Genomic DNA, 144,179 nt, shown 5'->3' with positions numbered 1-144,179 from the left:
TACTGTTAACGCTGTACGTTTTATACTTCGCATTCTGCCTTACGATTGTAGCAGTTCCTATCTCTTGCATGAGAAATAACACTGTTCAATAAACCCTTTTATTGAAACGCCTGTCTCTCTATTTCTATGCAACTCTGTAGAAACGAAGCATGCACGATTGACTGAGTGAAACTGTAATCTATTGACCCACGACTCTGAAGATATTGTTCTGATTCTAAGGGAAACAAAGTTGTCATGCTTATACGGTTGTCAGAAACTAATCCCTTCTTGTTCATTTGAGAAGTTTCTTGTGACCTCTGAGTTAGCTGGCACACACAAGTAATTAAGTTTAATATACTCAATAGAGGCATACTGACCTCAGTCCTATGTCAAAACTATAGTGTATATTATTCCAATGCGCAGAGCCTATCAGGGATATAGTAACTAGACTACATGATGCCCAACGGTTTGGTAAGGCACTAATTTAATGCTAGATACTGAAGTAACTCAGTCGTGCTTTTCTCAGAGACCCTTTACTCATAATACTCCATAAGACGTCTGGAGTGGGTAAGGGATAATATTCGCCATAGTTGAGTAGGACGAAAAATCCTATGTATTAGCTGTTTGGTTTGTTCAACGTTGAAGGATACAGTGTTCCAAAATATTGTGCACCTTATCTTTGTTCCCCTGAAACTTGCTCTGCAATTTTCATTTCACAATGTCTAATAACGACAACAACAACGAAAACGGTGGAGCTGTGGCTGACCAAGCCAAAGCAGTTTTAAACTTTGCATGTTTTACTGAAACCGATGAGAATGCAATAATCATTCCTCCAAATTTAAGGAGAGCCATCACTCTAAAACTTATAAAACATGGCCTAACACCAAGAGGTGCTAGAGCAGTTTTGTGATAGAGGCACATGAATCTCACCAGACAGAGGTATTCTACTCATGGATAGTATTCCCACAATCAAATCCAGTAACACATCTGTTTCACTTCTACAAAGAAGATGATCCACCAGAGGAATATATTCCTTTCGAGGATGTTGAAATTCCACTCACATACCAGGAGCATAATCTCTGGTTTAAAGGCGCCCTAAAACATTTAAATCATATTACCAGTCTCAGTCCACTAGGTAGGCCAGGAGCAACAGGGCCGGTTTTAGCAAGTTACACACCTCATCCTGCAATCGAAGACATGATAGACGTAGAATTACTTGCTCAACCCAAAGAGTTAATCAAACTCTACAGACAATTGGTCCAATATGTCTTGCGGACTCTCACAGTGCACCCACCTTTAGTTATTCCACAACAAACCTCTCACCAGGGGAATACACTAAAAATCACTCCACAGACTTTACACGCAGTCATGGGTAAGTTGCCCGCAAAACGTGAACAAAATCCATTCTGGATAGCATAGAAAATTACTCAAATCAAAGTGGTATTTCCTAATACCAGCCCTTATGAGAAACATAGTATTCGAACAACCTGTTTACCGATGGGGATAACACCACATCTGGAAGACTGCACCACTTGGGGCACTGTCTTTGCTGCTATCTACACTAAAAGACATGGTGTACCGTCTATGGCGGTGATACATTACGTCCTGAAACAGATTCAAAACAAAGCCTGCTCTGAATTTAGGTATGAAATTACTGAAAATTTTTAACCAGGTCTCAACAATAATATTATCTAATATGAAAGGAGAAGCAGCATCAGTGGCAATCCGCCATAAATTAAGGGAATTTGATGTAACAGAACAACCACAAGAGCTAGCCAGAATAATTGAAAACTCCTATGAAGAATTAGGCAGAGACAGTTTGGATGGGAAACCAGTTAGACCACAACTGTCTGAAAGTCCTGAAAAGGTCTTTACTAAAAACAATCATACATCTTCTAAAATAAGTGGGAAAATAGCAAACAACATTCAAAAGAGAAAGATTCTCAATCCTGAGGTAGTTCTCCTCAAAAGGAGCCCTCTGAAAGGAGGTATAACCTCAGGAGTAGGGATAATTTGAGAAAACCTGACAGGTATCAAGATACTGATACACGTTCCTCTAATACCTTTCAGATATCGTCAAAGACATCCGAAAGAAGAGGACGGTCAGAACACAAGGAAGAACGCGTGAAGTCCAAAGACGATGAACACGTTCAGAAAAACAAACAAAAACCTCAATTCACCAAAAAGAAGGTAGCAAGTCTAAAGACCAGACATGCCGAGGATTCTGAGAACACAGCTCAAGAACGAAGAATGGGCTCAGACAATGTTGGACAGCGCAGCAGAAGTAACAATAGCTCGCCAGAACCTAAGGGGACTTCTGGAGACAGTGGACTTGAATGAAGACATTGAAGTTGAAACTGCAGAAACTAGGGTTAGCTCTCCACATAGGTTATATGAAATAACACTCCGGATGGAGGGAGACATACCATGAATAGTGAATGCACTCTTTTGGAAGCGACTTTCTAAGGGCTATGATATTCTTCTAGCAGAACAAGACTGGCCACCAGAATTTATCAGGGAGTGCCCACACGGCGAAATATTATTATGCCAGCCTTCTCTAACCATATTCCAGTACATTTAAAATATACTTATGCCAGGAAATGGTCAGTAGCCCAAGCCCCAGCATTACACAAAAATCATGTAGGATGGGATGAGGATTCACCTCACCATAAAATCCAGTTAAAAAATCAACCAACTGCACAAAGGCAGTATCCAGTTAAGCAAGAAGCTAACAAACAGGTCAGGGAGATTTTAGATCAACTTGAATACCAAGGGGTGATTGAAACATACACCTCACCTTTGATGCTTAACCTTAGCTACACTAGGCATGCACCTGAGAGTGTCACTAGAGGTCGCTAGAGCGCAGGAAAGCTAGCACGCCAGAAACGCTGGAGCATACCGTGAGTGAGCAGCAGCAGCAGCAGCAGCAGAGCGGGCTCCTGGTAGCCGGTAGCCGGTAGCCGCCAGCCCATTGCTGCAGATAACTGTGGAGCTTCTGCCGACCCGCAGCAGCCCATTGAAAAGCACTGCCATTAACTGCACAAGCAGGACACCGCCGCGGCCGCCATCGCAGCACTGCACAGTCCAGCCAGCCCCCAGCCATCAAACGCTGCACGTTTGATGGTCGTAGCGTGTGGTTGCGTGTGGTGAGGACTGACTGCTGCTTGGAGGCTCAGATGCGGCGAATTTGACTGGTCTCTACGTCAGCGGAAGAGGCAGAGAGGAGCGGAGCAGCTGCAGTGGGCGAGCAGAGCTGAGCTGAGCGGAGCAGCCGCGGCGGGTTCGGCGCTTTGGTTCTTGGCTGTTGCGTTTGTGTCTGCGCTTGCCAGTTGTCCGCTTGCCGACCGCCAGAATGCCCCCCCTCTGCCCCAGAGTCCGGAGCTGGAGCCCCCACCTCGGAGGTAGTCACGGACAGCCACAGAGAAATTGAAGCAGGTTCGGCAGTCCAATCGGAGCCCAGCTACTCTCCGGAGCCCTGCCGACCGTAGGTGTGCCTGTCAGGCCCGCAGGTGAGAGCGCCCGGGGGGTGGGAGCTTAGCTTCGCGCTCTGCACCCTGCGCCCTGGTCCCTCGTTCTAAAAAATAAGAAAGAAGAAGTAGGACTGCATCCTCCGGGGAGAGGTGAGGAGGTGAGCTTTGGAGGCAGACAGACTCTTTTCCCTGGCTGGCCGTAATTCATAAGTAATTCACAAGCAGAACAAGATCACACACTCTCTTGAACACATCAACAAGAGCCCGATCTGTGGCACGTGTGCGGCTACTGGAATTCTAACTGACTCACTGACTGACTCACATGTGAGGAGGAGGAGGAGTAATGAGTTAGCCTCGGCCGCAGTCTGCAGTCTGAGTCCGAGCCCAAGGAGGCAGAGGACAAGGCAAGGTGCACAGCGTGCGGCGGCGTGCAGTAAAGTGTCCGGGTTCTTGGCTGCCCCCCAGGCCCTGGACTCCGGTGCCATAGCAGCATTGGCAGTAGCAGCGGCGGCGGCGGTGAAGCGGCGGCGGCAGTGAGAGCCCAGGAGAACCGCGGAACTGTGAACGCGAGAAACCGCAAGCCGCACCAGGTGCTACAGTGCTACAGATATAGCGAAAGTTAAGGATTACAGCAGGAGTGGCGTAGGAGTTGTCCTGCAGCAGTGTTGCGGCAAGACGCGGATCTTGCGAATTGTAGCAGGACTATTTCATAGAGGCTGCACATAGAGGCTGCGGCGTGGAGTCGTGGGAATTGCAGGAGACTGTGAGGGGGCTATAGCGGTCCATGATAGGAGTGGAGTTACTGTTTTCCCGATTCACCGAGTGCAGAGCTGCAGGGGACGGAGTCCCCATCAGTTAGAAAACCGCGGTCTCACTCTAAGCTAGAGCCTTAGCCCCAGTGCCAGTTTCGATTTGGTTTGGGTATCAGGTTTCAGGCACCAGTTAAGCCCAGCAAGCAACCTTTACAACCCCAGGTAAAGTACGAACCGTACTGTATATTTCAAGAGCATCCCAGCGGTCGAGGTGGTGGTAGTGGGTGAGAAGCGTAAGTCTCTACCCTACGCGTAAGATGACTTCAAAAAAATTACGCTCCGGTCGCGTACTTACCTCATCTCCTAGCTGTATAAGGAAATTGAAGAGATCTTATAGTGGAACAAAAAATTTACAACACCTTTGCTATAAATCTCAATCTCAATCAACTATCACGGGTTTCTTTCGGAAAGCTCCCCTGACTGTTCCTGCAGAGGCAATTCAATTCACAAACTTTATTCGACAATTAAGTCATAAAAGTATACATACATATATTACACCAATAGAGATAAAAAAAGACATTAAAATCCATACAATAAATAATTTTTTTAAAAAAAAGTATTAAACTAGAGTAGACTATGTCGAATTACAATTTAAAAAAGATATAAAAACTATTTCATAAACATACATTAGTACAGGGGAATATTGTGCAAATTTCAAAGGTGGTGGCCCATAAGCGCAAGGACAAATACAATTTGGTCTTCACATTTTTACCGCTACGTATTTTGTGCGGATTACCCAGGCCCATTTCAAAAATTTAGCCACGGCAACAGCAATTGTAGGCATCGGGTCTGTAGTTAAAATTCGAAGAGCCTCAGCGTGTCTTTGAAGCCCTAGTAGTTTACATAAAGGCTTGATCCACAATGATCTAGGGGCTCTATACAGGGGACAAAAGAATAAAAAATGGCTAATTGTCTCTTGTTCCTCCTCACAATTAGGGCATCTATCGATTCCACTTTTATCAGCCCATTTAACCGTAAAAGATCTTACTGAGAGTGATCCTACTCTAAGCTGGAAATAGAGCTTACGATCCTGTTGTTTAGCAATAATGTCCCAGTATTGTTCTAGTTTCGGTAGGGCTTTTATGTCCATGAAGCGACTAGTTAAGTGCGCAGAAAGACCCTCTGACCTTGCTTCAGAGATCACCATCTCCCAGTATTTTTCTTTTAGTAATTTTTTGGAGGGAAAATGAGCATTTTCCGGGTCCTCCCATAGGTCAGACATCCCTAACCTGGAAAGTATCGACTTGATGTTCTTAAGCCAATGAGTTTTTTGGGACGTGTCCTTAGCCATTACCTCCTTCAGACCCTGAGCATAATGCTGTAGTTCTTCGGTCGTCCACAGCCGGCGCCAGTAAAGAACTGGACACAAAAAGGCTAAGTCCTGGACCGCCTTTTTTCCAAGGTCCCACATTAGCGGCACTAAGGGGGTACTTATGGGGACGCTAGTAGCTTTTCGAAGAAATTCATTTTCAGCTAGCGTTAATTTCCTAAGATCTTCAAAACCCCATAGTTCGGCTCCATATAGGGCCGAGCCTAGGACCTTCATCCCATATACTTCCAGTGAGGGTCTGATGGGCTTAGTTGTTGAGGTGTAATTTTTTTTAGAAGAATACCTGCCTGCTGGCGGAGTTTTAGAACCGCGATATCTAGTTGGCTGGACCACCCCAAATCTTTCTGAAGAGTAACCCCCAGGTAGGTAAAAGCGTCTACACGCTCCAACGGGGAACCATTCATATTGATCAGCCCTCTAAAAGGTCTATTTGACCCGCACATTTTACGGCCGGTCAGAACCATGTACTTACTTTTTGTAGTATTTATTTGTAGTCCCCTGTCCAAACAGAAATCTTCAAACCGTGTCAGTGCTTGCTGGAGTCCACTCGGAGTCTTTGAGATGATGAGAGTGTCGTCCGCGAACATGAGGATCGGGACCCGCTCACCAGACATCACAGGGGCATCGGTCGGGACCAGGGAGAGGAAATCCGCAACCCCGTTCATGAAGAGCGAGAACAAGGTGGGTGCCATGACACAACCCAGCCTTACTCCACGCTCCACCGGAAAGGGCTCGGTGACCTCCCCCTGGGATCCCCACCGCACCCGCGCGAAGGTATCCTCATGCAGGCGGATAATCAGGCTCAACAATTCAGGTGCCATCCCTAGATCTACTAAAACTTTCCATAATATGTTACGAGGGACCAGGTCAAATGCCGCTTTTAGATCGACAAAAACGGCATACAAAATGCCCTTTTCCAAGACCACGGTGCGCCAATATAACATGATGAACCGAAAGACCTGGTCAATGGTACTTGTTTTTGGGCGGAACCCAGCCTGGAGGTGACTTAAAATATTGTCATTATCCATCCAGGACTGAATTCTGCCCAAAACCAACCGGCCCATGATTTTTTGTAAGCAGTCAATTAGACTTATTGGTCTATAATTGGCTGCAAGTGACTTGTCCCCCTTTTTGCACACCGGCACAATTTCTGCCCCTTTCCATGAGATGGGTACTTCCATCCCTTGAGCTATGGCGTTTGCCAAATAAAGAATATAAAGTCGCCAACGCCTTCTATTGTTCAGAAATAAATCTGCGGGGACACAATCCATGCCGGTAGCACGGCCCTCAGGGACTAGGTCCAGCGCCCTGTCCACCTCATTCAAAGAAAAGGGAGGTTCCTTGTACACAATGTGTGGGTGGTCGCCTATGCTTTTACCATTTGCACGGGCAGCATATTGGGGCTTAAAATAGTCGACCCAGGAGTTACGGTCAACATTATTATGTGGGCTCTCTCCATAACCTCCCCTGTCCCACTTAAAGATTTCCCAAAAGAGTTTGGAATTCTTTGCAGAACATGCCACTTTCAAATCCTGCCACAGGCCCTCCTCCCAGTCCTTTTTTGCAGCAGTTTGCTTGTGCCTGTAATTCGCCCTGGCCAGTCTTACTGCTTCCATATCTTTAGACTTTAGGGCTATACCCAGGTCCCTCCTAGCTTGGCGACAAGAGCTATTATACCAGCTCTCTGTTTTTTTAATTATAGCTCTTTTATTCCCTAAGCTGGGTTTACAGAAATATGTTTTCAATTTAGTAAAGAGCCTGTTGTGAGCCTCTAACAAAAAGTTGGGGGGCGATCCTTTCCGTATAACGTCCTCCATCGCCTCTAAGGCCCCTTCCAGGTCTACATCAATAAAACTAATTATTTCTTGATGCCCAGCAACTTGGCACCATTTAAGATGTCGTTCATCATTTGCCATAACAAGGTCCGGGTGGGAATGCCCTTGGTGAGCGTCGTCCCCAGTATGAATGCTCAATTTTAACTTTGCACAGAGGGGGTTATGGTCACTTTCGATCCGTGCCACAACCTCCATGTCAAGGAGAATTGACCACAAATTGAGAGAGACTAGTAGATAATCAATGTTGCTTGCCCTAGTACCATTGTCAAAGGTTTCCTTCCCCATTTTATCAGAAAGTGTGCGCCCGTTTGCGGCCCTCAGCTCGTTCTCCATACAGAAACCCTTTAGCTGAATAGCAGCCTCGGTCCACTTTTTTGTAGGCTTAGTGCTAAGTTGGGGAACTCCCCACCTAGCATCCTCCTCTTCTCTCAAATGGATATCATCTAGACCAAAGGGTTCAAAAGTGGTGTTAAAGTCCCCAGCGATCAATGTCTTTGTGTTATTAGGGGAAGCCTGTAGTAATATATCTAGTTTAGCTACAACTTCCGATTTCTTCCCACCTTGGAGCCCCCTGGCGTAAACATTAAAGATGTCAATTCCTACATTTGCGTGGAAGGTAAATCTGACACCAAGAATGTCATCACAATCAATTGGGAGCAACTGGGTGTTACATTTTAGGGACTGCTTGACCCATATAACCAGCCCTCCCATAGGTCGCCCTTTTGATTTTTTTACAGCCGGGACATTAAAGTTCAGATAGCCAACTCTAAACATTGGATCAACTGCCCAGACTTCTTGAAATAGACAGATATCAAAATGATCAATGAAGTCTGCCCAAACCTCCAAGTTAAGTTTGGACCCCAGCCCTGCCACATTCCAGGAAACCAGCGATGTCCCACTTGGTGGGCCATCAGATAGAGTGGCCAATTCACCCCGAACGGGTTGTCCCTCTAGATCAGGATGTATATTAAGATGTCTATTTATGGACTGGTCTACCTCTAGAGCTAATAGGGTGATGTCTCATGTGGTACCTTGCCCAAACTCAGCCAGCCCTTCACCATTTCTACCCTGAGCCTGCACATTCTCTTTATCAGTCTCAAACCCTGCTCTACCATCCCCTCCACTGCTAATCAATATGGGATTTTCTTGTTCATACTGTCAATCACAGTCCCCTAACCCCGACAGGGTCTGGAATCTGTTGAACAACCTAATGTTCCCTAAGGGGCAGAAATTAGGTACAGAGTTCTGAGGAAACATATCCCTCTCAAAGGAAACTGGGGTAGGGGGGCCATAGAAATAGGCTAGGGGTAGAACTTGTATCCCAGTAGTCATATCGTTATGTGGCCAGTTACAGATAAAGTTGACACATGACTGGTCTCTAAAATTAATAACGATAGTCTCCTGCACCTGTCTTACATCCCCTGCCTATCCAATTAACTCTCCTGACGCCCATGATTTCAGCACGCATATTCACTGGCAATGGGCGATTTTTATTTAGCCAGAAAATAGATTTCTGCTTTAGGTCTTGGTAAGATTCACGTTTCCCATGTGCTAGTGGGGGGCCCCCACCAGAACTACCACGAAAGGGGCTGCTTGAGGAGGGAGGTTAATATAAGGGAGGGGAGGCTCACTATGCGCTCTGCTTGAAGTAGGTAGACTTGGCTGTTTGTCCTGCGACTTGGCTCCATCACCCACAGCTCTCTCTCTATTCGATGACTTTGTACCCGTCCCTACAGGATTAGATACCGGGGAAGGAACTACTCCCGACAGGGTAGCTTGTGTTATAGCACTAGTTTGGTGTGTATTTCCCACTCCTTTTTGGGGAGCAGATTGTTGATTAACGATTGACCCCTTTTCAACAGCCTGAACAGGCCTTACAGACTGACTTGATCCGGTTGCACTATTAGATGTAGAAGGGTCATTGGCTACATTCGATTTTGGTCTGGGAGTATGTGTACTACGGCTTGGGCCTGCCTGTTTCCGAGCTGATGCCAGTGAAAGTTCAAGACACACCAGTCTGTTTTCGATGGAGTCCAGCCGATTATGCAGAGGATGACACATTTTCTTGAAGGTGGCCTCCAGTCTTTTCCAGAAAGAATCACCCAGCTCCACACGTGGGTCCTCGTCCCTATTGTCCAAGTGGGTTCCCTGCCCACTTCTGTCTACCCCATCCAATAATACGGGGCTGGTTTGTGACGTCACGATTGGGTCATCTGGTCGATCGTTTGGTGGAACATTACTTTTACAAGATCTAGCTTTTTCCCCACCGGCTTTAATTTGAGGACCAGGGCGTTTCCTTTTTGCTTGCTCCCTCCCCATTTGGTTGGGTCATAATAGCTTTCACTTGGCCAGCGGATCGAGTCCTAATTTTAGGAGAGGATTCTCTGACTAAGTCGCTGCTGGGCACTCCTTCTTTTGGAGAGTTATCGCTTATAACCATAATCGCCGATTGGGGTGGCGAAGAAGTTACTACCCCTGATGGAGGAAGCGAACCCTGCAAATTAGAATCTGGAATAGTAGGTGATCTAGCGTGTGCCAGGGGGCCCAGAGAAGACCTTTTGTCAAAGGATGTATCCAAGGATAGTCTTTTTTCCGTAAGTTCTATATCCTTGGCAAGTGCAGTTGATACCCTTATAAGAAAGTTGCCAAGAGTCCCTAATAGTGTGCCACCAGTAGATTTCCTACAGCTAGGTTCGCCATCTTGTAGCGTAGACATCCTTTAGTGTAGCTCAATACAAAATTTAGAGAGAGTCAATATGGCACTAACCTTGTTTGTAAAGTGGCAGATGTTAGAGGGGTGGCCCGTCCCGTCCCGTCCTTTCGCGGCCTTGAACGGGCTTAAACGGGCCAGCCCTTTGCCCGGGCTTCCCCCGGCGTCCCACGACGCGGAGGGCAGCGTGAGCTAAATACGCCTCCTGGCGCTTTAGCCGCGTCGGAGATGCGCGCCGCCGCTAAGGCAGCCGGGAGATGTAGTCCCGGGGCGGCGGCTACGCTGATGGTGGTTCCCGTTGACTCCTGGCGGTGGCGGCTGGTGAGTAAGCCCCACAGCAGTACTGGCGCAACCTTAGATCGTTCCTCCTGCTCACTTGTGGATTTGTGCAAAGATTCCCCACTCCACCGAGGGCAGCGTGAGCTAAATACGCCTCCTGGCGCTTTAGCCGCGTCGGTGATGCGTGCCGCCGCTAAGGCTGCCGGGAGATGTAGTTCCGGGGCGGCGGCTATGCTGATGGTGGTTCCCGTTGACTCCTGGCGGTGGCGGCTGGTGAGTAAGCCCCACAGCAGTACTTGCGCAACCTTAGATCGTTCCTCCTGCTCACTTGTGGATTTGTGCAAAGATTTCTTTCGGAAAGCTCCCCTGACTGTTCCTGCAGAGGCAATATTGGGACAAGATAGCATGCATTCCAAGTTTGCCTCAGTAACATCACTTCCCCTGTTTACAGGGGAAGTTCAGGGAAACCCTTATGGTTCCACGGGGAGTCTGAAAATGTCCCAAGAAGGGGCAAGGGGCCAGATAAGATCAGGCACGGAAGATGAACCAATTAGCTCTTTACCAGATATATCTTCAAGGACAAATGTGGTTCCTGGTCCTTGTGGTAACGATCCAATCCAATGGTTTCAACAGTCACAACATAGCCTGAACACCCCCCTGAATACATCAAAAATGGAGTTTCCTGCTGTTGATATACCTGTTGCTCCGAACACTGATCTGCATGCAGTCATGGGTTCGGATCATCCTCTCAACCAGCAGAATCAGGAATCCTCTTCATTGAGTAGAAAAATATCATCTAGTAAGATCGAGGGTACATATGTTGCCATCATGGAGGGGAACATCGGCAAGGGACTCAGCATAGAGGGTGCGCTTGGGGGTGTTGTAGGAACTAAGGAGGATGCCGGGAAGGACATTGTTGTAATGGTGGAAAAAGCTTCATTTAGTGGAGAACCCAATTTAAGGGAAGACTTTACACTCCCAGACATTGACATTGATGTTCAAAGAAGGGGGTGGGGAGCCATTAACATACACCCTGCGAAGAACTCTGGGAAGAGCAGGTATCCAATTAGCAGTCCGAAGGAGAAGAACATCTGCACCGCAAACTCCCGACTTAGGCGCCTCTCAATGCCCCTATTATATTGCAGCACAAGTCCCCTGAATGGTAACTCCGTGGAGTCCATCTACGATGCTCATGATGCTCATGATGTATTTTTGCCTTGTTCACAACCAAAGTTGGGTAACGAGAGGGATGGTATGCCTCCGGAATTCTTTGTATGTATTGAAAGACTCTTAAGTTCTATTTTGTCTTTGTTGGAGAAATCTGTTTTTAGTTCAGATCACATGTTGGAAATGATCTCTGTAATGCTGTTCGAAATACAAAAAGTAAATAAATTAGGCACCATTATTCCCTCCCCCATTATACCTGCACGATTGGATGAACAAATTGATGTTAGTCCCCCTTTATTGGCACCCAGCGTAGAGCACAGAGATGTGTCCGTTCAAGCAGGTACACCTCTCTTCTCACTGTCCCCAATAGAAGCTTCCTGCAACCTTGAAAATGAAGAGCTAGGTTTAAGCTTATTCTTTGAGGAAGCTGCAGTGGGCCCTCCTCCGGGACATGTCCCACTAAAACTTTACCCTTTATTTATCAAGGGGCAAAGGGGGTCCGGTGACGTCATTAAGGAGGCAGAGAATATTGAGGGTGATGTTGGGCAAAAAAGCGCAGGAGGGATAGAGGGGGAGGTTCAAAATCTAATGCCCCGCAGGGCCAACCGCCAAACCCCCTGGTGGATTTGGGAACGAAAGTAGGGAAGAGGGGTGGGCTTCTAATAAACTGCAATGGGGAAAACAGGAAGAAGATACAAAAAAGGAGAAGACGATTACCTAAAAGAAAAATGTCAAAGTTACACTTCCCACAGATCCCAGATAGTCAGAGTGCTGCTCAGACGGCAACGGAGGAGGGTGGTTGTCAACTTTTCACTGGAGAAGGTGCACGCAGGAACCCAGTTGCAGTACTTCCTTCTCCTAATGGGAGAGTCGGGGCTACTGCAGCAGTAGTGGTATCATCAAGTGTTCCGCTGCAGTCCCCTTTAGTACCGCACCCTCTTCTGCCTAGTGAGGGGGATGATCCCTTGGGGAGGAGAAATATATTGGGAGGTGGAGACCCTACATTTCAAACATGGTCCACAGTTCGGGGGGCTAGACCAGATGGTAAACTAGAGGTGGGGTCTCTCACACAGATCGTGTCCAATGCGAAGGTACAGGTGGTTAATAAGGGTGATAAGGTGCCTCTATGGATCCCACAAAGAGAAACGGTAAAGAAAGTTAATACGGTGCAGACCGCTTCATCACCCATAGTGGATTTCATCTGGCTATTTGATTCTGAATTTGATCCAATAAATAGAGGACTCCTTCTCAAAATCTTTTCTGAAATAGAGGCATTGAAGTTGTTAGAAAGCAGGGATATTTTAAATGTGAATATTATTCAGCACTAGAATGTTTCCTTTTCTAGAGTCACCTTTTGTTCCCGGTTAGTGGCCAACTTAGCCATTCAGAACAACGAGCACTTTTTAAAACGAGGGTTAGACATAACTTCTGTAGCTAATTTTGAGGATCATTCTACTAGGTGTAGCACAATCTTACGCCCTCAAGATCTGAGGCCGGGTAATCCCGTGGTATTCAACGCCATGGGCCCCGACTTCGAGTCTCCTATGGGCAACGCTAAAAATATTATGGTCTCATTAAACAAAAAGGGCCGCTCAATAAACTCGGTGTCTGATTCTTTAGTTGCATGTCATCCCCCTAATAACGAAGATGACTTAGCCCAGTGGAGTTGGGTAGCAAAAACCCTGAATACCAACTGTCCAGAGGTAGAATGAAGTGCTCCTCTGAGATAGCCAGGGGGGGCTACTTCTGTCCTGGAACATGGCCGGTCTGGGGCGCGATGAAGATAAATTGAATTATTTAAAATCTTTTAACCCACTGATTATATGCCTACAAGAGACTTGGGCGTGCAAAGATCTCGATTGTAATGGGTTTTTTTCTTTCTCATGTTACGCTAAGCACTCTGAAAGGGGACATGCTAATGGGGGGATCACCATTTTACTTAAGAACTGTATTAATTGTAATCAGAAAGTTTTTTACCATCCATCTAATCTCTGTATTTGCCTGAAGCTGGCATGCCTGGGAGAGTCCGATAGGCCCTCCTTCTTCTTGGTGGCGAATCTCTATATCCCGCAAGGGAAAAATTATGACCATCTGTTGAGTCCACTTTTTTCATATATTAATGAGATAGCCACCATGGAAGAATGCCCTCTAGTGATATTAGTGGGAGATTTAAATGCAAAAAATTCTAATTCATCGCAGTTAATATATGCTAACCCAGATAAGGAAGAAATTTGGCATATTCCCGAGTCCTTTTTACCGGATAAAATAAAAACGGACAAGCGGGGATACCTCCTGCTCGATAGCATTAGAGGTGCAGATTTGGTCATCCTAAATGGGAGGATACCAGTCGACAAAACAGCCCAATTTACCTTTCAGTCTTCCCGTACACAAAGCTTATTGGACTACGTAGCTATTTCGTATCAAATGTTTGGGGCCTGTGAAAATCTAGAGGTTATTCCATCAGTATGGAGTGATCACAGTGTAATATGCTTGACTTTGGCCTTTAACTTATCCGCACTGAATCAAGGGCATTTGTGCCAGGGCTCGATTGCTTTTAATAAATCTAATGGTTGTTCATTTTGGACACATAAAAATATCGTTGAGGCAGGCGCGATATTGAAAAAAAGTCTTCCAGACCAGCATGGTAGTCTTTTCGCTAATATTATGCAATTCTTTGACGCACAAATGATGGAGATAAAAAAATTAAGCTCTGTACCCTCTGGCTGACGTAAAATAAATCAGGATCCCTCTACCCTGAAGGCTTTAAATTACGAAATCAACAATTTAGTTCGGAGGCAACATAAACAATCTTCTATAGGTGTGCAACGGTATAAACTAAGAATAAAGAGAGATGAGATGGATGCTAAATGGATAGGGTTGAGAGAAGCAGCGAGAGCTAAAGATACAAAAAAGTATTGGCAGCTGATCGCAGAGTATTGTGACTCTAGACAGAGGGCACTCCCCATTCCGATCCCAGAAAGGGAGTGGGTGGACTACATTTCACTACTATATAAATCTAATAGCTCAGTGCCTTTTCAGATAGAAGAGGCCGTCTGTGCTGATTATGGTCCCCCGTCAAGGGCTGAAGTGATGGGTTATATAAAGAACGCTAGAACCTCTGGTGCACAAGGACCGGATGGTATACCAATTATGCTAATTAAAAAGGATCCAGCCACATGGGGAGCCCTCCTGGTGCAACTATTTAACTACTGTTTTCAATCAATTAGTATTCCCTCATCTTGGAAGGGGAGCATTATAGTCCCGCTGTATAAAAAGGGCTCAAAAAGGTCACCTACTAGCTTCAGACAGATCACGCTGCTGGACGCTGCGGGCAAATTATTCGCAAAAAAGCATACTTCAGCATGTGCAGCAATGGGCCCAAGACCGGAACATCTTACCACCAGAACAGGCTGGTTTTAGAAAGAACCACGGAACGCTGGATAACATTGCGGTTGTCCAGACCATCGTGGAGAAATATGTATTCTCAAAAAAAATGTCAGTGTATACAGCTTTTATTGATTTCTCCACAACGTTTCATAAAGTGGATCGTCAGACGCTGTGGAGAAAGCTCTCTCTTCTTGGTATGCCATATCATCTCCTGGGCCTTATAATTGAATTACACACAGACACTTGGTGTCAAGTAATGATGGGTGGCTCGCAGGGGCTTTCCTGCAGGATTAATTCACATAACGGTCTCAAGCATGGTTGCCTGTTGGCCCCTCTTTTGTTTTCTCTTTATATTTTTGACCTCCCCGAGAAATTAAATTCAGTGAAGGGGGATGCCCCTCAAATTGGTACAATGTCCATTGGCTCCTTACTATATGCAGATGATGTTGCAATTTTTGATTTAACTCCCATTGGTTTGCAGCGTCGTCTGGATGTTTTAACTAAATATGCGGAGGACCATTGTTTGAAAATCAACATTGCTAAAAGCAAAATTTTAGTCTTTCGCAAGAAAGCTTTTCCAACAAAGAAAGGGTATAAGTGGCTGTTGGGGCACGAAGATCTTGAATTGGTCAATACGTATCTGTATCTGGGAAAGGTTTTCTCAAAAAATGGGCGTGATTCAGAGCACATTAAAAGGTGTGTTGGCAAGGCCGCCTCCCAGGCCGGAGCTCTAAATAGATTTTATAAGACCTGTGGGAGACGTCATTTTAATCATGTTCTGTCAGTATTTAAGGTTAAAATCCCCCCGAAATTAACTTATGCTGCAGAAGTCTTGGATAGGAATTACTGGCTCTCTGATAAGGCGGAAGGCCGGTTTTTCCGTCAAATTTGTAGTTTAAATTCCTTGGCTGCCCCACATGTTCTTCGTCTGGAATTTCATTTACTTTCTTCTTATATTTTGTCTCTGGCAGCGGTTCTGAGGTGGGGGAACTCCCTTTTTTGGGGGGATGAGGGCACCCTAAGGGCCACCTTGAAGTTGGAAATATTCGCAAAATTAAAAGATAAATCAGCTTTTTTTAGATCATTTGCCAACGCAAACTATTTATTTGGGCTTAATTTAAACTGTGATTTACCCATGCCAAAGCCTGTATTGAAGTCACATTTCTAAAGAAGTCAATAAGCACGATTAGTACGGCAAGAGATATGGCTTTAAGTCATCCCAAAGCCCGTAATGGGGTGATCTGTGCGAGTGCGATGGGGAGCAGACCTCAGTCCTATCTCTCATGGAACATCCCACACGGAATTAGAAGGCTAATACTACTTTTAAGAACTAACTTGCTGCCCTTGAGAGAAGTAACGGGCACTTGGGAAAAAATTCCCAGAGAAGAGACAATCTGTGAACTTTGTTGTTCCCAAATACAGGATCTTAATTATGTGTTATTTGTGTGCCCAGAACTTCTAAGGGCAAGGCAAATGTTTTTGAGACCCTTATTTATTAAATGTAATATTCGTTCTGCTCAGGAGGCTCGATCTTTTGTGTTGTCCCCTCCAAATGAAATGACTTGTTGTAGAATATTTCAATTTTTTAAAACATTTCTGTATATTTATTAAGAATTGTATTTGTCATAAAGTATGTCTTTTTATTGTATTGGTGTATTTTTGTGGACCTCCGTTAGAGTTCCGTAACAAATAAACTAATTGAATTGAATTGAATTGATACACCTCACCTATAAATAAACAATCCTTTGTTTCCTGTTTCCAAACCAGAAAATACATATTGTCAAGTTTTGGATTACAGACACTTAAACTCTTGTTGTAAAACATTTGCAGTGCAAAATGCACATAGTACAGCATTAATGAATAACATTGTGTGTACAAAATATAAAACAACCTTAGATATTTTAAACTGTTTCTTTTGTCAAAACATTACACCTGAAAGTAGGCATTTGACTGCTTTCTCAATAATGGGGACACAGCGTCAGTTCTGTTGTCTTCCTCAAAGATTCAAGAATAGTCCAGGGTTATTCTCAGCAAGGGTAACAGAGTTAATACAAACTTATGATGACAAGGCATTGTCATATGTCGATGAAATCTATCTGACAGACGATGACCTGAACAGGCACTTGAACAGGGTGAACACCATTATACTGGGCTTCGCCTCTGAGGATTATTAATTCAATTGTAAAAAATCAAGAATTGCCCATCTCAATGTCCTTTTCCTAGGATATGAACTATCAAGTGAAGTCAAAAGTCTGCCAGCCAACCTTTTAGAAAAGTGTACGCTGCTCAAACCTCCAAAAACGCTGAAAAACTTACAGTTGATACTAGGTTTCCTGAATTTTGGAAGAACATACATTCTAAACTACGCAGAAAGGGTTAAACCGCTCTAAGAATTAATCAAACCTGATTTTAAAACAATAAATTGGACACAAAAATACACAGAAATTTTGCGTTCACTACAAACAGACATGTTAGCTACTAAACATTTACAAGCACGCGTAAACGTACGAAACTTAGTGATCCTAATTATTCTGGGTCAATGCGGATTCCCCGAATTAACTCTTAACGAAGGTAAAAAAGTACCACTTGCATGCAAATCACATTTGTACACGCAAGCAGAAATGAAATTCATTCGACAGAATAAATTCTGACAGCAAGTCAAACCGCTGTAGCAAAAGAAAGAGCCCTTGCACAGGAAAAACGAGGCAGTTACAAAAGCCAGCATTCTGAATGCAAAAGCTTTACATCCAAGATGGATACAATGGGTTAATTCTCTTGCTGCAACTGATGTTGAATACGTTTTTGATCCTTATTTATTTAAAAACACAAGCATTCCTGCAATACCAACAAGAATGTCCTCTGCCTACTGAAATTCTCCCTCTTGACCAGTATGAATGTATAATTAATACTGAGGGATCTGCACAACCCGCTACGGTGGTAAGCAAGCTTATAGTGCAGCATGCGCAATTGTTATAAGTCGTATGCATGATGGCAAATTCAGACCTATGGTCACAAAAATGCAATCTCTAGGAAATTGAACAGCTCAGTGAGCTGAACTACAAGAATTCAGAATGGCACTTGAAAGTATGGATTGCGAATTCCCCACCTTCATAGTGTGCGATTCTTTCTACTGTGTACAATCTTACAATGAATATTTACAGAATTGGCTTCAAAATGGTTTCAAAGATGCTAAAGGTGGCACAATTAAGCATAAAACGCTTTGCGAACAAGTAGTTCAGTTCGAGACGGACTACAAAAAACTCACATGATACACACGCTGAGTCATCAACGTGATGACGTTCACGTTGAAGGGAATTCATTGGCTAATGAAGCTGCGAAGGGGGCTGTGCAACCGGCTTCCATAGCTGCAATCACTCGTTCAAAAACTAAAATAGACAGTGAAATAATACTGGCTGTCAATGCTACAAGCATAGGCAGCGGTGGTACATTACCTAAAGGGTTTCCACTCAAATACTCATATATAACTGATACAAACAATGTTCCATTTGCTCGCATCCCTGAAGTGGGGGATAGGGTAATTCCAAACATGGAACATAGATTAGGACTAATCCTAGCAGCAAATGAAGGGCTCGCCTCTGCTCATGCAGGTGTTTCTGTCACGGTATCATGATTAAAACAGAGGTAATGGTGGCCAGGCATTAGGAAACAAATCCAAAACTATGGTTTGGACTGTGAAATATGTTAGAAGATGAAAGTCTTTACTGTGAAACGTCCTGCGCAGACGCCCCTGTTAATCTCAGATAAACTATTAGCGTGTGTTTACCTGGACCACTGCGGTCCCTTACAAAGGGATGGTAACTATAAATATATCATGGTCGCAGTGGATTTGTGTTCTAGGTTCCTTTGGATGTGGCCTCATGCACTCAGCTGATCCTCGAACAGTTATAAAAGATTTGTGAGTTTTTATCGGCACATACGCAATAGGCACACTACACTCTGACCAGGGCCCTGCGTTTAGCTCTCGAGCTTACAAAAAAGCCATGGCCAATTTGGGCGTTGAGTTGCGGTACTCTTCTCCATTCCATCCTGAGGGAAATTCTATTGTGGAAAGAAAAAACAGGGACATAAAGCAGTCTATAACAGCTAGGGTATTAGGTTCGGGTGATCGGTGGGTCAAACATCTTATTGGGGTTCAACATGCACTTAAGAATTTGCCAAGAAGTTCTCTAGGGAGTGTCACTCCATATGAGGTCCTATTGGGACAAGAATGTTGGTTCCGGATCTTGATTGTCATGGAACAGTGGTGGAAACTGCAATCTATTGTTTCCACGACTCTGAAGATATTGTTGCGATTGTAAGGGAAACAAAGTTGTCATGTTTATGCGGTTGTCAGAAACGAATCCCTTCTTGTTCATTCGAGAAATTTAGCTGGCACACACAAGTAATTAAGTTTAATATACTCGATAGAGGCATACTGACCTCAATCCTAAGTCAAAACTATAGTGTATATTATTCCAATACGCAGAGCCTATCAGGGATATAGGAACTACCCTACAAGCCAACGCGTTTTGTACCTGTCACACTAGGAACTTCGTCAGGGCTTCATATATTAAATAGTGTGTTCACAAATTTTCATTGGAGCCGTTGTGTTACAGGATAAATAATACCAAGTGTAAATAATAAAATCAAGTCCCAGCTCGAAATCCGAGTCGTTGGGAATCCCAGTGTGGGTAGAATCGCTCGCACTCAGGTCCATTTGACATTTGGCGGGAAGGACGATGTCTAACAGTTTCAGACTTATTTCATGAATGGGATATCCTGAGATTCATTAATTGCTGCAGTGACTCTAACCTACCTGCATAAGAAAGTTTTCACTATATTCAACTAAAACACTGTCCTACAGCCGCCACAATTACTTCTCGCTGCTACTAGGGAATTATTCCCCATAGAACTCTTTGCGCGGGATGCGGGGGTAATTCCGGGATAGATCTCCTTTTTATACGCGCTCCTGATGTCCACTAATGGCACCCCTTTTCCATGTCACGTATTTTTCTGGGAGCAAGCACTAAGTATCAACATAGAGGCCAAGCAATGGTGCACACTTTACCATGATATTTCTATATTTAACTGCTCGGTGGGTTTACTGGAAGCACACTACAAACTCCTCTATGACTGGTATCTATGCCCCGAGAACCTCCGAAAAATCTTCCTAAATACGTCAGACAGGTGCTGAAGGGGGTGTGGGCTGCTGGGAGACTTCTGGCATATACCTTACTATACTGCCTTAATGGAACGAAATACCAACACAGGTAAAAGAGATATTGGGCTACCCGTTTCCCGGCAGCACTGAATTTGTGCTCTTTGGCCTCCGTGATGGCTCTCGTGACAAATTTTGGGTGACCTCTGTATTCTGTGGCTTTGCTTAAGAGCGGCCAAGATGGCTTTGGCTGCAGCATGGAAAAAACTCAAAGCCCACTATGTCTCAATGGAACACCCAACTTTGGCAAGCTCTTACAATGGAGCATATAACTGACATCTTGGATGATAATCAGAAGAGCTTTGATTATATATAGGGGCCCCTAGTAGAATTACTTTCACGAAGGCTCCCGCTCTTCTCCTGCACATCCGTATAAGGGCACGTCTTCTCTTCCAGACATAATAACACTAACTCTTATCTCCAATATGGCAATTGCTACACTAGCAAAACAGATACTCTTGGACCTTCTTACATCCACTGATCCCATGGATGTGCTGATGTTTTATATTTTTGTTTTCTTTATTTTCCTTCTTCATGTTGTCTATGTTCTGATGTCTTTTATTTCAAAGATATTCTTTTATTCTCCCAGAAAGCAACACTTGATAATTGTTGTAAAGCTTTTATGGTTTAAATGTTTTTATTGAGTTTAAACACGTAAAGGCTTCCATGCACAGTCAGGTATCATCGATTAAGATCTAAACAGTACAACTGGCCAGTGCCAGAAGGCTGAATCCCTGCCTTTCAATCATAGACATAGGATACCAACATAGGAAGAAAAACAAAAAAAAAACAGACAAAAGAAGCAACCCCCCTTCCCCGAACTAACCCCCCCACATCCAGTGCCCGTGTCGTCCATCAATCCCCCTACTCTCCTCCCAAATCACGCTAAGCCCCCAGGCTCCAACCTACAATCCGACTTCTGTGGCTCCGTGAGGCGCAACAATCTCAAATATCTGGGACATGTGATTTCTCAAAATTCGGAGGTTAGAAGAGACAGAAATGGTTGCCACAAATCATCCTTAGCACCTGCCACAGGTGATGTAACCAACCCACAAAGGAGGGCGCAGCGGGAGTGCCCCAATGCGCTAGTATGTTTTACATCGCAGAACCTAATGCGGTGGCCATCTGTCTGCCCCTACGGGACTTCAATGGGTAGGTCAGGGGGTTAGAGAGATCTAGTAGTACGTAAGCCAGCAAACGCGGGATGTCTGTCTCGAAATGCTTGTCTACCTCATCCAGCACTTGAGCCCAGTAAGGTTGAATATGCACGCATTCCCACAATAAATGCACCAGGTTGCCTACCTGGCCACAGCCATGCCAGCACTCAGCACCTCGGTCACGGTCCATCTCATGCAGCCTCTCCGGGGTATAATACCAGTACATCACCACCTTTGTGAGTGTGTCTGTGAGTCCCATGTGGTACGCGGAGTGTCGGGCCCTATGATATATCCCCTCCCATTCCTTCCGAGTGAGTGTCCTACCTAGCTCTCTCTCCCAACGCTCCCTGCTGGGATTGTGTGTGTATGTTAGAGTGGCCTGTATCAACTTGTAGAGGTCAGAGATTAGTTTGGAGTCTGACGTGCGGGTGATGAGCCATCGCTCATAAGCGGAGAGGTGCCTGTTTGCACGTCCGCGAACCTGCGGTTGCAATGCCCAATGCCGCACCTGTAAGTATCGTAGTCTCTCAGTCTCCAGGAACCCGTACTCTTGTCTAAACTGAGGAAAGGGCAAAATACCCTCAGGGCCATATATGTGAAACAAGAACCGACAACCGACCGACTTCCAGTGCGTGAAGGCCGTAACCACTACTCCCGGGGTGAAGTCCGGATTGTCGACCACCGGAGTGAGGGGAGACGGGAAAGTCGTACATTTGTGTTTGATGTTAGTAGAGTCCCACATTTCAAGGGAAACTCTTGTTATGTGAGAGGCATACAAGTTAGGGGGTCTGTGAGACTTGTGCAAAAAGGGGATTCCTGGAGCATCCTCGCCGCGACCGCCTGGTCCTGGAACAACCAGTGCTTCTCCGATTCCCATCTGCTCCACTCAACCAAGTATCGTAATTGTGCCGTCTGATAATACAACACACAGGCGACGCCCACTGCATCAGGCCACGCCCCCCGCCGACACTCCATAAAAGCGCGCTGAATGCTAGCGCGAGCCAGTGGACTATTGACCTCCTGAGGCACAGCCGGGAGATAGCTTGTTTAAAATTTTAAATCGTAATTCTTGTGTGATATTGTGTTGGATTTTAACTCCCCCCCTCCTTGGGCACTTACTTCCTTCTCCTCGCTTTGGGCTTCCCCGCGCAGCCGATATTAGCGCTGCCGCGAGATTCATTCCTGACTCCATTTCCCTGGTGACACAGGCGACGCCCACTGCATCAGGCCTGCCCCCCGCCGACACTCCATAAAAGCGCACTGAATGCTAGTGCGAGCCAGTGGACTATTGACCTCCTGAGGCACAGCCGGGAGATAGCTTGTTTAAAATTTTAAAATCGTAATTCTTGTGTGATATTGTGTTGGATTTTAACTCCCCCCTCCTTGGGCACTTACTTCCTTCTCCTCGCTTTGGGCTTCCCCACGCAGCCGATATTAGCGCTGCCGCGGGATTAATTCCTGACGCCATTTCCCTGGTGACACAGGCGACGCCCACTGCATCAGGCCACACCTCCCCACCTCCGGTATATCAATGTGCATCTCCAGGCCGTGCAGCGGGCGCGCCGGCAGCGCGCCGATGGCGCGCCTAAGGCAAGCCCGTCTGCGCCCGTCCGCGGCTGGCGGGGGCCGGCAGCCAGAACCCCTGCACGATCTCAGATAGACCTCTGTTACACCCGCCAGGAACTCTTAGATCTGCGAATACGCACCGAGTGTAGCTGTTTGCCTGTTAGGGATAGTGCTACTGATGGACTTGGGAATACGTGCAGTCACTGTGGCTACTCATTCAGGCACTGGAAGGCCTGCAATGGATTCGCCAGAAAGCTTGGCTGCGCATTAATCAACTGCAGGTCCCTCAGGAAGCACAGAATGGAAGTGCGGAATTTACTTGAGGATAGTAAATTAGATATCTTGTTCACTACCGAAACTTGGCTGGACGAGAAGTCATCCCCGAGGTGCTGGATGCACTCCCCCCAGGTTATGGCATTTGTAGGTTAGATAGACCATGTGGGAGGGGTGGAGGGATTGAGATTATCCATAAGCACGGGATTGAATGCACTCTGGAGGCCGTTTCAATATCAGATAGTGAGGCCGGAACCTTTACTATATCTGTCTCTAAAAACTATATAATTAAAGGCCTCCTAGTATACAGGCCCCCTGGAGGTAACAGTCAGTTTGCTGCCAGTCTGATACAGAATATACTATCCCCAGCTTTGCGCTATGAGAAATTCTGTTGTTGGGTGACCTTAATCTTCATTTTAACGATGCTTTGAGCATCTCGGCCCAAGAGGTCCGTAATGATTTACTAACTTTGCAATTAGTTCTTAAGTCGGAACTGCACACACACCGACTGGGGCATACGTTAGACCCTATTTTCTGTAACTGGGACTCCCTCACAGTTGATCCCCCAGAACCAATGGTATGGATGGATCACTTTTTGGTACCATTTCAGATTAATCACTCCCCTGGAATTATCCAAAGGAAAGGGGATGGTACTCTTAAGCTACAGAGGCGATGGGCTAGGTTTTCCCCCGCAGACTTCAAGGCCAGTTTGGAGCAGGGAGGACCACCGGAAGGTTTGGGCCTAACCATTGATGGGGCGTGTGAAACACTTGACCGACGCATCCATGCTGCTTTGGACGCTACAGCACCATGGTCTAATAGGGGACCCATGCGGCGTACTAAATACGCGGCTTGGTTTAACGAGGACTTAAAAAGGGCTAAGACCGTATGTAAGCGGTATGAAAGAACTTGGAGACAGGATTACTCACCAGACCATGAGAGGGAATATAAGCTGAACCTGAGAAAGTACCATGCTCTGATAAGGAAAACACGGGCAGATTACTATACTGAAAGGATTACTAAGGCCGATTTCTCCGCCAAAGAACTCTTCACAGTATATAAGGAATTATCCTCTCTGGCTTGTCTGGAAGAAAGAGCAGCGTCCTCGGTGCAATCTTGCAATCAGATAGCTGACTACTTTCATAAAAAGGTACAGGATATATATACCGCCTTTTCCAACACAGCCAGGGTCGGTTCCAGTGACCAAACTCTGCTGGATGAGGGACTTTCAGCCACAGATAAGCTGTGTGCTTTTCTGACCCCTGATATTGACGAACTAAAAAAGATGGCTGGAAGTATAAAATCAGGCTCTCCCAGAGATCCGGCACCCGCCATAATTTTGAGAAGCAATATGGAGACACTAGCGCCGTATGTCAGGCTTCTCCTGACACTGTCGATTGACTCTGGCACGGTTCCAACGACGTGGAAACAGGCAGTGGTACTTCCACTTTAGAAGAAACCACAGATTAACATCGCTCAAATGAGCAATCTACGGCCTATCTCACTTCTCCCCTACATCGCCAAATAGCGGTTCCAACGACGTGGAAACAGGCAGTGGTACTTCCACTTGAGAAGAAACCACAGATTAACATCGCTCAAATGAGCAATCTACGGCCTATCTCACTTCTCCCCTACATCGCCAAAATAGCCAAAAAATTGGCGAACCAACAACTTACGGCTCACATTGAAACCCAACAACTCTATCACCCCACTCAGGCTGGCTTCCGTGCTCTCCATTGTACGGAGTCGGCTCTACTCTACTCCACGGAGATGCTAAGGAAGCATGCGGATGAGGGTCAAACTGCGGCACTGATTCTTCTAGATCTCAGTGCCGCGTTTGACACTGTGGCCCATCACACTCTGCTACAGCGCCTGAGAGAGGGAGGAGTTGCTGGCAAAGCGTGGCACTGGCTGAAGTCCTTTCTCCTTGGTCGCAGCTTCTGTGTGGAGCAGGGGCCCCATAGGTCCAGAGCTATCGCCCTGAGCCAGGGAGTTCCCCAAGGCTCTAGCCTAAGTCCCACTTTATTCAACCACTATGTTGCCCCAGTGGCATCTATCGCGGAGAAACATGGGGTTGCTGTGGTGACGTACACGGATGATACTCAGCTGGTTGTAGCTCTTTCTCAGCCAGCTGAGCAGGCAGCTAGTCAGTTTACATCATGCCTGCAAGACCTGGCTAATTGGATGTCAAACAACTGTCTCAGATTAAATGGAGACAAGACGGAGGTGCTGATCGTAGGCAAGTCTCCGTCTGTTTGGACATAAGCATGGTGGCCCCAGACCTTGGGCCCCTTACCCCAACCTAAAGATCAGGTCAAGAACTTGGGTATTTGGATGGACTCAAAACTATCTTTTGAGTATCACACTAGACGTGTAGCCGGTACTTGCTTTGGCATTCTCCGTTGTCTGAGAAAGACACTCGACCTGCTCCCAGTGTCAGCAAGGAGGGCCCTGGTCCATGCCCTGGTGACTTCCAGGCTGGACTACGGGAATGCCTTATATTTGGGAGCTAACATGAGATGTCTTCAACGTTTGCAAGGTATTCAAAATGCTGCTGCACGCCTAGTGCTGGCGCTGCCAAAAAGATCTTCCACTAAAAAGGTATTGGGGACGCTCCACTGGCTTCCAATTAAAGAGCGTGTCCAGTTTAAAATCTTGTGTATAGGCCATCGGATCGCTCACGGTAAGGGCCCTGGCTTCCTGAGGAATTTGCTCACATTGTATAAACCAACTAGGCCCCTCCGGTCGGAGGGCACTGGGCTAATGTGTATCCCGAAGACTTGCAGGGCCAGGATGGGCGGCAGATCCTTCCGCCTTCTGGCAGCACGGAGTTGGAACACTCTTCCTCTCAGACTCCGGATGGAGCTGTCCGAAAACGTTTTCTGCAAGGAACTCAAGACATATCTGTTCCCCAAATATTAAACTGCTTTTCTTCAAGCTGTACTAGGGATCATTCAGGCCACTATTAGCGCGGGGACACACTGGCTAGTGTAACCAGGCGCTTTATAAGCTCAGTATTATTATTAAGATCGGGAACTCCCAGTCCACCCATCTCCGGAGAGAGTATCGTTAGCGTACTACACATTCTCGGCTTCCTACCATTCCAGATAAACTGGGCCAGGTCAGATTGCGTCTGTCGGATCCATCCGCCAGGTGGCCGTAGAGGAAGAGCACGGAAGAGATAGAGGATCTGTGGCAAAATCGGCATCTTAACCGCCGCGATTCTCCCTAACCAGGAAAGAGGGTAGTGCTTCCACTGCCCGATCTCGCAACGGATTTTCCCGTGAAGGGTAGCATAGTTGGTAGTAGCCATAACAGAATGGGAAGTAGCCAGCTGTATTCCCAAGTACGGAGTAGTGTCCGTCGCCCACTGCACGGGAAACGATCTCTGCAGGTGTTCCCGGGTGGAAGGGGACAGTGAGAGTTCCAAAGCCAATGACTTGTCCACATTCACCTTGAATCCGGCCACCCTGGCAAAAGCTTCTAAGTCCACCAAACAGGCCGGCAGTGCTGTCCGCGGACTAGCAAGGGAGATCAGCACGTCATCCGCGTATAAACTTATTATGTGGACATAGGCCCCAAACTTGATTCCCTCAATAGCCGAATTCTGTCGCACTTTCTGGGCCAAAGGCTCCATATAGAGGGCGAAGAGGAGGGGCGACAGCAGACACCCCTTCCTTGTGCCCCTGCCGATACAAAAACTAGAAGAGGTGTAGCCATTCACTCTGACCGTTGCTGTCGGGAATTTCTAGCAATTAAAAATAAAAGTAGAGAACTTCTCCCGCACCCCCACCCTCTCCAACACTCGCTGTAAATAGGGCCAATGAACTTCAAACGCCTTTTCGGCATCTATAGCCAACATCATATACTCCCCGCGTACCCGACCAGCCTTTTCTACAAGATGAAGAATCCACTTGGTGTTATCTGACGTCTGACGTTCAGGTATAAAACCCGCCTGATCCGGTTCAATGAGACCAGGCATGAGAGGGGAGAGGCGGGCGTCCAAGATCCCTGTATACAGTTTAAGGTTAACATTGAGGAGGGATATCGGGCGATATGCCCCGCATTTTGTCTTATCCTTCCCAGGTTTAGGACTCACTGAGATAGAGGCCCCCAAGAGATCAGGTGGAATCGCACCCAGATCAGCAAATGAATTAAACAGCTGAGTAAGAAGGGGGTCAAGCACCTCAAAGAACTTCTTGTAGAAAATAGCGGGGAAACCGTCCGGCCCCGGAGCTTTCGCTAACTGAGGTGCCGGGTTTTTAGGAACCCGGTGGTGCCAGGGGAAAACACCCAGAGACCTCTTGAGTTCTTCCTGTTCTGGACCACAGAAACACAGAGTCTTCTAGGTGAAGTCTAAGATCGAGTTTTATTGGCTGCAACCAAGTAACAAGCGTCCTAGAAGTACAACAGCGCGGTGTGTAGATTCTCAGGAGACTGTTCGTTTTTACAGAACCAGCCTTCTCCTTTTATATAAAAATAACGGCTGCAGGCAAGAATTCTTTAGTTTACAATACGGTCATATACATATTTCCACAATAATGAAAAAGCAAAGTCATGATGGCAAACCCACATTTTCGTATGTCCAGCTTGTGATGGATTACCCAGCCAGGCCCAGAACTCCCATCAGATATCGATGAAACCCCAATAAAATCGGGCACCTCCTCATCGTAAAACTGGCCATAAACAAGAAACAGGGACAGGTGTATGTGTGTGGATAACATGGTTTGTATGTAGTGAATGGTTTATGGCATGTTGTGCCTTGATGCTATCTTACTCGGCCACTGGGCGAGGAACCGCCCGTACAGGTTTAGCTGGAGGCAGGGGGGTCAGCTCGGCCAGGTCATGGGGAAGTCAGCTAAGGTGGACGTGTCCTTTCAGATTGAATTTGGCTTTAATCAATTGACTATATAAGGGCAAGCCACAAGATGGATGCCGTTCACAAAATGGAACCTCGAGGGTTCGAGACGGAAACCATGATTTAAGGGTGATAGCATCACTTAATCACGACGCAAATGCATAGGGATAATGTCCTAATCATTACCGGTCTGCCGACACCAAATTCGTCATGGTACGATGATATTTTGTGACACGAGTGTTGGGCCTCGGTACCATATTATAGCAGGGTCCAGAATTTTCAGAACCACATAACTTGAGGCGGGATATGGCGGCTATGACCTCCTCCATTTTGATATTACTGTCAAGGTGCTCGGCCTGAGCCGTCGTCAGAGGACAGGGAAACCAAATCCAAAAAGGCAGCCCCTTCGGAGCTATCAGATAGGTCCTCCGTATACAAGGAAGCATAATAGTCGCGGAACATTTCCGCTATTCCCGCACCTTCTGATGTGCTGGTCCCATCCGGCCTGACAATCTCTCCTAGTTGTTGGCGAGCCTCCCTCAACCTGTTAGCCAACAGTTGCCCACACCTATCCCCCCCGGTATAATAAGCGTGCCTTAGCCTCAAGGCAGCATACACTGCTCTATCCTGGTCCAGTGCAGTCAATTGAAGGCGCATAGTCTTAAGTTGTCGCCACACCCTCGGGGTCCCCGTCCTCTGGTGCATTTGTTCTAATTCACGGACGCGCTGAGTGAGTTCCTCGCGTTTACGCTAGTGCTTCTTATTGTCAGCCGTTGAAAGCGCAATGAATTCCCCTCTAACTACAGCCTTCAGCGCAGCCCATTGCGTTGCAAGGGAGGTATTCGAGTTCGTGTTATGTGACAGGTAGTCAGTGATGGTGACCTGTATGTGTTTAACTATGTCAGCCCTATGCAAAAGAGTATCCCGGAGGCGCCACACCCTGGAGGGGCGCGAGGCTGGCGGAAGAGTAAAAGTGTCGAGAACCGGGGCGTGATCAGAAAGGGAAGCCACCCCCATTTCAACAGTCGTCGCAAGCGCGCGCATTGGCGCAGAACCCAGCAGATGATCTAGCCGTGCATAGGTCTTATGTGCATTCAAACAATAAGAGTACTCCCTGTCTGAGGGGTGAAAACTACGCCAGAGGTCATGCAGTTCCAAATCGCGCAGTCTCCCCAGTCCTTCTGCAGAAATCGCCCCTACTTGGTGTGTGCGGTGACAGGATCTATTTAAAAGGTCGCCCCCCAAGATGATATTACGGTCTGACGTGGCTCTAGCCTCTGTAAGTGCGGCGTGTAGGAACTTCTCCTGACGCTCGTTCGAGGCATACATGGAGTCAACAGTAAAGGTCATTCCGCCCAGGGCAAAGCGATAGGTCAGCAGCCTCCCCATAAGCTCAGCACCTTCATGTAGTACCTCCCCCTTGAATCGCTGCGCTACCAGTATTGCCACTTCAGCCGTCTTAGTAGAACAGGAAGAGAAGAACGGAGTGGGAAATCTACGGGACCGGGGCCTGAGACAGTCGCGCGCCAGCAAATGAGTCTCCTGGAGCAAGCAGATTTGAATTGAATTTGAATTTAAAAGTATTTATTGAGCGCACGATTACCAGGCGGTTTCTTGGCGCTGGGGGGGGCAAGCCCTAAGGGGAGATGGGAAAGGAAATTAGGATGAAAAAGCCTGTGAGAACAGGAAAGTTTTAAGCACTCTTCGGAACTCCAGGTAAGTCACTGTTGACCTAATGGAAAGAGGAAGGGAGATCCAGAAAGTAGGAGCAAGGACTGAGAACTTCGTACCCCCCAATTTGATCTTCCTAAACCGGGGGACGGAAAGGAGAGATAAGCAGGAAGAGCGCAGTTGTCTGCTGGGAATGTAAGCCTTGATTTTGGAGTTGATAAATACTGGCGCAGTCCCAGCAAGAGCCTGGAAAGTCATGCATCCCATCTTAAAAAGGGCGCGTTCTCTAATGGGGAGCCAATGAAGGGATCTAAGAAGCGGGGTGACATGATGTGATTAAGGAAGACCATAGGCTAGGCGGGCGGCTTGGTTTTGGACAAGTTGGAGACGCCGAAGGGCGTAGCGAGCGACCACATTGTACAAAATGTTGCCGTAGTCCAAATGTGAGAGGACCATGGCCATAAGAATAAGTTTAAGAGCTGCAAAGGAAAAAAAACGTGAGATCTTTCTAATAGTGCGTAGGGCAAAAAAACAAGAAGAGACCACCGTGCTGATCTGGGAATGTAAGGTGAGGTGTTGATTGAGTGTTATCCCTAGTGTTTTGACAGAGGGAGAAGGTGAAGGGAAGGACCAAGGGACGGGGGCCAGAAAACAGGGGACCAGGGACTAGAGCTACCACCAGTGAGGACCATCTCGGTTTTATCAGGGTGGAGTTTAAGGTGGTTGAAGTTCATCCAATCCCTGATAAAGATCATGACCGATTGAATATTGTGAATGGAATGGGGGAATCAGAGAGATTAAAGATGAGTTGGAGGTCGTCGGCGTAGTTAAACACCGTAACCTCCATCTTCTGTAAAGCAAAAATAAGAGGAACAATGTACAAATTAAACAAGAGAGGGGAGAGGGAAGAACCTTGAGGAACGCCACACTGCACCTGGTGTGAGGGGGCAGAGAAGTCGGCCAAATGGACGGCCTGTGTGCGATCCCTCAGAAAGGAAGTGATCCAAGCCAGTGCTGAGCCCCCGATGCCCGCAGCCTCGACACGGGAGAGAGATGTCTGCTTGTGTGTTTTCTAAGCACAACAGTATCGCTGTGCGCTTCACCGGATTATTAAGACCCCTCACATTGAGGGTTAGGATCCTAAGAGTAGCAGCAGGCATGACCGATAGTCACCAGGAGAAAGCTTACACCCAGGGGAGCATAAGCGGCATCGCCAGAGCAATGGGCCACCAAAAGGGGTGTGACGGCTCGGACATGGGGGGCTACACTAGAGCTAGGAAAGGTTTGGACATGGAGCACTGGAAACCCTCCCCCTACCCCCCCATCTAATCCCAAACAACCCAACACATTAAAGAAACAAAATAATACAGAACCATACAGTCCATCAACCATGGTTGATCAGTGAAAGATATCTGGGTAAATTACCAACAAAAAAGTCCCCTCTCTCTCTCGCAAAATCAAACAATCGGCCTGTTACAAAGTCAATAGTCAACCAGGCGGGGTGCTGGGAGATTCTGCAGAAACCGCCTCCAGAGCCGACTTTCTCTCCTCCATGACTTCCGCTGCGCGGGGTTTCCTGAGACGCCGCCTGCGACCCTGTAAACGCCATCGGGCTTGGAATCCTCGATCTCTTCTTTGGGGTCTTCCTCCTCACCCTCCGATTCCGGCAACTTCACACCTAGCAGTCTGCTGGCCTCTGACAACGAACGGAGCTGGTACAGCTTGTTGTCCATGCGAAATACCAATCTAAACGGATGGCCCCGCCTATAGGCGATATTGTGCTGCTGCAGGTGTGCAGTGATAGGCTTGAAGGACCTCCTCTTCTGTAAGGTCAGGGCAGATAAGTCCTGATAGAGAACTGGGGACTGCCCTTGAAACTGTAGAGGTTGCATTTGACGCGCTTTTTGGAGGATGGCTTCTTTGGTACGATAGTCCTGTACAAATACAAAAAAACCTGGGGGTCTGAAATAACAAAAGAGACAAGTGTGTTCAAGAGACCATACAGAATATTAAGTCAACAAAGTACTAGTTGGAGTAACTAAATGGTCTTTTTATAGAGTTTAATAATCCAACGCATGTGACCACCAACAAAGGTAGGTGAGACCCAAGATCCAGAGATGGATTACCATCAAAATCTTGTTGGTGATCTTATTTTCTCATCTGGTCATCCACAGGGCTGGGCTGGGGTATCTCTAGATCAGTGAGACTACTTCCAGAACCGCCTGGCAGGACTGGGGTCAAGCCCACAATTGCTTGCTGACCATGCATGGGATCAACAAATGGGACAAAATGCAGTGGAAAGGGTGAAAGTGTAGGGAAAAGTGAAGTTAAAAAGGAATAGAGAACTCACAGTAAGGAAACTTTAATGGCTGTAAGCCTCTTTCAGTTTAAAAACCAGAACAGCGCAAAAACGCAGTATACACAAATGACTGCTTAGGGGCCGACATGTTTCTGCCAAATAGGGGAAATACTCCCTTGGGGTCTCTGTTCTTAAAAAGCTTTTGCTACTGCTAGTGCAAACCACACTCAAAATAATAAAGAAATCAAATACAGTGACATCTTAAAGGATATATGTTCCTATTCCTCCATGTCAGCTGGTGTATCAATCACCTGAAACAAGAGTGCAAAGTGGTATAAATGCATTGGATATTTAACAATATAAATCTGTTTTGAAAAGGACCACAATAGTTGATAGGCTTGAAGGACCTCCTCTTCTGTAAGGTCAGGGCAGATAAGTCCTGATAGAGAACTGGGGACTGCCCTTGAAACTGTAGAGGTTGCATTTGACGCGCTTTTTGGAGGATGGCTTCTTTGGTACGATAGTCCTGTACACAGAATAATATATCCGGTGGTGAAGCAGTCAGGGCCCTCGGGGGACCCACCCTGTGCGTTCGATCCAGTCGCAGCTCAGACTCCAACGGTCGGGCCAGGATGTGATTAAAAAGCTCCCTGGCGTAGTAAAACAGATCCTTCGAGTCCTCACCCATCTGCACTCCTCTAATGCGAATGTTGTGGCTCCGGGACCTGTTTTCCAGGTCTTCGACATAGGTTTGAAGATCTACTTGCTGACCATGGATTCGGAGTATCTCCTGCTGCAAGGCCGCTATTTCAGTGTCCCTTCCATCGCTCTTACCCTCCAGATCAGCGACCCTCTCACCAATACCATCCATTTCCCGGCGGATCTCACGAATCTCCGAGGTGAATTCTTGTTTGAGGGTGTGGATGTCGTCCCGGAGAGCGGCGAACATGGACTCAAGGAACGCCTTGGTGATGGGTTCAGCTCCATCTTCCTTGCTTGGTCTTGGCCAGGAGGCACCAGCCACTGCGGTAGGGGCCATTGTATCTGACTGCGCTTTGACAAATAAGTCTTTGATGGTCCTGTCTTTCCTGTTTCTGGAAGAGGACATAGCCCTCCCTGGAGCTGTGCAAGCAAAGCACAGAGGGTCCCTCCACGTCGCAGTTACCAGCTCCTGCCCAACAAGTGACCACAAAGAACTAACTCCAGGCCCACTGTGACGGCAAACTCCTGGAACACTCCAGTAGACGTGGGGAGGGCGTTGCTTCTGCCTGGGCCTCTAGTCGCTGCAGCCTCGCCAGGTCCGACTCGCCCGGCCCCTCCACTGCCCAACACCTCACTGCTGGATGCCTCTCCCTGCGCCTGTTCAAGTCCGGCAGTTATCTCAGACGAAGGCCCACCACCTCCAAGCGCTCCGTGCCCTTCCTCCCCGGTGTTCCACTGGGCAGCCTATATCACATGGGGCCCTCCGCTACGCTGCCCTCCACTCACCAGCAACGTCTCCAGGTTCCCCCGCCACGTCCGCGCTGTCTTCCTGTTGCTTGCAGCCGCCGCTCACCCCCAAGAGAGACTCCCGGGCCAGTCCTCCACCAACAAAGCACTGTCCAAGGCCAACTGTGTCCCCTGCAGCAGCTCCGCTCCCCTCAGTGGCACACAATCTAGCAAGTGATGACTCCCCAATCTCCGCTGCGGCCCAGAGCCTCCAGCCAAGCTCCCACAACTTATCGGTATCCTCCGCTAGCTCCTACGGCCGGCCTCCTCAGCCGATCTCGGGCCCCGCTAACCAGTCTGGGCGGTAGGCCTCCACAGATCGGCGCCCCGGGCCTCGCTCATGCCCAGATGCCAACCGGGCAGCTACATTCTCGCTGCGAGGTCCGGCCGCCCCTCAGGCACAGCGAGCCCAGATCACCCGCTCACCGGCAGCACCACCAGGGCCTGTGCCCGCCTCTGCCACCGTCTAGCCACGGTGGGCCCATCCTAAGATGGTGGCCGCCACCTCACACCACTGCAGCGCTCCGGCTCCAGAAGAGCCGGGAACCACCACCGGCCGTACCTCCACAGGGGGAAAAATCAGGTGTGCTGCGCCAGTCCCGGCACCCTGCAGGTCGCAATCAGCGGCGAGATGCTCTGCAGGTCCTCGCAGCCTCCAGCCCATTGGCTCTGGGCTCCCCACAAAATGGCGACCAGGTTCGACCCCTGCGAAGATCTCCAGTCTCCAGCCACTGGGGAGGAGGCACCAGCTGGCCCCCACCTGGAGCGCCACAGTCCTCTTAAACCGCTCCGTCTGTGGCACACAGGCTCACCGGCCCAGGAAGGTGTAGAGCAGCTTGGCAGGACCCACAGCCACCCGCCGCAGGTCTCAGGCCTCCCCAGTCTCTCCGGCCGCCAAAAAGCTCAGCCCGCCTCTCAGGCTAAAATCGCCTTCCAGGAACCCCTCGGCGGCTCTCAGCTGCATCTATCGATTCCCGGTCAAATTCCGGACCGGGACCTGGACCTGGACCGACTGTAGCTGTGACGGCCCGAAAGCCGGTGCTGGTGAAGGCCGTCGGCGGGAGCTCCGGAGCAGTACGTCTGCTCACGCCGCCATCTTAGCCACGACCCCTGTAATGCTTTCATGATGTATGTGTACTTTGCATTTTATCAGCCAATCACCTTTAATAACCCGGAATTGTTACTATCTTCCAATTGATGGTGCCTAGAAGTAAAACAGACAATGTCATGTAACTTCTTTATGCCTTTGAAAACCAACAAAGAAAGTTTGACAAAAAAGAATTACACATAAAAAAAATTGGAAGTGTAGATTTACTATTCTATCACCTCATCTACTAACCTCGAAATAGTGCGATTTGATATTGTGGAGTTGATATATGTGCAGGTCGATAATAAAAACTCCATATTTTGGTGTCACAACTTCCCGACTCATACAGATTGTGACAGAAGATGGATTTTCCTGCCAGCAGAGCCGCCACACTCTCTGTCAAAGGGAAATCCTTTATGACTGCCCGAATCTTATGCCATCGAAGTCAACGCCAAACTTAGTGCTGGCCCCACAGATGCCATTTACATCAGCAGGCTCTCTGTCGGGTGCCACCAGGTAAACCATGCAGGTGCAAGGAAGAAAAAGACCTGGAAGGTCCTGCAGACGCTTGGAGCAAAATTCCAACACAAGCGGATAAAAGTTATGTTATGTCTCAAGATGGAATCCTGTTTGGGGGAGTATCATCAGAAATGGTATAAATGACATCAGGGCTGCTAAACCAGAATGGCATAACGGACCTACTGCCTTATTTTACTTTTACCCCACTAGGTACACAGGAGACGTTTTGGTGAAAAAATATCAGTCAACACAGCAAACACTTTAAAATGAGCGGGGCGCTGATGTGGTGGAGCACAGCCACCGCTACGCTTCTTTTTGGTTGCTGTCCCATGTTGCATTTCGTCATCCCAAAGGTTGCCAGGACTCCTAATATAAAATGAGATCCTTAGCTTTAAGTCACATACACACTCTGTGCTATAAACCTTGATTCAAACACTCATTTGGAAATGAACCAAAGAATGCCAAGAAAGTAAGCACAATTTTTTAACATTATCACAACTAGGCCCCAGGATGAAGAACTTAGGGCTCAAAATGAATAATTCAGAAAATGAAAATTATGAAATTGATAGTAAAGTGATCAAAGGAAAATAAAGGTCCAATAGTACATGATGAACTGAAGCAACATTTATAAAGAATTCATTAAAGTTTATTATTCTTCTGAAAAAAAACCTAGACTTAAGCGTATTTATTAGACATACTGTACGATTGTGGTGATGCCAGGACTATTGGCATGCTTTCTAGCTCGGCACCTTATGCCAACAATGAATGGGTTTCACTGACCGCAAAACTATTCTAGAGGCTCAAGACAAACTATTTTAACATTTGCAAAAAAAACACACCAAAGTAGGACCAACATAACAATACTAGATCTATGTATGTATGTATGCATATAGCATTTCTATAGTGCAAACCTAGTCGAAAGGCAGAGGAGCATTGATGTGAAACTGTAGGGAAGATTTTTATTTATTCGACCCCTAATTTCAGGTAGGCTAGCGCATAAATAAGAGCTGGAGTCCCTGTAGGGTCAGACTCCGTTGCACCACAAGACTCTTCGTTATGCCCCTGAGCTACAAATAGCATATTTAGCCTGCAATCCCACATCTCGCCTGTATACCCTTTGTCGGGCCATTAACCTCATCCACTGAGCTATAACATGCATCACTGGCCAGTAACCTCCGAGCCTTATAGCTGGATCTATGAAAAGTCCCCGCACACATCCAGGTATAAAGTCCATCATTGGCAGTAAACTCAGGCTCGGTGACAAACTCCAGCTCTAGGAAGTAACCTCACACACCGCTTTCCCAGCATGGAGATGAAGCCCAGACAAGCAGCTGTGTACCCCAGCGCTGGACAGTAACCTCTCACAATCTCTTTGAAACCCTAGCACAGGCCATTAGCCTTTCTCTATTGTGATTGTGGGTCCAGGTGCTACATCAGTGGGGCTTCAGCATCCCTGTTCAGCCCCCCTGCTAAGACAATATCCTTTCTTCAAAGGCACCCCAGCATTTACCACTTTTGTCCATTCTTCTCCGGGCGACAGGCAAGCAGTGATGTCACATGACACTGTCATGTAATAGGAGCTAGAGCAAGACTTTTTCAGAACAAAAATTACCCAGAAACTTCAAAGAGGCAAACAAGTCATATACTGAGAAACTGGGGGCATATTTACAAGGAGATTGTGCCACCAGAATTTAACTTTTACAAACGTTCCAGTGGTGCAATGTCCTGCACCATATTTGCAAAGCCACTTTGTAGATATAAAGCAAAACAAAAGGGGATGATGGACGGAGCGTTTGAGCAAATCAAACATTCACCCCCAGTCAACTGATCTGGGTTTAATCCATCACCATTCTTTAGCTCACTCAGCCACCCCAGTTCAGACATGGCCATATGCAAATCAGTCTGACCCTGTGCCTCATGGGAACAGTCCAGCCCGAACTGCCAAGCCATGTCTTCCCTGGACCGGAAACAAGCTTCCGAGGACCGGTTTGTAGATATGGCACCTTTTCATGCAGGTATCTGCGAGAAAGAGGCGTGCAATAGGTGTTGCTGTGGCCGTTCCACTGCACCACTCATTGATGGATCTGTAAATCTGAGGCCGCTTCAAAAACTAAAGCTATGCAATAGCAGGCGTTAGAATGGCGCAACGAGGAGAAATACCATTATTTCTCTTTGTTATTGATTCTCTGTGTGTACTGCGTTCTGCAGCACACAAAGAAGGAGCAAAACGCCATTAATGATTGTTGATGTACAGGAAGATGTTTCTTCCTGCACATACACAATCATTAAATAATGACAATTTGCTACTTCTATGTGAGCTGCAGAATGAATTACACACAGAAGTTATAAATCGCCATTATTGATTATTTAGGTGCAGGAAGGGACACCTTCCCGCACATAAACAATCATTCCTTCCAACGCAGGCACCTTTGCACTGTGAAGCACAGACGTCTGTGTTGGCGCTAGGCAGCTATTTTTAGCACCAGCACTTGGGAAAACACAGGGGTGCACTGTATTGTTGTAAATACTTTGCCTCCCTGTATTTTGGAAATGGCGGAGCGTCGCGCTGAGAAATTTGACATGCTTCGCTATTTCCTTGTAAATATGCCCCAGGGTGGGATGTATGATGTTACAACGCATACTTTTACCACGCATGCCTTTACAACGCGGTTTTTACAATGCATGCCTTTACAACGCATAGCGCTTTGGGGTGCTGGATAGTGAAAAGTTTAATTTACTAATCCAACTCCAGTCCCCGTGGACACTAGGGAAGGTGTTGGATAGTAAATTAAACTTATTCCCTATCCTAGAGCGACCCCCAGCGCAATGCGTTGTAATGGTTTGCGTTGTAATGACTGCGTTGTAATGGTAGTGTGTTGTAAAAGTTTCGTTGTAAAGGTTGTATACCCCCAGGGTGACATTGCACATACTAGCAACTCAGAAATACTTGGTAGTGTAATTACAGATAAACAATCACTATTGCCTTTACTGTGAGTTGCCACTGTGAATTAGTAGAGACGAGGTTTGATGCAATTGTGAATTGTCCAATCCAACAGACCAGAGATCTCATCTCATGTAAGTCATTATATGTGGCATTTATGGTTCCAAAGCAGATCTCACCTGATATACCAAATTCATGCACACGTCCCGCAGTTAATTTGTGCCGGTGGTTGCAGGTGATGGGCATCATGACTAATTTTCAGCAGCACGTGACAGCAATATGCTTGCAATAACTTTTTAAAATTTAAAAATAAATTAAGCATTGCTTATAATTTTAGTCGAACACTGAAACCAGTAGGGAGCTTCACAGCACGCGTTGACTTCAAACAGGTATAGAAACCCTTTTTAGTTAATGCACATCACAGAAAATAGAATTCTTGTTGATTTAAGGAAAAGGTAAAATTGGCTTTGAATTGATGTCTTCTGAAAGTATAGTTAAAGCACATCAATGACTAAAAAGCGTAAAGAATGGAAAGAAAACACATCGGCAAAGTATTGGCATGCCAACGCTGGCACTGATGGACCCTTCTTAAGTGGATGTGCACAGGTAATTAGGACTAATGGTATTGCTCACACTGCAAAGAGCCATTGGCTGAATAGGCCAGAGCCTTTGCCCTATGCTGTATGCTCTGGTAGGCAAACCAATATATAAACCGGGGTGACCTAAAGCGGCTCTTTTTATGTGTACATGTGTGTTCATTTATTACTTTTATTTAATTACATAAGGCTGATGAGCTGCCTGTAGTCAGACCAAAAAAAAGGTATTTTCTGTAAGGGAAGAGGCCAACATCAACTTGAAAATAAAACAGATGTTTCATTGCCCAGCAATTCATATTACTGATAATACGGCATTATACTTAAACTGCTGCTGAGGTTCAGTTTTGTAGTATGCGAGAAATGCATTTCTTAACGTCTCTCTTGTTTGCAGTGTAGAATTTGTGCAGAGAAGTGACATTTCTTGCTCAGCACACTACTATATATCAGGGGCCTCATTTATGAAAGCCTTGCGCCACACTGGCGTCACTTGTTCCCATGTTAAAAGTGACGCACCGGCGGCGCAAGGCCTTCATAAATAAGGCCCCAGGTACTTAAGACAATCACTTACGCCATTGAACTTAGGGCCGGCTTTAGCGCCGGAGGAGCCTGGTGCAACAACCCTTTTCACCCCCCCCCCCCCCATTACCTCCTTCTCCACTGATTCTCTCACTACCACCCTCTAACAGTGCCCCTCGTCTCTCCATAGCCCCTCTCTCACATGCATCTCATTTGTTTTATAGCGCTACTCATACCATTGTAGGGTATCAGAGCACTTCACATCATCCACGTTATACAGAGACAATGAATCAAACGTGTAAAGCGGTCTAAAGGACATGTTACATAAGAAAATTAGACTTACAAGGTTTAGGAATTGCATGACATCCATACTAGTAGGCAGTATATTTTAAGTGTGTTTGGTCTGAAATAGCGCACATTTAGGATTTAAAACGTACCACAGTTGTTGGTATTGGCTTTACTAAAAAGAATGCATTTCTATCTAAACCAACCCTTTTCCAGCAACATTTGGATAATGAAAGACTGGGGAAAAACATAACGTACTAGCCTATACCATGCAGTTTGCATGTAGCTCTTTGATGACAGTTCACATATAACTGTGCTATATTCAGGTTATAACATACGAACAACAAGTAATAAAAAGATCTCTGTGACAAAAGCAGTAACCCATTGAACTACCCACATACATTACAGTTCTGTGATCTGCATGATACACATTTTTGTCAGCAGGTTCAGTAACCCTCTGCCACTATTCAAAATGCATTCTCTTTCCAGCAGGAACAATATTCACCAGAGCTATCTCGAACATTTTTATTGTTGCTTGAAAACTGCTGGACACACAAGCAACTCTGCAGCAGGTACTTTTAAACTCATAGATTATTTCCTAACACAGCGGCCCCTCCCCCAAAGTCAGTGCCAAGTGCGATGTACTGGTCGCCCCACTCTAAAGCTGGTACCCTGATGAAACTTGGAAGTAACCTGAAAATCAATTAGGTATAAACCCCTAAACTGGGAGATATGATTCCATTCTTATGTGAACCTGCGTACTGGAAGGCAGCATCACACAGTGACATTAAAACAAGCATTGAGCGGTGAACCCACACATTGGAATAAATCTAACATTGCATGAGGTGACCTCACACTCTGACAAACCTGAGGACTGGAAGGTGACCTCGTTACACTGAAAAAATCTTGAGCATGGGGGAGTCTCACACACAGTTCTGGTTTACCAAATAGACAAAGTAGTCATTGACCTTTAGGCCCCGCCCCTTTTAGGGGCCCTCTACAAACAGATAAAATTAATATTGATTTGATCTTGAAAGAAAATTACAATCAAGCTTGCTTAAATTGTTTCCGATTAATGTTTGTTTAATAACATTAATAATTGTTAATGTTTAGTTTTGTGTAACAAAATGGCATTATTAAAAGTATTGGTTGGTAAAATTAAAAACGTATTGGAGATAATTTGCGAGGGAAGCCCTGAAATTTCGAATGCCTAGCGACCTCCAAGGATTTAAATCCGGCACTGCTTGAATACCGACATAAACCCCAGCAGTGGAACGGAAACCTCATACACTCACATAACCCCAATCACTGGAAGTAAGCCACACATACTTGTATGATCCCTAATATCACATACTAGTATAAACGCTGTAACATCCCTACCATTCAGAGCTAACCTCACACACATGGGTATAAGTCTTAGCCCTTCACTGGGAAGGATCCTCAGACATGGTAAAAACCCTAACAATGAGAGGTACGAGCACACACGTATATACCCAGGGACTGGGGGTAACCTCACTTACAGGTATGAACTGGGGCACTGGAAGGAAACCCACACTGTGCTATAAGCCTGATCACAGACATAATCTCACCAACTGGTATAAACTCCACGCCGGGGAGATAAACTCACAAGCACAGTATAAACCCAAATTGTGGAAGGTAATCTAACATACATGGGTATAAACCCTAACACTGGAAGGTAACCTAACACACCAGGGTATAAACCCTGACACTGGAAGGTAACCTAACACACCAGTAATAAACTCCAACACTGGAAGGTAACCCAGCACACATGGATATAAACCAAAACACTGGAAGGTAACCTCATAAGCATGGGTATAAACTCCAGCCATGGCCATTAACCTCACACTCATATAAACCCCAGCACTAAGTGGTGACCTCACAGACCTGGGTAAAGTCCCAGCACTGGCAGGCAATGTCACACTAATACAAACCCCATCATTGGGAGGCATCCTTACACAATGATATAAACCCTAGCGCTGGAAGGTGCTAGGTCCTCACTCACTATTGGAGGGTAACTCTCACATTCAGGTATTAACCTTAATACCGAGCAGTAATCTCATACATATTTGTATAAATCCCAGCACTGATCCAACCTCATGCGCTGGCACAAACCTCAGCTGTAGGAGGCTGGCTTAGTATATGATGCTCACTAATGTAAGTGTAGCACCCTGCACTAATCCGGACAGCCCTTATGGTGATTTTAGTTGTCTTAGACAACCTTAGAAAGCTATCTAAGTAGTAGATGTGGAGAGCAGCCTTAAGGCTTAGGACCATATGTATGAAGATTCCGATTTGCGATTCGGAATCTGTGATTTTTACCGAATCGCAGATTCAGAATCGCAAATCGGAATGTATCAACATAATCGCAAATATTCAGCGATTTGGAGAAAATCGCTAAATATTTGCGAAAAAGACAATTGCGATTCCTTAAATGTGAAAATCGCATTATTGTGATTCCTTAACGGGAAAAATCGCAAAATTGCGATTTTTCCGAAATCAGCCAATCGCAATCTTGATGCAGTTTGATGACATCACCATCCAGGAAGTGACTGACTACCCATGCTGCAACAGTATTGTTTGTCAGAGAGTGGGAGAGTGAGGATTGCTACTGAGGAGCCATGGCTGAGAGTGGGAACAAGGAATTGCCTGCAACCCAGCAGGAGCAGCAGGAAGGAGAAACTTCCAGAAAGAGAAAGATTAAGTTCTCAGAAGCTGAACTTGAAAAACACTCATTACTGAGATGGTGCCAAACCATGATTTGTTGTTTGGAAAGAGCTCACTCAAGGTGCCTGAGGCAAGGAAAAGACGCATCTGGGCAGGCATACAGGCGAAAGCCAATGCCCTGGGAGTTACACACAGGAGTGTGGAGGTACTGCGCAAGCGCTGGTACGACCTGCGCCAGCGCTCAAAAGAAAAGTTGGCATCCAGGCTGGAGCAGTCACAGCTCACCGGAGGAGGGACCTCCAATGTACCTGAATCTACACCGCTTGAGGAACTTGTAGAGGGAACACTGGCTCCAGAGAGTGTGGCGGGCGTGTCTGTGCTAGACAGCTCCGACCAACCAGCTACCAGACCAGGTAAGATGCATGCCATCACACCCCAAACCCCACCCCCCTGCAGCAACCTAGGGATTAGGGGAACCACATGTCACGCTAGAGCAAGTACACAGGCAGTCACAGCAATGAATTGTGGGAGATGTAGTCACATGAAAAATAAATGTTGTGAGAAGCAGCCTCTCTAGGCAATTTTCACATGTGCAGGTCAGAAAGGGGAATAACAAAAGTAAAGTAAGGCTAAACTGTGAAATATTTTATTTTCACATTGGAAATTAGTAAATTAAATTAATGTGTGCTGTTCTATCCACAGCACCTGCAACTAATAAGCCCACAGGCAGTGGAAGAGAGACAGAACCTCCAGACTCTGGAGACGCAGGGCAGGAGCAGGAAACAGATGGGGAGGACACCCCTGTCATTCCACAAAAGAGACCCAGGAGGAAGATTGTGAGGCCATTGGCAGTCATGGAGGACGATGATGAGGACAACAATAACAATGTGCAGTCTGATGCCATAGGTTCTCTGCAGGAGTCAAGGCCACAACACAGCCAAGGTCCACAGGGCACAGGCAGGCGTAGACCCCGCACGGCCAGCAGCTCCGCTGATCATCAGGAAGACTCGGTTTTCGCAGCGCTGGATTTGAACATGCTCCAGGTCCAGCGCCTACAAGCCAAACACATGAAGGCGTTACAGCGTGAGATGAGGGCAGGGCTCAGGGGCATACGGGAAGAAATGAGGGGTGCTGTGCAAGTGCTTCGTGTGGAGTTGCGTGCCGAACGCGCTGCTAGGCGCAGAGAGCTGGGCCGCATGGACCGGTACACGCGCGCAATCAACCGCCTGGCTTCATCAACCAATATTCTGTCCAGGCGCACCATTGCAACACAGCGTGAGTTCTCACACGGCATACAGGACATCGCCACTGTCGTTGTGCCGTCCACATCTGCTGTGGATGAACTGCGTGCCCTACGTACCACAGGCCCTGGTGTACTGACTCCAAGCGAGGAGGACTCCCAGTCAGTGCGGAGCTCCACCACCCCACCACCCACCGTAGAGAGGTGCCGTAGTGGCAGGAGCAACAGGCCTGCTGCATACCATTAGAATGTGCAGCCAAATAACAATGATTAGCAGGGGCCACATATGGACAACTACAGTGTTGACTTTGAAGACACTCCACTTACTTAGTTGCACTGTGAATTAAACATGTGCATTACATTGGGAGTGTATGTACTTGCCTGTAAGGATGTGTGGCATTGTTGCTGTAGCTATTAAAACACAGTTGCAAAGATTGAAGTTGTGATTGTGTCATTATTGCTCACCTAGAAGTAGTTGCGCGTAATCTCATAACGCCTCTGGCACCCAGCTGCAGCACCAGCTACGCCAGCTGCCATGTGTCCAGGTCCAGGCCCCTCCACGTCAGAGGATTCAGATTCACTCAACTCCACTGGTGTGCCTTTCCTGGTAGCGATATTGTGCAGCATGGCACATGCTACAACAATTTTGCAGCAAGTTTCGGGGCTGTATTGGAGTGCTCCTCCACTTTTGTGGATGCACCGGAATCTGCTCTTCAATATGCCAAAGGTTCTCTCAATGATGCCTCTTGTTGAAATGTGTGCCCGGTTGTAGCGCCGCTCCCCAGTATCAGCAGGATTGAGGTAGGGTGTCATGATGAAATCACGGACTGCATAAGCACTGTCACCAGTGGTTGGAAATGTAAACGGTTAGTCACTGGAATGCACATGCTAGTCAGTTGCAATGTGCCCTATAAATGTGAGCATTTACCTAGTCGGTATCCCTCACCAAAATCAGCTCTTGAAAGTCTACGGTAAAGCCCACTGTAGCGGAAGATAAACGCGTCATGTGTGCTTCCCGGATACTTTGCCACTATGTCAGTGATTATGTTTTTGGTATCACACACTACCTGTATATTTAGTGAGTGGTAGCATTTCCGGTTCCTGTATACGTACTTATTGTTTGAGGGGGGGATATTGCAACATGTGTCCCATCTATGCATCCTATGAGGTGGGGGAATTGGGCAATGTTGTAAAAGTCCTGCTTGGTCTGTGCTAGTTCCTGTGGGGTGCTAGGGAAGTGTATGTGGTGTTGCATCCTCTGTGTCATGGCATCGAGGAACGCATGGAAAAAGCGCGACAGGGCACTTTGTGACACCCCTCCTGCTGTGGCTATCACCCCCTGAAAACTACCTGAGGCCAGCAGGTGTAGTGAACACAGGACCTGGCTGTGTGTGGGTATGGCTTGTCTCCTGCTTGTGGGGTGTTCTAGATAGGGTCTGAGTTCTTCAATTAAATCTAGTATGCTGTCTTCCTCCAGTCTGTAGTGGGTATAGATGTCCTCCTCAGTGCGCTGGTAGATGGTGGTGCGCGCACGGAATATCCTCTCCTGCCGTCTCCTCCTCTGCGCCACAGCTCTCAATCTTCGCCTCCTCGCTATCACGTAGAGCCCAGACATTGTGGAAAAGAGTGTGTTGCATTGTGGGCTTCCTTAAATACTTTGCACCTGGTTACCACCTGCTCCCACTTGGTGGTAATTGCGATTTCTAAAAAAGCGAATTTCGTGTATTCGCAATTAGCGAATTTTTGATACATACCATTGCGAATTTTTATTTGCGATTTCCCGAATCCCAGAGAGGCTGTATTCAGAGTGGGTACACAACCGCATGCTCAATACAAGTCAATAGGTAAGTTGCGGTTGCAATTTTTAAGAAGAGGGATCTTTCCCAGAGGACCCTGAAGAAACCTCGTGGAAAAAAGTAAGGTTGGAGAGCCAACCCTACTGGGGATACCCCGGAAACTAGGATACCTACAGCAGGGAAGCCGGATGCAGAGGTGCGAAGTGACGTCAGAAACTGCATTAGGCCACATTGGAGTACTTCAGTGAAGATGCCACTGGCTATGAAGGTGAAAGAGTCCGGTGGAACCAAAGGTGGATTTAGGAAGAGAAGTGCCTGCAAGCAGAGGTGAAGGAAGTGACCCTATTAGGGTCACCCGTGTCACTCGCAACCACCTCTCAGCCTTCCATACAAATAAAGAGTCGGTCAGACAGTAGGGAATACAAACCAAGTATATTTTATTCAGGTACACTCGAGCGGAGTCCAGTCTGACCAGCCTCCTTGGATTGCCAGTGCGCTCTTCTTCTCTGCCTGCCATTCCCAGCCCAGCCACAGCCTTTGCGCATGTGCGGCCACCGAGTCAACACATTGGATGATCTGGTAAACTTTCCACAAAGCACCGGCGCATGGAGACTCTTCTTCAGGTTTCCTAGCAACGCCACACGCATTCCCTGAACATCTCCTTCCTGCTTTTACATTATGTATCATCAAGCAAATTTCGCAATACACATGGCATATTTCATTATATTTAAAAGACAGCGTGAATCTGACAATACTACAGAGAAATTCGTTTGAGAGAAATGTCTGCAGCAATGCTTCTTTATCAGCGCATCTTCGCCAATGTGCACATCTCTGTACTTTCATTGTTTTAACACTCTGTTTCCTGAGCATCTTTACCGATGCGCCGGTTTGAGATCTTATTGTCAGACAGTGCCATTTTTTTGTTTTCTTCATTGTTTGCACTATCCCTGCATACTTTGCCGAAACGCACAGCTATTGTTACCCTGCTATACCGGCAATTTGCACGGTTTCATTCTCAAAGTTACATCTACACTACCATACAGCGGGTTAATTTCAAGCAATTTCAAGCTGTTTTTGCCGATACGTACAACTTTACCTTATCAGCTGTTCTTTTATTCTAATATAAGACTGAACTCTGTCTCTACTCTGTGACAGTTTGTTTTTTACGCGTTCTGTGGTCCATAGTGGTGTGTACATTTACATCCCTTTGTTTTCCCATATCCTTGCATATCCGGTTTTATTGTGCTCATTTATTTTTTATTTTCCAATATGCAAGCTGTTACTCCACCACCATCTTTTCTTGACAATCCTGGTGAACGATGGGAGGTATAGTTTGATGCCTTGGCGACTTATTTGGATGCTTTTGGAGCATCCAGATTTTGCGCTGATAGGAAGAAATGTCTCCTTTTACACTCTCTTGGTTTTGAGGGCTGATCAATATTTAAGCACCTTCCAGACATTCCGAGGGTTGGTGATGACAATATTGATGAATATCAAGAGACTATTATCAAATTAAAAAATAGGTTTGACAATCAACCTAGTCTTATGGTGCTTCACCATCAGTTTTTTAAAAGAAGACAAAATGATGGGCAGGATGTAGATGCTTATATATCTGTATTAAGGAGGTTGGCAGCAATGCGTTTGTTTGAAGGATTCACGGACCAACTTATTTGCGATCAATGTGTCTGTCAGTGTAAGGACAAACAAATAAGACAAAAGCTCTTAGCAGTGGGTAATCCTTCACTTGAAGAAACCATTAAGGTCGCAAAAAGCATTGACATTTCTATTGTTAACCACATCGCTGCTGTGGTTATTTTTCCCCTGTGCTGGAAATTGCCATTTTGCTGCTGTCATGACGAGCTCAGCTCGTCATCAGCACAGCTCAACTGTGCCTCATGACGAGCTGAGCTCGTCATGAGCATGGAAGGGGTTAAAAGAACTCGAGGATAAGTCTTTAGAGCCGGTTGGTGCTATTGCTTTCACCAAACCCAGACAGAAGAGTGTGCGTGCTGGGAAGAGTACCCCCAAAAAATTCAGAGATGGAACTTCTAATTTCCCTAACTCTAATGTTTGTATATGTTGTGGAAATTCCCCACATCCCAAAGGAGGGCGGTGTCCGGCATCTAATATCATGTGTAATTACTGTAAGAAAGTCGGACACTTTGCAAGTGTGTCTTAAACTAAAAAAATCCAAGAAATCTGTTGTATGCGCAGTTGAATCCGAGGAAGACTCTGAGTCTGAAGTTGTTTCAGTTGTCTTTGACAATCCTGTGTGTAGTCAAGGTGACTGTAACACATCTGTGACTGGCGATCCTTCTAAATGTGTTGATCCTGTTGCGGAAGCCAAGGTGGGATGCAAAATGCTTACATTGTTAGTTGATTCAGGAGCCAAGATCACCATGATCACCCAACAACTGTTTGAGGAAACGTGGGGTGACAAGATTCTACAAACCCCTGACCAATGCCCGGTTTCCTATGAAGGACACCGAATTGAGTTATAAAGTTTTATTGAAGACTAGCAGCCCGCCCCGGCGTTGCCCGGGGGCAGAAGGGGGCTGGGGGCCGCTTTTAGAGTATTAGTGTAGTCCCGGCCGGAAGCCCGCCCCCACCGCCCTCCCGCCCGCCCCGACATTGCTTGTACCGCTGCCATCCCGCCCGCCTCCCGCCCGCCTCCAGCCCGCCCCGGCGTTGCCCGGGGGCAGAAGGGGGCTGGGGTCTGCAATTTGAAAATTTCTTTAGTCCCGGCCGGGCCCGCCGCCCGCCGCCCGCCTCCCGCCTCCCTCCTTACCTCAGTCGCGCTCGTACTTAGCCCCCACTCCCGGGACCACGCCAGCCCCGACATTGCCCCTCTCGCCTTACCTGAGCCGCCGCGCCACTCATCACTCCTCGCCGCACGTCGGCCCTCGTCCCCGCTCCTCCCCGCGCGTCATCACGTAGGTGTAGGTCGCGGTCAGCGCTACGTCGCGGCCGGCGCTTGTTTTAGGGGACTACTTTTTTTAAAAACTTAACTTTTTTAATTTACGTTTCTTTTTTATTTTTTGCAGCCTATGTCCATCTACACACCCTGTGGTTTACAACAATGTATTGGGTGTGTGGATTGGCGCTTTGGTTCCCGAGTTTACCTTGCCAAAAGGTGCAAGTTCTCTCTTTATAATAGTAGTATAGATGATTTGGAGTTTAAGGGAAAGAAGATAAGATGGAAAGTTTATGTGGCTGTCAAGGGGCTCAATATACTTGGGTGGTTTCACCAAGGGCTAATCAGCATCATCCTAAGGCCGGGAACTAAGGAACAAATTGCAATTGCTAGTTGTTGTGACAATGCTTCCGTCTTTGGTGATAAATTGGGTACGATCCATGGATTCAAACACAAAATTATTGTCAAAGAAAATGCCATCTCCATGAAACTTAAACTTAGAGGTGTTCCATTCAGTGTCAGGGATGATCTTGACAAGGAATTTAAGGGTCTTTGTGATAAGGGAATTATTGAACCCACGGAATCTTCCCTGTGGTTGTCTCCCTTAGTTGTGGCTCGCAAGCAATATGACCAGCTTAGGGTCTGCTTGGATTTAAGATCTCTGAACAAAGAGATTTGGGTTGATTCCCATCCTTTGCCAAGGATTAATGACCTGTTTGCATGCATCATGGGAGCCAATTTTCTCTCCAAATTAGATCTATCCTGTGCTTATTACCAGATAGAGCTTCATCTGGAGTCACGCCACCATACAGCTTTTATTTCTCCCCTTGGAACATTCCAATGGCGCTGTATGCTGTTTGGCTTGGAGTCTGCTGCCTCTGTTTTTCAGAGACAATGCAAGAATTGTTGAAAGGTATTGATGGTGTCCTAGTTTTTCCGGACGATGTTTTGATTTTTGCTAAAGATGCCTGTTCACATGATGCAAACTTGCATAAGGTCCTCAAATGGTTTGAGGAAATGGGGTTGTTTTAAAGTCTGAGAAATGTACGTTTTTTTGTTCTGAGGTTGAATACTTGGGTCACTTACTAACACAAGAGGGTATTAAGCCGAGATAAGGTTTAGTAGAGGCAATAGTCAACGCTTTTGCTCCCATTGTTCAGGTTGGAGTTAAGTCTCTCCTTGGCTTATGGGAATACTATTCCCGCTTTGTTCCCGATTTTGCCACCATAGTTCGACCTATCAGCAACCTGCTTAAAAAAGGTGTTACATTCATGTGATCTGATGAGTGTGCTTCAGCTTTTGATCTTATTAAGTCCTTGCTGAGCAAGAGCAATGCTCTCAAACCCTTTGACCCTGACTTATCTTGTTGCATTCCTGTTGATGCAAGCCAGGTTGGTCTTAGTCAGACCCCCCAGGATATAGCGGCATGGATTAGCAAATTTAGCGGCACAAATATGGAAATTTAGCGGCAATTTTGCGGCATTTTATGTGCATCCATCCATTTGCAGGGGGACCCATTATTTTGCATTATGCCACTGGGTCACGATGATCCAGTGTAGAACAACAGTACTGGATAGAAAGGATAGAAATCACTCCAGGCTTCCTGCAGTGCGAGCACCAGATGTTGCCCAGCACTGCAGCGCAGTGATGTCTGCCATGTGGTGTTTGATATTGGGTGAGGGGGGCAGGGGAGTCGTTGCGTTGTCACGGCCGGAGGTGTGAGGAAGATGGGAGGAGAGGGGGTTAATGGCGGTGCTACAAGTGACGCTGAGGCACTTTAGGGCTGATTACAAGGTCTTTAGAAAACAGCACTTGCTCTCAATCGGGTCCCATTAAATTAATGGGACCCGATTGAGAGCAAGTGCTGTTTGCCTGACATGACGCCCGGCAGCTCCGTCCTGCTGCGCCCCTCGCTTTGCTTGCACCATCCGAGAACCCCAGGATAAAGGCAAGCAAACATGCGCGCAAAGTACCCACAGCAGAGAAAGAGCCGAGGCCCCGCATGTGAGTGCGGGAGGGGGTCAGGGAGCTGAGGCCACAACATCCTGGCGATGAGACCTGCAGGGAGCGGAGAGATAAGCACCGCACATCCCCGGCGGGACGAGCCGGGCCGGGCAGTGATGGAGAATGTCCATGCAAATGGAATTAGAAGAGGGCCGCGAGAAATGTCTAGAGAAGGGATAAGAAGTTTACTAACTCTGGGAGTCTGAAGCAGACAGGTGCTCAGAGATGGAAATCTGCAGGAGAGGTTAGAGCAGCAGAAAGAACTGCCGTCGCTGGATAACAGATGCGCCAGGCGCTTAGCTGCAGCGCCGGCAGGGAATGCTCATATCAGACCCCCCAGGAAATAGCGGCTTTTGTAAAAATGCCGCTCGATTTCTACAAAAGTGGCCGATTTCGCTGGCACTTTTGTAAAAATCGCTGCATTTTTACAAAAGTGCCGATTTCGCGGCAAACCGCGAAATCGCGAAATCGCGATATCCTGGAGGGTCTGCTTAGTGCCATTCTTACACAAAAGCATCATGTCTGGAAGACACTGTTCCTTTTGCATTTAGGGTTTTGAGAGGCGCTGAAGTGCACTATTCAGTTATTGAAAAAGAGCTCCTGACCTGTTTGTGGGCCATTGAGAAGTTCCGCCTGTATATTTTGGGGAAATGCTTCATGTTACAATCAGACCACAAGCCGTTGGTTTCCATTCTCAGTGCTGGTGTCAACAAGTGTTGCACACCTAGGATTTTGAGCATGGTTCCCAGGTTGTTGCAATATCAATTTGATGTTTCTCACATTTCTGGAGGAAGGAATGAAAGAGCTGATTTCCTATCTTGTTTTCCTCAAAAGAGGGATGAGTGTGACAATGTTGTTTTCAGTGAATTGTGTGAAGAAGATTGTGATGATTGCTTTGTGGCTGCTCTTGACTTACCCATTCCAGCAATAGGTTCAGAAAAAGAATGGAGAAATGCCTTGAAAGATGATGATTTACTCCAACAAGTTTGTACATAATGGCTGGCCCAGGGAGGAAGTTTTGTCTCCTCTTCTCCAACCCTATTGTAAAGTTGAGGAGGAGTTGTCTATAGAGGATGGCTTGCTGGTTGGATGTAACAAGCTTGTTCCCCCTCATACTGTAAGACAAGAGATCATCGGAAATGCTCATGAAGGGCATTTGGGGGTGACTCTCACTAAGCGCTGCATTCAGGAAAGCTTTTGGTGACCAAGAATGAATGAAGAAGTTGAAGAGTTGGTTGCTAAATGCTGTATGTGTGGTGCTGCTGACAAGGGTCTTAAGAATGTGTCCCCTCCTTCATTGCCCATTGCGTGTCCCTCTGGAGCTTGGATTAAAGTGGGCATTGATGTCATGGGTCCTTTTGATTATGTGTCTGGTGGACTCAGATGTGTCCTTGTACTCATGGACTTTGCCTCAAGATGGCATGAAATCAAGCGTGTGAAGGAGGCAAATGCTTCTTCTATTGTTTCTTTTTTAAACAAAATATTTTTGAGAGAAAGTTTCCCCAAAACTTTGGTTTCTGACAATGGGACTCACTTTGTGAGTACAGTGGTTAAAGGTTTTCTTCCCTTTTGTGGTATTAAACATGTTAAAAGTTCTTTATACCACCCTCAAACTAATGGCCTCGTTGAGAGGATGAACTGTGTGGTGGGAGAATGCATAGGTCTGGGAACCACAACATTGTTAAATCCTTACACAGTATGCTGTGGTTTTACAGGACCACTCCTCATTCTTCTACTAGAGTCTCACTGCTTGAATTACTTAGGGGACACAAAGCTAATACAACTTTCAGACCTGGTTGGATGAATAAATGGCTCAAAGCCAAGTCTGATTTAAGCAAACTTATGGAGATTGTGAGATTTAATATGTCTGAGTCTCAAAGTAAGCTTAAAACCTGGATTGATCACAAAAATGGTGATGAAGACTGTTTCATTAGTAGTGGGTGATTTTGTCAGGATCAAGTCTTCTATCCATGTTAAAAAAAAGGGAATAGCAAATTTGGCAAAATTTAATTTAATTAATTAATTTAATTAATTAATTTAATTTAATTGCGGGTTTATATAGCGCTAGGAATCGACTCCCGGAGGAGTATCTCCACGCTTCGACCGCTGGGGAACCCGTCCTGGCTCACCCTGAGAGATGGTCCCTAATGGGTATCTCTAAGGTGCGACCAAGCATCCCCGGCGGTCTGGGGGGGCCGTTGTGAAGATGAGGCAAGCTAATGCCCAGAGTTGCCGAGTGTGGTCCCTGACTGGAGTAGGCACCGAGGCGAGAATTATCGAGCCCGCTGACCCTGGTCCACGACCCTGCCGCGTCAGGAATCGAACCCTGGTCCCGGGCCGCCCTCTGCTTACAGGTCTGCCGTCTCTAACCAGTGAGCCACACCACTCCACAAACCTGTCAAAGTTGTGAAAATCGGCCATAAAGCTGTTCAAGTCTCGGGTGGGCATTGGTGGAATCTTGCCAAGATTGTTAAAGTGCGGACCGGTACCGGAACTTGTACAGATATAACTGTTGTAAATGATGGTTTAGGTTCTGGGGATATGCAGGTTGGCCATAGGAGGAGTTCAAGAGTTCCTGTCATTCCCAGTAGATTTCAAGAATAATAATCTGTCTCTTGTATTTTCATTTTGTTTTGTTCTTTATTTGTTTTTTCTTTTTTATTTGGAGGAGGGAAGGTATGTAGTATCTAACCTTGTATGTTATGTGTTTGAGAATGTTTCTCTTGCATTCCTCACCTGTGTTCCATGCTGCCTGGTGATGACTCTTCTTTGTGTTATGTTCTTAGAATGTTTACTGTTGAAATGCTGAGTACAGTTGGGGCTGCTTTGTAACTGGTGGAGTGTCTTCTTCTTCTTGCTACACAACCATGTAGCCAACAAATAAACTTCTTAACTTACCTTGGCTCCAGCGGTGTCACTACAGTCTCCCTCTCTATAGCTGACCAACATTTCTCCCTAGGGGTCAACCTTCTGCTCATAAAAGCTACTGGTTTGTCCTGGCCCTCTTGCATTAAGTTGTGACAAAACAGCTCCTACCCCTATCTCAGAAGCATCTGTCTGGACAATGAAGGTTTTGGAGTAATCAGGACTTTGCAGAATGGGAGCAGTGCAACTGTCAAGCTTCAGGTCATCAAATGCCTTTTGACAGCTAACTTTCCACTGAACATTCTTAGGAATTCTCTTGGAGGCAAGATCATTAAGTGGAGTCACAGTGGACCCATAATCCTTAACAAACCTCCTGTAGTAACCAGTCAAGCCCAAGAAAGCTCTGACCTGAGTCTGGGTATTGGGAGCAACCCAGTCCATGATGGTCTGGATTCTGCTCTCCAATGGCTGAACTTGGCCTCTACCTACCAGGTGACCCAAGTATACAACCTTGCTCTGTAGTATCTGGCACTTTGGTGGCCTTGATAGAGAGGTCTGCCTTTTGCAGGGCCTCCAGAACATTTCTAAGGTAGACCAGGTGATCCTCCCAGGCGGAGCTTAAGACAGCAATATCATCATATAGATATGCTGCACTATAGGCTTCCAGATCTGTCAGGACTTTGTTCACCAGCCTCTTAAATGTGGCAGGTGAATTCTACATGCTAAAAGGCATCACAATAAATTGATAATGCCCACTCGGAGTTGAGAATGTCGTTTTTGGCTTGGGATCCTCAGCAAGTCTGATTTGCCAGTAGCCAGCAGTTAGGTCAAATGTGTGTAAATATTTGGCTGAGGCCAAAGTATCTATGAGCTCATCTGCCCTGGAAGAATGGGCATTAGTCCTAGTGACTGCATTGAGGCCTCTGGAGTCCAGACAAAACCTCATCTCTCTCTGTTGCCTGTGGCGTGAGGTTTTGGTACCAGGACTACTGAATTAGCCCATGGGCTATCTGAAGGTTCAATGACCCCCCAATTCCAGCATCTTCTGGACCTCTGTCCTGATGCAGTCTCTGACATGTTCAGCCTGTCTGTAAATGCTGTTCTTCACATGCAGACTGCCACTTGTGTCCACTTCATGGGTACACCAGGTGCTTTGACTAAGCGTCAGAGAGAACGTGGTTGAACTGATTGAGGACTTGCCTACAATCAAATTGCTGCTGGGCAGTGAGGCTGTCTGCCAAGGCAACTCCTTTGACTGACACATCAACAGGGTTCTGAGAGAGGAGATCAGGGAGAGGGTCACTCTCTTTCTCCTGCCCCGCATTGGTGGCCATGAGAAAGCTCATCTCAGCCCTATCTACAAAAGGTTTCAGGCGATTCACATGAAGTACCTTTGGGGGACTTCTGGGAGAACCTAAGTCCACTAAGTAGATGACCTCACCTTTCTTTCCAAGGATTGTGTGGGGGCCACTCCACTTGTCTTGGACAGCTGCTGGGGCCACAGGCTCCAACACCCACACTTTCTGTCCTGACTGGTAAACAGTCAGTACAGCCTTTTGGTCATGCCAGGCTTTCTGACGCTCCTGCCTTTCCTTCTTTATATACTCAACAATACGTGAATGCAGGCCAAGGACATAGTCTACAATATCCTGTTTAGGAGGTTTGAGAAGTTGCTCCCATCCTTCCTAACTAAACACAATGGACCCCTAACTGGAACTCCAAACAGAAGTTAAAATGGGCTGTATCCCACCCCCTTCTGTGGAACCTGTCTATAGGCAAAGAGAAGGCAGGGTAGTAAGACATCCCATTTTCGCCTGAGCTTTTCTGGGAATCCCATGATCATACCCTTAAGGGTCTTATTGAACCTTTCAAGAAGCCCATTGCACTGTGGATGGTAGGGTGTGGTAAATGTGTTGTTTACTCCACACTCTTTCCACATTGCAGTGATGTAACTAGACATCAAGTTGGTACCTCTGTCTGTTAAGACCTCCTTAGGGAAACCCACCCTGGAAAAGATTCCCAGGAGGGCCCTAGCTACTACAGGTTCCATAGTGGTTTTAAGGGGAATAGCCTCTGGATACCTAGTGGCATGGTCCAACACCACTAGGATGTAACTGTGTCCAGATGCAGTTGGAGTGTTCGAGGGATAGCAATGTTGATCCCTACCCTCTCAAATGGAACCCCAACCACTGGGAGTGGAATTAGGGGGGCCGTGTAGTGCCACCTGACTTATCACTGGTTTGGCAAGTGACATAGAAGCGACAAAACTCCTTGGTATCTACAGACATATGGGACCAGTGAAAATGAGGGACAATTGTGTCTCAAGTCTTGCTTTCCCCAAGATGTCCTGCATGGGGAATGTCATGTGCCAGGGAGAGAAGAAAACCTCTGAACTTTGAGGGTATTGCCAACCTTCTGATAGCACCTGACTTGGTGTCTCTACCTTTAGTGAACAGGAGCCTATCTTCCCAATAGATCCTATGGGACCCACTGACATTCCATTTTTCCTCAGCAGCAGCTTCCTGTCTGAGCTGTTCAAGAGACGGACAGGATTGCTGATCTAAACTCAAGCCTGCCCTGGAAGGGCCTCCTACCCCGAAGAACTCTGCCTGGTAAGGCCCAGGTTCCTCTGGGACAGTTCCTTCACAAGGACTGAGATCATCTCCCATAGGAGCCTGATCCTCACTGGGAGTTTGAGAGGAGGATAATTCCTTACCCTTCCTGCTCCTTCTCCTAGGTGAAATCTGGTCCATTTATCAGTATCCAGCGCACCATCAGTGCCAAGTTGTTTGGCCTGAGCCCTAATGACAGCAAATGCACTGGCAGAGATGCTCATCATCTCTGCGTGTGTCCTGAACTCCACTTCAGGTCAGGCTAAAGTTTGTAGATCATTGCCCAACAGACAATCTACAGGTAGGTCTGGAGAAACCACAACTTATTTAGGGCCAGTTACCCCTCCCAGGCTGAGATTCACAACTGCCAAGTAATTCTCCTCCTGATATTGCTAGCATTGGTTACTTAGTACAACTGGTCAAGTATGATCTGTTCATGGGACACAAGTTTCTTTGTCACCATTGTGACACTGGCCCCTGTGTCCCTGTAAGCCATAGCTTATTTTCCATTTTTAAAGGCTGTTGTCTGAACTTGCCCAAGTTAGGGGGACATACTAGTACGGTGGCAAGATCTATGCCACCATCACAGACAAGGACAACCTGAGTGGGAGTTCTGACTAGGCCAGAACCCACCTCAGAACCCAAGGTTAACCCTACTAATCCCGTGGTTGCTGTGCTACCACTTGTACTGGTGCTACGCGGGTTAGTTGCCTTAGGGGCAGTGGTAGTAGGTTCCGTGGGTTTTGCACAATCATCTCTTGTCCAATGGGTCTTTACTTTACATAAATAACACCAAGGTTTCTTTTTACCCATATGAAGTTTTGGGACTCACCCCAGATGCCGGTTTTGTGGGACCTTGAGAAGACTCCTTTTTGTCTTTGCCTTTCTCCCCACCCTTCTCCTGGGGTTTAGAAGAATCTTGTTTCTTTTGGTCACCTCCATCACCATGGTTTTTCTGCTTGACCCTGGTGCGAACCCATTTATCTGCCTTCTTTCCCAATATTTGGGGGAGAGATCAGATCAAAGTCCACCAGGTACTGGTGCAGTAGTTGGTTCTGACAGTTATTAAGGATCTGTTGCCTCATCAACAAACTATACAATCCCTCATAGTCCTGTACCTTGCTTCCATGAAGCCAGCCTTCCAGAGCCCTAATAGCACTGTCAATGAAATCTACCCAGTTTTGGGTTTGTGCCTTCTGGGTGTCTTTGAACGTAGTCCTACACTGTTCAGTGGTTAAGCCAACCCCATCTATAAGTGCAGTCTTCAAGACTGAGTAATTGTCAGCATCCTCTTCTTTAACAGCGTGGAGCTTGTCTCTACTTTTGTCAGCCAAGGAGAGTCACAGGACAGCTGCCCATTGCTTTTAAGGGAACTTCTGAACTTTATAAGCCCTCCCCACTGCAGTGATCCATTCATGGATATCATCCCCCTCATGGTAAGGAGGGATTGTCCTGAACAGGTTCCTAATGTCAAAGGATGATTACGATCCTAGGTACATTATTGCTGCCACCATGGGACTCTAGTCCCAGTTTCTTCCTAGCTTTCTGTACTTTCAGGGTCTCCTTGTCAAGTGCCAACTGATCTTGCCTGAGCCTGAGTCTAACTCTCTCAAGCTTGATCAGGTGGTATTCCCACTCCAAGGAGTCCTCCCTCTTGCTAGAGATGGAGGTCCCTACGGAATGACCCGAAGCATTGGGCTCAGCAGAGGGGGACCTAGCCCTCCTATGCCTACTCCGAACCCTCCCAGGACCCTGGCCATACTTCGAATTAAGTTCAGTACGGGGTACTCCTCCTGACCTCTCTTCTGTAGCCTCCCCACCCACATGGCCCTCCTCCTCTGCCCCACCAGGATTCTGGTCATACCACTGAAGTAGCTCTAGGAGGTACTTTGTAGTGGGGTTGTTTCCTGCCTTTATCCTTCTAAGGCTACACAGGGTCCTTAGTTCCTGGAACCACTGTACTTAGCAGACTGGGGTTCACTAAGATCCACACCTAAAGACATGGTGACTTGGTATAGTGTGATGTTGTACCTACCTACCCTAGTGGAAACTAAACTGCCTAAGATTGGAGAAAGTGTCATGCTAGCCCCTTAACAACTAATCTAAAATGTCAGTAGAACTTACTTTGTCTATAACATTTAATATGTTCCTAATGCTAGTGATGGTTTTTCAATTAATGAACACCAAGATTAGCTGGTAAAACAATGCAGGCTTGAATCCCAACTGCTGCACACCAATGTAGGTGGCTGCCTTAGTATATGGTGCTCACTTGTGTAAGTGTAGCACTCTGCACTAATCCAGACAACCCATTTGGTCATTTTAGGAGTCTTAGACAAACTTAGAAAGCTCTCTAAGTGGTAGCTGTGGAGAGCAGCCTCCAGGCTTAGTCCAGAAGGAGTGTAAAGCAGCTTGTTTTACCAGTACTAATCATATAGTGTAGGTTAAGTGAAAAAGAACCACACAGTGTAGTTATAAAAATGTGTATTTGTTATAAACACTCACTAACATATTGCAATATCTCCTACCCGGAGATATAATCACAATACACACAATACTTTGATAATAGAACACTTAAGTAGCACAAATACACAGTGGTCGCAAGGGTAAGTCCAAACCATATACTAATAAAGTGGAATGCGAACCACGATCTAGAGCTGGGGACCAAAGGAACCACCCAAGGTAAGTACCCAGGATCAATGAGTAAGTTGTGGTTGCAATTTTTAAGAAGAAGGACCCCACCCATGGATACCCCGGGTACCAGGATATCTACCGGGTGCATAGGTGCGAAGGGATGTCGGAAACCGCAGTAGACCACAATGGAGGACTTTCACAGAAGATGCCTCTGGCGAAGAAGGTGAAAGAGTCAGGTGGAACCCAAAGGTGGATTCAGGAAAAGAATGACCTGCAAGCAGAGGGGACAGAGTCTATGCTACTCAGGAGTGACCAGGAGGCATGGAAGATGAATGCCCACCGGTGTCGGAAGATGCAGGAGAGTTGACGGTGACCTTGGTGCTGCAGCTGTGTGGACCAGATGATGCTGTGGAAGACCAGGAGCCATTCACAAGCTGTTGCACGTTGGATGTCAAGAGCCAGGGGATTGGTGTCCGCCTGGAACACCAACAAGCCTTGGCAATGGCAGCAAACATAGTAGATGAAAAAGGTGTGATGTCGGGACCAGCAAGGTCCAAGGGGCTCACCATGAGCAGGTAAGTCAGAGCAGGCCCCAAGAAACCAGGAGAGCTCACAGGAGCCAAAGAAAACCCTCAAGATGAGCCACAGGCCGGAGGCGTAGGAGACGCAAGATGACCTTGAGCAGCTCACCAAGGATGAAGGCCCACAGTGCTGAGGGTGTGATGAGGATGACGATCTTGGTAGCAAGAGATGCTTGAGGCTGGAGCTTCTTGGAGCCCGAAGATCTCTATAGGGGAGAGTCAACAAGCCTTGGCAACGGCAAGTCTGCGCATTGCAAAAGGGTATTGCTCCAGCGGGTCAGACGAGGGATACTTGCTCCAAACTTGTCGTGGAGACAGTGCAGGTCTCGATGGAGTTGCAGAACCACCACCTGTGTTGCTGAACCTTTCAGAGTCTATGGGAGTTCATGAACAGCAGACCCGTCAGCTTTGTTGCAGTGCCTGCAGATGCAGGGGAGTGACTCCTTCATTCCAAGGGAGATTTCTTTGGGCGTCTTGGATGTCCACAAGCCCGTAGAAGAACGTGTATGGAGCACAGGCAGAGACAACGCAGAAGACTGGCAGGACGACAAACCCAGGAGCAGCAGGAGTCTTCTCAGTTGCAGTCTCAGTTCCCAAAGTGAAGTCCAACAAAGTCCAAGGTGCCCAGACGGTTGAAGATGAAGTGGTTTTGGATCTGAATCTTGTCCCACGATGTGTTTGATACTAAACATGACAAGGTTCGTTCCAGCCTGTTTAGAGTTAGGCATCGCGTAATAACGCATGCTACTCTATGTATCGTAATGGCTGATGCACTTAAAAGACGGGAGAATGGACTTTGTGAACTTATGGGGTATCGTGCTCATGTAGGGGCACCCTCACACTTATAGCCAAGCACCCTGCCTTCAGGATTGAAAGGCCTGCCTTAGGGGTGACTTATACGTTTTAAGTGCAGTGACCTCAGATATTAGGAAGCTTCTATCTGTCATAAGTGGTGCTAGCACCAGCTTACACAGGCTGCAATGGTAGACCTGTAGTCACAATTTGAGTGGTCTCCCATGGGTGGCATAATACATGCTTCAACCTATGGGGGACCCCTGGTGTACCTACGCCCTAGGTACCTTAGTACCGATACTAGGGACTTACAAGGGTACACCAGTAGCCAATCTGGGAGTATCTAAGTCCTCACCATGGTCCAATTTAGGGAAGAAGCACAGAGACTTGAGTCCTGATTAGCAGGATCCCACTCAGACTAGTCAGAAAAACATAATGACAGCAGCATAAAGTGGGGGTGACCATGAAATCAGATCCGACTTTTCGACATCAGCACTGGAAATTAACCTAACACAAAGGTATGAACTCTTCTAGCACTGGTATAAACATTGGTGCAAACTCTGGCACTGAGCGGTAACCTCACGTACAATGGATAGAAATCCCAGCACTGGGAGGTAATCTCACACTGGTGCAAACTCCAGAATTGGAAGTGAACCTCCCACTGGGTTATAAGCCCGAGAGCTGGGAGGTCCCTTCACACATTGGTATAAACCTTAGCAGTGAGAGGTAATCTCACACTCATGGCCGGTTCTAGGGCAGTGCGTCCGGTGCCACCGTACTTGGGGACAGATGTAGGTAAGTATATTTTACCGACTCATAAATAGTGTGTGGTGTGGTGTGGTTCACTGGTTAGAGGCGGCAGACCCGGAAGCAGAGAACGGCCCGGGACCAGGGTTCAATTCCCGACGCGGCAGGGTTGTGGACCAGGGTCAACGGACTCGATAATTCTCGCCTCGGTGCCTACTCTAACCAGGGATCACACTCGGCAACTCTGGGCATTAAGCTTGCCTCATCTCTACAACGGCCCCCACAGACGCTGGGGATGCCTGGTTTTACCTTGGAGATACCCAGAAGGGACCATCTCACAGGGAAAGCCAGGACGGGTTCCCCAGCGGTCTTCAGTGCCAGGACACCCCGAGATGGGGTAACAGTGCGCTTTACAAGTATCATCATTACATTACCAATTCGGTATTTATGAATCAGTAAAATTGAAGGAGGGAGATTTAGGTAAATTCGGTAATTGAATTACCGAATCTGTAAAAATCGGTATTTACCGAATCGGTAAATACCGATTCGGTAATGCCCATTGATTCCTATGGGCCTTGAAGCCCATAGGAATCAATGGGCATTACCAAATCGGTATTTACCGATTCGGTAAATACCGAATCCTGCAAGGGTGCAGGGGGTGTCACTTTGACACCCTCTAGCACCCCAAATACAGGCATGTGTGCCATGTGGCACACAGACATGTCCTAAGTGCATGTCTGTCTGTCACATGGCATAGATGTGCATGCACACATGTGCATGCACACCTGGATTCGGTATTTTACCACCCAATTGGATTGGGTGGTAAAATATTTATTTATTTATTTATTTATTTTTTGCTATTTTTAAAGCGCACAAATACCCATACAGGTGTCTCGGCGCTGGTGATCATAGAGCTCCCTAAACTATGACGGGGGAGTTAGGAGGAAGAGAAAAGCCATGTCTTGAGGCTTTTTCGAAATTTAAGGAGCGTAGGAGCGGTTTTGATATGGAGTGGGAGGGTGTTCCACAATTTAGCTGTGGCTGTAGTGAAGCACCTGTCTCCCCAGGTGGCCTTTTTTGTCCGAGGGACGTACAGCATGAAGGCCGTGGAGGATCGAAGGGTCCTGCGTTGCTCCAATGGTCGAAGAGCTTCTTTTAAGAACTTTGGCCCTGAGTTATTAAGGGTCTTATAGGCTATACAGAGAGCCTTAAATTTTATTCGGCTCCTGATTGGGAGCCAATGGAGCTCTTTAATGTGATGGGAGACAGATGTGAATTTGGGAATAGAGAGTAAGGTTCTGGCCGCCGCGTTTTGTAAGGCCTTTGGGACTCAGAAGAGTCCCACCTACATCTGGCAGTTACCGAATCAGTAAAAATACCGATTCTGTATCTTACCGATTCTGTAAATTTATCGATTCGGTAAATTTACCGAATCGGTAAAATTGGCCCTCTACATCACAAATACCCATTTACCGGTCGGTAACGGCCGAAATCGGCCGTTACCGGTCGGTAAATGGCCTCCTACATCTGGCCCTAGGTGCTGACTTCAGGGGGCATCATGTTTGCAAGTTTATTTTGGTTCTAAAAGCACCTGCTGCTGCATTCCGTGCCTCCAGCAATTTCTAGGCAACAATAAAAATGTCAACATAACTCTTGTGTTTCACTTTCTAAAGAAAGAGATCAGAGTTTTGTCTAGTTGGGGTTTCGACTGTTCATAAAATAGCACAGAGGATTAATATGCCTGTTGCAAAGGTGTACCATGCAAATCACAAAGTGCATATAATGTAAATAGGTAGGTCAGTGGTTTATTGCTTTTCTAAGAGACATCCTTTTGTTACTTGCATTTCATAAGTTAAAATCCTAATATAGAACAGTAAATTATTAACTGCCATCAAAAAACTGCATGCACACTGCAAAGTGTAGATTAGAGCCTAGATTAATGTTGCAAAAAGGGTTCATTTGGGCAGAAATTGATTCCTATTATTGGAAAGAACACCCAACTATATAAATCAATTCTAATTATTCAAGAGAACCCCCAACTATTGTGTTCTGTTTTTAATAGAGTTTGTGCTTCTCAGACCGAGCACTCTTAAACTATACAGCCTACCAGAATGGACGGCAAGTCACTCCTACAACTTGTAGTCCTCTAGCTGAAGTAACATTTCCTACACGCTGATTTACACATGTTTGATTGATTGTATCTGTGCAATGTGTGTGTGATGCAAAGTGCTCTGACACCCTACACTGGTATGAGTGGTGCTATATAACTAACTTAATGCTTCTGAAAGAGACTGGTTATGGAGACTTGAGGGGCACTGTTAGGTGGTGGTGAGGGAATCTGTGATGGAGGTGATCAACACCTCCACCATAGTTGGGGGAGCACCAACAAACATTGTTGCACCGGCACCACGCATCGCTAAAGCCGGCTCTGCTCACACTGGTACAAGCCCCAGCATTGGAAGTGAACCTCCCACTGGGATATAAACCCCAAAGCTGGGATGTACCTTTGCACACTAGTATAATCCTTAGCAGTGGGAGGTAATCTTGCACAATTGTATAAACACCAGCACTAAATGGTAGTCTTGTGCAATGGTGCAAGCCCCAGTGGTGAGAGGTAATCTTGTCCAATGGTATAAACCCCAGTGGTGGGAGGTACCATCGCACAATAGTGTAAACCCCAGCACTGGGAGTAATCTTGTACAATGGTGTAAAACCCCAGCGGTGGGAGGTAACACAGCACATTCAGGTGTAAAGCCCTCTAAGTAGGTGGAAATTAGATGCACGCTCATTCCGCTATTTAGCAGCGAAAATATGGAACGATTTGCGACCCCAGGTCCGTGGTCTAAAAGACCTTCTGAGGTTTAGAAAGGCAATCAAAACCTACCTTTTTTGTTAACTGCAGTGTCATGCTATAGCCGTAAGTTCCATTCTTTACGGCGGACAACTTTTTCCTGTCTACCAAAGCGCCGGGACGCCCCTTAGCTGGGGCAGCTGCGCGCTATACAAGACTTTATAACATAACATAACTTAGCAGCTGCCTCCTTGCTGCGTGGCTAATCCTCTCATTCCAAGATGATTGGTGCTGTCCGGTGCAAACATAATTTGCATAGGACAGCGGTGCTCAGAATGAGATTGTAAGAATACTGCATGCTGCCAAGTGGACACATGTCATTTGTCACATCCTCATCCTTAATACTTGTATGACAAGTGATGTACTTTTTTCAAACTCTGTAGACAATACACATAGACCTAATTAAGTGTCCTAAATTATTCCCATGTCCATCTGCAGCCATTCCTGGATTTTCTCTAGCCACCTGCACATTGTATTCTAGGACTTTTCGTTTCACTTATAAGCTTGTAAGTATGATGAACTCCTTCGCAGCCTTGGGCTAATCACTTCGGAGGACCAGAATTTGGTGGCCTTGCGGTTTCGGGATTTCTCCTAAATTCTCTGCAGGCCACACTCTGGTGCAATCCCAGAAAATCCAACATGTGTATCCCCGCTAGTTGAGATCTGGGGTTCTGTCCATCTCAAGTATATGTGACACTTTTGTGTCTTTTACAGTAATTATTATGGAAACTGGAACACTGTGATATTGGTTACCCAATAAACTGGCCCACTGGAATTATGCGGCAGGGGAGGACCAAACAATGCGTCATGGTTGACTAAATTATGCGGCAGGAGAAGGCAAATTACACAGCCTAACGCTGCACACTTTGTAATAGTGTTACTTCATTATTTTGACATTTTTACACATGTAACTCCTATCTGGGAAAATACTTCACCTTATTAGTACCAGTTTAATACGCAAATACAGTAATAAGCAACTGAAAGAAGACCATTCAACCTTTGCGAAGGTCCTTCCACTTCATGTCAACACTGGTGGCAATTCTTTTAGTAACTTTTGGTCCGTTTGTGCTAGAAACAAAAACATGGTAAAATCTGCAGATTATGGTGCAGACGATGTATTATGTGGCAAATCCACAATTATGAGGGAAACGCCTCGGCCGGGGAATCGCATCATTTCTGCGGCCTCATCTACAAAGGAGACTCCCTTGCCTCAGGAAGACCGAGCTGTTCTGCACAGATATCGCTCAAAGGCTGGCGCCTCTCGCGCGAGAACAACTTGACTTTGAGAGACACTGAGATGTCGATTTACTTCTTTTATTTTGCAACCAGAATAACTGGCCCGCACAAAAAAATGTTAATTAATCCGCCAGAAACCAAGTGCGAACAACAGAGGCATTCAGGGCATGAGAATCAAGGAGCCGCGTCCCAGCGGCCGCCAGACAATGGGCTTTCTGTCCCGTATTGATCATTAATTTCCCAAACTGTACAATAGTCAAAGAGTTCGTGACGTCACGGCAGAAATGGAACCCTCGTCTGTTTTTTCCAGGGCTGAATGCGCCCGTTTTTCAGTGTGTGGGTTTAGGAAATCCTTATTCACGTTGAACAGAAGGCCTCGCTTCACCACGCGGCCTCAGAGTTCCCATTGCATCGACACTTTTCATTGCCTTTGTCCCTGGGCCCCTGATACAATCCAGCCTCTGCGTCCATGCCAGGCCAGCTTCGTCGCTCCAGGGGCTCACACTGGGCCTTCTTGTTCCAGCTAGAGTTGTCTGACTCAACAAGGAGCCCGTTCCAGCCCTCTGGGCAGGGGCGAAGCAGTTCTGGTTACTGCTCCTTACCCCAATGTTCGTGCAACAACTACGCTGCAGGTGCGGGGGCACGCTGAAACCAGGGCCCTGGGTCAGGCAAGAGCCTATGGCCCATGTAGGCCTCGGGCAATCTAGCTGACACAACAGAAGCTTCAAGGTGTATCCTGTGGGAGTTCATGGGCTCCGGATACTAACCAATGGCCATGGGCTTCAGGGTCTATTACCCAATGGGAGTTCAGCGGCTTCAGGGTCTACCCAATGGGAGTTCAGTAGCTTCAGGGTCTACCCAATGGGAGTTCATAGGCCCCGAGCCTATCCAAGGGGAACTCAGGTAAATAACAGGCGGGATCAGGGATTTTTGTCTCGCGAGTCTTCTATCCAGCAGAGATATGACTTCAAGGTGCGCTCTACTGGGTGCTCTTCATTAAGAGGAGCAGCTTTCAGGTTCAGTTGTTCTGTGAGCCCACAGATCACTTAACTAGCAGAGCCATTACTTGATGGTCTGCCCTGTGGGGTAAGGTGACGCTCAAGCGTAGTCTGGCACCATTGTACCACGACCCCACCAGTACTTCCTCGAGCAACACCATGCCTTCAAGATCTGCCTGAATGGTTCATGTTCATTAGGAAAAGCTCTGTGCCTTAACCGCCCTTTCCTCTGTTATCTGAAAATATATTAACTGTCTTTTTCAAATATCCGTCAAAACCCCCAATTCCCCCGTCTTATTCGTATCTATCTTTCCACTCTGTAAAGCAATTTGTCACTCCATGAGGGCCGAGTTCACCCTTCAAAAAATAAATGTGACTAACGAGAGAGGGCAGGCACCATGGGAACTTGTGTCCAAGGGGGCTCCTACCCAGGGGAGACTGGGCCTTCAAGGACCACCCACGGGGTCCGATTGAATAAAAGGACTGAGAGGCACTACATCGATAGAAGTCATCGTCAAAGCTTAGCAATGTGTTCTGGGTCTACCCTACTGGGGCCATCTGAAAAAGATCAGGCTGGTTCCAAGATCCCAGCCGTGACTATCCAACTGGACCTATGTGAGTATCCGGAGCAGGCAACCATTGTGGAATTGTGGTCCAGTGGTTGCTACCTCAATAGAACCAGATGTGCGGAAGGGATGAAGAACACAGCAGAGCTGCTTTGCACCTTGGGCCATTTGCCCGGCAGATCACTGGCCTCAGTCTGTGCTCTTAGGACACAAACCACGCCCAGCCATCTCTAGAGCTGCAAAGCATCCGAGCCAGGGTTCACACCCACAAGAACCATTGCAAAGCCCAGATGGTTCGAGTAAATGGCATCACAGGTTGGCACACTGGTTTACAGCGGCACCTCTATAGGTGAGTCGTGGCTGTAAGGTTTCTGGAACATTGGCCAATTAGCGCCTTGACGCATTTGGGCATTTATTCGTGCTTTATAAATTGCCAAATCAATGGACCCAAGCCATCACCAAACATAAGTCCCAACAGTCAGCCTCTTACACAAACAGCTGGGTCACAGGGCACGCACAGGAATGTCTTACAGCGGAACCCGCTCCACAGCAGCACCGGAGACAGGTGAGACTGCGGCTACAGTGGTGTTTACGAGTGGGCCCCCTCTACAACAGCCTGGCTCACAAAGCACACATCATGGTCCATGATCCTTGGGAGTGTTTGTTCCCAGCATGGATGCTGATCTAAGAGATGATCTCGTGAAAAAAACAGAGTACCTCTGACACCATAAATCAAAACATCACTTTTTCCAAAGAGATTTTTTAATTATCCCTGGGTTATAATCATATATGTATTATTTTTCATACATTTGTCTTACAAAACATCAAATCCCATCACGGGACAAGCATGAGTAAAAACCTACTTGCCCTCTTTTATATACATCAAAGAAATCTTAAAGGTTGTGATCAACAAATATATACAGTGCATTAACAAAACATATACATATTGTGCTTTTTTAATGAAGATATATATAAAAAACTTTTTTTCAGTTTAAAAGAAAATGTTATTGTTCAAAAAAGAAGGGTGTCAATACATGGTATACAAAAGATATAAAGAAGAAGTAAAAAAACAGTCAAATACAGCAGTACATCAATAATACCAATGGAAAAGGGCTACGAGGTAAAACGAATGAGGTAATATATCATAAACATGGGGTAAAGCAAATTATGATGTGAGAAAATAAGAGAATAAAGAAACAAGGAACATCAAGGCAATTAACTAGGGGGTTTCAAAACTTCCTGTTGTTCAGATCGTAACTTAAAGGAACGTTTAGCACAAGTATCAAGGTATGACGTAATGGGAAGCCATAAGTCCATGCGTTTTGTTGCCATATGAAGAGGATAAACAAAAACAGTATCCAGTCTATGGTTGTGGCAAACATGATACCACCATGCTCTAAAAGAAATGTCCGAAAACTTTTTCCAATTAGCTGTAATCTGTTGGAAAGCAACGACCAGCAATAAATCAACAATTCGAACAATAAGTGCAGTATTATACCAGCAGGAAGAGAGGCTACCCAGAAAAATATGAATAAAGGAAAAAGGGATTTGGGTGTGAAAAATCGTATTAATTTGGGACCAAACATGCTTCCAAAACTCGTGAAAAGCTGTGCAGGTAAATAACATATGAAATAAAGTGAATTGTGGGGAAGCACAAGACCAACAAAGGTCTGGAGTTGCGGGAAATTTCTTGTTGAGATCATGTGGTGTGGAAAGAAGCATATTATGAATAAAGAACAACGTTTGCGTAATAGTCGCAGCCCTGGACGATTTACGTAGTTTGGTCCACAGCTTATCCCACAGAGGTATTGGCCAGGTTGTGTTAAAATTATATTCCCATTGCTCTTCTACTTTCGACTTTGATCGTGTGAAATTTGTGTTATAAAGAAATTTGTAAATAGAAGATGCTTTATATGTAGAGCGTAAAAAAGAGTGGAGTTGTGAGGTAGGGTTGAGGGGAGGTGAGGGTGTATGGGAGTGTAAGAGACAATTGTAAGTCAGCATCACCGCCTCCTTGAGTGAAGAATATTTATGAGTAAAAGATGCAGGTAAGTCAAAAGATTGGCTAAGTGTTGAGAAAGGTATGAAGGTTGAGCATGAGAATAATTGAGATACCCATAGCAATCCTTTGTGCCTCCAAGACTTCCAGTAAAAGGGTTTATTCTTGATTAGCAGATTTTTATTATGCCAAATGGTGGAAGCGAGGAAGTCAGCAATTGTAACAGGAGGGGCAGGGTTGGAAGATAAAAGTAATTTGGTAGTAAATTTGTGCATGGGAGTGGATAATGACTGTGGTTTGCGGGTAAAAGAAAGATATTCAGCAAAGAAGAAAGGAGATAGTGCTAGACGTTCAATCTTCATCCATAGGGGACAAGAAGCGTCAGGTTCTTGTAACCAAAAGGATGCCTGCCACAAATGGAATGCCTTTTGATAGGCTGGAAAATCCGGGAAATTAACCCTACCTTCCGACTTAGGGCGTATTAATCTAAGAATGGGCATATGAGCTTTCTTGCCATTCCAAAGAAAGCCAGAAAGAATTGAATTAATTTTCCTGAAAATTTTTGTGGGAATAGGGACTGGGATGTTAGAAATCGTATAAAGGATTATGGGGGATAACATCATTTTAATACTATATAGTCGACCCCACCATGATAAGTAGAGAGGATGCCATCTAGTTGTTAAGTCGGATATCTTCTGAATGCATTTATTTAAGCATAATGAAACCGTGTCCGAAATTGAGGGGGTAACATGTAGACCTAAATATTTGATATGAGAGGAGTTCCAGGTGAAATTGGAAGTACTGAAATCGGGTTTAAAAGTACATTTCGTTAGAGGTATGATCTCACATTTGTCGTTCAATTTACAACCAGAAATCATAGAGTATTCACGTACTTCTTCTAGGAAGGCAGGAATAGAGACATGTGGGTTGGAAATAAAAAGTAAAATGTCATCAGCATAAGCGGCCAATTTGATGTGGGAGTGCAATGTTTGGAAGCCATAAATATTAGGGTTTTGACGAAGCTTGGAGAGGAAAGGCTCTAAGGCCAAATTAAAAAGAAATGGAGATACGGGACATCCTTGACGAAGGCCTCTACCTAAATAAAAAAAAGAGGAAACTAAACCATTAGCGCAGACTGCTGCACGTGGATTAGAATAAAAAAGAGAAATTAAAGAAATAAATTTAGGGCCAAAGCCAAACCATTTAAGGGCGTGGAATAGATATTTCCATTCGACCCTATCAAATGCCTTTTCAGCGTCCAAGGCAACCGCTGCAAGAGGGTGTTGTAGACGGGAAGATTTAGAAAGAACATTAAACAAAGGTCTAGTATTGTCAGTAATAAAGCGCCCTTTAACAAAACCGGATTGTTCTTTTTCTAAAAGATCCGGTAGATAGGGATCTAATCATGCAGCGAGTGATTTGGCAAATAGTTTGTAGTCAATGTTAACTAAGGAAATGGGTCTGTAATTTTTACAATATTTAGGATCCTTTCCGTCTTTGGGTATGAGGCAAATGTGAGCATCAGAGAAGGAACCTGAGGAATTGCCCAATGTGACAAAGGAATCAATTAGAGAATGCAATTTTGGTAATAATAGTTTGGAAAATTGGAGGTAAAATTCAACCGTGAAGCCGTCTGGCCCAGGAGCCTTGTCCTTCTTGAGATGTTGGAGTGCAGTAAGTAGTTCTTGCTGGGATATGTCTGATTCCAAAGAAGATAGATCTAGAGGGAAATGATGTGGTGCCTGTATGCTAGAGAAGAAGTGCGTAAGTGAGTGGGTGGAGGGTTGAGTGTCTGAGGAGTAGAGAGTGTTATAAAAGCGAGAAAATTCAGTCAGGATATCAGCATCCTTATGCTTAAGATCTGAGTTATCAGTATATATAGATTCAATGTTTAACTTGTTGTGTTTAACTTTCAAGTAGTTAGCCAAAATGCTTCCAGCCTTATTTTTACCCCCATAAAACTTTGCACTAGATTTTAACAGAAAAAGGGAAGAATCTTCCGTAGATTTCTTATTGAATTGCAACTTAGCTTCAATAAGAGTCGTCAAGCTTTGCTGAGAGCGGGAGGTATAATAGGAGTGTTCCAATCTCTTAATTTTCTGAAGAAGATCCCCAGTGGATTTTCGAGCTATCTACCTTTTTTTGGCAACAAAATTAATTATAAAATCTCTAGCTGCAGCCTTGAAGGCATCCCAGAGAGTATGTTCGGGTATAGAGTGAGTATCATTAATCTCAAAAAATTCATTAAAAAAATTTGTAAAAGAAGTGGTGAATTTAGAATCTAACAGGAGAGTGTTGTTAAAACGCCATCTCCTGGGTCCTTCAATTTTAGGCAAAATATCAACATTGATTAAAACAGGGGCATGATCTGACAATAAAATGGGACCAATTTCTGAATTGGTGAGAGTTTGTGCAATTTTGTGGGAAACAAAAATATAATCGATTCTAGATTGGGAGTGGTGGGAGGGTGAGTAAAAAGTAAACTCTTTAGTGGTCGGGTTGCAGAGGCACCAGGCATCGATGAGTTTATTTTGCGCGATAGCCTGAGCAAAAAGTTTATGGGACTTATTTGGAATAAAGGAAACTTTAGAGTGCCCATCAAGAAAGGGATCAAGAGGTTGGTTGCAATCTCCTGCTAGGATGAAATTATCATCCATGAATTTGGTAACGTGTGTAGCCATCAAGTGCCAGAATCCAGGATCTCCTCCGGTGGGAGCATAAACGTTAAGAAAAGAAATTGGAACACCCCTTAAGGATAATTTGACATAAAGCCACCTGCCGTCAACATCAGAGTCTTGAGATATCAATGAACATGAAAGGGATTTACGGCATAAAATTGCTACACCATTGCGCTTACCATCACCAGGAGAATAAAATACCTCACCCACCCAGCCTCTTTTAAGTTTAGCAGATTCAACATCAGAAAGGTGCGTTTCTTACAAAAAAGCGAAGTCATCATTCAATTTAGCCAAATGGGATAGAATTCTTTGTCTCTTAATGGGAGAATGGAGACCCTTAACGTTCCAAGAATCAATTCTTAACAACATTCAATAAAATACAAGAACTGATAAACAAGTTGGAGAAAAATACAATAAAAACTCATGAGAGAAGGAAAGCCCAAGATCAGAAAAGCCATAAAATACGAGAATAAAAAAAGGGAATAGGAGAAATTCAACAAAGTTGAGAGCAAAGTGAAAAGGAATAGGAAGAACCAGGAAGAAGAACAAGAGAGATCAAGTAAGAATCGAAAAATAAATGAGAGAAAGAGCCATAGCATTGATGAATAAGCAGCATGAAAGGAAGGAGAAAATATTAGAGGAGAAAAAGTAAGGGAAGAAAAGATGACATCCATCAGTAAAAGAAGATGAAGGGAGAAGTGAAGGACCAGGTTTTAGAACCCAGCGGCGTCAGGGAAAACGCCTGATGCCTTCGAGTTCCCTTGCCTTGGCAAACAGACACACAGGATACTTCTTGATGATGTCAAAGACCAAAGTTTATTGGCTGCAACCAGGAACAGAGATCTACGAAGCACAACATGAGTGGTTCGCTAGAGACTGCACAAATTCAATGAGCGGAGCATGGTCTTTTATGCCAAAAATAAAGCCTCAGGCAACATTTCAAATTAGCATTGGGTTCATACAAACTGACCAATGACAGTGTGACATTTCAAAAGTAGCGTATGACGACAATCCCACTTTCCGTTGTCCAGCCCACCAGAAATGACCAAGCACATTTCAAATTTCTTGTTCGCTCAGGCCGGACAAACCCATCATAAAACCCTAACCCAAATCAGTGATTATGTCGTAAAGGAAGGAACAGAAACAGATTGGAAATAAGATAGAAAGGTGGGAGCAGTGTACCATAAACTCTGGCATTCCCTACACTTTGATCTTTATCTGACCAGCTGCTTAACAAGGAACTGGCTCAGCGAGGTCAGCCTCGGGCAAGGAGTCAGTTCGGCCAGGTCACTCAAAAGTCAGCTAAGGCATACGTGTCTCAAGGACTCGTTCGGCCGTAGTCATCGACCTATGTGAGGGCAACCACACAAAATGGCTGCCGTACACAAAATGGAACCCGAAGGTTCAAACTAAATCCTTGAATACGGAGTGTTCTCATTGAACGATTCATGCGAAAACACTCATACACGCTACACTCGTGATTTGCGGTCTTCTGACACCAAAATCGTCTATTTCCGACGACCTTATTCGAACGGGTTCGGAACACCCAAACCAGACCCACAAACTCACGGAACTACAGACCCTCCTTTTGCCCTTACATAGGCAACAGACCCAAACCCATGTTAATCTGAATCCGGATCTATGTTCATCAGATCATCGATATGTTGCTGTAGCATCATCCTATTACTTAGTACCTCTCTCTGGACAGGTCTCCTTGCACACGAAGTAGCACAGAGGCCACAAATAGAAGGAGCACACTGTACACAGAGACAGAACAGGAAAAGGATAGCTAAGACCATCCCAATGACCATCAAAATCTTCCAACCCCAAGTGGATATCAATCCCCATAACCATCCCATCAACGACCAATCTCCTTTGTCCAAATGGACAGAATCGGAGATCTTATGTAGCTTGGAATTGGCCTGGAAAACTGACGGAGCGTTGTCTGGAATGAAAACGAAGCTGCTCGATTGAATCAGTTTACATACTCCACCTCGATCTGCTAGTATGACTTCAAGGGCAACTCTATTTTGGAGTGTCATAAGTCTATCCGACTGGAGCTCAGCAGTCAAGTTACTAAGGGCACCAGCAGTTTCGACTATGGTGGACTCAACCACTCTTGTCAACTGGTGAATATTCCTGCTGTTAGCCATCGGTCCCCAGAACGGCAGAAAACCCTTAAAGAAATCTCCCAACTCTTGCCCTGCAGTGTCTTCTTGACTAAAGACACCTCTAGCAACTCTCGTCTTATGGTAATCTGCCGCAGCTGAAAAAGTGGGAGGCAACAGGAACGAAACAAAACATGTGCCCGAGAAATCAGGGGGCAACCATGTATACGCTTTGTCGTAGCAAACAAAGTAGGTACCCTTAGCAGCTAAAAATGCTGGGGAAGACTGGGACGTAAATACATAAGTATCAGTACAAACGCTCTTCCCTAACTGAGCTCTCGGATTCTTGCCATTACCCTGCAGACAATAGCGACCCTGATGGGGCACTATCCAAATCGGTGGAGAACTCTTCGCTCGCTGGTTAACACTCAGACTAACTCCATACCCAGTAATATCCCAACCACTATATGGTTGTCTCTCATCCATCGGAATAGTTTCAACGGCATTAGTCCCTTTAACATGTCGCCTATGCCTCTAGCAACAGCACTATTCTTCGGATTGTCTTTCGGTGAATGCAGGGGGTAGACACTATGGGCATAAACAAACATTGTTCTGTAAGCCCAAATCAAACCATTCAAACTAAAAGGCAAAACTAAGTACGGAATACCCTTATCAGTCGTATGGGGCATTAGACCACAGATCCAACAGTTTGTTGTGTTCATCACTAACTGGTGTTGGTGCAAAAGTTGAATAAAGGAATTATTGGCAAATTCCAATCGTCTAACTACCTCATGTCCAGGCAAAGGATGAAAAGAATGAGAAGAAATAGTAGGTGTAGGTGTAGGTTGTACAGTGGGAACAAACGTCACTTTAAAAGAGAATGTCACATAACCAATTATGAGTATCATCAAACTCAATAGCAAAAATACACACGGTATTATAAAACGTTTCTTTGAGATCAATTTGCATATCTTCTTTCTAAAAATCATTGTCCGTGCAGGTCTCTCCAACTCGAAGAAATCCATCCTAAACTAAATATGCTGCTCGCGATGGTAGGGTGTTCTATGCTAAGGAATGCCTCTGTCAACCCAGGGCAACTCCCTTAGGCCAACCAGAACCTTCGACCTAGTGTCTCAGGCTTGCACTCCAAAGACTTTCGGCAACCGCGACCCTACAGCTGAACCCGGATGGCGGTTCGAAAAACAAAAATGAGTAGATCCTCGGTGGTGAGTTAACCTGCAAACAGAAAAATCATAAAAACTTTATTTGTGCTTTATTTGTCCATGACTCTCGGTCGCAAATTATAGCGGCTTCTTCCAGGCAATTCTTGATCTTTAAACAACAAATCAGGCTCGATAGTGTTCAATCGATTCAAAGGAGGCACTGCTTCTTGTAAAAGATCGTCACTTTCTCTCTCAGAGTTCGTACCAATCAGACAAGCATCGCTGAATGGTAAAAATCGTGGAACAGTGTCTGTTTCAGAGTCTGGAAGTCCCTCCTGGACCCACTTATCGTACGGTAAGGGCAATGGTGCTCGCTTACAGTGTACACCATGGATCCAGTTTTTCTTGCCTTACACTCGAACTGCAGAACGTGTTGATAGTAACACTTGGAAGGGTCCTGTCCAGCGGGGCTGATCGTTCTTGCTCCGCTGAAAATTCTTGATAAGGACCCAGGTTCCAAGTTCAATAGCGTGGCCTGGATCTTCTGAAGCTTGTGGTAGGCTTTCATGCACCTGTTGGTGTAAAACACGCAATTTAGTCATCAGTTCGCGCAAGTAGTCAAGCAACCCAGGGTGCTCAATCTCACTAAATCTGGTTGGTCTTGGCACACCCCAAATATTCGCTGGGCGGCTGAAAACTACTTCATATGGACTCAGACCCATTCTCGAATGCACAGTCATTCTTGTGGACAAAAGTACTAAAGGCAAAGCATCTGGCCACTGTAGACCAGTGTACGCTTGAATTTTGGCTAACTTTAATTTCAAAGTGCCGTTATAGCACTCGACTAAACCAGCTGATTGGGGGTGATTTTGCAGCGTGGAACTTCTGCCGAATTCCTAGTCCCACACACACTCTCTTCATGACTTGACCCACAAATTCACTCCCATTGTCACTCCAGATAATTCTCGGCATTCCAAATCTCGGGAAAAATTCTTTTATCAGAACTTTCGCTGTGGACAAGGCAGTATTGTCCTTAAGGGGATAAGCTTCTACCCATCTAGAAAAGGAGCAAACAACCACTAAAACATATTTCAAGTTGTTGCATCTCTCCATGTGGATAAAATCTAGCTGCAAAGCCTCGAACGGATACGTAGTAGGAGCAAAATGACCAGCTGGTGTTGGAGTTCCTTTACCAGGATTGTACATCAAACACACCATACAATTCTTAACCAAGTTCTCTGCACATTTTGGAATTCCCGCATTCTGCCAAACCGGAGCCAACAACTTACAAATCCCTTTCCCGCTAATATGTGCCATTCCATGAGCCATTGTAACAACTGGAAGCACATACGCATCAGGCAACAACCATCTCTGATGCTCGGACAAATCAGTCCAACAACCATCCGAATCCAATCTACCCTTGCTTTCTCTCCATTCATTCAACTGTTTCTCTGTAGCTTCAGCTTGAATGGATTTCACACTCTCAATCGTATCTTCACACATACTCTTCTCTGGAACCCATCTCGCCGGACCTGCAACATACATTCGACTCATCACATTTCTCACAGTTTCTTTCGCAACTTCATCCGCAAACGCATTTCCGCGACCAACATCATCCGTAACTCTCTTATGGGCACTGCATTTGACAATCGCTACTTGCAATGGCAAAGAAAGAAATTCAAGAAGTTCGTTCACCAACTGTCCATGCTGGATCTTCGTTCCATGCGAAGTCAAAAACCCACGTTCACGCCACAAACGCCCAAAACTATGAGCCACACCGAATGCATACTGGCTGTCAGTATACACATTCACTCGTTTTCCTTTCACCAACACACATGCTCTCGTTAATGCAATCAACTCTGCTGCTTGTGCTGAATTATGTGGAATACGTGCAGCTTCAACAATCGTATGCAAAGTCGTAACAGCATATGCCGCAGTCGTATCACCATTCGGCAACTTAAAGCACGAACCATCAACCCACAAAGTACCATCACACTCAGGAGGAGGAGTGTCCCTAAGGTCTACTCTCCCTTTCGTTTCTTCTTCAGTTCTTAAACAACAATTGTGTTGCTCTTCAACATCTGTCTCAACTGCAATTGGCAACAACGTAGCTGGATTCAACGTGTTGCATCGCTTAATGTGCACATGACTCGCTAACAACGTCAACTCGTAACCCGACAATCGAGCACTAGTTAAATGCTGTGTCTTCGTACGGTTCAACAAGGTATCCACTGCATGTGGAACCATGACCACTAACGTGTTATCCATAACTAAACCAGCAGATTGTCGAATTGAAACAGCTGCTGCCGCCGTAGCTCTCAAGCAACTCGGCAACGCTCTAGCTACAGGATCTAAAGTCGATGAAAAGTAAGCACACGGACGTTGCTTATCGCCAAACTGTTGAGTCAACACTGACAATGCACATCCCTCTCTCTCGTGAACATACAATGTGAAAGGCTTACTGTAGTCGGGAGTACCCAACACAGGAGCTGAACACAACGCATTGCGTAATTCAGAAAAGCTCTTTTGACATTCATCAGTCCAAGGAATAGGATTTGGAGTATCCTTAACAGTAAATGCTATCAAAGGCTTCGCTAGCAAAGAAAAATTAGGAATCCACTGTCTACAGTACGACGTAATACCCAAATACGCACGTACTTCTCTCTGTGTCGTAGGCACACTCATTTTCGCAATAGCTTGAATTCTTTCTGGGGTCAGTTTCCTTCCCTCCTTCGATAAGAGGTGACCTAAGTAGGTTACTTCTTGTTGACAATATTGCAACTTGGAGAAAGAAACTTTGTGATGAAAATCAGACAAGTGGCGTAACAACAACAAGGTGGCTTTACTACAAATCTCCTCAGTATCAGCGGCAACTAGCAAATCATCAACATATTGGATAAGGGCTGCACCATCAGGTAAAACCAACAGATCAAGGTGTGTCTTCAAAGCTTGACTATAGATTGATGGACTCTCGCAATAGCCTTGAGGAGCGCGCTTAAAGCGGAAACTTCGTCCTCCTAAAGAGAATCCAAAGATGTGCCTTCTCTCTATGGCAATTGGGATGCTGAAAAAAGCATTCTTCAAGTCAATCACCGAAATCCACGTGGCTGTAGCCGGAATCAGAGTCAACAAGGCGGTGATATCAGGCACAACAGGAAATTGTGGAACAACAATCTTGTTCACTTCGCGAAGATCAATGACAAACCTATATACAGGAGGCTGTGAAGAATCAGTTCTCTTCAAAACAGGCAAACCAGGACTATTGCACACATTACCTCTCGTTTTCTCAATGACACCCTTTTCGATCAGATCGTAAATGATCGCTAAAAGTGCACGCTCACCATCACTCGAGATACGATACTGTGGAATGCGCGGTAACTTAGCATTCGCCTTCAGTGTCACAACATATGGGGGAATTTCTAGTAGACCACAATCATTCGGACCAGTATTGGAGTTCTGGACTTTTTGGTTCCGTCCAGAGGTGTCAGGGATAACACCCGAAGACCCCGGAGTTCTACCTGTCTCGGTGCACAAATAAACAGAAACACGGGCTTCTCGATGGTGGCGTCAAAGACCAAAGGTTTATTACTGCAGGGACACAGAAGTCACAGAAACTACACACGGGCAGTATCTAGGAGCCTGTTCGATTTGTACAAAGTGGGTTGCTCCTTATATACTAAATTTTAGGCTTGGGGCAAATTCTTTACATGTTAGTACATTTCTAAACCTTTGTGTCCTAAACAATAAATATTTGGCGTTACACAGGAATCGTCAACCATATCTGATGTCAAAACATTACGAACGAGGGGTTCCCACTGTTCCGTCATAATCCCATGTCAACTTTTCATTCAAGAGCCGGACCGCCTCATCGTAAATTTTGTTACCTCCCCCTAATAAAGGCCCAGAAGGAAAGGAGCAGAGCCAGGTGCAGAAGATAGAAAAGCAGGATAAGAGATGTTTGTGGGTCGTAAATGGGCAAGGCTACCAGCTTCGGCCGCCTAATCATGATCAGGCCAACGAACACGAGAACCAGTATAGCAGGACTGGCCTCAGGCAGAGGAGGCAGCTTCTGCCGAGTCATGCAGCCATGGCGTGTTCTGTCCTAAGGTGCACGTGTCACTAGCAAGGTGAATCGCCGGCTAAAGCTTACGTGTCCTTAAGTGAAAGAGGTCACTGCGTGTCCATTGACTATGTGAGGGCAAGAAATACATAATGGCTGCCGTAATCTAAGATGGATGCCATGGGTAGATCAGAAATATGTTCATAACAGGGGTGCTCTTGCTCGCAGCATAGCGAAAACACCAGGATATGCTAAATGGATCATTTGCGGTTCACTGATACCAAAATTATATATTTACGACAATATTGAAAACACGGGTTCAAATCGTCACGGAACCTCAGACCCTCCTTTTGCCCTTACATAGGCAATTACTCAGTCTACGTCAGAGTCTATTTCGATGCTCATCAGGTCAATGACATGTTGTTGTATCATCATCCTTCCTCGCGCCTTGTCTCCAAACGCAGGTGGTTTTCTGAAACAAGTTGCAGCACAGAGACTACACAAAGCGGGACCACATTGGATAATAAGGCAGCACGAGAACAGGAATACTAGGATGATACCAATGACCATCAGAACCTTCCATCCCCACGCTGATAGTAGAGTCCAAAGCCACTCCATTAAGGACCAGTTCCCCTTGTCTACGTGTATAGAGTCGGAAATCTTGTGAAGCTTAGAGATCGCTTCATAGACAGTCGGAGCATTGTTGGGAATAAAAAACACAGCAGCTCGATTGGATCATTCTGCATACCCCACCTCGATCTGCAAGTATTACGTCTAGAACCATACGGTTCTGCAACGTCATAAGACGATCCGCCTCAGCTGTTAAGTTACTAAGGGCACCAGCAGTTTCTGTAATAGTAGATTCAACTACCCGTGTTAGCTGACGTAGATTTCTACTATTGGCCATAGGCCCCCAGAACGGAAGGAAACCTTTGAAGAAGTCTCCAGCTTCCTGACCAGCGGTATCTTCCTTGCTGAAAACACCTCTTGCTACTCTGGTCTTGTGGTAATCTGAAGAAGCAGTGTATGTTGGAGGCAACAGTCGAGCAATATAACATGAACCTGAAAAGTCAGCAGGCAACCATGTATACGCTCTGTCTTGACAGATGAAGTAGGTACCCCTAGCAGTAAGAAAGGCAGGGGAAGAGTTAGACGGAAACACGTAAGTCTCAACGCACTCACTCTTCCCTAGCTGAGCTCTCGATTTCTCCCATTTCCTTGCAAACAGACTTGACCTCGGTGAGGTACGACCCAGACTGGAGTGGAGCTCTTACGCTTGCTTTCTCCCAAACTAATGCGATACTCTGTAGAATTCCAACTCAAATATACCCGTAATTCATCTCTAGGGTAAGATGGGGTGTTATTGACGTCTCTAATCATGTCAATGATTCCCTGGACTAAAGCTTTATTGGCAGAGTTGTATTTAGTGGAACGTGGTGGACGCGGAGGATAGGTCTCAAGGGCATAGGCAAAAATGGTCTGAAAGGCCTGAAATGATCCATTATAGCTAAAAGGCAAGACTAGATAGGGAATGCCTTTATCCATAGTATGGGGTATCAAACCACACACCCAGCAGTCTGTTGTGTTAACTACCAGTTGGTGTTGATGCAAGAGCTGTACAAAAGTGTTATTGATGAATTCTGAGCGTCGAGCTTGTTCATGTTCAGGAAACGAGTGAAAAGAATGCATAGAAGCAATAGTAGAAGAAACAGGATCAAGGGGAGGTACTGTAGTTGTTACCGGTGTAAAAATTAGATGAACACCAAAGACGATTCCACCCACCAACGTTATTAAAACAATCAAAAACGTAACTGCACATTGCATCAGAAAGCATTTGCTTTGAAGAATCTTGTAAAGTCTATTTCTGCGAACATAAATTACATTCTCTCGTTGCAGCTCAGGAAGCTCCATCTTCTACAATCCGCTCGCGACCACTGATGATGTGTACGTAGATGAAAATGCCTCTATCAGCCCTGGGAGTTCCCAGAACTAACAGAAAGATCGACCTTGTGTCTGACCCCCGCAGATTCAACTAGGCACACAGCCACGACCCTACGGCTACCCAGACGGCAAGGCAATTTTAAAACAACATAACAATACAGAATATTAGCAAACTTCCTGGCTGGAGGCAATGTATCAAAATTCAAATGTGTAAAATAGGCAGTTTCCTGCTTTATTTGTCCATATTGCGAGATCGTAAATTGTATCTCAATTTTGCAGGAGCTGTTTGATCTGGAAACAGTGTATTTTCAGCAGGGGTTGCAATTTTCAAGTTCGCAGATGGCAAATGTTCTTTTGATGCAGAGGACAAATGTTCGGAGTTCAAAGGAGCAGTTTCAGAAGGGGAGTCAGAGTTCGGTGAATCAGTGATTAGTTCTGCATCACTGAAAGGGATGAACCTGGGGACTTGTTCAGTTTCAGAGGCACCGATTCCTTTCTTCACCCAGTTGTCAAAAGGAAGCGGCAGAGGTACACGTTTGACATGCGTTGTATGAATCCAGTTCTTTCGGCCAGCCACACGAATAGCAGTTCTCGTTGCCAACAACACTTGAAATGGTCCGACGAATCTGGGTTGGAGATTTCTCGTCCGTCCAAAATTTCGTATGACCACTTGGTCACCTGGTTTCAGCTGATGACCTGGACTCTCCGGTGGCTTTGGCAATGCATCGAAAACCTGTTGGTGAATAAGACTCAATTTAGCAGTCAAGTCGAAAAGGTAATCAATTAACATTGGGTATTCCAGCTGTTTAAACTCCTTCGGTCTAGGTACCCCCCAAACATTTGCAGGCCGACCAAAAACAATTTCATACGGACTAAGCCCTACTCTAGAATGCACGGTCGCTCTTGTGGATAACAGAGCCAAAGGTAGTGCATCTGGCCAGGACAAACCCGTGGATGCTTGTATCTTAGCAAGTTTTAGTTTGAGGGTGCCATTGTAACCCTCAACTAAACCAGCAGACTGGGGATGATTCGCACTGTGGAACTTCTGTTTTATCCCTAAACCGGCACACACACTCTGCATAACTTTCCCTACGAACTCACTTCCATTATCTGACCATACAATCCGTGGCATTCCAAATCTGGGGAAGTATTCTTTGAGAAGGATTTTGGCAGTGGACAAGGCAGTATTGTCCTTCAGTGGGTATGCTTCGATCCATCTGGAAAAAGCACAGACTACCACTAGGACGTACTTTAGATTGTTGCAACGATCCATGTGAATGAAGTCTAGCTGAATCACTTCAAAGGGGCAAGAAGGAGGAGCGAAATGACCAGCAGGTGTGGGGATTCCCTTGCCAGGATTATGCATCAGGCATATCATGCAATTTCTCACCACTCTCTCTGCACACTTACTAATCCCATCATTCTTCCAGACTGGAGCCAACATTTTACAAATCCCTTTAGAACTGATATGCGCTGCTCCATGCGCCATCGTTACTACTGCAAGCACATACGCATCAGGCAACATCCAACGCTGCTGCTCTGACAAATCAATCCAACACCCACTCGAGTCCAATTTACCCGTATTCTCTTTCCATGCAAGCTTTTCCTCCTCAGTCGCCTCTTTCTGAATTTCTTTCACACTTTCCACTGTGTCCTCACACATTCCAGACTCAGAAATCCATCTTGCAGACATTGCAACATACATTCTACTCATCATATTCCTAGCTGTCTGTTTAGCGGTCTCATCAGCAAAAGCATTCCCACGACCAACATCATCCGTGATTGCTCTATGAGCACTGCACTTCACAATCGCAACTTCAGTCGGCAAGGTTAGAGATTCCAACAAGTCATTAACTAGCTGACCATGTTGAATCTTAGTCCCATGGGACGTAATGAAACCTCTCTCTTTCCACAAACGGCCAAAACTATGGGCCACGCCGAACGCGTACTGACTATCTGTGAACACATTCACTCTCTTTCCCTTAGCTAAAACACACGCTCTCGTTAGTGCGATCAATTCTGCAGCTTGGGCAGAATTCTGATTCACTCTTGCAGTCTCCACAATCGTACTCAAAGTCCTTACTGCATAAGCAGCTGTCACATCACCATTCTCCAATTTAAAACAAGACCCATCCACATACAACGTGCCATCTGGATCTGGTAACGGAGTGTCTTTAAGATCAATTCGTCCTTTTGTCTCTTCCTCGGTTCTGAAACAACAGTCATGTGGTTCCGAATCACTCGACTCCTGATTAGTCGGCAACAATGTTGCTGGATTCAATACATTGCATCTTTTGATCCGAATATGACTCGCTAGCAGTGTCAGCTCGTAGCCTGATAATCTAGCACTGGTAAGGTGTTGTGTCTTGGTTCGGTTCATGAGTGTATCCACGGCATGTGGAACCATGACCACTAGCATGTTGTTCATCACCAAACCAGCAGATTGTCGAATGGAAGCTGCAGCTGCTGCTGTAGCTCTCAAACAACTAGGCAACGCTCTAGCTACCGGATCTAATGTTGATGAAAAATACGCACAAGGGCGTTGTTTATCACCAAATCTCTGTGTCAGAACACTCAACGCACAATCTTCTCTCTCGTGAACATAGAGTGTAAATGGCTTACTGTAGTCGGGTGTACCCAATACAGGAGCTGAACACAATGCATTTCGTAACTCAGAAAAACTCTGCTGACATTCGGCAGACCATGGCACCGGACTCGGAACACCTTTCCCAGTCAAAGCCACCAATGGTTTTGCCAAAAGAGAAAAATTGGGGATCCATTGCCTACAGTATGAGGTAATACCTAAAAAGGCACGTACTTCTCTCTGTGTACTAGGAACACTCATCTGCGTAATTGCTTTTATTCTCTCTGGGGTCAACTTTCTTCCCTCCTTTGACAAGAGATGACCTTGGTAGGTCACTTCTTGGCAACAGTATTGCATTTTCGAAGGTGACACCTTGTGATTCAAACTAGACAAATGATGCAATAAAGAAATTGTAGCTGCTTTGCAAGTTTCCTTGTCATCTGCAGCCACTAGAAGATCATCGACATATTGCACTAAAGCAGAACCAGGAGGAAGTACAAAGGAATCTAACTGACTTTTTAATGCCTGGCTGTAAATGGATGGGCTCTCACAATAGCCTTGTGGAGCACGTTTAAACCTGAAGCTTCGACCTCCTAAAGAGAAGCCGAAAATATCTCTGCTTTCCTCGGCTATCGGAATGCTGAAAAAGGCATTTTTCAAGTCGATAACTGAAAACCATGTGGCTGTAGCAGGAATCAACGTTAACAATGCGGTAATGTCTGGAACCACAGGAAACTGCGGAATCACAATTTTGTTAACCTCTCTAAGATCAATTACAAACCTATAGACTGGAGGCTTTGAAGGATCAGTGTGTTTCAGAATTGGTAATACAGGACTGTTACAGACATTTCCTCTAGTTTCTTCTACTACGTCTTTTTTGATCAAATCTTGCACAATCAATAAAAGCGCACGTTCACCTTCAGTAGAGATCTTGTATTGTGGGATTCGTGGAAATTTGACATTCGCTTTCAAAGTGACTACATATGCTGGAATTTCTAAAAGACCTACATCGTTAGGACCAGTCGCCCAAAGAGTATCAGGGAGAGAACGCAGCTCTGGTGGGAGCGCATCCATCGACAAGTACATTGGAGAGATGATTCTCTTACCCAATGTAAGCTGTACTCCTGCTGGAGAACAGTACAATGTCGCGTACAGGCGTTTTAACAAGTCTAAACCAAGCAGATTTTCATTACAACCGGTTGTCAAAATCAAGGGTGCTTTCAATTGACGGGGTCCAACAGAAATAGACAAAGGACCAGATACGGGGTTATAAACAGGGGCGCCTGAAAAACCTACAGAAACATTTGTTAAGCCAGACAAAGGTGCGCCAGGGAGTTTCGCATGAATGATAGAACTTTTTGCTGCACCAGTATCCAACAGAAACGGTTCGACTACACCTGATGTTGCTACTGCGACATAAGGCCCACTCTGATCTACTGGAACTGATACTACTCCCTCTCTTTGTCCATGGCTGTCCTAGTACTCACTTTGCTGGAATTCCTCACTAGCTTCACAGTAGTCTTCAACGTGATACTGTTGAGATCTATTTAGTTGGGCAGACTGTCCATTTCGCTGATCAAAATAATTAGAAGGGCGATCATTCGTTTGTGGAGGCATGGCACCTCGTCCTCGACCTCTAGAATTTTGCGTAGAACCACCACGACCTCTCTGAGCTGCTGCAGCATTATTTTGTGCTAAGACTGGACACTCATTCTTATAATGACCTTCTTTCTTACAATAAGCACACTGATTCCACTGATATTGCGGTCTCTGAGAACCATAATCTGTCCTTTGATATGACCCTTGCTGTGTGTTAGTCTGATTCGTGCGAGGCGGATATGCTTGCTGCAAAAGAACTTTAGTTTTTAAATCTTTCGTTTTCTTATCTGACTTTTCCTTCTCTTCTTTATCCCTATTTTCGTAGTACTGAGCAGTTGCAAGTATTTGCGCAGTCGTAGAGACAGCCCACGCACTCTCAGAATCTTTTAATTTATTACTAAGCTCTGGTAACAGATTGTGCACAAATTTATCAACAAATAGTCTCTGTCCTCCTTCCGTGCTCATATCCTGACCACTATGATCTACGAAAGTCTCTTCAAACCTTGTGAAAAAGTCGGAGACACTTTCGTCCTTCTTCTGCCTGCATGCGGACAACTTGTCCCAGTTAACGCGCAATGCTGGCATCAGAGTTTTCATTAAATCGATTATTCTACCAGGCAAGTCAGCAATCAGAGGTTCGGGTTTGGAACCACCTACTTGTTGACCATCTGCCGCTATTATAGCTGCCCAGTCACCACCTAGGGCAACTGGATGATTCTCTTTACGAATCTTAGCCCAAATTGGTTGCGGTACTACATTACCAAATAACATGTCAATGTCCGCTAAATTCATTACGCAAGCTTCAACTGTTTGCGCCAACTCTTTGTAATATCCGGCTGGATTCTTACGCGGATCTGGCAAGGCCTGTTTCACTGCTAACACTTCAGCTCGCTTCCACGGAATGTGTATCCACACTCTCTGGAATTGGGCCGGAGCGGCAGCAATACCACGATGTGCATCAGCTTGTACAGCTTCGCGCCAAATTGGAGGAACCTCCCTCATAGGATATTGGCGACCTTGTTTCGTACTACGTTTCTCTAACTCCCTAGGTGAACGAAGGGATGGATCATTCCTATAACTTAAAATCAGTTCCATCGCTTCTTTTATACTTTGACCAACTATCATACCTGCAGCAAATTCTTTCTGAACTTGAATTAATTCTTCTAGATTTGATTCAGAGTCATCCTCTTCCAATTCCTCACGCAAAAGGGAGCACATTTCATCAAACACATATCGCTGTGTCAGTTCATTCCATTGCATAAATGTATCTAATACATCTCTAGCACTATATCTTCCACTTTTTGAAATCCATCTAAGAGCTGTGGAATCTAATATTCCCCGTTCTTCTGTACTGGGAAGCTGACTACGTCTCTGCACAGAGTCAGAGGCAGGAGTCTTAATTAAAGTTTTATAGAAGGGAGATAGAATATTAGAGACAGAATCAGTGATTCTCCGACGAACAGAAAGCGGAGTCATAATGCTAGCAGAAGCCGTAAGTAGAGTAGCAGTTGGAACAGATAAAACAGGAACAGTAGAAGTAGTAGGCAAAGTAGCTTGTGAAACAACAGGCATAAGCGGTACAGGCATAGGCAAAGAAGCTGGCAACCCTGGAAGAAGGGGTGCCGAAGGAACATTAACATTGACCACAGGAGGTACAGGAGCTTGATTCAGGGGAGCAGGAGCAGGAATACCAGGCTGTCCAGCAACCGGTAATTGAACATTCGGTAAAGGTGGAGCCGTAGCACCCTGTGCATACGGTGGGGGTGATCGTAACAAGTAAGACAACAGGGGATCGTTTTCGGGGTCCTCTACTATCTTAGCTGTACTCGATGGCAAGGCAGGATAGCACTTATCTATCGCTAAATTACGCTCTCTATTGGCCACCTCCATTGCTTTCTCAGACTCGTTGAGTTGCAGCTGCTTGGCAGACTGTTCTAACGTCAATTCTTGCTCTTTCTGTTCTTTCTTTAACTTTTTAATTTCTCTCTGTTTAGATTCTTTTCGCCAATAACGGAAAGAATCAAACATTGCCGGCCGGGCTTTCTTCTTAAACAATTTCATTTCCAAATTATCAAGAACTTTGGGTTCAAAACTACCATGCAGTGGCCAACTAAGGACACCGTCTTTCTCTGTATATCGGATCCACACCTCATTATAAGATATAGGACCCACTCCAAACTTACAATACAGATCATAAAGAGGAGTTCCAATCGGAGGAACCAGACATGAGTCCTCCAACCGGGAATCACTGTTGCAACCAAAACACGACAACATACAATTTTTCCGACTTACCATTTTATAATCCGGAACACAGAACAGACAAACACAAACGAAGGTGCGCACTCGAACCAAGAACTTAGGCCTACCAAAGCGAACAAATGTATCGATACCCAAACTAAACCAAATGATTATCGTAACTAGAACAACCAGTGATAATCTTACGAAACCAAACCAAACCAAGAACCAAAAGGATTATCCAAACAGGAGCAACCCTTACGAAGTAACCAACTAGCAACCACTTAATACTTAACTGAGGCACTGAAGACGTCACCAAGGAGAAACCCGTCACGTCTCGCCGTACTAAGGACTGCACCTCGGGTCCAAGACAGGGCGACGGTCAAGGCAACGGACCACTGCAGCCGTCCGAACGGGAACCCTTGTGGAAGAGAACGTCGGGCCACTTTTGCGATATGCCGGGATCGATGAAGTGGGGCGCCTCCCTCAGGAATCTTCACACGCAGCTTCTCGAACTCTTCAGGCTTTTGGACCGGTACCGAATGACGTCGCCCCACGTTGGGCGCCAAATTGGAGTTCTGGACTTTTTGGTTCCGTCCAGAGGTGTCAGGGATAACACCCGAAGACCCCGGAGTTCTACCTGTCTCGGTGCACAAATAAACAGAAACACGGGCTTCTCGATGGTGGCGTCAAAGACCAAAGGTTTATTACTGCAGGGACACAGAAGTCACAGAAACTACACACGGGCAGTATCTAGGAGCCTGTTCGATTTGTACAAAGTGGGTTGCTCCTTATATACTAAATTTTAGGCTTGGGGCAAATTCTTTACATGTTAGTACATTTCTAAACCTTTGTGTCCTAAACAATAAATATTTGGCGTTACACAGGAATCGTCAACCATATCTGATGTCAAAACATTACGAACGAGGGGTTCCCACTGTTCCGTCATAATCCCATGTCAACTTTTCATTCAAGAGCCGGACCGCCTCATCGTAAATTTCGTTACCTCCCCCTAATAAAGGCCCAGAAGGAAAGGAGCAGAGCCAGGTGCAGAAGATAGAAAAGCAGGATAAGAGATGTTTGTGGGTCGTAAATGGGCAAGGCTACCAGCTTCGGCCGCCTAATCATGATCAGGCCAACGAACAAGAGAACCAGTATAGCAGGACTGGCCTCAGGCAGAGGAGGCAGCTTCTGCCGAGTCATGCAGCCATGGCGTGTTCTGTCCTAAGGTGCACGTGTCACTAGCAAGGTGAATCGCCGGCTAAAGCTTACGTGTCCTTAAGTGAAAGAGGTCACTGCGTGTCCATTGACTATGTGAGGGCAAGAAATAGAAAATGGCTGCCGTAATCTAAGATGGATGCCATGGGTAGATCGGAAATATGTTCATAACAGGAGTGCTCTTGCTCGCAGCATAGCGAAAACACCAGGATATGCTAAATGGATCATTTGCGGTTCACTGATACCAAAATTATATATTTACGACAATATTGAAAACACGGGTTCAAATCGTCACGGAACCTCAGTAGCCCACAATGAATCTGGTAAAGAAGACAACTCAGATGGAAGACTATCTTTCGACAGATACATCGGAGAGATCACTCTCTCATCCAAGGTAAGATGTACTCCTGACGGAGAACAATACAGTGTCGCATACAATCTCTTCAATAAATCCAATCCCAACAGATTCTCATTACAACCTGTAGTCAAAAGACGGGGTGCTTCGAACTTACGAGGACCAACAGAAAGAGACAATGGAGCAGAAATCGGATTTGTAACGGGGGCGCCAGAAAAACCTACAGAAACATTATCAAAGCCAGACAAAGGTGCGCCAGGGAGTTTAGAATGCATAATAGAACTCTTTGTAGCACCAGTATCTAACAGAAAAGGTTCTGACACACCTGATGCAATCACTTCAACATAAGGTCCACTCTGATCTACTGGAACTGAAACAACTCCCTCTCTTTTTCCATGGCTGTCCTAACAATCATTACCATTTGCTTCATCACCTTCAACATAGTAATCATCCAAATAGTAGTGTGCGGTCCTACCAGACGAACCTTGCTGTTGGTCAAAACTATTCATCGAATTCTGTGGAGGCAAAGGACGTACGTTCTGTCCGCGACCTCTACCTCTAGGCACTTGTTGAGCACCTCGACCTCTAACACCAGAAACACCATTCGTACGTTGCAACAAAACCGGACAACTATTCTTATAATGGCCCTCTTCTTTGCAATACACACACTGATTAGGCCCATATGTAAAACGCTGTTGAGAAGACTCGTTCCTTTGCGAGTTTCTCGAATATTGCTGAGGTTGCTGATAATCGCGCTGACTATTAGTACGAGGTGGATAAGCTTGTTTTAGAAGAACTTTAGTCTTCAAATCCTTAGTCTTCTTATCCGCTCTCTCTAACTCATCTTTGCGCCTATTTTCATAGTACTGAGCCGTAGCTAAAATCTGTGCTGACGTAGAAACTGCCCAAGCACTCTCGGAGTCCTTCAATTTAGTGCACAACTCGGGAAGCAAATTATGTACAAACTTGTCAACGAACAATCTCTGACCACCCTCGGTAGCCATATCCTGACCACTATGGTCTACAAAAGTCTCTTCAAACCGCGTGAAAAAGTCGGACACAGTCTCGTCTTTCTTCTGCTTACATGCAGACAACTTGTCCCAATTAACACGCACTTCGGGCATCAAAGTCTTCATGAAGTTAATTATCCTACCAGGAAGTTCAGTAATGAGATCTTCAGGCTTAGCACCTCCAACTTGTCTATCATTTGCAGCAACAATATTAACCCATGTATCACCCAATTTATTATCATGATCCGTATGTCGAATCACATTCCAGATAGGCTGTGGAACAACATTGCCAAACAACATGTCTATGTCTGCTAAATTCATGATGCACGAACCCACAGTTTGAGTGAGCTCTTTATAATATCCCGCCGGATTTTTGCGCGGATCAGGTAAAGTCTGCTTAAGTGCTAGAACTTCAGCACGCTTCCAAGGAACATGTACCCATACTCGCTGGAAATGTGCAACAACAGGTGGATGAGCATTGGGATCAGCAGGTCTCCAAACTGGAGGAACCTCACGCATCGGATATTGACGTGCTTTTCTCCTAACTGACGAATCAGGCTCAAACAATCGCTCAGAAGGAGCATTATTACGAAACGACAACAACATCGCAATTGCTCTCTCAATGTCGAGAAGACTCACAATGGTCCCTTTCGCAAACTTGGAACGCACTCGATACAACTCTTCGGGGGCTTTACCCACTTCGTCAATCCATTGTTCATGGAGGAACACACACATCATCTCAAAGACATACCGTTGCTTTGGTGCTTTCCATTGCCGGAAAACATCCATAATACCCTCAAGATCATACTGGGAGGTATACGTAACCCATCTACGTGCCATGTGATCCAAAACTGTACGTTCATCTGTATCAGGCAATTGACTACGTGACTGTCTATGCTTATTCGCTGGAGACATACCCAATTGTCCCAACAAAGGAGAAAAGAAACTAGAAACAGCAGCAGTCATTCGCTGTCTAGTAGAAGGAGAAGATGGAAGAATAAGGGAAGACGGAACAATAGTAGAAGAATCCAAAGTCGGAACAGGAATAGTATTAAGGACAGGCGTAGGAATAACAGACAAAGGGGGAGGCAAAGTTGGCGGCCCCTGAGGAGGCTGCGCCAAAGGAACAGTAGCCAACGGAAGAGGAGCTGGCTGTAGAGGAATTACAGGTGGTACAACAACTGGAGGTTGCACAGCCACAACTGGTGGCGGTGGTGCCGTAGCACTCTGTGCATAAGGGGTGGCGAACTCAATAGATGCAACATTAGAGGATCTTTCGCAAGTTCTTTCTTCTCTTCCTGCTCTTTAGGCGGCAAAACTGGGTAGCATCTATCTACCGCTAACTTCTTCACTCTAAGCATCTGTTCGCTCTCTTGCTCTTCCTCATGATCCCTATACGCAATAGCAGCTTGTACCATTGACATACCTCGTTCCCGTTTATTCTTCTTCGCTAATTTAATTTCTTTCTGTTTGGCTTCTTTGCGCCATATGCGGAAAGAGTCAAACATCGCCGGCCGGGCTTTCTTCTTGAACAACTTCACTTCGAGATTGTCTAAAATCTCAGCTTCAAAACTACCATAACGGGTCCACTTTAGGACACCGTCTTTTCTCGTATATTTTACCCAGATCTCATTATAGCTAATGGGGCCCACACCATGTTTCACGTACAATTAATATGTGGGAGTTCCAATTGGAGGAACCGGACACGAATCCTCTAACCGGGAATCCCTAGAACAACCACAGCCAAATATCTTTCCAAGTCCGCTAAGACCAGGCATCTTGCTCACTAGTCTAGCTTCAAACTACAAGGGAAATCTCAAAACGATAGTCTCGCAAATACACGAGTCCCTTGGCTTTGGGGCCTGCAGGTACCAAATCAAAGCGATCCACTAAAGGATACCAAAACAAACTAAGAACTAGGAGACGCTCCACTCATACTTAACTGAAATGTTGATGGCGTCACCAGAAGACCCGTCAATCGTCTCGCTCTACAAACGTCTAAGGCTCCAAGACAAGGCGACAGTCAGGGCAGCAGTCCTTCTTAGCCGTCGGAAAGCAGGGAACCTCGCAGCAAAGACTTTCGGACCACACCGACATACAGGGGTCGATGAAGTGGTTGACCTTATCCCAGAATTTCCACATGAAGCTCTCCACGATATTTGGGCTTGGACCGGTACCACTGAAGTCGCCCCACGTTGGGCGTCAACTGAAGGACTGGGTTTCAGAACCCAGCGGCGTCAGGGAAAACGCCCGATGCCTTCGAGTTCCCTTGCCTTGGTAAACAGAGACACGGGATACTTCTTGATGACGTCAAAGACCAAAGTTTATTGGCTGCAACCAGGAACAGAGATCTACGAAGCACAACACGGGTGGTTCGCTAGAGACTGCACAAATTCAATGAGCGGAGCAAGGTCTTTTATGCCAAAAATCAAGCCTCAGGCAACATTTCAAATTAGCATTGGGTTCATACAAACTGACCAATGACAGTGTGACATTTCAAAAGTAGCGTATGACGACAATCCCACTTTCCGTTGTCCAGCCCACCAGAAATGACCAAGCACATTCCAAATTTCTTGTTCGCTCAGGCCGGACAAACCCATCATAAAACCCTAACCCAAATCAGTGATTATGTCGTAAAGAAAGGAACAGAAACAGATTGGAAATAAGATAGAAAGGTGGGAGCAGTGTACCATAAACTCTGGCATGCCCTACTCTTTGATCTTTATCTGACCAGCTGCTTAACAAAGAACTGGCTCAGCGAGGTCAGCCTCGGGCAAGGAGTCAGTTCGGCCATGTCACTCAAAAGTCAGCTAAGGCATACATGTCTCAAGGACTCGTTCGGCCGTAGTCATCGGCCTATGTGAGGGCAACCACACAAAATGGCTGCCGTACACAAAATGGAACCCGAAGGTTCAAACTAAATCCTTGAATACGGAGTGTTCTCATTGATCGATTCATGCGAAAACACTCATACACGCTACACTCGTGATTTGCGGTCTTCTGACACCAAAATCGTCTATTTCCGACGACCTTATTCGAACGAGTTCGGAACACCCGAACCAGACCCACAAACTCACGGAACTACAGAAGAGGAAGAGAATGAGAACATATGAAAAGTCAAAAATGTAAGACATTGGAGGGAAAACATACCTACACAAAAGGGTAGGGCGAGCAACCAGGAACGAAACCAGGAACAGGAAAAGGGAGGGAGGGTGGAACCACATGGAGCAGGAGGGACCTGTAGGGTCAGCAAGGCGCACAGCCTGAGGAACACCCCGGAACGCTGTTCAGAATCTACAAAGACAGGAGGACAAACATAAGATAGAAAACCAAAAAACAAAACAAGAAAACCAGCAATTCATAAGTATTGAAAACACAAAGGGTGAACTGGGGAGAATAAACTGTATCGTAAACAAACCATGAATATTCACCAACAAGGCAAACAGGAGGATTAACATATAAGTTAAAGAACATGCAATAAAGAAAAAAGGAACATTGTTGAGAAGAGTCACGTGAAAATCGAGACACTCAAGGAGGGAAGGAAGAAGAAGAAGGAGGACCAGACAGGTCCATGTCGGCCGTCTTGCATGAGTTCAAGAAGCTTTGAAGGCGTACAGGATCTTCGTACGTTGTCGTTCTGTTGTTGTAGGTGACCTTGAAAAGACATGGATGAAAAAGTCCATAACGGGCACCAATAGAACGCAGATCAGCTCTCATATCCAGGAAAGCTTTGCGTCGACTTGCTGTGGCCTTAGCATAATCTTGTGCGAAGAACAGAGAGGATCCGGACCAAGTAAGCTGGGGAGAAGCTCTAGCCGCTGACAAAACTTTCAAGAGATCTCTGTACTCCAAGAAATACATGATGACTTCTCTTGGTTGTGACGAAGTGGAAACTGAAGAAGAAATTCGCCCAAGTCTGTGAGCTCATTGGATATTGAGTACTGTATCATCCGGTAAATGTTTGGGTAGGAAAGATTTGAAGAAGGCAATCGGGTCATTCCCTTCGCAACCTTCCACCAGGCCGTAAAAATGCATATTATTGCGTCTGTTGCGATTTTCAAGCTCCTCCACTTGTCGTTGAAGGGAAGTAACCTGCGAATGCAAGTGAGAGACCTTGGTCGTTGTTTCTTGAAAAGATGTGACGTTTTGTTCCACTGATGTAACTCTAACGTCCATTTGCTTCCAGTTGTCGGTTAAAACCTGCAACTTGGCGTTCGTTTCCTCCTTGAAGGGGTGGAGAGCCCATATTTCCTCCAAAATAAGTTCCATAGAGACTGACGACACTGGTTTAGGTGGTGAGGGAGGATCTTTTTTCAGCCGTTTGGTGGTGACTTTCCCTGGGGCTGACAATGACGATTCCATCATGAGTTGTGTGTCTTGAGAGGATGACAAATTTGAGGACTCAAGTTGGGCAAGAACAGAAAATAGCTTAGAGTTCTTAATGAAATTGTGTTTTAACGTGTGAGAGGTAATATGACCTCTGTTTCTGCCCATAGGAAGCAAATAGCGAAGAGAGCCTCTTAACACAAACAGGATCGGAAATGCAGTTCAAAAGCACCAGCTCCAATTAATATAAGAGACACTGTAAAGATGTGAGGAGGAAATGAGTAGAAAAAACTGCGTTATGGAGGAAGCTGGCAACTGGAACGTCGTTTGCAGTACGATGAAGAAGGCTACTAGGCTGATGCAGTGGGAAGCCAAATACCAGCTGTTAAGTCAGAAAATAAATTGCAGGTAATACAAACAAAGCGTATTCTAAAAAATAAGGAAGAGCGACACCATCAGGCCTTCAGCTACAACAAAAGAAGCAGCACTTTGTAAAAGTGAGGTGGAGCTGGGGAGAATCACAAGATGGCTGCCACAAATGTGAGGAGGCTGCACCATCTGAGGTATGATTAAAAGCAGCAAAAAGAAACATATCAATTATGGGGATAAAACTTAGTAAATGAAGAAATGATCCACTGTGTAGAGCATGGTGGATGAGCAATCATGGTCTGAAGAGATGTGGAGGTGGAGATTGCTTTGCGCGCATCGCGCGGTAAAAATCAAAATGGCGGCCGAGGCCGGCAGTCATCTGTGAAGAACTTACTTCGGCAGAAAAAAACCGATGAAAACTGCCACTGTGAGCGCCGAAACTAGCGGCAACGTGTGCCTGCCATCTTCCGATGCCTGAATCTTCCTCCAGTCGAGTCGGGTGACAGCACGAAACAAGGGTTTCAAGATCCGCTGCCGGAGTGCTCACCCAGGTACGTCCATGCTCCGTTGGCGCTAAGCCACGCACCCCATATATATAAAAAACTTAATCAGACTAAAGTCCAGATTACATGTAACATCCTGAAAAATACATCAGGAGAAAGGTTCCGGGACCTAGCTTTTACTCGGTTCTTCATGGAACCTCTCTGTAGTTAGAACCAACGCGTTTTGACCTTCTAAGTGGCACGTCTTTATGGGAAGGTCTTCATCAGGGATAAGTAATTTCAAATAGGACTTGTGTACCTAAAAAAATGAAAAACAGGAAATGGAAAACTAATATAAGTGTTTGTGTATTGTGCACTATTTACAGCGTGAGAATATTTTGAGTGGGGAACTGACACATACCGTGTATACGTCTTGTACAGCGAAGTAAAATGAATCCTTTGTCTTTGTTATGTTCACCCCAGATGAAGACCTTCCCATAAAGACGTGCCACTTAGAAGGCCGAAACGCGTTGGTTCTAACTACAGAGAGGTTCCATAAAGAACCGAGTAAAAGCTAGGTCCCGGATTTGGACATAATAAAGCCCAATGAGCAGGGCTTTATCTTCAAGTTCTGAAAACTATTTTGACCAATCTCTGGCCTAGACTGTAGTTCATGATAAGGACAGAAAAGTAAAATCGGTCCTTATACTTTTCCATCTGTTAAGTTTAATAGAACTACCTTTCGCCTGATGTGTTTTCCAGGATGTTACATGTAATCTGGAATTTCGTCTGATTACGTTTTTTATATATATCTTCATTGAAAAAGCACAATATGTATATTTTTTGTGAATGCACTGTATATATTTGTTGATCACAACCTTTAAGATTTCTTTGATGTATATAAAAGAGGGCAAGTAGGTTTTGCTCATGCTTGTCCTGTGATGGGATTTCATGTTTTGTAAGATAAATGTACGAAAAATAATACATATATGTGATTATAACCCACTGATAATTAAAAAAAATATTTTGAAAAAGTGATGTTTTGATTCATGGTGTTTGAGGTACTCTGTTTTTTTCACATTTATTCGAATTCCCACCTCTGTTCTGTCCTGAATTGAATAATTCCCCTGTTATTTATCCGAAGAGATAATCTCAGCACACTGTGGCAGGACACAGTCACTACTGCAGACACACTGAGGTTGGCACAGGGACAAGCCATGCAGCCTGTGTCAGAGAGGAGGAAGGCAGAGCTTCAAACACACCGGGGCAGGACACAGTGTGCACATCAGACACACCGAAACAAGCTGCAGTGAACATTCCTGTGACACTCCAGTGAAACACAATGAGCGCTCCAGACACACTGTGGCAGGGCAAAGTCACTACTGTAGACACAACGTGATTGGACACTTTGAACAACGCAGACCCACTGCAGGATACCTTTAACAATCCAGGCCCACTGTGTCAGAGGAGGACGTCAACACTTCGACTGCCTTGAGGCAGGATACAATGAGCACACCCGACACATTGTGGCAGGATGCAGTAAACATTCATGACACACTGTGGCAGGACACACTGAACTCTCAGGCCAAAGTCGTAGTTTATTCAATCATTTTAGGGGGGACTCAGACTTTGGTTTCCCAACAATCAAGATATTGTACACAACTGAACAGGACAGTGTGCAGGGTGGACATGGTTTGAGGTGGGGTTGAGTTCGAGGAATTCATTCAGAGTTTGGAAAATAAACATTCTCATTATTAAATATATAGAAACATATGTTGGCAAAACTACTTCATCACCCCCCCCCCCCCCCCACCACCACCAAACATAAACAAACTCCCTAGGTGGATAAAAGATAAATGCTAGATAAGTGCATAAGCAAAGCACCTGTCCGTGCCGCTTTTAGAAAGTGGCACAGGCAAAGATACATCCACATGGCATAGGTCTAGAATGTTTGATACTGCGTTGTATGCTTGTTGACGGGGATTGAATTTTGCTTTTTTAACTGGGTTCTTTAAAGCAGGTCCTAGTTCAAAAAAGTCCCCAATGCAAGTAAAGGGGTTCAAACAAATGTGCAAGGCATATATGGGATCCAGAAGTGAAGTGAGTCAAACTTCAAGAAATGCAGCAGGTACAAGTGGTACCTTACCTCTGATGCCGCACGCTGGCATCACATTGCCCTTTTATAGGAGCTAGGTACTGAACGAGGCACTCGGCCACAACTAGTAGAAGTATTTTGCTGGCTTCAGCATAATTTCTAAAAACCTATAGCTCATAGCAGAAGTTCACAAAATGTAATGTCACATGGCTGTTGTCGGACATCACCACGCATGTCACTCATGCCTCCCATGTAATATCATTTGTTGACCTTTATAACGTGTGCTAATACATATTTAAATATATGTATTGAGGAATATAGAAGAATAATGACTCAGTAGTGATAAACCGGGCAGATAAAGGGGGCAATATTGTCCTATGGGACAAAAAAATGTATAGAGAAGAAGCGAGTAGGCACCTTAATGAAGTGGAGTGTTATGAAATTTCTAATGGAACACAGGTCCTTAAAGCAAATGAACAATATAAAAAAGATCTCAATAAATGGACAAGAGAAGGCCTGATAACCAAGGATGAGAATAAATTCTTATTGAACAATCACCCTAAGCTGCCCACGTTTTATCTGATCCCAAAAGTTCACAAGAGCACCAATCCACTACAAGGAAGACCTATTATATCCGCACAGAACAGTACTTTTGAAAATACGTCTAAGTACGTGGACTTCTATTTACAGGAATTTGTCAGGACATTGCCCTCTTTTATACAAGATTCTAGAGACTTTCTTGCTAAACTGAACAAGGTTAAATGGGAAAATGAATACTTATTGATAACTTTGGACATCAAGGCACTTTACACGTGTATCAAACACACTGATGGCCTGGCGGCAGTAGAACATTATTTGAATCAACGTAATATTGAATATTACGGCCATAATAAATGTTACTCGATATGATTCATCGATGCCTCCACAACAACAGATTTTTATATGATGGCACAATATACAGGCAAAAACAAGGTGTGGCTATGGGGGCATGCTTCTCCCCCAGTTACGCATGTTTACATGTGGGCTGGTGGGAGGAGCATGTCCTCAGGGGGGAACATAAAGCCCTGTATGACCGCCATGTTGTACGTCTATGGAGATTTATAGAGGATATATTTATCATCTGGAAAAGGCACGGAGGTGGAGGCAATTGATTTTATGGAGGTTATTAATAACAACTTATGTAACTTGGAATTTACACACCATATAAATGCTACCACCATTAGTTTCCTTGACATCCAGGTAAATATCATAGCAGGGCAAATAGAGACAAGTCTGTTCCAGAAACCTACAGCAGGAAATACCCTGCTTCATGCAAGCAGTTTTCACCTCAGCCACACCATAGCCAGCCTACCCTATGGCGAATTCCTCAGGGTAAAACGAGCATGCAGTACGACCTCTGCATGTGAGGAAGCACTCGCCTTAACTAAACTCAGATTGTTAGAGAGGGGTTATAAAGAGAAAAACTTAACTGCCACTTTGCGCAAAGTTGCCTTAATTAAAAGAGAAACTCTGTTACATCCTAGAGTGGAAAGTAATATCCAAGAAATTTCCCTCACTATGAACACATGTGAAGAAATAGAAAGATCCAACAAAACATGTAGGTCCATTTCAACCTTCAGTAGGCAATCTAAGACAATCAGAAAAATTGTAAATAAGGAATGGCCAATAGTTATGACTGATGGTATCCTAAAAGATATGTACACAAATAAGCCTAATTTCACTTTTTGTAAAGCCCATTCCATGAAATCTGACTTGGTGAAAACCAGTCCTGAGACTTTTTGTAAAGATAACTGGCTTTCGTCCCGCAACAGCTTTTTCAAGTGCTCCTCTTGTCGAGCCTGTAAATTTGGCTCTAATACAACATCATACACAAGTGCATTCTCAGATCGGCCCATAAAGATAAAAGGGTATTACACCTTTAAAACTGAGTATGCCGTATATATTTTAACTTGTGCTTGCGGATTAAGATACGTCGGAAGCACTAAGCTTCCGGTACAAGCTAGGATCCTCCAACATCTGAGGGCCACAGTAAACTCGTACCCTACGTACCCTGTAGCCAGGCACGTAAAAGCTGAACACGGAGGTAATCTCAATGTTCTCAGCTATTTCGTGATAGATCATATTCCTGGTTCCAAAAGAGGAGGAGACAGGGAAAAACAACTTCGCCGATTAGAAACCAGTTACATAGTGAAACTAGAGACCAAGAGTCCAGGGGGCCTTAACATTTGCGAAGATTTACACCACTTCCTAGGATGATTCCGAGATATTATGAATATTTAAATCTACACAGGATCATTTTATATGCAGAGATAATTTTATGGACCAAAAGCTTTTATATTTTGCAACACATAGAAAATTTCTCACATATATAAGATAAGGTTTTAGTCTATTTATTTATTTATTTTTTATACGGTCTTCTAAATTGATGGGATACTGTGTAGTAAATGGATGATATTATTTATTGAAACCTTAGATGAAATACAGGAAATAACATTATCTATTTTAAAGGTCAAGTATGTTAATCTCGGACGAAATCAATGTACAGATCAAATGGTAATGATGTGGTGATATATAGAAATTCGAACCTGAATTGTGGGCTAATACAATATTGTAAGATGAATATCACAAAATCTATAAGAAAGGAACCACCGATGTTTTTCAGTCTATCGGATTGCATAATGTATCTGTACAGTTATACATTTCAACTATTAGACCAAGAGTCATCTGCCTCCCCACCCTTGACTCCCCCTCTATATTTAAAAAATTTCGAAGCTCATATATGACTTTGTCTTTACACTCCCGGCTGGGAGTAGGTATAACAGAACTTCGATATTCAATGTTTTAAAAAAAAAAAATGTTTTGCACTTTGCACATATTTAGGTGAATTCCATGGACACATGAGTATTTCAAACGATAAAGCATAATAATTGTTTTGATATGTAACAGTCAAATCACATAAAGTAGGCTATAAGTGATACAACAGAGGAAATGCAAAAAAATGTACAATTATCTGTGTACAAGATACGTAAGTTGCGTTTCCGCTCAGCCTTCGGATAGGTTTTTTACAGAGAATTATAATGTTTATGAATTTATAATGTGAGCAGGCAGCATTTCAATAACTGGAATCTGTTTTCTGTTATTTTAATCTCTGTTGGATCCACTAATGCTTTGAAGTATTTCATTTGTTTCCATTGTGCAACCATGGCCAATCACGTAGGTTTTAGTTCTTTTGAAAAGTAGGAGGGTTTCTTCACACAAAATACCAGCGATCAAGGCGTCAGGGAACGCCGAAATTCGTTTGGTTTTTGGCACAGCAATACACGATTAAAATATGAAATAAAAAATACTAGCGGCTGCTGAACGAAACAAGAGTCCTTCTCTCTCAATTCTTTGTAAGCGTTGTGGGAAATGCGACGTGGAGAGTGGAACCTGGATATATATATATATATATATATATATATATATATGTATATATAAATTCCCAACTCCTCACTACAGAATACGCCGTCGCCTGCCAAATCAGCGGGTGTGTCGTCGTGAGAGGACCTCCGTAGTCAGGTCCTTAGTAGTAATGCTCCAAACACGCAGCAAGACACCACGCTTGACGACATCATGTGCTGGCCAAAATTTTATTTAAGTCAGCCCTTCGGACGGGTTTCGCCTGACCTGCAGGCTTGATCACCGAAGGTTCATGTTTCGTAGCGGCCATTATAAACTCTGTGCAAACAAACCCCAATCACGTGACAGTAAACTACAACGTGATAGACATGAATAACACACTCCTAGTTCAACACATACAATGCATTATCATAGAATCAAACCCTTAACGTCAAACACATGGTAGTGTGAGTTACATGGATTAAATACTCTTTTAAATGTGCATATTGTACAAATGAGTGCAAGTTATTTTCGACACGGCTGTTTAAGCAATTGTCTGTTAGTGCTGGAGGAAGCCGCATTGCTCCACTACCTTTGCCCGTTTTTTCCGAAATACAACTTTATCAAAACTTGTACATCATCATTTGTCTTAAATAACACCCTAGTGGGCATGTTAAGTATGTGCACACAATATAAATCTTGCATCACTTCTGTTTTGGTATTAAGCCTCCAGTGGGCGTATATTCTCTTATGTCTATCTCCTTATACAAGTGAAATCCCAATCATCCCCTCGTTGCAAATTAATTACATTAAAAACCAACATTAAAACCTTAAAGTTGCGCTTAGTTGGGTTACTGTTTCTTAATCCAACTTTTTCACATAATTCAATGTTTTGCTAATTCCATATCATAGTAGTGCAGCACTGTTTATAAGTGTGTGATCAGGTCCTCTTCCACGTTCAAACCCATTGGTGCCTTGGTATTTAGCTCAACAATGTAGCGTGATTCCAGGCGTCTCAGTTTTTTCTGCCTGTCCCCACCTCGAGCGCTATATGGCACATTGTCTATAACAAAGTAGATTAATCCTGTGTCATCTTTATTATGTTCAAGCTCGAAATGACGGGCCATAGGGTATGCTTTGTCAGCACTATATATATATACTTTATACTTGGCGCATCCTGCAGGACCTCTGACCTAACACTCAACCCGTGTGGTAAGCCAAATGTGCACTGTCATAAAGCACGTTATATATTTATGCTGGAGTTTGTATAGCGTTAGCTACACCCTTTGGGTGTCAGTGGTTCACACAACAAGTCACAGTACATAAGCACTTTAGCTTTGTGACAATCATTTTGATGAGGACAAGATTGGGGTTATGAGTTACAAACAAAGCACATCTTTAAATTTGAGTCAGTTCTTGTAAAGGTTCAGCTCCAGTCCTACTACGTGCCTATAGATCTTGCAAATGACCCCCACATGACATTCTATATACTTTTGAGGATGTATTGTAAGACAAATTGTATGACAGGTTGTACTCTATACTCCTCATAGGAGACGGAATGGCAAATTGCATGACTGATTACAAGTGACTGATCAACAGTCCAAAAAACTGTAAATCAATGGGCATAAAAAAGTATTTTAGGTTGCATGTGCCTCACAGAATAGTGTGCTACTCATCTTTTAAGCTTTCTTGATAGTCATAATGAAACACGTGTTGTTTGCCTGATGTATGTTAAAAATAAGGACAATCATGAAAGGGAAGCCAACAAGCTAAACTTATAGGATACACTTATAATGTCAGGCAACCATCACTAATCTCTGTGAACGAAGTCATTCACACCAAAAGAGAACAGGCACCAAAGCCCAAAGATATCTGACACTTAAGGCTGGCATCGTGGAGGACTGTAACACAGTTTGCCTTTTCCGGTTCCGCTCACATCCCTCTCCAGTCTTAGAATGGACTGTCCGAAGTATTAAACATTCTTTGACAACCAACACTAATTTAAAGAATGACCAAAATACAGACTATCCAGGAGGATCCCTGTCGACCCAAAAGAATAACAGAGTGGGTGTCTTAATTGCAGCAGCAGCTCAGCAGGTGGTTTGTCAGTTTATAGTAATCACCATAAAGCCAACATAGAGTAACTTATAGCAGCCAGCTAACGTAATGAGCACATTCTGTCTCTTGTTCCAAAGAGGGGAAACAAAGGGCTTTTATTTCATAGGTCCAACTTACATGCCCTAAGACTAGTGTAAACAACAAGGTATGTAGTTCCTAATGAGAAATGCAGGTAAAGGTCAGTGATAATGTTTAGTGTACCCTAGTGTGTGGGTAAACGTAAGGCCAGGAGAAGGTATTCCTCCTTATTGGTAAAAGACCCTCCCACACCTAACAAGCAGGTGTCTTGCTTCATCATTGGGTCTGCTCCTACTTCGGTCGGCGCTGCAATACCCGATCAGGCGCCTGTGATGGGGCCTATTTGGCAGAGATATTTATTCCTTAAGCCGTGTGAGGACCCTAATGTGTAATATGAGTGTAGGTGGTGATCTTGTGTATGCGTGAATTAAAACAGGGAATATTGGTCCACTCAGAACAATTTTAATGAGATGTGGTCACTACCCTGGTTAAAACTGAAAAATGCACCCTCCCACTCTAAGGTATGGGGGAATGTGTGCTAGTATAGTAGGTCAACATGTTTCTTGCCTTTTATCTAATGTTGGCAATTCTTCAGGACCAAACAAAGGGATCTACCTACACTTTTTGGTGGTGGTCAGGACCTCATTGAAGTAAAAGTATGACCACCCGTACAGTACCCTAAAAAGTGGCACTGGTAGATCTAACCCCAACTCTATTCGAGTCAGGAGTGTGTGGCATCCTGTGCTGGTAGAGGCAGACACTAATTTGTAGTGTCTGTTACGGCTGAAAAGGACCTTCCGTATCCCACCCCTGCGCTGCTACCAGACCGGGTCAACAAACGATAAGAGCACCACTCTGGTTACTCACACACAACACCACAATACTTCCCACAAAGGCCCACCGCCAAGAACAACACCCTTCCAAACAAGCCTCTCCTCCATAGTGCAGCAATCTGATGATGTGCTTGAGCACCCTACGATGGAGTCTACTGGTTTGTGCCCCCTCCACCCTCCCCCTTCATGCTTTGTCTCTCATCCTCCCCTACCTCTTTCCCTCTTTCATTCTTTGCCCACTTCCCCTGCTCCTAGCCCCTCTCCCCTGAATCTCTCCCCTTACCTGCTTCATAACATGTATCTACGCCACCTAGACCCTGTCCCTTGTGCCCTTTGTCTAAGCACCCCTTCTCCCCTTGTTGGGGAAAGATCCAATATTCATACTCTGGAGTCTCAGTTACCCCTCTGAGAGAGTCCACAGCGTCAAGGGAGCCTCATGCAACAGAGATGTGGGAATGATTCCACTTCCCCTGGGATGACAGCTTACCGGACTTAGGATGCAGCTTTTACTTATCCTCCGGTTTGTGCCCCATCACCCTCCCCTCCTCTTTCATACTCTGTCTCTCTCCCCCCCACCTCTTTCCTTCCATCATTCTTTGTCTACTTCCCCTCCGCCTACCCCCTCTCCCCTGAATCTCCTCCATGCCTGCTCTATTCCTTACGCATATGTCCTTATTATTTTTCTCGACCTAATATGTAACTATGCTCTGAAACTATGTAATCTTTTAATGATGTAACCTGCAACTATGGTCTGATACTCATGCAAAGCGCTCTGATACCTTTGGGTCTAGCCAGCGCTATATAAAACCTTTTAAATAAACAAATTATATATATATATATATATATATATATATATATATATATATATATATATATATATATATATATATATATATATATATATATATATTCACTGAAAAAAACATAGGTTTCACACCAGTTATAGTTAGCTGGAAATTTTACTGACATAAAACCATTGAAATTCCCACGTTATAGTTAGTTGGACTCACTATAACTTGCGCGCCTGCAATGCACTGCTGATGACGTCACATATTACATCACTCATGACATGGTCAGTGACATCACTCATGACATCACTGATGACACCATCCAGTGAATGTGTGTCTTTCTGAAATATCAATATGTTTTATATATGTATTTGTAAAGGCCGATGGACGAATAAATGTTTAAATAAGTGTGTAAATGGATGTTTATTTTTAATAAAATATTGATTGGTTAACTGGCTTATAAAGTGTATCCTAGTGAATACATATATTAGCGAGTAATTTTTAAATATTTTAAATATATGTATCAGTGTTTCACTTTGTGTATAAGTGGCTGCATGGGTTGGTGACTGACTCACTGTTTGTATGTGTTTTTAAGACAGCGTATGTGCAGGACTGTATGGGTGGATGAGTGTGAATATGTGTGTGATGGGATACTGTGTAGTAAATGGATGATATTATTTATTGAAACCTTAGATGAAATACAGGAAATAACATTATCTATTTTAAAGGTCAAGTATGTTAATCTCGGACGAAATCAATGTACAGATCAAATGGTAATGATGTGGTGATATATAGAAATTCGAACCTGAATTGTGGGCTAATACAATATTGTAAGATGAATATCACAAAATCTATAAGAAAGGAACCACCGATGTTTTTCAGTCTATCGGATTGCATAATGTATCTGTACAGTTATACATTTCAACTATTAGACCAAGAGTCATCTGCCTCCCCACCCTTGACTCCCCCTCTATATTTAAAAAATTTCGAAGCTCATATATGACTTTGTCTTTACACTCCCGGCTGGGAGTAGGTATAACAGAACTTCGATATTCAATGTTTTAAAAAAAAAAATGTTTTGCACTTTGCACATATTTAGGTGAATTTCATGGACACATGAGTATTTCAAACGATAAAGCATAATAATTGTTTTGATATGTAACAGTCAAATCACATAAAGTAGGCTATAAGTGATACAACAGAGGAAATGCAAAAAAATGTACAATTATCTGTGTACAAGATACGTAAGTTGCGTTTCCGCTCAGCCTTCGGATAGGTTTTTTACAGAGAATTATAATGTTTATGAATTTATAATGTGAGCAGGCAGCATTTCAATAACTGGAATCTGTTTTCTGTTATTTTAATCTCTGTTGGATCCACTAATGCTTTGAAGTATTTCGTTTGTTTCCATTGTGCAACCATGGCCAATCACGTAGGTTTTAGTTCTTTTGAAAAGTAGGAGGGTTTCTTCACACAAAATACCAGCGATCAAGGCGTAAGGGAACGCCGAAATTCGTTTGGTTTTTGGCACAGCAATACACGATTAAAATATGAAATAAAAAATACTAGCGGCTGCTGAACGAAACAAGAGTCCGTCTCTCTCAATTCTTTGTAAGCGTTGTGGGAAATGCGACGTGGAGAGTGGAACCTGGATATATATATATATATATATATATATATATATATATATATATATATATATATATATATATATATATATATATATATATATATATATAATTCCCAACTCCTCACTACAGAATACGCCGTCGCCTGCCAAATCAGCGGGTGTGTCGTCGTGAGAGGACCTGCGTAGTCAGGTCCTTAGTATTAATGCTCCAAACACGCAGCAAGACACCACGCTTGACGACATCATGTGCTGGCCAGAATTTTATTTAAGTCAGCCCTTCGGACGCGTTTCGCCTGACCTGCAGGCTTGATCACCGAAGGTTCATGTTTCGTAGCGGCCATTATAAACTCTGTGCAAACAAACCCCAATCACGTGACAGTAAACTACAACGTGATAGACATGAATAACAGACTCCTAGTTCAACACATACAATGCATTATCATAGAATCAAACCCTTAACGTCAAACACATGGTAGTGTGAGTTACATGGATTAAATACTCTTTTAAATGTGCATATTGTACAAATGAGTGCAAGTTATTTTCGACACGGCTGTTTAAGCAATTGTCTGTTAGGGCTGGAGGAAGCCGCATTGCTCCACTACCTTTGCCCGTTTTTTCCGAAATACAACTTTATCAAAACTTGTACATCATCATTTGTCTTAAATAACGCCCTAGTGGGCATGTTAAGTATGTGCACACAATATAAATCTTGCATCACTTCTGTTTTGGTATTAAGCCTCCAGTGGGCGTATATTCTCTTATGTCTATCTCCTTATACAAGTGAAATCCCAATCATCCCCTCGTTGCAAATTAATTACATTAAAAACCAACATTAAAACCTTAAAGTTGCGCTTAGCTGGGTTACTGTTTCTTAATCCAACTTTTTCACACAATTCAATGTTTTGCTAATTCCATATCATAGTAGTGCAACACTGTTTATAAGTGTGCGATCAGGTCCTCTTCCACGTTCAAACCCATTGGTGCCTTGGTATTTAGCTCAACAATGTAGCGTGATTCCAGGCGTCTCAGTTTTTTCTGCCTGTCCCCACCTCGAGCGCTATATGGCACATTGTCTATAACAAAGTAGATTAATCCTGTGTCATCTTTATTATGTTCAAGCTCGAAATGACGGGCCATAGGGTATGCTTTGTCAGCACTATATATATATACTTTATACTTGGCGCATCCTGCAGGACCTCTGACCTAACACTCAACCCGTGTGGTAAGCCAAATGTGCACTGTCATAAAGCACGTTATATATTTATGCTGGAGTTTGTATAGCGTTAGCTACACCCTTTGGGTGTCAGTGGTTCACACAACAAGTCACAGTACATAAGCACTTTAGCTTTGTGACAATCATTTTGATGAGGACAAGATTGGGGTTATGAGTTACAAACAAAGCACATCTTTAAATTTGAGTCAGTTCTTGTAAAGGTTCAGCTCCAGTCCTACTACGTGCCTATAGATCTTGCAAATGACCCCCACATGACATTCTATATACTTTTGAGGATGTATTGTAAGCCAAATTGTACGACAGGTTGTACTCTATACTCCTCATAGGAGACGGAATGGCAAATTGCATGACTGATTACAAGTGACTGATCAACAGTCCAAAAAACTGTAAATCAATGGGCATAAAAAAGTATTTTAGGTTGCATGTGCCTCACAGAATAGTGTGCTACTCATCTTTTAAGCTTTCTTGATGGTCATAATGAAACACGTGTTGTTTGCCTGATGTATGTTAAAAATAAGCACAATCATGAGAGGGAAGCCAACAAGCTAAACCCATAGGATACACTTATAATGTCAGGCAACCATCACTAATCTCTGTGAACGAAGTCATTCACACCAAAAGAGAACAGGCACCAAAGCCCAAAGATATCTGACACTTAAGGCTGGCATCGTGGAGGACTGTAACACAGTTTGCCTTTTCCGGTTCCGCTCACATCCCTCTCCAGTCTTAGAATGGACTGTCCGAAGTATTAAACATTCTTTGACAACCAACACTAATTTAAAGAATGACCAAAATACAGACTATCCAGGAGGATCCCTGTCGACCCAAAAGAATAACAGAGTGGGTGTCTTAATTGCAGCAGCAGCTCAGCAGGTGGTTTGTCAGTTTATAGTAATCACCATAAAGCCAACATAGAGTAACTTATAGCAGCCAGCTAACGTAATGAGCATATTCTGTCTCTTGTTCCAAAGAGGGGAAACAAAGAGCTTTTATTTCATTGGTCCAACTTACATGCGCTAAGACTAGTGTAAACAACAAGGTATGTAGTTCCTAATGAGAAATGCAGGTAAAGGTCAGTGATAATGTTTAGTGTACCCTAGTGTGTGGGTAAACATAAGGCCAGGAGAAGGTATTCCTCCTAATTGGTAAAAGACCCTCACAAACCTAACTAGCAGGTGTCTTGCTTCATCATTGGGTCTGCTCCTACTCTGGTCGGCGCTGCAATACCCGATCAGGCGCCGGTGATGGGGCCTATTTGGCGGAGATATTTATTCCTTAAGCCGTGTGAGGACCCTAATGTGTAATATGAGTGTAGGTGGTGATATGGTGTATGCGTGAATTAAAACAGGGAATATTGGTCCACTCAGAACAATTTTAATGAGATGTGGTCACTACCCTGGTTAAAACTGAAAAATGCACCCTCCCACTCTAAGGTATGGGGGAATGTGTGCTAGTATAGTAGGTCAACATGTTTCTTGCCTTTTATCTAATGTTGGCAATTCTTCAGGACCAAACAAAGGGATCTACCTAAACTTTCTGGTGGTGGTCAGGACCTCATTGAAGTAAAAGTATGACCACCCGTACAGTACCCTAAAAAGTGGCACTGGTAGATCTAACCCCAACTCTATTCGAGTCAGGAGTGTGTGGCATCCTGTGCTGGTAGAGGCAGACACTAATTTGTAGTGTCTGTTACGGCTGAAAAGGACCTTCCGTATCCCACCCCTGCGCTGCTACCAGACTGGGTCAACAAACGATAAGAGCACCACTCTGGTCACTCACACACAACACCACAATACTTCCTACAAAGGCCCACCGCCAAGAACAACACCCTTCCAAACAAGCCTCTCCTCCATAGTGCAGCAATCTGATGATGTGCTTGAGCACCCTACGATGGAGTCTACTGGTTTGTGCCCCCTCCACCCTCCCCCTTCGTGCTTTGTCTCTCATCCTCCCCTACCTCTTTCCCTCTTTCATTCTATGCCCACTTCCCCTGCTCCTAGCCCCTCTCCCCTGAATCTCTCCCCTTACCTGCTTCATAACATGTATCTACGCCTCCTAGACCCTGTCCCTTGTGCCCTTTGTCTAAGCACCCCTTCTCCCCTTGTTGGGGAAAGATCCAATATTCATACTCTGGAGTCTCAGTTACCCCTCTGAGAGAGTCCACAGCGTCAAGGGAGCCTCATGCAACGGAGATGTGGGAATGATTCCACTTCCCCTGGGATGACAGCTTACCGGACTTAGGATGCAGCTTTTACTTATCCTCCGGTTTGTGCCCCATCACCCTCCCCTCCTCTTTCATACTCTGTCTCTCTCCCTCCCCCACCTCTTTCCCTCCATCATTCTTTGTCTACTTCCCCTCCGCCTACCCCCTCTCCCCTGAATCTCCCCCATGCCTGCTCTATTCCTTACGCATATGCCCTTATTATTTTTCTCGACCTAACATGTAACTATGTAACAATGCTCTGAAACTATGTAATCTTTTAATGATGTAACCTGCAACTATGGTCTGATACTCATGCAAAGCGCTCTGATACCTTTGGGTCTAGCCAGCGCTATATAAAACCTTTTAAATAAACAAAATATATATATCTATATATATATATATATATATATATATATATATATATATATATATATATATATATATATATATATATATATATATATATATATATATATATATATATTCACTGAAAAAAACATAGGTTTCACACCAGTTATAGTTAGCTGGAAATTTTACTGACATAAAACCATTGAAATTCCCACGTTATAGTTAGTTGGACTCACTATAACTTGCGCGCCTGCAATGCACTGCTGGTGACGTCACATATTACATCACTCATGACATGGTCAGTGACATCACTCATGACATCACTGATGACACCTTCCAGTGAATGTGTGTCTTTCTGAAATATCAATATGTTTTATATACGTATTTGTAAAGGTCGATGGACGAATAAATGTTTAAATAAGTGTGTAAATGGATGTTTTTTAAAAATAAAATATTGATTGGTTAACTGGCTTATAAAGTGTATCTTAGTGAATACATATATTAGCGAGTAATTTTAAAATATTTTAAATATATGTATCAGTGTTTCACTTTGTGTATAAGTGGCTGCATGGGTTGGTGACTGACTCACTGTTTGTATGTGTTTTTAAGACAGCGTATGTGCAGGACTGTTTGGGTGGATGAGTGTGAATATGTGTGTTTTAGTGAGTGAATGCCTGTCTCACTAGTGTTTTTATGAGTAACTACATATGTTTTAATCTAGTATATGTGAGTATTGATGTATATAAGTGAGTATATGTGAGAGTGAGAGATTGAAAGAGTTCCTGTTTAAATAAGTATGTGTTTCTATAAGTGATTGTTTAAGAGAGTAAGTATGTGTACGTTTCCTTAGAAGTAATGTACTAGTGTGTGTATAGCTGTATATGCAAATAAATGGATGTTCAATAGTTTATTTGCATGTGTGAGTATGTGTGTGAGTAACTTTTGGATGACTGTCGGTGTGTAACAGGATGTAAATGTGTATCACTACATATGATGTGTGACTATATAGAACTGTTGCTGAATGAGAGAATGTGCATATAGATGGAGGAATTACTGAATTGGTTGTTGTAACTGGTATGGGTATCTCAATTTTTTTGAAAATGTTAATTTCTATTTTTGAATATGTGTTTCAAGGGTTACATTACACCCAAAGGAGGTCTGTCAGTCTGTCACAAGGATGGTGTCATCAGTGATGTCATGAGTAATGTCACTGACCATGTCATGAGTGATGTAATATGTGACGTCATCAGCAGTGCATTGCAGGCGCGCAAGTTATAGTGAGTCCAACTAACTATAACGTGGGAATTTCAATGGTTTTATGTCAGTAAAATTTCCAGCTAACTATAACTGGTGTGAAACCTATGGGTTTTTCAGTGAATTTAATAGGTTTTTTAAATGCTAATTCCTAACTATAACTGGTGTGAAACCTATGGTTTTTTCAGTGAATATCATAGGTTTTTTAAATGCTAATTCCTAACTATATATAAGGCCCCAAACCTATGTTTGTTTCAGTAAATTTCAAAATTGTGTTAATAGCGAATGTCTATAGCTATGAAATGTAATATTTTCGAAAATGAATGAATCCTATATTATATTTGTATTTAAAACAATTTTTTAAATGTATATATATCTTTTTTTGGTTTTTTTGCCCTGGAGCGCTCCGGGGGCGCGCCCCGGTGAGCGCCCCGGAAAGCGTAGTTTTTTGAAACGCCCCAGTTCGCGCTCCGGAGAGCGTCCCGTTAGCGCTATTGCCGCAAACGAAAACAACATCGTGACGTATCGCGTAGCCGCGTCCACGTGATACGCACAGCGTAAACGCACCCTGAAGCACTCGAGCGAATACGATCGCGAAACGTAAACATCCGTCGCGCTTACGCAACGCGACCCGGGGTGCGCCTGAAAATAACACTTTTAATTGGTGCAGAACAGTTTTGGTTTCATAATGATGAAATCCCTAGTCTTGTGACCTGAAAATAACACTTTTCATTTTTCAGGACATTTTTTTTTCCCAAATGATGAAAGACCCCACCTTTTTTCCTTATTCTGACTTTGTCCTTTGACTGAGGAAGACCTGTTTTGAAATCTTTTAGGTATATTTTGTACTTTGAAATGGCTACAGTTGCAGCATCAGCTGGAGCATCACCACCACCACCACCACCACCAAGAGGACCACCACAACATCACATTGGTGGTCAAGAAGAAGAGGAGGAGGAGGAAGAGGAGGAGGGGACGAGGAGGAGGTGGCTGGAAGAACACAATACCCCATACCAACCCAAGCCACACATTGTATGGGAGTTTTTTTCGATCCCTGAGGGAAAAAAGAAAGTGAATGCGGCAAAGGTGACTTGCCTTATCTGTGACACGGAACTCTCAAGGGGTAACCCAAATAAAAAATATTAATTTGGGAACAATACCATGATAAGGCACATGCAGCGCAAGCACCCTAACAACTATGCTTCCACAGAAATGAGAGAACTGGCCAGCAACCCTCCCCAATCTACACCCAGCACCTCCAAACGAAAACAACCCACTCCATCGGGACCAGAGACAAGGGAGACAATCCCTTGCATTCAACCACGATTTGGAGAATTTAGGGTCACTTGTATTTTTTGTGGTAAGACCATCTCCTATGGTGATCAGAGCCTAAAGCTCATCCTCCTTGCTGGTGCCAACCACAATTGCCCCAAAAAACCCTAATTTTTTCCTGATTTTTTTTCTCCTGTTGAGCCATTTTCAATTCCCTGTTTTTTGTTTCTCCCCATAAAAATAACCAAAACAAATACAAAATAGTTCATAAAAGCCAAAAAAAAGTACAAAATGTTCCAAAAACATAAAAAAAATATAAAACAACAAAAAGAAAAAAAAACAGTTCTTTTTAGTACTACCACCAATTTCTAAAAAAAAGGCTAAATTTTTTTAAAACTCTATCATTCATTTTTCCCCATGGCACGCTCCCTGGTCCGCTCCCCGGTGCGCGTACCGGGCACTCCCCCCACGCAAATCAGAAAAAATTAGTTTTTTCACCCGTGGGGCACTTTTATAGCCCCCACATCAAACCTAGGGGGGTCAAGGGGGGTCTACTCTACCCCCCTATGGTCATTTCCCCCTTTGTTTTTCCCACCTCTTGTGTCTCGATCCTACCGAGACTCAAGATGGCGGCCGCTCTGGACTGTTTCGAATGTTTACAGACACCCGAGAGCCAATCAGCTTTCCGTGCGCACCTCGCTTGCAGCGCCAAGTGCGCGTAACGGGGCGCTGCCATAGATATATGTATTTTTTTTAACCTAAATTATTCAAAAACCACTGGAGCACATATCTTGAGACATAGCAAAGGCACATCGGGCTACCAGTCCCTACAATTTTGCCAAGTTTGGTGGAAATCCATTCAGCCGTTCGGGCTAAAAGTGAGGTCGACCGCCCTATGGAAATGAACATGGGGAAAACATGTTTTGGGACCCCCCTTTTATCTCGGCCCCCGCTTGACGAATCCCCCCCAAACTTTCTAGGAAGGACCTGAGCTCCGTGAGGCAAATTTGAGGAAATTTTCAGGCAGATTCGTCAAACGGCGCCAAAGTTATTCACAATAGAATTTTGAGATTTTGCATTGAAAAAAATCCTAACTATAACTACCTACTGGCGACTGGTGGTAGCTACTCTGTAGTTATAGTTAGGATTCCCAGAGATGGGAATACCTCCGATTTTTGACCGTTAATAACTTTGCACCTGTTTGGTGAATCACCACAAAACTTTGCAGCCCTGTTGCTTTCTCCACATTGGTAGATCATGCAAATTTTGTGGGGATTCGTCAAAAAGGGAGTCCAAACCGTGTTTACATGCCAATGACAAGGCATTATGTGATTGGCTAATGACTACCTTTACAAAAGTTAAAGATAAAATGTTTTTATAAATACACTTTTGCTATATTCTGAGTAAGAGCCTTAAATATAGATAAGCATTAGGCATTATTTTTTTCCCTACCTATTACCACTTTAGGGTAGGGAAAATTATTTATTCCTTTCTGTATATTAAATTTAAAAAAACCTAAGAAGTACTGCAGTACTTTAAAACACAATTAAAAAACGTAATATGTAAAAAAAATACAATGTACTCTACTATGTTTCACAAATATAGGGTAGTACAGTGTATTTTAATTTTTTCGCACATTTCATTTTTTACCAAAAGTCTATGGGGTACCACAGTAATACCTAAAAATTATTGTGCTACTTCCTTTTTTTTGTAATTGAATTTGTTAAAAAATTATAAATACACTGTGCAAATATAGTGCAGTACAGTATATGTTTAAATTGACTCATTGACGCTGACTCATTAAACAACTTAGTGTTTTGAAAGGAAATCGGTCCCGATCTCCTACAAAGTGCAAACAGTACTGGATAAAAATCTCTCACCGAGCCCTGTATAGCTTTTCTTCTTTTTCATACAACGTTTTGGGCACATGGCTTACCGGGCCGTTTTCTGGAAGAATTCCGTGTCAACAGTTATCCCCGGTTTTGCCGTTCTGCCTCTTCTTTCCTTCTTTTGTCTCCAGGGCGGTGCCTCCGTTAAATTTTTATCTCCGCTCCTCCGCACCTTTGCCAAACACGGAGCACTCGTGGGTGGGTGCCGCTAACAAATGCAACAAATGCATATGCATATGCAACAAATGCATATGTATAGTTAACCTGAGTGGATGAGGTTAAAAACTTTAAAAGTTTTCATTTTTCCTTTAAAAGTCTTGAAAAATATAAGCTTTAAATACCTATTACTGCATAAATATCAAAAATGTATATACATGGTTGGTCAATTTAGCCAATCTATTCTTTGTTAAATGCAATTTGAAAGATATGGCAAATTTGTGTGGGAAGACTGGCTTTTACACTGCAATGTACGTTTGAAGTGTTAGCAGCGCAACAATAGATTCGTACACTGTAAAATAGCAGCATTCTCCATGTGGAATCAAGCTCTTGTGGGCCCTATGTCTAATCTGCATGAACTAAAGTGCTTGTGCAAAAAGTGCTGACTAAAAAAGTGTTTAAAAATCTATTCTTATATATACTAAGAGGACGGGTGTGTCAAATGTTATCATATGTATTAAAGGCTGGTGTAAAAATCCTCACTGGAGTTCAGCTCATTGGGCATTTTTGTGTCCAACTCCAGTATGTACTTTGTTTCCAATTTCCTGAGCAGAGCTTCACTGTCGCCACCACGCCTAAGTGGCGGAACCATGTCAACCACAAAGTAACTGAGGTGATTCAGGCAATTGCCATGGGCCTCCTTGAAGTGCCTGGCAACTGAATAGGATGCATCGCTGTTACTGATGGGCTCATGTGCTGGAGTATCGTTTTTGTTTTGTGTGCCTGCAATTTGGTACTACCAACATATTGGAGGCCACACGAACACTCAAGCACATATATGGCAAATTCAGTTTTGCAAGTCAGCCTTTTAGATATGTTGACGGGCCCATCATGAATGGGATCTATACGATGCTGTACTTCTCCAGTATTTACATGCTTTGCATGTTGAACATCTGACGAACCCTTTAGTTGTTTGCAACCAAGTTTTCGGAGTAACAACCTCTGGGCTACTTTTAACCAGCATGTCCTCATGGGCCTTGCTTTTCTGAACGTTATCAATTTGAGACTCAGTCAATGTACACCCAATAACTGAGTCATTACAAACTACGACCCAGTTTTTGTTAAATATTTTATGCAAGACTCGTTGTTGAGGTTTGTATGTAACAATTCGTCTTGGAGGGTCAATGGTAGGGGAAGTTACACTGCCTGATTCAGATAAGTTGCACAAGGCTGCTGATCTTGATATAGACTTGGTTTTGGTGATTGCTTTGTCAATCATCTCAGCTGAGTAGCCCCTAACCAGGAACCTACTCTTTCTAACATTTTGAACCCTGATACAATCTTCATCCATGCAGCAGATGCGTCTGATACGCAGCATCTCACCATAAGGGATGCTGCGTATAAGATGCTCTGGATGGTGACTGGCAGCATGGAGAACCGTATTCCCAGCAGTAGGCTTACGATGTAGTCTAGTCACAAATTTACTCTCATAAATGTTGTAGGAAGGTGGACACCTGACTATGGTTACCCCAGATTTTTTTGCCTTGTGTTTAGCTGGTTTTCGACTTAGTTGGCCTGGTTCCCTGCTAATCAGGGCCCCAGGCTATCTGCTCTCTCCTTAAAATGGACTTCATGCACCCTAGGTGCATAACCAATTTGGTACTGGACACCTTGTCAGCCCCTATACAGTGTACCATAGGTGCCAAGGGCATAGGTGCATCCAAGGCCTATCAGGGGCTGCAGCATAGCTTTTGCCACCCCTGGCTGGTTCTTAAATTGACACAACTGGCTGATCACTCAGCTGGGCAAGTTGGTGTAATCACCCCTTGCTTAGATATAGTATACCTATATCTAAAACTATATCTGGACACATATAAACCTATAAGTCACTCCTATGGCAGGCCTTATCAATCCTGGAGGCAGAGTGCTTGGTTTTACGTGAGATGGTGCTCGAGCATGAGCTGAGCCTGTCTGCAGCTGTCGGGAACAACTCCCTTAGCTGTTCCGGGATAATGCCATACCATACACTCTTAAGTGCATTATAATCCATCGCGGTTATGTGCTAACTTTGGTTTGGCTTTATCAAAACATGTCATGTAAGGTGTCATACGATTTGGAATACTATCCCCTCGACAGTCCTGTCGACGGGGATAGCATTTCACCCTTCTAGAGGGAGAAGACATGTTGCTTTATTAAAACGCGGTTAATCCTAACCAGAGCCTCAGCATCACAAAATGGATGCTGCTGCCTCCGACACAAGTCTGACCTCCTGCTGCTGACCGAAACTTGGCAGAGGAGGCCTGGACAAAGGGTTTCCTGTCGCGGGGAGGTGCTACACAACCCCAGACAGGAGATAGTGTATTGGGGGAGGGAGGGCTGAAAGAAACTAGACAGTGCCTGGGGCGCACAAGGCTTCCCCTTGCATAATTCGGTCAAACCGGTTCTGGGGCACACCAGCCCCAGTCCCAGCGTGTCCCTGCACAAAGGGAAAGGGGTGTAACCACCCCCTTCTTGGGTCCCACCCATAGGAGGGACCTAGCAGGTAATCCAGCCCCCAAGATTGGTATAAGAATGGGAGCAGTGCCAACACACTCAGATTATCGTGACTGAAACTTATGAAATGAAACTCTGGACCCTTCGACATCCTACTCGACGTAGAAGACTGAAGAATCTCCCTTGTGGTCAAGGAGTGACCACCCTGTGCAAACAGGCGCCATCCAGCACCTCGACGTTTGCTTTGTTGCAGTTCCTGCCGGAACTCGAGCGACAGAGATCGACAAGACTCAGCGTGCCTGCCTTCTAACAACCCGATCCACAGTCCCTGCAAAGCTGAGACCCGTGGAGGCGACCTGAAGCGTGGGGACGGCCATCTTGGAAAGACCACGAGGCACTGACCGTGCAGCTCCCGAGGCACCCTCGAAGCTGTGCATTGGGGTTTGAGAAGCCCCAGCCCTGAGCCACCCTTGCACTGAAGCTCACCCCTCTACACTCACCGAGTGCTGCGTGGGGCCCTTCTGCATCTTTTGGCTCAACGCGTTGGTCTGGTCGCTTGCCCGTTGGCTAGCGGCCCCAGTACCGACGAACCTTGAAATCTAACTTGTGAGTCTGGTTGCTCTAGACTTGCCCTCGCTCCCCTGAAAAGGAGCACCCGCTCTGACCCTCCTGGTCCGCGTATTAAGCAATCTTCGAATCCTGCATGGGTTGCGCTTGCCAAGGGTTGTTTGCTCCAATCCGGAAGCCGACACCGCCAACAGCGAGAGCCTTCATGGGACAGCTCGTGTTCCACTCCTGGACATCCTCGGTGACCCAGAGTCCACATGGCAGCGGAGACAAGCTTCACAACATCGACCTGATTGCGCCCGACATTGCCTGGTTCCTTCCTGGTTCCAACCTGGTCACTGCTGAGTGACCCAGACTCTGTCCCCTCTGCTTTCAGATCATCTATATCTTCGATCCACCCTTGGATCACACTGGACACTTCTCTTCTAGATGCCTGCAGCATCTTCATCTTCAGGCACCATCAACCTGCGTGACGAAACCCAACACTACTTTCCACCCGTGCACCCGCTTCCTGTGGGTGAGGTAACTCAGCAACGCCGGTGCTCCTGTACTGGTACACACCTCTAGTGTATATGTCTAAAGTTTCGTCCTTCTAGGTTAAGCGGAAGTCTCCTTTTACAGTAACTTTGACGCACCATTGACTTAGCATTGGTGCATGCCTGTGCTTTAAGCGCTGCACCCGAATCCCGCGGGCTTTTCCCGACTTTAGCTTTGCTAGTCCCAATAGCTCCCAGCAATTCCCCAGGCCCTAGGCCTGACCACTGTTCGATTAGTGATACTTATACCACTTTTTTGATATATGGTTTGAGTGGCCCCTGGGCCTCATCCATAATTGTGCAACTTCTATATGTTTAACTGTGCTTTTGTTTAAACGCTTGTGCTTCTAGACTCATAAAGAGTATAGAGGATTATTCTAGTAATAAATACATATATTTTTATAATATATAACTTGTGTGGTGTCCTTTCATTTGATATTACAGGATTGTGATTGGTAAAACAGCTTGCTTAACACGACCTCTTGAGTTAAGCCTTTAAAGCTGCTTAGTCCATGCTACCCTTAGGAGAGCTTGTCTATAAGGTTGACTTACAACCTGACACCATAAGGGATTGTTTGGACGGATACAAGGTGCCCCCAGAATTGGAGACATCATATATCAGGCCAACTTCTCACAAATGTAAACTTCCACATCCAGAAAATGAACTGCTTCATTACTGATGTTTGCTATGAACCGTAAATGTAAATCATTATCATTGATTTGCTGAGTGAACATGACTGCTGCTTCCTCACTTCCTTTCCAGATAAGTAATAAATATATACTACTATTATAAAGTAAGAACTTTGAACCTTTTAGGCGAGTAAACTCGGGAACCACAGTGCCAATCCACACACCCGATACATCATTGTAATCGTCAGGGTGTGCAGATGGACATAGGCTATATAAACTATACAAATATGCGTTATTTAAAAAATTTACATTAAAAAAAAGTAGTCCCTTCGAAGTAGCGCCGGCCGCAACCTGCGTGCTGACATCAGGAGCGCGGGGACGAGCGGCGTCCAGGAGCGCGAGGAGGAGCGGCGGACATGGCGCGGGGGAGGAGCGGTGAGGAGCGGCGGACAGGCGGTGAGGAGCAGCGGACAGGCGGGAGGAGTGGTGACGAGCGGCTTGGAGCGGCGGAGCGGTGAACTGAGGAGCGCGAGGGAGGAGTGGCGGCTGAGGTAAGGCTCCGGGGGACCCACCGACAATGTCGAGGCAGGCGGGGGTCGGGGCAGGCAGGGGTCGGGGCAGGCGGGGGATGGGGCAGGCGGGGGACGGGGCAGGCGGGGGCCCGGGCTGCTGGTCAATGTCGGGGCAGGCGGGGGCCCGGGCTGCTGGACAATGTCGGGGCGGGCGGGGGTCCCGTCATGGATTGAGCCAAACAGCAGCAATGTCACATCGCTCCAAAAGAAAAGTACACTGTGCTCAATACCAAGAGCCCCAAATAACAAAGGGCACTAATTATCGCGGCAGGGGCCCGGGCTGCTGGACAATGTCGGGGCGGGCGGGGGTCGGGGAAGCCTGATTGCTCCCGGACAAGGTCGGGACGGGCTGCTAGTCATCTATATAGCGATACCAAGCTATCATAGTATCAGCTAACACATCTGCAAACTTGGTACTGAGGACTTGCTTCTCCCACAGTCCCAGATGCAAACAGGCATAGCTGGGGGAGAAGCAAGCCCCCATAGCTACACCTCCTATTTGCTGGAAAACCGGATTCTGGAATAGGCAAAAGTTGTTGTTTAAGCACATTAAAATCATGCCCAAAAGCAATTTGTTGTGGTTCAACATACACAACGGTTTAGTCCTCAGAAAATGATCCACGGCTTTGATGCCATCCAAGTGATGTATGCTGGTATACAGCACGGTGACATCTAATGTGATCAGCCAAAAATCATCTTGCCATATCACATCATTGATTTTTCTCAAGAAGTCACCAGTATCTTGTAGGTAGGAGGGTAAACTTTTGACAGTCTCTTGCAAGAAGTAATCAACCTACCGCGAGGTGTTCTCCGTGATGCTGTTCCTGGCTGAAATTATCGGCCTTCCCGGTGGTTTAGTCGAGTTTTTGTGTGTTTTAGGAATAAGATACATTATTGGGATTACCGGATGGTTGATCTTTAGAAATTTAAGCTCATCCGCACTCAATAAACCAGCGCTCTTTCATGCTATCAACTTGGCATAAGAATTACTCCAAGCCAATTTTGACGGTTTTCCAATCACTTCGTCTATAGCATTAGCGATTATTTAAATGGAGAACAGCTTCCTCTAAATAAAAATCACGTGGCCATAGGACAACATTTCCGCCTTTGTCGGATTGACGTACATTGTCATTGCTTTGCAGCTTTTTCATGAGTTGCTCATAACAGTTATTCTGATGGACAGACTTTCGGCGAGCATGCAGGGTGGAAGCATGTAACTTTTTCAATTGGCTTGTCACAAGTTCATTATACACGTCGATATTGTCATGCAACATGAATTGATTGAAAGTTGATTTTGCTGTGTCATTCCTGCCATGTCTAAACTGGAAAAGCTGTCGATGCCTAATGACTCTGTATCTGTGCTTTTCTCACGTAGCTCGTGTAAACTGCGCATGAATTCATAGTCATTTACTGTTAAAACAGGCAGACTCTGTAGTCCTGCAGAAACCACCGCTTTTGGAGCTGTCGGTTCTTTCCTTTGGAGTGCATGATATTTGCGCAATTTAAATTTCCTTGTGTATTTGTAGAAATCAATGCGCGTTTGTGCATCCTTAAAATCATTGGCTGGACTGTACGATAGTCCCAATGCTAAGATGTTTAATTTAGTGTCTGTCAAATGCATATCAGTGAGATTGATTACTGATAGAGCGTCTGTCGCATGCTCTCTGGCTGGCCTGGTCATTTGCAATTCCATTTCTTCTGTGGTTTTCTGTTGATTGGCTTTCCCCCACTGTTTGCGCTTGCGGCTTTGTCTTCACTCACGGCGCTTGATGTTTGCTGTGAGAAGTTAGCCTGGCATATGATGTCCACTAGTTCTAGTGGGTACCTTGCACCAGTCTAATCGACCCTTATTGATGGTGGTTGTAAAGTCAACCTTATAGAAAGCTATCCTAGTGGTAGCATGGACTAGCAGTCATCAGGCTAAGACTTCAGGGGGGGCGTGGCTTGCAACTGGCGAGGATGGTCACAGCCTAACAGGGCTCCCGACCCCCCGCCTGCTAATCCGGGGAATACTCCTTCACCTGGCCTGGGATCCCCGCGAAAATCCGGGTGATCCCAGACGATATCTCGGTGCCTGCTCCGGTTGATGCGGCACGCTGTTGACTGAGCTAGGAGGGGTACGAACCGGCAGCAGAACCTCGGAAGGCCGTAGCACAAGATGGCGGCACCCTCGAGGACTGCGCCGTAAGATTTGCTGCGACATCGGCCCTGACGCCAGGCTGCGGCGGATAACTCAACGTCCAGGGGACCGGAGAGGCAGGTGACTGGTCGGTGGGGCCTCCGACCTCCCCTACGGACAGAATCGGGCCGCGCTCCCGTGCCATCTAGCGGGCCCGACGGAGCTCCTCCCTGCCCGGGAAGCGACAAATCAACACCCCGGCTCCCGGAGGCCTACTGCGGCTGGGAGTGTCGGGGACCATACTGAGCCTTTTTTGCCAGTCCTGGCAGACTGGACCTGCTGCGGCGGGGGGACCGAAGAAGCGCTGACCGGTTGATGCGGCCTCCACCCTACACAGCTGACGGTGCCAGGGCCGCGCTTCGCGCCCTCTGATGCCGGGTGGCAGAAAATCGACGCCCAGGCTTCCAGGGGCCTAATGCGGCTGGGGGCGACGGGGGCCATCCTAGGGCATTGTTGCCAGCCCTGATAGACTGGGCCTGCTGAGACGAGCCTCCGGCAGTGGGACCTTCGGAGCTCGGCTGCTCCGGACCTACTCTGATCTAAAACTGCCGGAGCATAGTGACACTAGGAGCGGCCTCGTTGCCCCCACTACCTGCTCAAGAGTCACCCAGGCACTGGGACCTCGCAGTGTGGAAAGCCCCCCCGCACCTGCCGGACTCCTGGGGAGCCTACTCCCGCCGATTCCTCCTGGAGGGGGGGGGCGGCCATCCGCTGCGCCGATCTCGGAGAGGAGAGGTGCCCTGGGTGCCGGAACTGCCAGCGGTGCTACCGGCTGCGAGGCGCCGGGGAGCCACCGTGGACACCTGCCTCCTAGATATCACCGAGAAGGACCTGACCTGCGGAGGCAGATGTAGCCGGCATCCAGCGAGCGGGGAGCAGGGGTTCCGTCCAGAGTTGGCCCCTTGGTGCTCGTACGCCGCAGCCGCTAGGGAGCGAGGATTTGTATTGACTCCCTGGGCGCTGCCTCACCGCCACGACTGCCGAATCGACGTCGGATTGTGCACACATTGGAGGCGGGGGTGAGGGGAAGGCGTCACCCGGCAGCCCTAAGAGACTCGGCAGTGAGGAGCGCTGGACGCTATCCCGCGGAGGGTGCTGGAGTGCGCTGACCTGGATGTCTGAGGATTACCGGCGAGCTGGGGCCCTGAATGAGTGGATGTAACTGACCCCGGGGGGACCAACCTGCCTGTCCCAACTAACCGCAGGCCAGAGAAGCACCGGATAACTTAAGGAGGCTCGTGCCTGTTGCCACCGGTGTTGGAAAGGCCCTGGGACACGTACGGTGACGCAAGATGGGGAAGCCCAGGGGCTTGAAGGGCGAGGGAGGCCCTTGTTTGGAGGCTCCTGACGATGCATCACAGACCCCGCCGGACCTGCAACAGATGCAGGACCGAATCCTGGAGGCTATTGCCGCCACAAAAGACACCCTGCACCAGGACATAGCTCAGGTGGCCACGGGCCTGGGGCTACAGCGGGCAGACCATGGGAAATTATCGGACAGGGTCAAGACCACGGAGGCCGCACTGAAGGACCTGGTGCCTGCACACAAATCCATAGAAGGTCGTCTGACGGAGGCGCTAGACCGCATACAGTCCCTGGAGAGGCGAGCGGAGGATGCCAAAAATCGTAGCAGGCGCAACAACGTGCGCTTAGTGGGCCTTCCGGAGAAAAAAGAGGGCCCTGACATTGTGGACTATCTGACTACCTGGCTGAAAACGGAAGTGGCGCCTGAAGGGCTCTCTCCTTTCTTCACAATTGAAAGAGCACACTGTGTACCAGCTAAACCACCCAGTCCAGGACAGTCACCTCGCCCGGTGGTAATCAAACTACTACACTACAAGGATAGAGACTGGTTGCTACAGAGAGCGAGGGAAGCGGGTCCCTTCCAAGTGGATAATTGCAGGGTGACTTTGTTTCTGGATTATACCTTCGAGACCCAGAAGCTGCGAGCCTCGTTCTTATCCATCAAAAAAGAACTGAGGACGGAAGGCCTGCAGTACTAGCTCCTCTTTCCAGCCAGACTGAGAGTGGTGGTGGATGAGAAATCGCTGTTCTTTCCTACTTCGGCGGAAGCCTGGGCTGGTGGGACACCTACAAAGCAGGCACGGACAGTGCACGGCTCAGGGAGGAGGAAGAACGACAACAACAGCCATTGAGGAGATCGCGGAGGGTACGAGGACGTAAGAGGAAGACCGGAAAGCCAACGGTCTCACAAACGGAGAGTGAACGGAGAGCCGCATTACAGGCTGTTATTGACTTGTCGGGTGCAACCTTGACTCAATCAGAACGGGCCTCGGGCTCGGAGGACCAAGCAACGGGCTCAGAGACGGAACTCTCAGAATTTGGCAGCACGAAAGGCCCAGAGGTCACGCCGCAAACATCGGGGGAGATTATTGAAGGCTGAGAGCGGTATGCTGCCCCAGTACTACCCTTCGATTACGGAACTTTGCCACGACAGCAACCGGAGCAGGCAGCTATTGGACAGTAATTTTGTGAGTAGGAAAGTATTGCGGGGTGGGGGGATGGGACTGAGGTTCAAGAACCCGAAGCCAGATTGCGCCCCTTAGGGCCCATAAGGCCTCCGCAGTGCAGACTGCGGATTAGGTGGGTAGGAGGGCATGGTTGCCCACACATAGTTTGGATGGGAGCGGCTCTTGCGAAGTTAGGCCCTGTTCTGGGGGGGGGGCCTGAGGCAGTTGGGGTGGCCCGAGGCACAGTTAAGGGAGGGGGGACAGGGACTGTTTTTGCGGGGAGAAGGGAAAGTGTCATCACAAGCGACCGGAGACATGTCTATGTTGCGACGTACCGCATTGCATGGGATAATGGTTAATGCAGGAATGATAAAATGTGTGACTTGGAATGTGAGAGGGCTTCATACCATGACTAGACGACACAAAGTTCATGCATATCTGGTCCGTAGGGGGGTCCATATTGCGCTGCTACAAGAAACACACCTAACGAAAAAGGAGGGAATAGCACTACAGCGCAGATGGAGAGGACACTTGTTTAATACTACGTATTCAGCCTTTGCTAGGGGGGCCTTAATTTGGATAAGAGCGGGCACCCCTTTTCAGGTAATCCGACAGGTGGTGGATCCAGAAGGGAGGTTTGTAGCAGTGGAGGGGAAACTCAGAGGTTGACACATAGTGCTTTGCAGCGTATATGCACCCAATGTAGACCAAGCAGCATACTTTGCGAAGCTATCTGGGGAACTGGCTAGTTACCTTGCAGGCCCTGTTTTGGTGGGAGGGGACTTCAATTCGGTGGCAGATGTTGACCTAGATAGATCACACCCTCCATTACATTCGTCCCCTGTGCGCAGACTAGCGAAGTGCAGATCAGACTGGCAGGAACGGTGGGAACTAACCGATGCTTGGCGCACACAACACCCGATAGAACGAGATTACTCATTCCACTCCGGCCTCCTTGACCTCCACGTTCGTATTGACGCCATCCTGTGCTCGCCGCTAGTGCTCTCTGCAGTGGCCCGCACCGAATACCTAGCACACACGATATCAGATCATAACCCCCTATTAATATCACTTGATTGGATGACCGAAATTTCCAAGGTCCCGCCATGGCAACTTAGACCAGACACACTGGATGACCCACCATTCCGCGAGGCGTTGGGGGACAGAATCGACCAATATTTTACGGAGAATGAAGGCTCCACCGACTCCAGAGCCACGGAATGGGACGCTTTTAAGGTGGTGGTGAGGGGACACTGCATTGGAAAATTCGCTGGGGCCCGCAGAACTTTGCTGGACGACTTAGATGGAGCGGAACGCAAGCTACGGGAGGTTGAACTAGCGCGCCCTAATCGGCCTGAGCTCCAGGGGGATCTATGCGCGGCGCGGGAAGCGGTGGCGGTGGAACTAGAACGCCTCCGCAGCTATGATTACAAGACTTATCTTGTGAAAATGCATGCTGAGGGGGATAAGGCAGGGACCCTGTTGGCTTGGCTTGCCAACCCCACCAGACGCAGCCACCGGATCCTAGCCATATCAGAGGGGGGGGCCGCATGAGTACCACACAGCCGGAGATCCTTGACAGCTTTGGATCCTACTATGAAAAGCTATGCAAAAGTGAGCTAGGCGACAAAGGAGAGGAAATAGATGCCTTCCTGGACGACCTGCAGCTACCACGATTGGAGCAGGCCCAGGCGGATGCCTTGGGTAGCCAAATAGAACTGGCTGAAATCAGGGGAGCAGTGGAGCATATGGCCCGCAATAAGACCCCAGGGTTAGACGCTCTGCCGATAGAGTTTTATGGGCGATACATAGAACAGCTGGCCCCGCGGCTCCAAACAATCTATAACGAGGCTAAAGACAAGGGACGACTACCGTGCTCCATGCGCGAAGCCCTAATGATCCCCCTGCTGAAACCGCGAAGGGAGAGCACCAACACTGCGTCCTATCGTCCGCTGTCAATGCTGACAACCGACTATAAGATTCTGAGCACAGTGCTAGCATCCAGGCTACTGCAACACATGCAGGCACTGGTCCACAAGGACCAATCCGGGTTTATACCCACGCGTAACACCACTCACAATATCCGAAGATTGACCCGATTAATGAGTCGCCCGCCGCTGGAGGCTAGAGCACCCCTAGTGCTGACAGTTGATATAGAAAAGGCTTTTGACAGCTTGGAGTGGGAATACTTGTATAAGGTGCTGCAGCGCTTTGGTCTCGGAGAGGGCTACATAAGGTGGACGAGGGTATTGTACACAGCAGCGAGAGCAAGAGTGAGGGTAGGCACCCTGATATCAAACCAATTTGAAGTGCTCCGCGGAACCAGGCAGGGATGCGCGCTGTCCCCACTGCTGTTTGCCCTGGTGGTGGAGCCTCTTGCGGCGATGGCTAGGAAGGGCGACTACTACGGGGGCCTGGCGCACGGAGGAAATCGCCACTTTATCTCGCTGTACGCGGACGATCTCCTCCTCTTCCTGGAGGATGCCAATGAGGCTGTGGAGGGAGCGGAAAGGCTCCTCGCGCGCTTCGGCGAGTTATCCGGCCTGAGAGTCAACTGGGCCAAGACCTGCCTGCTCCCTCTACGGAAAGACGAGGTACAGCCCTTCCTCCGGCCGCTTCTTAGATGGGAGCCTGACTGCTTAGAATATCTGGGAGTGCATATATTCCATGAAGAGGCGGACATGCTGGAGGGAAATGTGGGCCGCTGTCTCCATACTTTAAAAGGCAATATGGCCTTCTGGGCTACTCTCCCGTTATCAGTGACGGGCCGCATATCCCTGCTCAAGATGAAAGCCTTACCCCGGTTGCTGTATTACTTCCGGATGCTGCCTATTTGGGTGCCGGCTGCGATTTTTCGACAGCTAAGATCAATGATCATTTCCTTTCTGTGGGGCACGGGCAGACGCAGAAATGCACTGTACACGCTGACCCGCCTGAAAGACGAGGGAGGCCTGGCGGTCCCAGACTTTAAACTCTACTATCTAGCGGCCCAGCTTCAGACCTTAACGCAAGAAATCGCGAAGGTGTACCGCGGCCCGGAGCAGGAACGAGACAGCGGCACCCCCGACACGTGCTAGCCTACATAGCCCTACGGCAGCGATTAACACTCAGAGACCTTTCTCTGGAAGAGAGAACCTTCCGCCTGTGCTGGAATGGATCATCGAGACGAGCGGGGATTAAACACCCATACGCACCCGAGATCCCACTGGGCATGGTGACAGCACTTCCACATGGGGGAGACTGGTCGCGCTTGCAGGGCTGGGAGGAGGCAGGGCTACAGGTAATAGGGGACTTATACGACGATGGGACATTGGCCCCATACCAGACGCTACAGGAGTGCTACGACCTTCCACGGGGCGACTACCTATTGCATGCGGTGGTGGTGCGAGCCGTTCAGGCTCAATGGGGGAAGGGGCTAGAGGAACCGCCGACGGCGATGGCCTGCCAGTACACTATGATGTCGGCAGGCACCTACAAGGCGGTTACATGCCTCTACTCCAGAATGTTGAACGAAACCTTGCAGCCTCTGACCACTCTGAAGACCAAATGGGAATTAGACCTGCAGACAGAAATCCCTGACGCCACGTGGATGCAGTTGGTGGGACGCGCTAGAAAGAGCACGAGGAACGCACATTTCCAGCTAATCCACTTTTATATTCTCCACAGGGCCTACCTTACCCCAAGCAAAATACAGAAATACTTCGGGCGGAGGAGGCAGCTTGCCCGCGCTGTAACAAACTAGGGGCGGATCTGACTCACATGCTCAGAGACTGCCCTCACTTACAGGACTACTGGAGGGAGATTGGCGACACATTGAACGAAACAGCAGATAGGGACCTCCAATACACTACAGCCATCAGTATTCTGCACTGGTTTCCGCACACGCCCATTGATATGGGCCTCCTCTTGGCCAAACGAGAAGTGACCAAGGGATGGAAGTCGAAAACGGGTCCAACTCATCGGAGATGGCTAAATGAGTTTTTGAAATGGGCAGCAAGCAAGAGCACGATCAGGTACCAATTAGCACGTAGAAGGGTGGACGAGAGGGCTATGGAGGCGGCGATGGAATGGGAACTCTTGGTGCAAGCACTGCGAGATAGCACGATTGAAGAGGAGGAGGACGAAGGGGAAGTACCGACCGACACCACTAACATACATATGGTGACAGCGCCCTCACCAGTCACACACACTAGACGATTAAGACCTCCTACTAGCGGTCATATAGACCTGCATTCTTGGCCGGGCGCGAATGGTGACACTTGGGGGGAGGGGGGGTCTGAAGGGAGTGGGGGGGACTCTTACTTACGGTAGTATAGATGAGGCAGTTATTTTTTAAAACACCTGAGGGGGGAGGGAAGGAGAAATAAAAATCAAAAGCAGACGGTGGACCTCCCCAAATGACCTACACAGCGACTGACGAATGTAAGGATTGTCTAGTCTGTGATTCTCGCCGCCCAACCTCCGGGATGTGGGCTGAATGGCTGTGTATAATATGTGGATACATGAACAAGGGAGTGAGGACTCCGCGTTAATGATAATTCTCCTGATTGAAATGCTATGTATTTGGTTCTGCAATAAAAACGGTTTAACAAAAAAACAATCAGGCTAAGACTTCAAAGAGCATATTAAGCAAGTTGTTTTACCAATTATAATCGCTTGAGTACCAAATGAAAGGACAGCACACAAGGTATATATCAAATATATATGTATTTATTCTAAACACAACCCCTCTGCACTCTTTATGAGGTCCAAGGTAAAAGCACAATACAAGTTACTCAATTAGCATACGATAAGTAGCACACCATACGTTATGCCCTAGAGGCCTCACAAACCATATACTAAAATAGTGGTATAAGAACCATGTGAGAATTAGAAAGCAGGCCTGGGGTCTGTGGAATCGCTGGGGCTACTCTAAACGACCAAAGGTTAGGAAGGAGGAGGCCCACGGGAGACGGGTGCAGTGTCTAAACAATTTCTATGGGAAACTAACAAGTTACAAATTTACAATTCAAGGACACTTCCGGATGGAATACAATGGAAGCCTTTTAAACTAGGACACTTTGAGAGTCAAGACCCACGGGAGCACTAGAGTACTCATGTTACCTCACCCAGGAAAGCCGGGTGCATCAGTGTCTTTTCGTGTCGGGTTACGTCGACGTTTTCAATGGAGAGCTGCAAAGAAGTGCTGCAGGCGACCAGAGGAAAAGTGTCCGGGTGGATCAAATATCTGTAGAACCTGAAAGCAGAAGGGCAGAGTCTGGGTCACTTGCCAGTGACCAGGGCGGTGATAGAAAGATGCCACCAGATGTCGGGTGATTTCAGGTGAAGATGTGAAGTTTGTCTCTTCAGCCACGAGGACCAGGAGGCGTCGACGATGACCAGGACCTGGATTCTAGCTGTCCCATGAAGGATCTAGTTGACTGCAGTGTTGGTATCCGAACTGGACCCAACAAGCCTTGACAAACGTAACCCATGCAGTATGTCGAGATTGGCTTCGGTGCAGACCAGCAAGGTCTGAGGAACTTCTCCTTTGTAGGGAAGTTGGAACAATCCTCGAGCAACCAGGAAAACAAGTTAGATTCAAAGGAAAGTCTTTGGCAGGCTCACTATCCAACGGACTAGGAACCGCAAAGATGCATCAAGCTGAAATGCAAAAGCGAGGACCACGGGTCACTCGTGGAGTGGGGGCCTCTGAGCTTCAGTGCAAATGATGTTCGTGTCTGGGGCTTCAAGCACCCCAATGCACGACTTCAAGTTATCTCTTGAAGTGAGTGCCGCTTGAAAAATGCAGGATGTCCAGGAGTTCCGGTCCCACATCTCTTGTGTCCGCCACGGGTCTCAACTTTGCTGTGAGCGAAGGTCGGGTTCAGAGATGACTGGAAGTCTGTGTCCTGTGTCACAGATTCTTCGGGATCCGGCTGGAGCCTCGAAAATGCAGACCGGCAAAGTTGCTTTTGGTGCCTGTTTGAACAGGGTGGTCACTCCTTGACCACAAGGGAGATGTCTTCTGTCTTCCAGTGGAAATGGAATGTCGAAAGTCTTGGATTTATGTTTCAAAGTTTCATCCAGGGTAATCTGGAGTCCTAGTGACTAAGCTCCTATACTAATACTAAGTTTAGGGCCTGGACTACCCTTAAGGTCCCTCCTATGGGTGGACCCGGGAAGAGGGTGGTTACACCCCTTTCCCTTTGTCCAGTTTCGTGCCAGAGCTGGGGCAGAGTGCCCCAGCAACCAGTTTGAACTGGGAAATGCATGGAGCACCTTGTGTGCCCCAGGCAGTGTTTGGAAAGCATTAACTGAATGCAGCCCTCCCTGCCCCAATACACAAAAGCCTGTCTGGGGAGGTGCCAGCACTTCCTTGGACAGGAAACCTATTGGAAACCTATTGTCCAGGCCTCCACTGCCGGAGTTTCGTCCAGCAACAGGAGGTCAGACTTGTGTCTGTGGCAGCAGCATCCATTTTGTGATGCTGAGGCTCTGTTTAACTTTAACCGGGTAAACTAGTAACTACATGTCTTCTCCCTCTAGAAGGGTGAAATGCTACCCCCGCCGCCAGGACTGGCGGGGGAGGGGTAGTATTCCAAAGTGTTTGACACCTTACACGACATGTTTTAATAAAGCCAAACCAAAGTTAGCATTAACCACAAGGATTATAATGCACTTAAGAGTATATGGTATGGCTATATCTTGGACCATCTATAAGGTGATGGTTCCGAAAGCTGCAGAGGGGCTCAGCTCATGCTAGGGCACACTCTCACATAAAACCAAGCACTCTGCCTCCAGGATTCTCAAGGCCTGCCATAGGAGTGACTTATAGGTGTATATGTGTCTATATGTATATATAGATATAGGTATACTATATCTAAGTAAGGGGTGATTACACCACCTTACCCAGGCTGTGTGAACAGACCTGTGGTGTCAGTTTGGAAGGTAAACCAGGGGTGGCACAATACATGCTGCAGCCCCTGGTAGGCCTAGGGTGCACCTATGCCCTGGGTACATATGGTACACTATAGAGGGGCTCACAAGGGTGACCCAGTAACTAATCTGGTATGTACCTAAAGTACATGGAGTCCATTTTATAGAGAAAGCAGACTGGGGCCCTGAATAGCAGAGTCCCAAGCCAACTAAGTCGAAAACCACATAACACCAGGCAAAAAGTGGGGGTAACCATATAGTCAGATATCCAACTTCCTACATTTGCCCACTGTTGTGTTTTGAGTTCTGATCTCGGGCCGTAGGGTCTGTCTTCTGCCCTGCCGCAGGCAATCTACCTCCTGTGCCAGGGAAAGCTTTGTAAATCCCAACCTTGAGCTCATCTGACCCTGCTCATTCTCGGATTCACTGCATGCCACCAAACTTAAATCAGACATTGATGTGGATGATTGGGCAGTATCATCGGTGGCCCTTGCCATCGCTGCTGCTTGTATTGGTTTCTTTGCAGTTTTGAGAGAGTCAAACTTTTTTGCGATGGTGAACACTTGCCTATTCTGATAGTCTAATTCATCTCTTTGGAATTTAAAAGCCTTTTGCTTTTTAATGACATCTTCCTCTTTCTGTAGCCGATTTAACATTTCTTCACAATACTTTTTGTCACTCAATTTGCTAATCTCATCGTTCAACACATCCATTTTGATTTGAAGAGTGGCACGGTCACTCTCAACGTATTTCATCAGGATTCTCACTAATTTCCAAGAAGACTCTAAGTTGCATTCCACCCACTTAGCTAACATATTGGGGTCCGGATTTTCGTAGCTGGGTGCCAGCATAATGCGCAACCCCGGCAGGATGCGCCCCACATCCAAGTAGCGGGAAAGTGACGATGCTCCCACCACTTTGATTGCTCTGCACGCATCGTTTTTTCAAGCCTTTTAAATAGTTCTCTCAGCTCAGGATTCCCAGGTTTGGTCGTACTGGGATGCACATTAGAAGATGACTCGATGGCCGGTGAGTCATCAAACATTTCACACACCGCCTCCTCGCAGCTCCTCAAAGCGTCGGCGGTCATTGTGCCGTTGAATGGGTGAAGATTAAAGTGCTGGAACAAACAGCCAGCAAATGCCGCTGTCTGCCCAGCACGCACACTCCTTCACTGGACTTATGCGTAAATGCTCCGACCTTGACTAGCTTCCAGGCATTGCTCGGTTCCTCGAATTCGAGCGTAATCACCTTTGGCCACTGGTAGAAAGGTGTCGTGCTGTCTGGGGGCTGCCGCGGCTGAACCGTACAGGAACAGTAGTCACTTCCGGGTTACAGAAGGCAGCTTCCTGCCGCTCTGCCTTGAATCGAAGGAGGGGTCTGTAAAAACACTGAAGAAGTAGCTCAGTGGGATTACAGGAAATATGCCAAATGCTCCAACAGTCATAGAAAGATGAAAAAGACCCAAGAATCTTCGTGCAAGGTATTTTATTCGATTATTACATCCAGCACTACCGCCATGATGCGTTTCGCCTTCAGGATGCCTTGATCACATGACGCCATGAGGAGTGACCCACATTTTTAAATAATAGTGCAACACCATGTGACATACTGCCAATAGACAAAGTAGAGATACTGTGCTATTTTGTGTATCGTGTATACATTGTTATCACTGTAGCAGCAAACTGGTAAATTGTGCAGATACACTGATATTGTGCAAATTCGCATTAAATAATTCAAAATACACAAAACACTATGTAGACGGTACAGAAATAAAATTACATTCTATACAGATGGGCATTATATTTTCACCAAAAAAAACATAGGTTTCAGGGACGTTATAGTTAGAAATGACCATTTAGAAAACCTTGGAAATTCACTGAAAAAACCAGGCACGTCATAGTTAGTTGGACATTTCACTCATACAAAACCAGAGAAATTTGGCCGTTATAGTTAGTTGAGCTAACTATAACTCACGTCCCTGCAATGCACTGCTCATGACGTCACATATTACATCATTCATCAATCATGACATGGCCCATCCCCCGGGGCATTGCCTCTTTTAAAAAACAAAATTTGTATTATTATTATTATGGGAGGGGGGCCGTGTGGCCCCCCTTCTCTATGCCACTATTGACCCCGGGGACCCCATCCCCTGGGGCATGGCCTCTTTGTTGGCACTTCCGGGGAGCCCAAATGCCCCCACAGTTCCAGCCGGCTCCCCACCTCCTGTGAGAACCGGCATTACTTTTGGGCACAGGGAGCTGATGACATGCAGAGCCCTTTACCCCAAACCAATCTGCTTTGCTTCATGGAAGCTGTGCTCCTACCCTGTCACAGCAAACTGTAATGTCCTGGGGGTGGGCACTCCAGGACAATGCAGGAGCCGGCCCTGGGGGGTGGTGGTCCCCAGGGCCATAGAGGGCTCCAGGAGGGGGGCCGCGCTGCCCACCTCCCAACAGATTTAAAGCCACAGGGAGGTGGTGGTCCTCGGGGCAATGGTCCGCAATGGACCCCGCCCTTAATTTGTGTGCCCCGGGGAGGTGGTGGTCCCCCGGGCAGTGTGGGGAGGAGTCCCCCAACATTCTTCATTAGAATTGAAGCCCCGGGGAGGTGGCGGACCCCGGGGCTTGGGGTGTCTCTGAGGCCCCCTCACATAATTAATGAATGCCCCTGGGTGGTGGTGGTCCCTGGGGCAGCCTGGGGGGGGAGGCAGAACCCCCCCCCCACATTTTTTTTATTTCAGCCCTGTGGAAATGGTGGTCCCCGGGGCTGTGGGGGGCCGCATGTCCGCACACATTATTGATTAAGCCCAGGGGAGGTTGGAGTCCCTGGGGCTGCAGGGGCCCCCACATAATATTTAAAAATTGCCCCCTGGACCTAGCCCACCAGTGGGCTTAAAAAAACAAAGCGCGGGAGACCGTGCTTTGTTTAAAAAAAACATTTTCTGCAGGAGTTGCGCATCCGGCGCGACTCTGGCTGAAAAATTTAAAATAAAAATGCTTTTATTGGCCCCGGGAGTCCCTGTGGGACCCCCTGACTAGGCCTAGGGGGTCAGGGTATTTTTACACTGCCCCTTTTCTTGATTTTAATGTTTTTCTCACCTTTTTGCTTGTGACTCGGTACCAAGTCACAAGATGACTGCCAACACTTCCTGCCAACCAATCAGAAAGCAGATCGTGATCAGGAGGGTTCAGCCAATCAGTTCTCACAATTCTCAAATATTGATATCTGTAAATATATTTAGATTTCTCAAAAACGACTGAACGGATTTACACCATTTAAAGAAAAGCTACCATTTGCCAAATGTGGTGTAATTCCGTTCAGCAGTTCAGGCTGTAGCTGTGTCTAAAGTTTGCTATGGAAATTAACCTGGACCCCCCTTTTTTCTCGACCCCGGCTTGACAAATCACTCCAAAACTTTTCAAGACAGGAGCTGACTGGAGCACCCAATTAGTTTTGAAAATGTCATGACGATTCGTCAACCGGTGCCAAAGATGTTGGCAAAAGAAAAAGGCTTTTTGAATAGAAACAAGGTTCTAACTATCACTACCTACTGGCGATATATATATATATATATATATATATATATATATATATATATATATATATATATATATGCTGCAATTATCCAAGCATTAACCGCCTCCTCCAAATCGAGAGTTGCGTCGTCACAATAAGACTCCTTGGATCGAGTCTCTTTCACTCCATTATGCAAACGACCACGCCATGTGAGATTATCAAAATTTCTTTATTTCTGCCGCTGCCAAACACGTTTCGACTACACAGTAGTCTTGATCACTGGTTACGGTTAGGGAAGCGCGCGGCCATTTTTAAAGAAAAAAAATATCAGTTCATACTACGTCATTGACACTGCCTGTCAGCCGACAGGGAAGACAGACTTGAACTTAACCTTCTGTTGCATGTTCATTTTTTTATTTTTTTACACATTAGCTTCAACATAGTTTAATACATTTATTCGAAATGCATGACGATTACCGGTTAACTTAATTCATGGACAACCTTGAATTTTTAATAAAGTGCTAGGTGCGAGTATTTATAATTATCAACTCATTTGCGAAAACTTTATCGACAATGACGCGCATTAGCATGATTACGCGTTACATGTGCATATTGTGTACCCTTTGTCAATACCATTCACAAGTTAGAAAATAACGCCCATGTGGGCTTAGCCTGAGCATCTGTTAAATTTCATTGTTCATTACCAATTGTACTCTCGGCTGCAAAGTGCATCATGAGTTACTATCTCACACCCATCTTAAACATTGCACAAAATAAAGCTCAAGTGAGCAATCTCATCGGTTGTACCATACATGGAAAGAAACAAATAATATGTCCAATCGTTATAGTTCATGTTGACTGCCAAGTGAAAATACATTATGAAAAAGTACTGTCCACAAAATATTAATCACGATCAAAATTAATTTTCATGTGTGTTAGTTTAGCAGAAACCACTTAGCAATCACCAAGAGTTAATATTAAAGATGTCTGTGTAAATCTTCTTCAATATTAAGACCGTTTGGTTGCTTAGTATTCAACTTGATTATATATTTTGACTCTAATTTTCTTAACTTACTCAGTCTATTGCCCCCTCTTTGGCTAGCTGGAATAGAGTCAATTACACAATATATGAGAGAGAGAGAGAGAGAGAGAAATAGAAAGATAGAGATAGATAGATAGATAGATAGATAGATAGATAGATAGATAGATAGATAGATAGATAGATAGATAGATAGATAGATAGATAAATAGATAGATATCAGAATGTCTCAGTCTTTAATCAATCTGCTTTGTCTTGTTCTTCCTTCTAGAGGATCCTCCCCTCAAAATGGCGCCACCCAGAGTCTCAAAGGAAGGAGAAAAAGCAGCAGTGAGTATGAGTCAGGAAATACTCCTTATCCTTATCTGTCACCACACCCTTAGGTGGACTTTTGTAGTTTATTTTGGGAGCGGTTTGTGCCTGGGGACGAACACAGCATGCACCTCGCGGGTTAATGAATATGATGTTACCATCAGCCCTATTTATGCAGACCTCAAATCTCCCCCCCCCTCTCTCAGGGTTAAGGAAATAAACCAGGTTAACCTCACCTGGAGTTAAGGTATTTTCTTCCTTCTGCCCCCTCCCAAGGATCGGTGTCCATATTCTGGTTGCTATAGCCTTGGCCCTTAGGGAATGCAAGGTGGGTGAGCTATTACTCTAGGGACCTTTGTGAACAACATCCTATTTGGCGCATAAAAACAACCCCACACTATGACCTGTCCTACTCCCCTTCCAACCCCGACAATCACACAACTCTTCCCTCGGACACTCACCAGCTATGCCGCAAGTTCTGCTTCTGAGTTGTTGTGGCTCTCCAGCATCCTCCGGCAGAGCCCAGCACTGTCCACTCCAGGACTCAGGGGGGTCATCTAGGCAGGCGTCGTCACTCAAACCTGTCGGCCCACTGGATGGCTTCTCGATTAGTTACCTTTCGATTTCTCTGACCACCTCCACCACAGATTCCCTCACCCCCACCTGTTAACAGTGCCCTCAAGTCTCCGTAACTAGCTCTGTTTCCTTGCATGGATTTATTCCTTTCCCCTGGAAAACTGCTGTTTCTCTGAACAAACCCCTTCCATCACATCCCACCAATTTTATGTTCTTCTTTTCCCATTATCACCTTAGGAACAGAATTACCCCTAACCTGACAGACGTAGTTATCTGCTCCTGGTAAAAAAGATTATGGAGATGCTTGCAAACATGTAAATGTAAATGTATAGGCATTTATATAGCGCACTACTTACCCGGAGGGTCCCAAGGCGCTTCGACCGCTGCGAGACCCTTCCTGGCTTCCCTGAGAGATGGTCTCTTAATGGGTATCTCCAGGGTGAGACCAGGCATCCCCGGCAGTCTGGTGGGGCCGTTAGTGAAGATGAGGCAAGCTAATTCCCAGAGTTGCCGAGTGTGATCGCTGATCAGAGTGGGCACCGAGGCGAGAGAATTATGGAGTCCGCTGACCCTGGTCCAGAAACCTGCCGCGCCGGGAATCGAACCCTGGTCCCGGGCGTCCTCTGCTCTCGGGTCTGCCGCCTCTAACCAGTGAGCCACACTACTTGTATAAACTTACGAATGTAAGTAAGTTAACACTCTTTCCAGGGTATCACCGACCTGTAGCACCCACTTCCCAGCTCTGGGAGAAAAATGTGCTCATGTGTAATATTACATATGCGTAATATTACATTATGCTGTGGTCAAATTATGCACGAGCAATTACTTCTATGGCTGCAAAGTCTCATTTTGTGGATTCCAAAATTAGAATTTTGACCCGATATGTGAAGACGTTTTCGCATTACATTCGACTTACATTCATAATTAGCTTTGTGAATCAGGTCTTAATTGTCTTTTGAAATTTAATTTGGAAGGCGAAGTGCACAAAGGTACTTCCGGCTAATGTGCATCAGACCCTTTCATTTCCTGTGACGCTAAAAGGCCCTTGTTCAGAGGAAAGTCCATGGATCCAAAGTCACAGGAAGTGACAGGGTAAAAACGGTGAGTAGGCCAATGTGCAGACTCCTGGCGTGACACTGGTCCAATGGTGGATACTCCAGACAGCGCCCTGCGGTCATCATGCGTTGCGTCGTCTGGTGACCCTGGTCAGTGACCTCTAACCCCCTAGTCTCAGTCAAAAGTGAATACCTTTGAACCCCTCCGCTCACGGCATCACTCAGTGACTGAGTTAAGGACTTCTGGTCAGCAGTGGGCGTGAAGGGTCAGGTGTACTTCACACATCACTCACATGCTGTCCCCAAGCTGGAGTTGTCATTGGCACGTCACCCATATGGTGACTTTGTGCTGAAGGATAGTTTGGAGGGAAGCCTCCTCGGCTGACCGAGTGCTTACGGTTATTCCTGTCAGCATGCCATGAAGGTGGCCGCGTGCAGGGCCAGTGTCAAGGCATTCCAGTCATTCCATATGTGACGTTCCCTCTCATGCTGGCAGCAGACTTCAAAAGGGTTATTTGGTGTTTATTTATGACTTTGCTTACTGACACCCTGTAGCATAAGTAAATTTCCAGCTATAAACACAACCCTATCCGTCCCTTATGCTGTGCTTTGCCTTAGTATTTCACAGCTGGGTCATGAAATAGACGCAAGCTGTGAGTATGCCAATAATACATATCTCCCAAAAATCTTCATTAATCACAGATGCCCTTTGCCTTATTCTGAAACCAATAACTTTCAGAGAGTTGACATTCTTTGAGACAATCAAAGCACAACCATGTCTAATACTCATTTTAGCAACGTTTTTAGGTTTGTAAGACCTGTCCTTACCAATCCTTTAAAATATTCCACCTACTCTTGACTGCTTGTATTGCCTTGCACAAGGGACTATTTTACATCTCAAAAGTAGATGGACTCATCACCCAATGAATTATTTATCTCATGTGTTCTCTGTATGACAAAAGCAATTTGGTTCAGTTATGTTTCGCCTGCCCAGCACTTGCGCTGTGCTTGCAAAATCTCTTGTGAAGAAAATACAAATCTTAAAAGGGGATTAGAGCCCGTCCATTACGTACCTTTACTTACCACTGGTTGTCTCCCACGACACTCTTGTTTCCTTGCTTCAGTCTTCTTGTCCTTGCCGGGGCTTCAGTCTTCTTGTCCTTGCCGGGGAGCATAGACCAAGTACTGCTTCCTGTGGCCAGTGTCCTTCCACTGACCACAGGTTACTTCAGGTACTCTATTTTACTTGTTAGCACCTCTAGTGTTTTTCTATTTAACCAACTCACTGCCACCTTTATTTCCTACCCTCCTCCCTCTTGTTGATTTTTTTTGCAGGTTTACATAGTGCTAACTTGAACCAAAGCCCTAAGGCATTGGAGCGCTTTACATGAGCACCAATGACATTTTTGTTAGGCACAGGGAGACTGCCCCAAATCACAGGATGTTGAGCCAATGTCAAGACTCGAACCCTGTTCCCCTGGCGGCAGCTCTGGCCATTACACCATATCCTCTCCCAAGAGGCTGTGGATGCTTGCCCCCCCCCCACCCCCCTCAGCTCCCGGGCTGATTTGAGTAATATTGCACAGAGGCACAGGCTGCTGTGTAACATGTCTTAAAGTAAATAAAAGAAAGCGTTATGAAGTGGTCAACGCTCACTGTGCCATATTGCTTTGTTTTTATTTACTTTAAGCCATGAAGCACAGCAGCCTGCACTGCTTTCTGGAGACAGATTTAAATCAAATGAGCTTAAGTTGCCAATACCTAGGTACTTCTCCCATACATTTTTTGCGGCATCTGGAGCTGCTGTAAAGGGCGCTATTTTATTTCTAGTGCCTTAAAGTACACATTCAAGGAAGTCAAGCACGATCAGCTTGGCAGATGGATTTGAGTATTCGTTTCCCTGGAAGGCCAGTTCCAGTGAATTATTATGGACCCCTTGGTGACCAGACAACTTCATTGCAAGAGCTTTATAATCTTGCAAGGAGTGCTTATGTCCGATAATTATGGGCAGAGACTTTAATTTCATTAAAAAATGTGCACTTCATTCATCTTGCACTGAAAAATGATAGACACAATGCGAGTCATCCACAGAATGAGATTATGGTTTGATCAATCCTTAGCGTTGTGACAACCTCACTTTAAAACACCAGTTGTTTCTCTAAACAATTTTACTTGACTTGATGTTTTTCCTAATATCCCATGTATTAACTAGAAAAAGCTCATCCAATTTGGCTAATTGATTTTCAGATCATTCCATAACTATTATCGAAATCCAGGCTTACTTTGGACCTATTTGCCCTTCTAGATAGTAATTTGCCCTAGGATGATGATAAAACCTTACTTATGCCATCTGTACAGAAGGTCCCTGTTCATGCTTTCCAGCCTTCGCCACATAAAGGCTGGAGGACATTTTGAAATGGGAGCCGTCACTATCTCACCTCCGCTGTGCGTATCTTTCCATCTTGTGAAACCGCATGAACATGACAACTTTGTTTCCCAAGAATAAGAAATATATCTCTAGAGTCGCGAAAACAATAGATAAGTATTTCACTCAGTCAATCGTACATGCTTCGTTTCAACAGAGGTGCAGAGAAATAGAGATACTGGCGTTTTCAATAAAAGGTTTTATTGAACAGTCTTCTTTCTCAAGCAAGAAAAGTGAACTGCTACAATCGTAATGCAGACTGCAAAGTATAATGCGTACAGTGAGATCAATATTATAAAATAATACTGTAAGATCATTGTATGGTTTCTAAACCATATATAAATACATACATAAATAACAATGGCTAAAAATGCTCAACTGGTGCTTCTAAAATACGCCTACCCCAATGTACCTAATCTAAGTCTAGTACGTGGGAAGAAGTAAGTATTGTGTTTCATAGGTTTTAGTTTTCTTTGCCAAGAATCTATCCAAGATTTCTCTAAGTTCTAATCAGCTCCATACCTTAGTTTAGAATGAAGGAGGTCTGGTATCTCAGTCTAGGGACTCGATTTCCCAACACCCCTCAAGGGGAGCTTGGAAACACTGGAGCTGGATTCTCGCCGAGAGAAATGAAGCCTCTCGATCAGTGCATCAGCTGGAAGGTCGGCTTCCTTCGGCACTTGCTGTCGCGAGCTGCGTCGAGCAAGTAGATAGTCGAACTGCTCCGTACCACTGTGTCTTGCTAGAGCAAGTGGATGCATATTTATACCTTGAAGGTGTCTAGTTTGACGTAAAGTCGGGCATAATAACATCAGGAAAAAACCCCTAGGGAATAGTAGTTCTATGTAAAGTACATGAGTTCCTGGACAAATCAATATTCAAGCCAGGGAAGGTCCCTGACTGCTTAAGCCCATTTTCCAAGAAATCGTTGTGACGTTTGGTACGGGTGGAAGTAGCCATGCCTGTATTTGGTCTGCATGGGCTATGTCTAAATAAGGGATAGATTTCTATGCCTATATTAGGGCAATGTGAATTGTACCTATATAAGGGCATGAATTGGGAAAATTCACTCAGCCTAAAACGCCACACATCACCCCCTCCACTTTATTATATACGACATTACTAAGTTCTAAAACACATAAAACATATCTAAACATAATGTGTTAAAAACCCCACCCAAAATACATAAAAATGCATTTGAAATGGTTGTACACAAAAAAGAGCATTTGTGCTGTACGCATTTAAAAGCAATGCTTTTTTTTCATAACCGTATTTATTGAGAGTTCAGGCAAGCATCAATACAGTTCTCCACAATCAGGAGGATACTGTCAGTAATATGCAGGTAGTAGCATGACCAGGAACCCAAATTTTTGAAAGCATTCCCCGCCCCACCCTCTGCCCCACCAACCCCCCTAAACATACCCCAACGCCCTTCCCCAACTACCCACCCCTTATCCCACCCTAACCCAGTGCACGTGTTCACAAGATAACAACGACAGATGTAAGGCAATGCAGGTGTCAGACATCAACCTAAGTTCCAGGGTCCACATCCGGAGGCAGCACATCATCTATGTCAATCGGAGGGTCCAGGGTCAGCCCTCTGTAGTCCGCCCACCGCTTCCAGATTTTATAGTGTTTCCGGGGGCACCCCCTGGCCTCAAACACAGGTAATTCCAGCCCCATGAGAAAGTCTAATCCCGCCTTCCAGGCGCTGAGTGGAGGGGCACGGTCACTCTTCCAAGCCTTTGCCAGATCCCGTTTAGCCACCACCAGCCCCAGTAACAAGAGATGTCGTTTGTAGATGTTGCCCCCCACATTCTTCAGGACATGGAGGAGGCCCAGCCTAGGTGTACGAGGGAGGTCCCACCCCAGGACTTCCGATAGGCAGTTCCAAACCCCATTCCAAAATCGGGTCAGGCCCCCAAAAGACCACACTGTGTGTAGGAGTGTCCCCCTTTCAGCTCCACACCTCAGGCACTCCGGAGCAGCAATAAGGCCCGCTCTCCACAACCTTTCCCTAGTGTAGTACGCCCTGTGAAGGTATTTAAACTGAATAAATCTGAGGCGGACAGCTATGGCAGCCCCACGGGGGGATTCAAGGGCCTCACGCCAGTCATCCTCATCCAAGGGGCCAACATCAGTCTCCCAGGAGGCCTTCAGTGTCAGGAGGGAAGAGGAGCAATGCGTAACCAGGGAGCGGTATATTTGAGAAACCTTCTTGTCGCCCAAGTCCCCCATAAAAAGTTTGGCTTCAATTGGGCTAAAGTCGGGAAGGTGATCTATACCCACCAGGCTCGGGCCGAGGGCATGGCGGAACTGGAGGTACCTGAAAAATTGGGTCTTGGGCATATGAAATTCGGAGCTAAGGTCCTGGAAGGATTTGAGTGTAGTCCCGGTGAGGACATGACCGAGTGAAGAGAGTCCCATCTCGTCCCAGCCTCCAAAGCCTGACAGGGAAGCCAGTGCCGGAAGCAGTCCATTATTCCACAGCGGAGTCTCGGCGGTCAGCCTGCCCCACCAACCCATGCGGCGCAAAGCTTGTCTCCAAATCGCGAAGACTACCTGGGTGACCCGCGGCAGCTTCTTCCTCCGCCCGGCCGAATATAATAAAGTATGGAGCGTGGCATCCCCCATCAGAGAGTGCTCTAATGCATAAGCCGGGTCACTATGATCTCCATACCACCACTCGTTGAGCACCAGGAGGTGGGAGGCCTGGTAATAGGACAGAAGGTCAGTGGTAGCTAGGCCGCCACAGTATGTGGAGAGAAAGCATGTCCGCAGTGCCACCCTGGAGGCACCCCCGGGCCACAAAAACCGGCCAAGTACTGAATTAACACGACGGAACCACTGCGGGTCAATCCTGTGCGGGTGATTCTGCAGTTGGTAGAGAAGCCGTGGCAGGGCAACCATCTTAAAAATGGCGGATCTACCATATATATTGAGGGGCATGCGTGACCAAGTCTTAACATCCATTTGGACCTTGTCCCACACCGGCTGTACGTTCCGTTCCCACGCCACCGTAGCCGAGGCCGACAGGAAGACGCCCAGATATTTCAGGCCACCGACTGCCACCTGTAGGGCTGCGGCCCACGGGCATGTCTCCGGTTCATCCCCCAGTACCCACAGGGTCGATTTGCGTGGATTAAGAAAGAGCCCGACGCCTCGCCAAACTCCCGCATCAAATCTAGTATACGAGGGCCTGTGCGGTGAAGGTCGGTCATGAAGAAAAGGACATCGTCCACATACAAAGCGATACGATCTGAAAGTTACGCCCCCCACACAAAGCCCCGATACAGTGCGTCCAGGCGCACTCGTACAGCCTGTGGCTCCATGGCCAACGCAAAAAGATAAGGGGAAAGGGGACACCCCTGACGAGTGCCCCTGGCAATTGGGAACTTCTCTGAGATCGCCCCAGAGATGCGTACCGAGGCAGTTATGTCCGTATAGAGCAATTTCACATAGAAGATGAGCACCAGCCCCAGGTTGAGAAGCGGCAGGAGGGCAAAAAGATAGGTCCAGCTGACCGAATCAAACGCCCTATCAATGTCAGCGAGCAACAGCGCTGCCCGATCCCCGGTCGCCCCCACTGCGTCTATCGCAGCCTGTGCACGTCGAATGTTATGTCTCGTCGCCCGGTGTGGCATAAAACCCGCCTGGTCCGGGTGGACGAGGTCTGTGATATGCGGGAGCAGGCGGTTCGCCAGCGCCTTGGCCAGGAGCTTGGCTTCAAAATTGATCAAGGATATTGGGCAATAGGACTCGTGGCGGTCGGGAGGCCTACCCGGTTTTTGGAAGACCACAATTTCGGCCTGATGCCAGTCCGAGGACAGGCTACCACGCTCCTGCGCCAGTTCCAACGCCCACCTATAATGCGGCCCAAGCTGCAAGTGGAATTTCTTATAGAATTCGCTGGGGAACCCACTCGGTCCCGGCGCCTTACCGACGTTAAGTTGTCTCAGTGCATCACCCAGCTCTTCTGCCGTCAGGGGGAGGTCCAAGGCTTCCTGTACCTCGTCTGAGACCGTGCGAGGGGGAACATCCACAAGGAACCTTTCAATCGCCTCGGGTGAAAGGCTCTCTCGAGAGGCGTACTGTTGCGCATAGTAGCGCGCGAAGCTCGCCGCAAGAACCGCAGGGTCTGTTATTACAGCTCCTGCCTCATCTGTAAGCCCAGGCAAGGTGATCGGTTGCATCGTCTGCTGACAGAGCCTATGAAGCATGGTGCAGGACTTGTCTCCCCATTGGTACACCCTGCTCCATGTAGCCAGCCAGGCCTGGCGAGCCTCATCCATCAACATCGAAGCGTAGGATTGCTGCGCTTGTAGAAGCAGTCGCAGCGCCCTGTCATCACCCCCTCCCCGGTAACGCGTCTCCAGCACCTCCACCTGCTCCGCCGCTGTAACAATGCTTTCCTGTCGAATCCGGCGGGCAGAAGCACACCAAGCAATGTCGACACTTCTCAGGGGGGGCTTCATGGCTTCCCATACCGTCACCGCGTCGACCCCCTCCGAGAGGTTGTCCTGCCAATAATGGGCGATTGCACTGCGCATATGTTGGGTGTAGGCCAGTTGCTGCAGATGCCACGAGGACATCCGCCACCGGAACGGCTGGCGTGCCCTGCACAGGTCAATCTGTACCGCTACTGGGGGGTGGTCGGACAGCCCACGAGGCCGGATCGCAGCCCCTTTCACCCTGTCAAGGAAGGCCCCCGGCACGAACACACAATCCAAACGTGAGAGGGAACCATGCACTGCTGAAACATATGTATATTCCCGCTCCCTGGCATGCAGATGCCTCCACGCATCCACCCATCCCAACCCATCAATCATTGCATTCAGCCGCGTGGGTGAGGCCGCGGCCGCGACCCCCTGCATCCTCTGCCTGTCCAGACTCACATCCACAACATCATTCCAGTCACCTCCAATCACCGCCAGGGAGTGGGGAATCTCAGTCCACAAGTCAAATAGTTTCTCCGCCAGGGACCACTGCAGCGGGGGAGGGGCATACACACTGCCAAACACTACCGGTTCTGCTCCAATCTTCCCCTGCACAAACACAAACCGACCCTGGGGATCAAGCCAGTGACGCTCATGAGTGTAGGACAGCCGTCTGTGAACAAGAATGGCCACCCCCCTCGAGCCCCTGGTAAACCCGGCATGGAATACCTGATGGAAGCCAAACCGCTGTAGACTCAATGCTTTAGTACCCAACATGTGTGTTTCCTGAAGGAGCATCACATCAGCCAAATCCCTTTTGCCCCAGCGTAGCACAGCCCCGCGCTTGATCTTGTCCAACAGCCCCCGGACATTCCAGCTCAAAATTTGCATAGAGGCATTAGCAGGTACTGGTCGCGGGATGTCAACCATTGTCTCGAAGAGCAAGTCTCTGCAACCTCCAAGACCCGACCCAGGTCTCCAACACCATACAAGCAAATATTGCAAGAAGCACGTGCACCCCGTTCAGATCAACCCCGACCCCCTTTACCCCCCTCAACCAGCCCCGACCCCCAAACAACCCAACGCCCAAAACCCACCCCCCACCCCTATACCTCAGAGAACATTGAAGTACCTGTCGCGGCAT

Source organism: Lissotriton vulgaris, chromosome 1_1, assembly GCF_964263255.1.
Source record: "Lissotriton vulgaris chromosome 1_1, aLisVul1.2, whole genome shotgun sequence".
Taxonomy (NCBI): Eukaryota; Metazoa; Chordata; class Amphibia; order Caudata; family Salamandridae; genus Lissotriton; species Lissotriton vulgaris.
Note: the sequence above shows the minus strand (reverse complement) of the source record.